The sequence below is a fragment of the Oncorhynchus gorbuscha genome, linkage group LG17 (assembly GCF_021184085.1).
Source record: "Oncorhynchus gorbuscha isolate QuinsamMale2020 ecotype Even-year linkage group LG17, OgorEven_v1.0, whole genome shotgun sequence".
Lineage (NCBI taxonomy): Eukaryota > Metazoa > Chordata > Actinopteri > Salmoniformes > Salmonidae > Oncorhynchus > Oncorhynchus gorbuscha.
This window is the reverse complement of record NC_060189.1, coordinates 21,167,901-21,312,079: the sequence shown is the minus strand read 5'-3', so window position 1 is coordinate 21,312,079 and position 144,179 is coordinate 21,167,901. Positions and strand designations below refer to the sequence as shown.

Here is a 144,179-nt window from a genome sequence, read left to right as displayed (position 1 = left end):
TTAAAGGGTGTGGCAGAAAATGGTGCAATACCTCCCTTGGGAGCAATACTTGTTTTTTTATTGGGTTTTCTCTATGTAGATGGTGAAAGGGTACCTTTCAATCTGTGTGAGATGGTATCTATTGGGGTGGGAGGAGGGGGTCAGGGTGTCAAATGGGTCATGGGGAATGGGAGGGTACAGAACGGAGGGACACTGAATTCCAGCAGTGCATTCTGATGTCTCTGCCACTGTGCCCTCCATCTCTTTATGGGTGATTGAGTGTGGGTGTTAAATGTGCACTGCTTGACTTCTCTCCAAAGGTGAGTTTCCTCCCCCACCCCGTTCAGCACCCCCTCCCCATGTCTTCCTCCTCTTCACACACATATGCTACTCTGACCATACGGGACAATGGGAGACACTTGGAGTGAAGCTGGAATTGACTTGGGGAGCTACCCCCATGAGGCTATTGTTAGTGTTAAGCATTGTTACGCCAACAATACCCCTGCTGAGGAAAAATTCTACATTTACATTCCTTATGAAGGAAGAGGAGGAGTAGGAGTAAAGGCCCTTATTGGAATTGTATGGGTCTGTAAGGCTTTTGTTCTTAGTAGTGGGGATGTATTTCTCCAGAAGTAACAGATTGGAGGGTGGTCCTCTTTGAATAGCGTGATGAGCCTGAGTAGGGTTTGTGTTAGACTGTGGTCCTGGCTCCAGTGCAGAAGAGATTAGCTAGTCCACATAATCAGTTCAACATGCAGACTTAATAACTACATTTACATCTTACATTTTAGTGATTTAGCAGACGCTCTTATCCAAAGCAACTGACAGTTAGTGCATTCATATTAAGATAGCTAGGTGAGACGACCACATATCACAGGCATAAGTAAGTACAACTTTTCCTCTATTAAAGCAGCTATCAACAAACTCAGTGGTAGTAAGAAAAGACAAGTGTGCCTATTAGTGCATAAAGGCAAGGGTGTTACATGTGATACATTCAGGGACACAAGCGGACTTATAGTGAACCACATGACCTGACAGGAGAAGCTCGGGTCCCCGTGGATCCTAATTTGGGCAGCAGGAGTGGACAGGAGCCACACTGTGACAGCGACCTGAGGATCACACTGGGAACGTCGTTCCCTCTGGCTTGGCGTGGTGACACCACAGGGTAGATGTGTGTTTGACCTCAGGCTCGTCTCTCACAACAGATGTCCATCACTAAACAATGTCATTAACTTGTCCTGGATGGACAAGGCCCATGGGGATCTCCCCTCTAATGCAGAGATATATCATTAAGGAGAAGATGAGGTATGCCAAGGTCTGCTCTGATCAATATGATGGGTAGAGCGGGGTGGAGGAGGGAGGAGGACAGTGTTTTGTGATGGTGTCCTTGGCAGACGTTGGTGACCTTTGACCCAAACCCTGTGAAAAGCCAGAATCCGACTCAACATTTATCTCCCCTTCACTGACTGCACCCCAGATCAGAAGCCAAATGAACCCAGGCTAGTCTGTTGCTACCAGAGCCATAGCAGCTCACAGAGCAGCATCTATTTTACCAAAATATTTAAAAGACTTGATAATTGGTTTAAAAAGAGGATTATGTTTCAGAAGTGGTTAAACATTAACATCTAAATAACAAAACCCCTAATGTTTCAGAAGTGGTTACATTCACTTTTAGAATTCAATTCATGGGAAGCTTGAAACATCCTCCTGTGTCTTTCCCTCATCTCTTCACGGTGGTAATGAGCATTTCAATCTGAAATCCAAACAGAGGAGTCCTATAAAGTGAAAATAGGAAAAGTGACTTAAACATTCTTTCTGTTGTTTTTGATTGTGTTCTGGTTGGTTCTGTTGCGTTCCTAAGCTCCTGTTCATCCTCCAGTCTCAAGGACCCACATTTTAACAGTCTCAAATCACAAACAGATGTCAGCTGCACAAATGTGCAAATCCCCCACATCTGAATTCTCCAATATCCACTGCGTGAATGGTTTGCAAATAGATGGATGTCCTTGCATATACTGCACAACTATTTACATTGGGCAGATCCATCACTTGACTAAAGACAATGTCCTCCCATTGCTTGTCTTGTAGAATGCAAAAAAGGTGATCAACACCACATTCAAACCTTATCACTTTTCACACATTTTTGGGCAATCAATTGAATAATCTGGTATGGACACAAAGTACTGTATCTTGATAGATTATGATATTTTTTTAAAGAGGTATTTTTTTTATTCAACCATCATCAGATACATTTAAAATGTCAGGACTTCCAGGTGAGTGTCGTTTTTTAAAACTTCTATATTACACCAGAAAGCTCTGCAGTGTGTAGATCGGTGGGAGTGGTAATGGCATGGCAAATTGGGTGGGTGGGGTAGGGTGCAGGACCAACTCAAATTTGGTATCGGGGTTAGCCCACACCCGTCCTCAGCCCAGGATAACCAATATTGGTTATTGATCATGGGGATTATAAAACAAGGACACCGGGAGCTGTGTAAAGACACAAGCCGCCCTTCACTCAGAACTCCCCATCTGGCACTGACTCAAGCTGTTCCACGATATGATTTAGAACACATAAATGGCAAAAAATATATATATTATGGATGCAACGAAAAGTTGTAGTTTTTCAAAAGCACGTTAATGACTATTACAGTACTGAATAGTACTAAATATAATTTCCTTGGTCGACAAGAAGGCATAATCTCATCCATAGGAATTTGCATCTCCAAGTCCTATGAATTGTTGTGGCTTTGCGTGTAGCTTTAACTGGGCGTACCCGTTTATGCTAATGAGCCTAGGGGTTCACCCGGATCTAGCGCCAGTGCAGATATCTACAACCTACTTTATCGTTTTCACACTGGCGCGAAAAAACGCATTGTGTGGCTACTATTTATCAGACTGTGGGCGGAATCAATTGAACCACTTCACACACCCTGCTAAAATAAATAGCTACTGAACTTAAACAAAGTATAAGTACATTTCGTTCGGTCGGCGTGATCTCTTACGGTTTTTACCCATTTTCTCCGTGGAGTTCCAACTACTAGTATACCAGCTGATACGGAGAGACTCCAGTGGTAGGAATTGCAGTGTGATCCTTAGATAAAGCGGTGAGTGTTTTAGACAACTAATCTAGCTAGCCTCATTAAGCGATGGCCAACAAAACATCTCAGAAGATGGAACTTTATCTGTATAACTTAGTGACTGCTACTTCGTTCCGTTTTAACATCCAGACAAAGCGAACATAGCCGATTTCAGTGAAGTAGACTAGCCTATTTTGTTTTGTGTCAATGCGCTTTCGGCAATGAATATGGCACGAAGCAGCACACCTACAAAACATTGAGGTTTCTACCCATTGGCTAGCCTAGGCTACCGGTAGTGGGCATCGGCCAATTTACGCAATTACCTGTAAGGAGTCTTGTTTTTCTCGATTGTTTTAGAAGGTTAAACCGGGGCATAAAACTAGATTACGTAATAGACTGCATGTGTCCAGACAAGGCCAGATTATCACCGCCCACAGGAAGAAATCAATTATTAGTCTAATTTGTAGGAGGCACCAGCCTAAGATTAGAATGCACTGTTACAATGTTTAAAGGACCTGGATGGTACTGATTATTGTATAACCGTGTTTAAAGGCGCAGCATTGGATGCGCCAAGATGATTTATTGTGTATTTTAAAGACAATGTGTAGATTAGTATTAATGTAGCAGAAATCTTCAAAGAATAGGACTGATGCACTACTTTGCTTTTTTTTAGGTTGTGTGAAGATTTTCTCCAATATCGGAGTCGAGTGTGATCATCTATGCTTGGAATAAACTCCAGAGTATCACGTTGTGACAGTTGGGAGATGGAGTACGACCTCTATCAGCACTATTTCTTAGATGACCTTGACAAAGAGGAGGACTTCTACAAGTCAACCGCTCCAAGTGAGGACATATGGAAGAAGTTTGAGCTACTGCCCACCCCTCCCATGTCCCCCACCAGGACATTAGGTGGTAACATGCATGTTCCCCCGGGAGACAAGTTCGGCTGGCTGTCCAAGGTCTTGGGTCAGGATGAGGAGTACGAGGGACCTGACACCGAAGAGCTTTTTGGGAACATGAGTTCCATTATTATCCAGGACTGCATGTGGAGTAGTTTCTCAGCCAGTCAGCACTTGGAGAAAGTCAACGAGCGCCTGTCAGCTGCAGCCCAGGCTCGTCTCTCCCCACCAGCACCCCAGAACTTTGCGACTGTGAGCAAAGTGCAGTGCACCCTGCCGACCCCACCTGATGCGACACTGCCCAGCACCGTGGCAGAATGCGTTGACCCAGCGTCTGTGCTCACCTTCCCAGCCATCAGCTGTAGGAAACCGGCATCATCGGGCTCTGAGTCTCGCTCCGATTCCTCTGGTAAGAAACTGACCATGTAGTAAATAGATTAGCCTCTGCTAGATGTTGCCTACTCAATGCGTCAAGCTGAGGCCGCCAGGGGGAACGCCCGCACTAGGCTGGACGTTGACATTTGCTGAGTCAAGGTATTCAGCTTTACTTAAGCCCTTATCTCCAGCACAAAATCTCTCTCACTTACAGAGAATGTCTCTTTTCCTCAGCCAAGATTTGTAAACTGTTGCTGCAAATGCTTAGGTCACAGATGCAAGAGGACCAGTAAAAAAAAAAACACCTCCCTACAAGCTTTGTGCATCAAGCTTCCCTCCTAGAATTGTATGACAAAGTGTGGGAGGTGGGGTTCTTGGAAATTTATTATGTGGTGCCAGGCCGCATGACAAACTTTCTGCCTGCTGAAATCGGCGTTGGTGCATTAACTTTAAAAGATACAGCATTTTCGCATGACATGAATGACCAAAGCTTGATTAACACTAAACTAAAGCAGGTCTTCTCCTTTGCTCATGAGAATATAGATTGTCCTTTAATAGTTTAACCCCAGAACACCTCGCCCAAACGATTTAGGACACGTACTGCCACATCCTTCAATAGATAATTTTCCAGTGTTCTCTCCACTAACAGCCTGTCAGAAGTCTGAGGCTTTAAGACTCCTCTTTATGGATGTGAGGGAACTCCTCTGTGCATGTGTAATGATGTGTGGTTGTTTCTTTTGATGTAACAGATGACGATGAGATTGATGTGGTGACTGTGGAAAGCAAGCAGAGCCGAGCCCGACTGTTGGGAAGCCGTAAGGCTGTGACCGTCACTGTCCGCGCTGACCCCTGCCCACAGCGTTTCCACATGTCTGTCCACCAGCAGCAGCACAACTATGCAGCCCCTTCCCCTGAAAGCGACCCGGAGGAGGAGGATGAGGAACCACAGTGTAAACGGTTCTGTCCAGACTCCAGCCACCACCAGCAGCCAGACTCCCCAGCCTCCATCTCCCCCCAAGGGTCCTCTGCAGACAGCCCCCAGAGCTCTGACACTGAGGACACTGACCGCCGGAAGAACCACAACTTCCTGGAGCGGAAGAGGCGGAACGACCTTCGCTCCCGCTTCTTGGCACTGCGGGATGAGATCCCGGGCCTGGTAGAGTCGGCCAAGACTCCCAAGGTTGCCATCCTGACTCAGGCGACAGAGTACCTTCTCCAGCTGCACAGCAGAGAGAAGCACCAGGCCCAGGAGAGGAAACGCCTCAAAGCGCGCCAGCAGCAGCTCCTCCAGAGGCTAGCCACCCTCAAACGGTCCTTAGGATAGAAACAAACTATGCAGTGGACTCTTAATAAATCAATAGCCTCATTCTAAAAAGCCATGGACTTTTCTCTTTAAGCAAACTGCCACTTTCAAAAGGCTAGGACATTTCCTCAAACTCAATGCCTCATGCAAAAAAAGATGCGTACGAAATGCCTCACTCATTATGTTCTGGATTAAGTGGATCTCAGCCTGTGAACCAATGGTGGGGAGGCTGGCGTTAAGGACAGTTCTGTGTTAGTCATGTTTTCTCATTTTGCACATTGAGTGATGACAAGGCGGTAGTTGACATGTGGTGGTGTTGATTCCTGGTGTGCATTGATGGTGATATTTGTAGATTTCACAGGAACAGGTGAGAGGATGCTGTGATTAAACCAGAATGAAACTTACTTCCAAATGTCATAAGTGTCTCGTAGCTTGTCAGTTCATTTTATAGCCTTGTCTTGTGTATCTAGGTTGTAAAAGTCTTTCTTTGATGAATGATCAATGCACACTTGGATTGAAGTTTAGTAGCGACACCTTGTGTACACAGAAAGTGAGTCACTCGTCATTTGTTTTCTTCGTGGCTGGTTCATTTGATGCACACATTGTTCTGTAAATAATAGCATATTGCTCTGTTAAGGAGACATTCATGTTGTTCTTCTCTAAAACAGCCTTCAGGGAGCTTCTTTGTGTTTTTTTTGTATAAATGTCAAAGTAGCACTGCTGTACTTTATAATTACATGTCACTTTGACACTATTTTGACTGCTTGTTCCTCTGTTTGAGATTTGATTTCTGTATTCATAAAATTTTGATGACATTTGTGTATAATTGTGATATTTGTCCTTTTTGATGGTTCTATGGCAACATGGTTAACATAGGGAATTGAAGCAGTGTATTCTTATTGAAAGAACAATCCATTGTATTAACTGTATAATGACTCATGAACATGCATTCACTTCTGCAATACAGATCAAGTGTCTCAGAACATTCTGATTTGGCAGCTAGTGTTTCCGTTTTAAATTATCTTCATCAGTTTCCATAACCTATCAAACAACATTTTCTCAGTCCGTGTCAAAAGTTTCCCATAGGATGATACTATGGGACCCTAAATCGTAGAGACATGCCCTATGGAAAAAGTGCATGTATTGACTTTGAAGGTAGTATTTGTTTTAACTTCAATCTTGCCAGACTGCAGCATGCAGAATCTGGATTTGTAGGGAGTGTGTCCTTGAAATGTGTGATGCTTTGGGATCCTCCCCTCTGCAGTGGCTGCTGCATGCAGGGCACTTGATGTGCTCTCAACTAGGTTACGCACAATCTTTAGAACAGTCCCTGGTGTGTGGCGAGGGTCTCTGAGTGATCTCCTATCCTGAGATGGGTTCAGTCATCCTATTAGAAACAAGTATGTAGTGACTGAGAAGCCTTGCTCTTAATCGACCTATGCATGCATGGTAGAGAGCGGTTTGAACCTTGACTGCAAAAGGAAAAGATGCTGTGAATGGTCAAGTGGAGAAGCTGATGTAAGAAAGGAGCTCGGTCTCTGCTTTAGTTTCCAATTGGTCATAAATATTCTACACTTCTAGGCAGGGAATCAGAGTGCAGTTGATCTGTAGGTTACATTTTAAAATTTTTACTAGGCAAGTCGAGAACAAATTCTGATTTACACTGATGGCCTACCAAAAGGCCTCCTGCGGGGATGGGGGATTCAAAATAATATATATAGGACAAACACCACTATATATAGCGAGACTTAGGACAACATAGCAAGGCAGCAACGCCCCCCCCAGCTTGTGTATGTTTTGTACGAGTCTGTTGGCACCTGGTCCTTCGTTCTTCCACCCATAAAGTGTAGCTAGGTGTCGTGTGCCATCCTGCCATAATTCACAGCTGGTTCTGTTGTATTATGCTTGAGAAACACATAGAATGAGGCAACACTTAGCTAAGCATCTAAGGCCAATTAGCACTTAGCTGTCCTTAGCATAGCAAACTGGAACAGCGTGTTGCGTTGACTCTTGATTTAACTATGGCCCACAAAGAATTCTGAAGCAATATTTTACCCTATGTGAGCTTCTTCCTCAGTGAAGTAACCCAGGTTGCCATTGGTGATGTCAGTAACCTGCCTGAACAGGAGCACAGTGAATGTTGGAAATTTGAGGATTAGGATTTTTATTGCACTGTAGCCTGATAGACCAGTCAGCCACACCCTCAACCGTCTCACACCACACAGCCCTTTGTCCCACTGTTGACGGTTGGTAGTTAACCTGCATTCATTGAGCCCTTGAGGCATCCTTTTTCTGTCCCCATTCTGTTGTGAATGTGTTCTACAGAGTGTACAAAATATTAGCAACACCTGCTCTTTCCATTACATAGTTTTCACCTGGTCAGTCTGATTCCTTATTGATGTCACTTATTAAATCCACTTAAAATCAGTGTAGATGAAGGGTAGGAGATGAGTTAAAGGATTCTTAAGCCTTGAGACATGGATTGTGTATATGTGCCATTCAGAATATTTAAGTGCCTTTGAACAGGCGCACCGGACCGAGTCTGTCCAGAACTGCAACACTGCTAGGTTTCATGCTCAAGAGTTTCCTGTGTGTATCAAGAATGGTCCACCACCCAAAGGACATCCAGCCAACTTGATAAAACTGTGGGAGGCATTGTAGTCAACATGGGCCAGCATTCCTGTGGAACGCTTTCGACACCATGTTGAGTACATGCCCCAACTAATTCAGGGTGTTCTGAGGGAAAAGTGGGGTGCAACTAAATATTAGGAAGGTGTTCCTAATGTTTTGTACACTGTATATGGACTTTCTCAAAGAAGTAGAACGTTCCAGAACATTTCAGATAGAAATGTGTTGAGTAGAGCTGCTGCAATTCTCTATTTCATACGGTTGTGAGTTAGCCCGGTCCAAGATCTTCAGCCAACTCCCCTGGTTATAATTGTCACAACACATAAAGAATAAAGCACTGTGGCTCCCCCAGCGATGTGACGGAGGAAAGCCACTGTTTGGTACGTCAGCCACGTCCAACCAGCATTGTAGGCTGCAGCGCTACACCCACACCTGAGACCACTCAGCCTCGTTAGGCTGCAACGCACCTGGGACATTTAAGGTGCTGCAGTAGTTCAGCACAGAGAGCTTTACAGACATTTGTTTGAAGCCTCTGGACATTGAGTTCTCTACAGGAAGGAGTAACAGGACTACAAGTGAAGCTGGTAAACTTGGTAGCAGCCCAGCTAGTTTCATTAGTCTAACTTTAGGTTCAGTTAAGGACAGTGTTTTGTTTTCAGTTACAGTTTGAGAACAGTCTTTGTTAACCTTTTATTTTAAATAAATATGCCTGGTTTAAGCTGTGCTTCTGTGTGTTTGGATGTCTGTCATTGTTTCTTGTTGTTGCCATCCTACCAGACCACACCTAGTGCGTTGGTTACTGGCCCAATGCTCTTAACTGCTAGGCTATCTGCCGCCCTACACTTCATGGGAAAGCAATATATTTTTCTAGAGAACCCACTTTTCTGTTTACAGTTGTGTTTATTTAGTGGTTATGCAATTGCGATTAGGCATAAAGCAACTAATATGCAAAGTACTCCTCCCACAGTCTTTACTGAGTCACTGGGGGTGGTTTCCAACTGTTACTGCAGTACCTAATGATAGTAATAACGATGAGTGAAAATGCATGTGCAAACACTGTTAAAAGTCAAGTATACGTCTCAAGAGTGTCTCCCTCCATAGCGTCGGGATCTTTCCCATGTAGTAAGTGGTGATGTAAGATGATCTGTTTGTCCCGTGAGCTGCTCTGTTGTGTTGGGGCCCCTGACGGTTAAACTTTACTGGCTTGTCCAACTGGCTTTTCTGGTCTGAAGCCACGCCCACACAGCAACCTCTGAAATACTGCATGTGTGATCACTTCCACACATGTTTTTGAGGTGGCCTGGTGTGTGTTAAAGATCAAATATTTCATTCTCACACGTGTTCTACAGTTATCCCTGTTACAACCCGACTCTTAACTGCATGCGTGTCGGTTGTCTTGCATGTGTCTGGTGGTGTGAAGTCATTGTGTCTGTGGGCATATCATGTACTGTATGTGTCATGGAGGCCTGTGCATCCTGAATCTGTGTTTATTCCCCAATAATTGATATTTTGAGCAAACACAGATCATCTTCCTCTCTGATCTGATTGGACAAAAGGCCAAGTAGATCAGATCTGAATCGTGCTGCCTGTTTAAACACAGCCTAAGTGAGCTCTAGTGGTCAGACCACAGTGTATGTCTGATCAGGATGATGATTCGGTCAGTTGGTGGTACAGGGAACTCTGATCTTCCTGATTTATAGATCCTCTCCTCAGAACACTTTGTTATTCCTCTCCCCTGTTGAAATCTCCCTACACAAGCAAGTAACACCGTCATACTCCTCTCCTGGACTTTTTTCTCTCCATTTCTCTCCACAAATATGTCATCCACGTAAGTCGCTACACGCTGGTTCTCCTTCACCTCTCCTTCCATTACACTGCTAATCAGCACCACCAACACATCCACTTTAGTCGACATAAACACTTTGACCTTGTGCCCTCGATGCCTATTTAAATCAAGAATAGGTCTTCCCAGCAAATCAGCTCACATACAATAGGTAATGACTAGGAGGGCTGACTTGATGATCTTAGTGGTTGATTGAATGGCTGGGGATAATTTACTGTGTGGATAATTTGATAATTGTGGTTAACAGGATGACCAGGGCAAGGGTCAGTGGCCTGATATCAGTTGAGGAGACAATGGGAGAGCAGAGCGTCTGTGTATCTGCTCTTTTGTCAATGGGCCAATAGTATCCCAGTTCAGAGAGAGAACAGATACGTGTGTGTGCACTAGACTGCAGGATAGTGTTCTAGGGTAGCAAACAGTCCTCTATGATGTGCTACTCTGTGTGTATGTGTGTATATGTGCGTGCACACGTGTGTGTGTGTGTGTGTGTGTGTGTGTGTGTGTGTGTGTGTGTGTGTGTGTGTGTGTGTGTGTGTGTGTGTTACGGTTCATTTTCACACAATTGATTACTCAAATAGATAGATTCCCTCATCACTGAGCTGAACAATAATCAGTCTGGCTAACCCAGTGCATAAACGTTAGCCCAACCTCCTCACAGAACAGCACAGAGAACAGCTCTATGAGGAATGCTGCCAGGTTATCTACCAGCATAAATGCAAATAATATAAATTACTTCCGGAGCCAGAAAAGGTTGTGTGATGATTGCAACACACCTCAGTAAACATTGAGCAGTAAACATTGAGCAATATCTGAACAACTGCATCTCTGTTCTTGTCGATGAAAGTTTCGTAACATCCCTCAGCTGTCGTGAGACATTCCATACCTTTGCACTTTAACACAGAGAGATATTGGGCAATGTTTTTCTGCCATGTTAAGTCATTATATTCCCCTGTATTCTTCTCACTGGCTTGGCTATGCAGAGTTTACATAGTGTCTTTACATAGTGATTCAGAGAGGAAGTCGACTAAAAGCACAATAGATCTTATTGAAACGGTCCCTTATCAGGTCGGAGCCCATCTGACCCAGATGTTGTTAAACATGCGGCTTTCTTTGGTCTTTTGATTATATTGTCTTTACGGTGCTGCAATCACACATTTGACTGCCTCTCCCTTATGCTTTAACTTATGTCTACTTTGAATGTAAGATTGGAGGTCTTCTGGGACATTGTGTTTTGCAGTTTCTTTCCAGTAAAATAGCGATAAAATAATAGAAGTTCAGCTGGAGAATGGAGAGAATATTGCTGGGTGGACCTACTTTCATTTCTGTAGTTTTTAATTTTAATTTATTTTTTGTAATTTTTAAAAAACCTTTATTTAACTAGGCAAGTCAGTTGAGAACAAATTCTTATTTTGAATGGCTGCCTAGGTATTACTTAACATCAACACTTTTTAGAACACACCTTTTCCCAAATTGTATTTTTAGGTGACTGCGATGGCAGTCAAGGGAGAGCGAAGAGGAGATTTTGCACACTTGAAAATAAAAAGGAGAGCCGCAAACTAGGAGCTCAGATGCAATAATTGAATAACATAATAACTAATGTTTCGACAGACAAGATGTCTTCATCAGGGTATAAAATGGATATGGATACACTCACATGGACACACTCACATGGACACACTCACATGGATACACTCACATGGATACACTCACATGGATACACTCACATGGATACACTCACATGGATACACTCACATGGATACACTCACATGGATACACTCACATGGACACACTCACATGGATACACTCACATGGATACACTCACATGGATACACTCACATGGACACACTCACATGGATACACTCACATGGATACACTCACATGGATACACTCACATGGATACACTCACATGGATACACTCACATGGATACACTCACATGGATACACTCACATGGACACACTCACATGGATACACTCACATGGATACACTCACATGGATACACATGGATACACTCACATGGATACACTCACATACACTCACATGGACACACTCACATGGATACACTCACATGGATACACTCACATGGATACACTCACATGGATACACACTCACATGGATACACTCACACACTCACATGGATACACATGGACACACTCACATGGATACACTACATGGATACACTCACACACACACACACACACACACACACACACACACACACACACACACACACACACACACACACACACACACACACACACACACACACACACACACACACACACACACACACACACACACACACACACACACACACACACACACACTGTCACTCTCTCTAGCTTTATTTATCACTTCGTCTCACCGTCTGTTCGTTTCTACATCTCTATTCCCATCTCTATTCCCATCTCCAAGTCTCCCAGTCCCTCTATCTTTCTCTCACCAACAGGTTCTTCCTAGACTCCAGCCCTTCCCTCAGGTCCATATTTCTGTGTTTCTAGTCCTCTGTGATATAGGCCAGAATCATCAGCCCCTTTCTGTTTCTCTCTCACTCTGTCTCATCCCAAGGCCAAAGTTACATAACAGGAATGATTCAGTCGGAACACGCTGTCTCTCTACATCTGGCCCTTGCTAATTTGTGACATACATGCATGTTCTGCATTTGAGCTTTGCAACTCTATCATCTTGTTCTATTTAAATACAAAATAAACAGTAATGGGTTCACAGAAGAGTAGGAATTTCACCCTTTATGCAGTGAAATTACAATATCAAGCTCTGACTGTTCTTGGCAAATCTTAATAGAGGAAATAGTGTAGATGCCCATTGTAGAGTAGTGACTTGGTAGTGACTGGGGATGTTATTTTTGAAGCAGCAGTCCTGTCATGGTGGGGAGCTGGCCTCTCAGCTCGCCTGTCTAATATGGAGATAATCCTAATCCCGTTAGTCTAAACACCACGGCCATCTGGCCCCAGACAGACCCCATCGCTGAGAATAATGAACTCGTCATAAGGTCCCCTGACCTGGACAACGAGCGCAGCACTACCTAGCCCAGGCCTAGTAGAACCTAGAACCACTCTGAACCAGGGAGCTGTAGCCTGAGACCAGTCTGACAATACGGGGTCAAAGATCAAATGTCCCGCCTAGTTCCATATTCAAAGGGCAAGGTATAGCGGTGGGATAAATGTAAATGAATGTAAGCACAGTAGCATTGTTGGAAGACGGAGGAGTAGGCCTACTGCAGGTTGTCCTATCAGTGATGTAGCAGTATGTTTAGCATGTGATGTAACCATGGAGCTGGTGAATGGTTGATCAGGGCTACAGGAGAGGAGGAACGGGCCTCAGCTCTTACAGCTGGTCTATTACCCTCACCCTGGCAACGTTGCATACAGAATGTAAGAGTGTGTGTAGTGTGTTCTTGTGCATGTGCAAGTGAACTGTGAAAGACTGATCTCTAGGGCTGTGGTTTGTATTTTGAAACAGAAAGGATTGCACACTGTACTCTCCCATACCACTAATTGGAACTACAATGTGCAAAATAGTGTAAACCTCTTCAACAAGTACCTATGTGTAATATGATGTGCATATGAGGTTTTTGACAACAGTTAAATATAGTTTATATTTTAACTCAACGTCTGCCATAAATCTGACCTAACTCATGTTCTTTTCTCTCATATTTTCTCAATTCTTAACCTGTTGCTAGTTTTGAAACCAATCTGAAGCCATTGCGTCCCAGCTGAGAGCCATTGCTGTGTCTGAATGCTTTGTCAGTAAGCAGATGTTCCTTTGTTCGGCTCCGCAGCGCTTCACAGTATAAAGTTGCATCAGTTGTAGTCGGGACACTTGCTGCATCTTTTGAATCTCTTCCCATTGAAGATCTCCCTCCCCCTGCATACCCTCAAGCTACTCAGAGGGGTATTAACCCCTCCCCCACCCCCTTTAATCCCCTGCAGACCCCATAGTTGTCACAGAGGCTGTTTGGTTCTCTCCCTGTTCTTTGTCCCTTATGAAGCGACAGCCAAACCCTCACTAATCAGTTTCTCTCTCCACCCCACCACCACCATGCAAACAATGACTAATTACCACACGGATAGAAATAGAGAAAGAAGGGGGGGGGGGCTACAGTAGATAGACAGACTGGAGAGACAACAATATAAACATATGTTTCCCATGCCAATACTACCCTTTGAATTGCAATTTAATTGAGAGAACAAGTGGGTGAGCCCATGTGGAATACCAGATTTTGAACATAAAGCATTTAGATCATTGTGCTCCCAGTCTCTGTCTGTCGTGCCTCCATGGACAACAGTCACCAGTCTCTGTCTGTCCTGCCTCCATGGACAACAGTCACCGGTCTCTGTCTGTCCTGCCTCCATGGACAACAGTCACCAGTCTCTGTCTGTCCTGCCTCCATGGACAACAGTCACCAGTCTCTGTCTGTCCTGCCTCCATGGACAACAGTCACCAGTCTCTGTCTGTCCTGTCACCAGTCTCTGTCTGTCCTGCCTCCATGGACAACAGTCACCAGTCTTTTCTTCTAACAGCAGCTGAATGTGTTTGGTGCTGTTGAATCAGCCTGACCACTACAGCAGTAACATTACAGCACATCGCCTGGTTATGTAATAATCAATGCCCTCTTTTTTCCTCTCTGTCTGTCAGAGAGTTGCAGACTGCATAGGTTGTGGTTCTAGCTCTGGGAAGTGGGAACAAAGAGGCAGCTCACGCTTCCTGATTTTGTATAGGGCCCCTTTCGAAGGCAGAACGTGTAGGGAATGGCTGGACTGTGGTCTCTGCTTTGAGGGCCTTCTCTCTCCTGACTGTGGTGGTGTCTCTGGACTAGTCTGTGTTCCATAGAATGGCCTCTCTGAAAGTGGATTTTCAACACTTTTTGAGTCTGAGTCCACTGTTAATACATGGCTATATAAACATGGAAAAGGTGCATGTTTATGTGTGTATGGAGGGGGCGGGGTCAATGGATGAATAGACAGACCTGGGCAGTTATTTTGGAGATTGATTACCGTTAAGATAGTAATTTGGCTCCTACCCTCAGAGATGTGTGTGTGTCTCTATTCTACCCTCTTTGTTCTTCCCCTACACTCATGCCTGCTTAGTCCCCGCCCATCTACTGCTATGACATAGCATTATCTCTCTATCCGTCTCGCGCCAAAACAGGGAGGGTGTGGGGCCGGGGCTGTAAAAGCTATCTCTTTCTCTTCCCCTTCCTCCTAGGTGCTTGCTTCTGGCATGTTGCCAGGGCAACTCAGTGGAAGCAGGTAGAGTAGTAGTAGATATGCTCCTTTTTAGGTTCAGCCACTCTCTCTCTCTCTCTCTCTCTCTCTCTCTCTCTCTCTCTCTCTCTCTCTCTCTCTCTCTTCAATTCAATTAAAAGGGCTTTATTGGCATGGGAAACATTTATTTACATGTCTCTGTCTCTCTCGCTCTCTCTCTCTCACACCAGCATTTCCCGCCACAACAGGGGGAGGAGCTTCCTGCTGTAGGTATTAAGAAGACTTGCTTTCAACTGCCTCCTCATCCCGTTAACCCCTACACCACCAGAGGGCTTTGAGCTTGTTTAGAGATCACAAAGACTAGGCTTGACTCTAAAATAGATACTCTCCTGTAGCCTATCGGACACAGTGGATAGGGTTTCTCACTCTCTAGCTTCAGAAAACCAGTAAAAACTATGACAGATCATCATCCCTCTGAAAATCCTAATTTTATATGGGCATAAAGAATCATAAAGGAATTTGTCTTGGAGCCACATTATTAAAAATGTTATGTTTTCAGGGTCTCAAAATTAATGTGTCATGATTCAAATTTAGGACAACAGAGCCAAAATTCTGTATTTTTCAGTTCTTACTGCTACATGATACACTAAAAGTCTGTAAATAATTTATATGGCACCGTCGTTTGCAGAAGACACCAGAAAGCATTGCATGTGATGTAATCATATGTAATTCTAAACCATAAATTCGCAGGTTAAAGTCATTTTAGATGTACTTCTTCAAAATTCCCCTATTGTTCTTTCACATCCTGTGTTTCTGGACATTTTGTAACAAATTATCCCAAACTGGGGAAAGGAATTTGACTTGTACAATGCTGCCCTCTAGCGGGGATAATAATAAAACGTGAATGTCTCCCTAAAAAAGAGTCCTGTATTAAATCTTGTTTTAAATAATTAAAGTTGCTACAAGGGCACACAAACACCATGAACTATGTCAAACAGGCTGTAAAAATTAAGCTTTTCTAATAAATTCCCCCCTCTCTGAAATGAAATATTATATTGATTTTTTTGAAAGCTACAGGAGTTAAAAGTCAATTTATGCTTGATCCGAAAATGTGGTCGGAGGCTCCATATGGAGGGTGCGACGCCATTGCGGAGCATCTGGGGGCATGCAGAGGTCAAACTGAGCGCTGTACGGAGCTATGACCTCCCAAATTTTGTAACAATGCGGAGGGCTCTATATAGCTCTGCATTGGCATGATTGGTTGATGGTAGGTAGGTGCGGGAGGTCCTGTATCAACACAAACTCATTTCCTTGACAACTTCCTTCACAGCAAGTATGAATGCCCTGACTTCTGCAGAGGCAGTATCACCTTAAATGGTACACGGCCAATGCAGACGACAGATTGACCATGCAGCGCCATGGTGCCTAGCCTAACGAATGTGCTCGTATACTCCCTTTAAACACATTCGCTTAAAAAAATGAGAGAACAGGGCAATAGTACCGTTTGTCCATTTTGAGACGCTGTAGCCAGTATACACTTCCTCAAAATTGTCATAATGAATCTACACTGAACAAAAATATTTATGCAACATGTAAAGTGTTGGTCTCATGTTTCATGAGCTGAAATAAAAACTCAAGAGTATTTCTGTATTTATTTAGAGTATTTCTGTCTTTAATAACGCCTTTTTGTGGGGAAAAACGTATTCTAATTGGCTGGGCCTGGCTCCAAGGTGGGTGGGCCTATACCCTCCAAGGCCCACCCATGGCTGCACCCCTGATCAGTCATGTGAGATCCATAGAGTAGGGCCTAATGAATTTATTTAAATTGACCGATTTCCTTATATGAACTGTAACTCAATAAAATCTTTGAAATTGTTGCGTTTACATTTTTGTTCAGTATACGATAACTCAAGAAGTCTATAATTCATTTTTATGTGTTTTTTTGCCAAGGATATCTTAGTCTTACATCTGACTGAGATGTTTGGTGCAGTATTTCTCAATGAAAACGAGTCATCTCTCGTTGAATGACAACAAAGGTTTTATTGAAGAATCCCTAATGTGGCTCGGAACACCATGTGTTGTTGTTATTCTGGTTGGCAAGATAGCTAGCAACAATGACAAAACGCTGCCATATGGGGAATAGTAAGTGTCTCGTTTCAGACCAGTTTATCTTGTTCTTGATACCATGTCTGTTTTGAAGTGTTTTCACTGTCACCTTGTGCAAATATGGCTCAAATTCACTAGCTAGCTAGCTAACCAACAACAGTGAAGATGTATTTGAGAGACAACAAGTGCTCATTGTGCAAATGTATTTATGTTTCAATAAACATTGGAGATAAATATTGTTTACATGTTGTCAACAATCTAAGCCAGCCCCATAGTTGTGCACATGTCGGTTTTGTTGCTACACACCCAACCTGTTTATTAGTCATAATTACATTTGGTTTAATGTTATGGTAATATTCCTGAACATAATGGCTAGGATCTGTATTATGTCCATTGTCCTTACAGTAATTTATTAAATGACAAGACCAAAAACTATAATATTTAGAATTCAAAGAGCATAACACCTATTATTAAATGGTAAGCAGATACTTTTTGCAATGAAGGAATTATGTCAAGTTTCTCATTTGTTCAACACAAATTAGATCAAAAGCTCTAATTATTCTATAGTGGTCCTATCCTGTTCAATGCCATAAATGCTTTCCAACAGGATTGTAAACTCCACCCCAGCCTGTAAATGTCTGAGTTGATCAACAAAGTGCCCTCTGTGTCTATTCCCCAGACAGCCTGGAGGTGATGGTCACAGCTCACAGCAGGTCATATTATCCTGCTACTGCTCACACAGAAAGGATAGAAAATGTAACACACGTTGCATATTGTATAGATTAGATTTGTAATTTGCCATGGGGAAATGTGTGTTTTTGGCAACCCATTTCAAGGATTTATGTACCAGAGTATGTTCGGTAACCATCTCTGATACATCTCATTTAACAGAAACACATGAATAAGATATAAGTGCATCTGGTAACCCATTTATCAATTTGTGTCTTGATTAAGCCTTTTACAGGATGTCTGTGTAATATCTATTCCAGTCACAAGTAACAGATTTTACAGTAACTGCTTCTGTTGGGGTAAAACCATATAACCAAGGCGGATATGATTTTCCATGCGTGATCTTCAAAGTAAAAGCGACACCTATATCTTATTTTCCTGGGGCGTCTGCCTCTGTAACGTCGTTTATCAGGCTAAATACGGAGCATGGAACATGGCAGCCAATCAGCTTCCAACTTGAGGGGTCCCATGGTTGCTAAGCAATTGCTGCTGTACTGTAATTCTATCAGATGAGAGAGCTGCAGGGGTTCGGAAGAAAGGCAATAAGAAATCATCATAAAACCCAGAGGAGACCAATGATCCAGTGGCACCATTTCCCCGCCCATTAAACAGTGAAAAGGACAATGCTACTAAGCACCCAAGGGGAGTAGCCCCTGTGTGAGGGCTGGGCAACCATGGGTAAATAAACTGCCTGTCTCGAACCTAACAATCACAATTAGCTACATTTAAAGTGGAGAACAAGCCTCTGCTTTGGTGATCTCTGAGGGTTGTAGCCATTTACACTCGTACCCGTATACGACTTGAAAATGGCAGATTTGGGTACTGATAAACGCATACATTGGAACGCAATGGCATGCACATCTCAGTCTGTATTGTGGGGGAGTTTGCCAAATGTTCATCCATGTTCAATGTTTTATATGTATCCGTTAGCCTACCTATCAATTCGTTAACTGAATGTACTGTATCTCCTGTCATGTGGCAATTATCACTGACATTTACACCAAATAAGAAACCAGTTCCTTCGTTTTTAAAACGTTTGTTATAAAATAATAAGGGCTACTAGATAAGGCTTCCATAATGCATTTAGAAGAGGGTCCATCTGGTAGTTATCATGTCTGTAATGACACTAGCAGCCTACAGTCAGTCACCCATTGCGCTTAATTATCGAAGACAGACACACTCATGACTTAATATGCGCATTCCTGGGGGTGATGAGGGGAGCTGTTTTAAGCAGCCTAACCGGTCAAATCAATGACTAAAATTACCAAATATTTATCCATGTCCAATATTTTTAATTGCCAGTAGAATATAACATTACGTCATAAAAGTCTAGTCTGACAAAATGCCGTCCTGAATGGTCTGAGACAAACGCATTGTGACAACCTCAAACTGGTCGAAAAGGATCTGAATAATATTTAGTCCAACTGTTGAAATATCGCAGACAGGGACCAGCAACCCCACAGATACATCTCACCTTCCTAATTTCGGAGAGGACAATGCTTCGAAACGATGCCGCTCCCACTACACGCAAGGTGCAGGGGGGGATCTTCTTAGTAAGTGAATGATTATTATTTTTATCTCGAAAGTCATCCAACACTTTGGGAGATTGTAGTAGCCTAACTAGGTTCCCATCCACAGTTTTTATGTGAGTAAAGTCAACCGAGGTAAAGACGGTTTCAAATTGTATATTTGCGCTTTCGAACCACTTGAGCCATAGACTCAAAATTAGTGTCATGATGTTGGAAAAATTGCGCACAACATTGCACAGGTCTTATTTTCACGATTTGGAGATAAATTCGCTTTCTAAAGCTAATAAACGTGGAAGTGTCATAGCATTTTGTATTCCTAGTTCAATTAGTTATGGAGCATAAAACAAAGTACAAACTTTTTTTTACATTTGAATTTCAATAGCTCCTTGTTCATGTGACCTACTGGACTCAAACAAACTACAGAATGTCCACAGACTACCCATCTATATTGCACACTCTTGTTTGTGTGCTGTAAAATCACGCAGTGTAATGTACATTTTTCATAGTTTTAATTTTCAATAGCTCCTTGTTCATGTCAATTACACATCTAAGAAGCATGCAGTGGATATACACCCATATTGCATAACCTCTAGTCATGTATATTCTATATTGTTGTACATTATTATTAGTTTGACAATTAGGGGGTTCAGTCCAGTGTTGTGTTAACCCTTTTCTTTAATATTTATCTATAATAATTGGTAGTTCTAAGTACTTATTTTTCCTGTTTTCTATTTTTCCACAGTATTTAACAGTGGTACACAATAGGAGATAGACAGATAATATCTCCTTTCATCGTTAATATCAACCATAAAGGAAAAGGGCAAAGTACGAGAGTCATGTTATTAATTGTTCAAAATAGGGATGGAGAGTGAGCTAGTGAGGTGGGCTGCAGTGGGTTTGCTGGTCAATACATATACTGAACAGGGATGGAGAGTGAGCTAGTGAGGTGGGCTGCAGTGGGTTTGCTGGTCAATACATATACTGAACAGGGATGGAGAGTGAGCTAGTGAGGTGGGCTGCAGTGGGTTTGCTGGTCAATACATATACTGAACAGGGATGGAGAGTGAGCTAGTGAGGTAGGCTGCAGTGGGTTTGCTGGTCAATACATATACTGAACAGGGATGGAGAGTGAGCTAGTGAGGTGGGCTGCAGTGGGTTTGCTGGTCAATACATATACTGAACAGGGATGGAGAGTGAGCTAGTGAGGTGGGCTGCAGTGGGTTTGCTGGTCAATACATATACTGAACATGTAACCACAGTAATAGAGGCCAGTAAATCCATTAATAAAAATGTAATTTTGACAAATTAAACAGAAATTGTAGACCTTTAATCTTTTCCAACATGTCAATAGACACTTTACTTCAAATAAGTACAAAACATTTGTGTTAATTTTCTCTCTTTATCCCTGGTTTATGTACATTTCAGAGCCTCTTCAGTGTGGATAGGGTATATTGTGGATGGGGTATAGCATACATTTTCAACAACAGACAGCACTTCCAGTTTGTGTTCATCACTCTTTTGTCTTCATTCCTAGGCACAGCACATGGAACCACCATTGGCATGTAAAACATTCAATCTAAAACAAAACAAATCATAACACATTGTAAATAATATCAAATATCAATGCAGTATAACGAATTAGCCATCCCTTGTGTTATATAATAAATTGTCTTACATGCCGTCACTGTTGTCAAAAGATTATAAACATGTTAAATAAAGTTACTAACCCAGTCAGTCTTTGGGCCACATCCAGGTTCTTTATCAGTGGCACACATGAAGCAGTTGTTGGCTTTGTTGAACTCTGAAATCATAGGCATGAACTGAACATATGGCTGTCCCACACAACTACATAAAAATAAAGAATTTACATTTACTTTGAATTACAAGTCATTACATACCAGACATTTTTAGGATATCCTCAGCCATTTCTTTTCACAGTTGCTCCATGTGTTTTTGTGATGGTTCTATATCAATTTGGGAGGGGATGTTGGAGAAGTTCTGTTGAACTTCCTTGGTCATCTACACCAAAAAATAAAATAGAGTTTTTGACCTGATTGTCATATAACTGCTAACCATTCATTATTGAAAATACAACTATCAAACCTGCATTACAAAGACCGTGCAGCTGAAAGTGTCCTGCTGCATGGTGGGAGTTATTTCCCCTCCTTTCCACTTTATGTCCACCCAGTCGTCTTTTCCATGGCAGGATCTTCTCATTTTGAAGTACTCTCTTTTTTTTATGTAAACATAATGGAATTCTGATTAGTTATAGGCAAATGAATACACAGGCTAAAACTGTATGCTGATTTCCTTATCACTATAATCTAGTAGAGGTAATTTCCTTTATGCTCCATTCTACACACAACCTAAATTGTAGGCACTGAACCATTTACAGGAGAATAATAAAAGTAGCATATAGGATCCAACCCTATCACAGAGTGAATGCATGTAGAGCGTTTGGAGACTTTAAGAAAAAAATATGAAGTGACAGTTTCACCAGTACGTGCTTAAAGAAAGTCATATCACAAAGATGACAGGGCCCATTAAGTCTACGACAATAGAGAATGAATTGTAAGCACCAAAGTGTGTTAACGTGTGTTTGTCAAAATAATATCTGAAAATGTCAGTTGTTGAACATAATACTTATATTTGCAATAGCAATTTATGATATATGCAGTTGATGAAGGCATTTTTCAGCTATGATTTTACCACTCAGAATCCAGAATGGATTTGACAATGGGGCCAGCACAGGATGGCCCTTACAACAATCTACTTTTGTTCTTCTTGACTTCTTATCTGGTAAACTGCTACTGTGTGTATAGAAAAGAGCCCCAATTAGGGGTTAGTGTACTCCAGTAAAAAAAGGCTGGTTTAGATTAAACACTATTGCCCTGTGTCCCCATTCATAGGGGCATAAGAGACTAGTCAGTGGTAGAATTGAGATGGCACTTGAGATTGGCCCAAACACCCACAGACCCACAAGGTTGGGGTTAGTCATGGACAGTATTTAGTTTTAAAGAATGGCATTGACGCATTGCGTCTTTTCTTACTGTCCAAGAATAGGATCCAAAGTGTTGTGAAATATTTGTTCCAATAAATACAAAGGAAGATGTCTCTCCTCATACCTCTGGCACTTTAGTCAGACTGCCAGACTGTGTAAAAACTTTATGATGGGGCCGGCAACGGAGTTCCCATTGACTAATCACCACGGAGCCAATCAGGAGAGAATACATACAGGTCAAGGGTGCCAATTGAAAGTGAAGGGGTGTGTCTGTGCCTTTTGGATTCTCTCTCTTTACAGAGAAGAACCCATGTGGTTCAAGTCAAGAGCTACCCTTCCCCTTTCAGTCTGCTCTGCGCATGTCTGAAAGTGACAGAGCCAGCAGCAAAGAGAGTTTTTCACAGTATGTATTACAATTATGAATGTATGTAGAATGCTTTGAAAAATTAATGTAAAAACGTGTGAGATGAAAATGGACAAACTAAAGTGTGTGCAATACATAGTCAGTGGACATTCTGAACCTTGTTTGAAGTCAGTAGGACACATGACCAAGGAGCTATTGAAATTTGAATGTTTGAAAAATTAATGTAAAATCGAGTGAGAGGAAAATTGACAAACTAAATGTTGAGCAATGTGTAGGCCCACTGAATGTACATTCTGAACCTTGTTTGAAGTCAGTAGGTCATAATGACCAAAGAGCTATTGAAATTCCAAAATGTAAATCGACAACAAAAAAAGTGTGTGCAATGTGTGTCTATGCCATCGGGTTAGCTACAACCAGTTTGGAAAGTTTTAGGAGTAATGGTTAAAGAGCTATTGACATTTTGAAAAAAAGGTAGCATACATGACACAACGCCCCAGACAATGAAGAACCCTCCACCTCCAAACCGATCTCGCTCCAGAGTGCAGGCCTCGGTGAAACGCTCATTCCTTCGGCGATAAACGTGAATCCGATCATTACCCCTGGTGAAACTAAACCGCGACTCGTCAGTGAAGAGCACTTTTTGCCAGTCCTGTCTGGTCCAGCGACGGTGGGTTTGTGCCCATAGGCAACATTTTACCGGTGGTGTCTGGTGAGGACCTGCCTTACAACAGGCCTACAAGCCCTCAGTCCAGCCTCTCTCAGCCTATTGCGGACAGTCTGAGCACTGATGGAGGGATTGTGCGTTCCTGGTGTAACTCGAGCAGTTGTTGTTGCCATCCTGTACCTGTCCCAATGGTGTGATGTTCGGGTGTACCGATCCTGTGCAGGTGTTGTTACACATGGTCTGCCACTGCGAGGACGATCAGCTGTCCGTCCTGTCTCCCTGTAGCACTGTCTTAAGTGTCTCACAGTACGGACATTGCAATTTATTGCCCTGGCCACATCTGCAGTTCTCATGCCCCCTTGCAGCATGCCTAAGGCACGTTCACGCAGATGAGCAGGGACCCTGGGCCTCTTTCTTTTGGTGTTTTTCAGAGTCAGTAGAAAGGTGTCTTTAGTGTCCTAAGTTTTCATAACTGTGACCTTAATTGCCTACCGTCTGTAAGCTGTTAGGGTCTTAATGACCATTCCACAGGTGCATGTTCCTTCATTGTTTACGTTTCATTGAACAGCATGGGAAACAGTGTTTAAACCCTTTACAATGAAGATCTGTGAAATTATTTGGATTTTTACTAATTATCTTTATAAGACAGGGTCCCGAAAAAGCGACGTTTCTTTTTTTGCTGAGTTAATATATAAAACAAAGCACATGCATGTTAAACTGATGCCATTCCAAAACATCCATACAATTGATTCAAATCAACTAAATGGAGAGAGAAAGTCAAGAACCATTTAAAGATGCACTATGCAAAAATCGCTCTGCCATTTCCTGGTTGCTAAAAATCTAATAGTTCTTCCATTTTCAGTTTACATGTACAGTATCTGACAAAATAAACAAGTATCGTGTAGATAATCACTATATCATCTAAACCGCTGGGAAATGTCTTTTCCATAACCAAAAATAATTCTGCTGTTTGAAGCTGGTGTAAAAATCCGAAAGTAAAAGACACAAAAAAAAAAATTAAGAACTAGGAGGCATAGAAGTAGCTTGCCTAGAATATATCCACAGCTTCTTAGTCTTGCTTTCAGTGAGAATGACATATCTAACACACATTTCTATGTGCATTTGGTCTGGTCACACAAAAAGTTACATATTGCAGCTTTAAATGTGGTATTATTCTCTGGCTTGAACCCTATACAGGTACTCAAGAGGTTAACAAGTGGCAGCTCTGCTTCATGTGTTATCAATCGGGCTGTAGGAAAGTAGTCATGTCAAACGGTCACCTCAGCTCTTATCACACAGCTCTCTCACTGTGACTAGTCTGAAACCCGTGGGGTGCAACTGACCAGCATTTTAAAGTGGAACCTACTCATGTAATGAGTTTGTTAATGTGCTCTTCAAGGCAGTTTTCTGCTAGCCTGGTCCCAGATCTGTTTGGACTTTTGCCTACTCCATTGTCAAGCCAAATCAATCTGTCAAAAGTTGCTTGGTCACGTCACTTAATACAAACTGCAATTTCAACCACAACACGTATACGCTTTGATTTAAACATCAAAATACAAGTGCTTGCCTAGCTAACATCTTAATATTTCATGTTGTTGTCAAAAATGTAATTCTAAATTGAGGTTCCAGATGTTGTCATGGAATTATTCAATGTAATATTCAGCAGCTGATCAGTGACCTTGCACAATATTCAGATGCATATTGAATTGTTGAGATTCACAGAAAGGCCCAACTGTTTTGAATGTCAATTCCATAACAGACTGGAACCCAGGCTAGATTTCTGCAGTTATGTTTAAAATAAAATTGCTCTCTCCAGCCCACCACCCTAGCCTTAGCCAGTGATTAAGATACGCTTACATGATATGCAAATACAATAGGTTCTATCTTCGTAAAAATAGTTGGTTCAATCACTGAGGTAGAGCATCTCCTTTGCTGTAAAATATGATCCAATTGAAACTGAGCAAGCCAATTGACAAAGCGAAACAAATGTGATTAGACTGCCAAGTACTTTTCCTCCCCCTAATTCCAAGGATGTCCCTTAGTTTATCCTCACAGGTTCCATATTGCTCATAGGAGATGCCTTTTAATCAGCTGGTGTACAGTATTTCACTTTGACACTGTACTACATTTACATTTACATTTAAGTCATTTAGCAGACGCTCTTATCCAGAGCGACTTACAAATTGGTGCATTCACCTTATGACATCCAGTGGAACAGTCACTTTACAATAGTGCATCTAAATCTTAAAGGGGGTTGGGGGTGAGAGGGATTACTTATCCTATCCTAGGTATTCCTTAAAGAGGTGGGGTTTCAGGTGTCTCCGGAAGGTGGTGATTGACTCCGCTGTCCTGGCGTCGTGAGGGAGTTTGTTCCACCATTGGGGGGCCAGAGCAGCGAACAGTTTTGACTGGGCTGAGCGGGAGCTGTACTTCCTCAGTGGTAGGGAGGCGAGCAGGCCAGAGGTGGATGAACGCAGTGCCCTTGTTTGGGTGTAGGGCCTGATCAGAGCCTGGAGGTACTGAGGTGCCGTTCCCCTCACAGCTCCGTAGGCAAGCACCATGGTCTTGTAGCGGATGTGAGCTTCAACTGGAAGCCAGTGGAGAGAACGGAGGAGCGGGGTGACGTGAGAGAACTTGGGAAGGTTGAACACCAGACGGGCTGCGGCATTCTGGATGAGTTGAAGGGGTTTAATGGCACAGGCAGGGAGCCCAGCCAACAGCGAGTTGCAGTAATCCAGACGGGAGATGACAAGTGCCTGGATTAGGACCTGCGCCGCTTCCTGTGTGAGGCAGGGTCGTACTCTGCGGATGTTGTAGAGCATGAACCTACAGGAACGGGCCACTGCCTTGATGTTGGTTGAGAACGACAGGGTGTTGTCCAGGATCACGCCAAGGTTTTTAGCGCTCTGGGAGGAGGACACAATGGAGTTGTCAACCGTGATGGCGAGATCATGGAACGGGCAGTCCTTCCCCGGGAGGAAGAGCAGCTCCGTCTTGCCGAGGTTCAGCTTGAGGTGGTGATCCGTCATCCACACTGATATGTCTGCCAGACATGCAGAGATGCGATTCGCCACCTGGTCATCAGAAGGGGGAAAGGAGAAGATTAATTGTGTGTCGTCTGCATAGCAATGATAGGAGAGACCATGTGAGGTTATGACAGAGCCAAGTGACTTGGTGTATAGCGAGAATAGGAGAGGGCCTAGAACAGAGCCCTGGGGGACACCAGTGGTGAGAGCGCGTGGTGAGGAGACAGATTCTCGCCACGCCACCTGGTAGGAGCGACCTGTCAGGTAGGACGCAATCCAAGCGTGGGCCGCGCCGGAGATGCCCAACTCGGAGAGGGTGGAGAGGAGGATCTGATGGTTCACAGTATCGAAGGCAGCCGATAGATCTAGAAGGATGAGAGCAGAGGAGAGAGAGTTAGCTTTAGCAGTGCGGAGTGCCTCCGTGATACAGAGGAGAGCAGTCTCAGTTGAATGACTAGTCTTGAAACCTGACTGATTTGGATCAAGAAGGTCATTCAGAGAGAGATAGCGGGAGAGCTGGCCAAGGACGGCACGTTCAAGAGTTTTGGAGAGAAAAGAAAGAAGGGATGCTGGTCTGTAATTGTTGACATCGGAGGGATCGAGTGTAGGTTTTTTCAGAAGGGGTGCAACTCTCGCTCTCTTGAAGACGGAAGGGACGTAGCCAGCGGTCAGGGATGAGTTGATGAGCGAGGTGAGGTAAGGGAGAAGGTCTCCGGAAATGGTCTGGAGAAGAGAGGAGGGGAGGGCAGTGTGAGCACAGGGTAGGGCAGTGTGAGCAGAACCAGCGGTGTCGTTTGACTTAGCAAACGAGGATCGGATGTCGTCGACCTTCTTTTCAAAATGGTTGACAAAGTCATCTGCAGAGAGGGAGGAGGGGGGGGGGAGGAGGATTCAGGAGGGAGGAGAAGGTGGCAAAGAGCTTCCTAGGGTTAGAGGCAGATGCTTGGAATTTAGAGTGGTAGAAAGTGGCTTTAGCAGCAGAGACAGAGGAGGAAAATGTAGAGAGGAGGGAGTGAAAGGATGCCAGGTCCGCAGGGAGGCGAGTTTTCCTCCATTTCCGCTCGGCTGCCCGGAGCCGAGCGGAAATAGCTATAAAACAAGTAGAACTATGGACACCAGTATACCTTTTGTCTCACTCTGGCGCCACAGTACCCTGTTCCTGTCTGGGGGCTGGGGGCCACTTAACCTATTTACGCTCCAACTCCATCATCACTACTTAAGAGTCACTGTCTCCGACTGTAGAGGACTGATCCACAGAGCTTCTGGGAGATTCCACACCAGGAAGGCCCAAAACTATTTTTGGTATCTCCGATTGTTCTGGCATAGAAACTTAATTGGGAGGAAGGACGTTTGATATGCTTTTTACATTTGAATCACAAACCATTTCTGAGAAAATCATAATGAACGTGGCCATTTTAGGCCCCTTTTAGACCTATACATGCATCCGGTAAGACCCTATGTTCCGTGAACCGTACATGATACAGACAACATTTGGTCACTATACTCCTTATAGTGTGCTCTAATTATAGAGTATTCCTGAAAGTACCCTTTTTGATTTGGACATTTTTTGGAACCATATACTTTTCCAGAGTGGGCGCTCTGCTACTTACTTTTGAAGATGTGAACCATTTTATTCATAGAAATTGACATTATAAGTCATTAACCAATCACATTCATCAAATCACCAGCAGTTCCCTTTGAATCCATTTTCCCATTCACTATGTTGGTGGTGCTCCTAAAATGTATCATAACTTCCAAAGTAGCAGACCACCCACTCTGGAAATGTGATGTACTTGTAGAGTATATTATTTAAAAGAGGGGTTCCCAAACTTTAAAAAAGTTTTTGTCACAACCCGGCTTGTGGGAAGTGACAAAGAGCTCTTATAGGACCAGGGCACAAATAATAATAATATAATAATAATAATAATAATCAATCATTTTGCTCTTTATTTAGCCATCTTACATATAAAACTTTATTTGTTCATAAAAAATGGTGAATAACTCACCACAGGTTAATGAGAAGAGTGTGCTTGAAAGGATGGATGCACATAATTCTGCAATGTTGGGTCGTATTGGAGAGAGTCTGTCTTAAATAATTTTACAGACACAGTCTGTGCCTGTATTTAGTTTTCATGCTGGTGAGGGCGGAGAATCCACTCTCACATAGGTATGTGGTTGCAAAGGGCATCAGTGTCTTAACAGCGCGATTTGCCAAGGCAAGAAACTGAGCGCAGCCCTATCCAGAAATCTAGCATTGGCTTCTGACTAAATTCAATTTTCACAGAACTGCTTGTTGCAATTTAAATGAGGCTCTCTTGTTCAGATATCGGTGAGTGGACTGGAGGCAGGGCATGAAAGGGATAACGAATCCAGTTGTTTGTGTTGTCCGTTTCGGGAAAGTACCTGATACATTGCGCACCCAGCTCACTCAGGTGCTTCGCTGTATCACATAATGACATTGTCCGTAAGCTTGAGTTAATTTGCACACAAAAAAATCATAATGATGGAAAGACCTGTGTGTTCTTAATGCAGACAGAAAAGAGTTCCAACTTCTTAAGCATAGCCTCAATTTTGTCCCGCACATTGAATATAGTTGCGGAGAGTCCCTGTAATCCTAGATTCAGGTGAGAAAAAAACATCACCCAGATAGGTCAGTTGTGTGAGAAACTCGTCATCATGCAATCGGTCAGACAAGTGAAAATTATGGTCAGTAATTTAAAAAATGTGTCAATACCTTGCCCCTTATAAAAGCGTTACATGGTCGCTGCCCATATCATTGCATAATGCAGAAAATACACGAGAGTTCAGGGGCCATGCTTTATAACAAAGTTAACCATTTCACTGTAGTGTCCAAAACGTCTTTCAAGCTGTCAGGCATTACCTTGGCAGCAAGAGCCTCTCAGTGGATGTTGCAGCGTACCCAAGTGGCGTCGGGAGCAACTGCTTGCACGCGTGTTACCACTCCACTATGTCTCCCTGTCATGGCTTTTGAGCCATCAGTACAGATACCAACACATGTCACAAAGCTGTCCAGTTCTAAAAAAATATCCTCTCATGTCCTGGTTTCCAGTGGTTTGCAGAAGAGGATGTCTTCCTTAATTAACCCCCCCCCATAAACGTAATGGACATATACCAGGAGCTGTGCCAGGCCCGCCATGTCTGTTGACTCATCCAGCTGTAACACATATAATTCACTGGCTTGTATGCGAAGCAGTAATTGTTTCAAAACATCTCCTGACATGTCACTGATGCATTGTGAAACAGTGTTGTTTGATGGAGTCATTGTCTGTATAGTTTTTAAGGCCTTTACCCCCCAGCATTGTCCCAGCCATTTTCACGGCAGCAGGAACAAATCAAATCAAAATTATTTATAAAGCTTCTTACATCAGCTGATATCGCAAAGTGCTGTACAGAAACCCAGCCTAAAACCCCAAACAGCAAGCAATGCAGGTGTAGAAGCACGGTGGTTAGGAAAAACTCCCTAGAAAGGCCAGAACCTAGGAAGAAACCTAGAGAGGAACCAGGCTATGAGGGGTGGCCAGTCCTCTTCTGGCTGTGCCGGGTGGAGATTACAACAGAACATGGCCAAGATGTTGAAATGTTCATAGATGACCAGCAGGGTCAAATAATTATAATCACAGTAGTTGTTGAGGGTGCAACAGGTCAACAACTCAGGAGTAAATGTCAGTTGGCTTTTCATAGCCGATCATTGAGAGTATCTCTACTGATCCTGCTGTCTCTAGAGAGTTGAAAACAGCAGGTCTGAGACAGGTAGCATGCCCGGTGAACAGGTAATTGTTTCATAGCCGCAGGCAGAACAGTTGAAACTGGAGCAGCAGCATGGCCAGGTGGACTGGGGACAGCAAGGAGTCATCAGGCCAGATAGTCCTGAGGCAGGGTCCAAGGGCTCAGGTCCTCAGAGAGAGAGAAATAAAGAAACAAAGAGCAAGAGAATTATAGAGAGCATACTTAAATTCACACAGGACACCAGATAAGACAGGAGAAATACTCCAGAGATAACAGACTGACCCTAGCCCCCCGACACAAACTACTGCAGCATAAATACTGGAGGCTGAGACAGGAGGGGTCGGGAGACACTGTGGCCCAATCCGACGACACATCTGGACAGGGCCAAACAGGCAGGATATAACCCCAACCACTTTGCCAAAGCACAGCCCCCACAGCACTAGAGGGATATCTTCAACCACCAACTTACCATCCTGAGACAAGGCTGAGTATAGCTCACAAAGATCTCCGCCACGGCACAACCCAAGGGAGGGTGCCAACCCAGAGAGGAAGATCACGTCAGTGACTCAACCCACTCAAGTGACGCACCCCTCCTAGGGACGGCATGGAAGAGCACCAGTAAGCCAGTGACTCAGATCCTGTAATAGGGTTAGAGGCAGAGAATCCCAGTGGAGAGAGGGGAACCGTCCAGGCAGCAACAGCAAGGGTGGTCCGTTGCTCCAGTGCCTTTCCAGTGCCTTTCCGTTCACCTTCACACTCCTGGACCAGACTACACTCAATCATATGACCTACTGAAGAGATGAGTCTTCAATAAAGACTTGAGACCGAGTCTGAGGTTGAGACCTAGTCTGAGTCTCTCACATTGGTAGGCAGACCATTCCCTAGAAATTGAGCTCTATAGAAGAAAGGCCTGCCTCCAACTGTTGGCTTAGAAATTCTAGGGACAGTTAGGAGGCCTGCCTCTTGTGACCGTAGTGTACGTGTCGGTATGTATGGCAGGACCAAATCGGAAAGATAAGTAGGAGTAAGCCCATGTAATGCTTTGTAGGTTAGCAGTAAAACCTTGAAATCAGCCCTTGTCTTAACAGGAAGCCACTGTAGAGAGGCTAGCACTGGTCAAAAAAATAAAGGGAACACTAAAATAACACATCCTAGATCTGAATGAATGAAATATTCTTATTAAATACTTTTTTGTTGTTGTTGAATGTGCTGACAACAAAATCACACAAAAATGATCAATGGAAATCAAATGTATCAACCCACGGAGGTCTGGATTTGGAGTCACACTCAAAATTAAAGTGGAAAACCACACTACAAGCTGATCCAACTTTGATGTAATGTCCTTAAAACAAGTCAAAATGAGGCTCAGTAGTGTGTGTGGCCTCCACGTGCCTGTATGACCTCCCTACAACACCTGGGCATGCTCCTGATGAGGTGGCAGATGGTCTCCTGAGGGATCTCCTCCCAGACCTGGACTAAAGCATCCACCAACTCCTGGACAGTCTGTGGTGCAACGTGGCTTTGGTGGATGGAGCGAGACATGATGTCCCAGATGTGCTCAATTGGATTCAGGTCTGGGGAACGGGTGGGCCAGTCCATAGCATCAATGCCTTCCTCTTGCAGGAACTGCTGACACACTCCAGCCACATGAGGTCTAGCATTGTCTTGCATTAAGAGGAACCCAGGGCCTACCGCACCAGCATATGGTCTCACAAGGGGTCTGAGGATCTCATCTCAGTACCTAATGGCAGTCAGGCTACCTCTGGCGAGCACATGGAGGGCTGTGTGGCCCCCCAAAGAAATGCCACCCCACACCATGACTGACCCACCACCAAACCGGTCATGCTGGAGGATGTTGCAGGCAGCAGAACGTTCTCCACGGCGTCTCCAGACTGTCATGTCTGTCACATGTGCTCAGTGTGAACCTGCTTTCATCTGTGAAGAGCACAGGGCGTCAGTGGCGAATTTGCCAATCTTGGTGTTCTCTGGCAAATGCCAAACGTCCTGCACGGTGTTGGGCTGTAAGCCCCCACCTGTGGACGTCGGGCCCTCATACCACCCTCATGGAGTCTGTTTCTTTCAAATGAGCAGACACATGCACATTTGTGGCCTGCTGGAGGTCATTTTGCAGGGCTCTGGCAGTGGTCCTCCTGCTCCTCCTTGCACAAAGGCGGAGGTAGCGGTCCTGCTGCTGGGTTGTTGCCCTCCTATGGCCTCCTCCACGTCTCCTGATGTACTGTCCTGTCTCCTGGTAGCGCCTCCATGCTCTGGACACCACGCTGACAGACACAGCAAACCTTCTTGCCACAGCTCGCATTGATGTTCCATCCTGGATGAGCTGCACTACCTGAGCCACTTGTGTGGGTTGTAGACTCTGTCTCATGCTACCACTAGAGTGAAAGCACCGTCAGCATTCAAAAGTGACCAAAACATCAGCCAGGAAGCATAGGAACTGAGAAGTTCTCTGTGGTTATCACCTGCAGAATCACTCCTTTATTGGTGGTGTCTTGCTAATTGCCTATAATTTCCACCTGTTGTCTATTCCATTTGCACAACAGCATGTAAAATGTATTGTCAATTAGTGTTGCTTCCTAAGTGGACAGTTTGATTTCACAGAAGTGTGATTGACTTGGAGTTACATTGTGTTGTTAAGTGTTCCCTTTATTTTTTTGAGCAGTGTATGATAATTTTTTGGGGTTCTAGTGAAGTTTCTAGCAGCCGTGTTTAGCACTAACTGAAGTTTATTTAGTGCTTTATCCGGGTAGCCGGAAAGTAGAGCATTGCAGTAGTCTAACCTAGAAGTGACAAAAGCATGGATTAATTTTTCTGCATCATTTTTGGACAGAACGTTTCAGATTTTTGTAATGTTACGTAGATGGAAAAAAGCTGTCATTGAAACAGTCTTGATATGTTCGTCAAAACAGAGATCAGGGTCCAGAGTAACGCCGAGGTCCTTCACAATTTTATTTGAGACGACTGTGCAACCATCAAGATTAATTGTCAGATTCAACAGAAGATCTCTTTGTTTCTTGGGACCTTGAACAAGCATCTCTTGTCTGAGTTTAAAGGTGGAAAACTTGCAGCCATCCACTTCCTTATGTCTGAAACACAGGCTTCCAGCAAGGGCAATTTTGGGGCTTCACCATGTTTCATTTAAATGTACAGCTGTGTGTCATTCGTTCTGCCCCTGAACAGGCAGTTAACCCACTGTTCCTAGGCCGTCATTGAAAATAAGAATTTGTTCTTAACTGACTTGCCTAGTAAAATAAAGGTAAAATAAAAAATAAATAAAAAATAGCAGTGAAAGTTAACATTATGTTTCCGAATGACATCACCAAGAGGTCAAATATATGTTGAAAACAATAGTGGTCCTAAAACAGAACCTTGAGGAACACAGAAATGTACAATTGATTTGTCAGAGGACAAGCCATCCACAGAGACAAACTGATATCTTTCCGACAGATCAGATCTAAACCAGGCCAGAACTTGACCATGTAGACCAATTTGGGTTTCCAATCTCTCCAAAAGAATTTGGTGATCGATGGTATCAAAAGCAGCACTAATGTCTAGGAGCACGGGGACAGATGCAGAGCCTCGGTCTGATGCCATTAAAAGGTAATTTACCACCTTCACATATGCAGTCTCAGTGCTATGATGGGGTCTAAAACCAGACTGAAGCATTTTGTATACATTGTTTGTCTTCAGGAAGGCAGTGAGTTGCTGTGCAACAGCTTTTTCTAAAAGTTTTGAGAGGAATGGGAGATTCGATATAGGCCGATAGTTTTTTATATTTTCTGGGTCAAGGTTTGGCTTTTTCAAGAGAGGCTTTATTACTGCCACTTTTAGTGAGTTTGGTACACATCCGGTGGATAGAGAAACGTTTATTATGTTCAACATAGGAGGGCCAAGCACAGAAAGCAGCTCTTTCAGTAGTTTAGTTGGTGTAGGGTCCAGTACACAGCTTTAAGGTTTAGAGGCCATGATTGTTTTCATCATTGTGTAAAGAGATATAGTACTGATCCTAGGTCCTGGCAGAGTTGTGCAGACTCAGGACAACTGAGCTTTGGAGGAATACACAGATTTAAAGAGGAGTCTGTAATTTGCTTTCTAATGATCATGATCTTTTCCTCAAAGAAGTTCATGAATTTATCACTGCTGAAGTGAAAGCCATCCTCTCTTAGGGAATGCTGCTTTCTAGTTAGCTTTGCGACAGTATCAAAAATAAATTTTAAATTGTTCTTATTTTCCTCAATTAAGTTGGAAAAATAGGATGATCGAGGAAGCTTTCCAAGCTAGTCGGAAGACTTCCAGTTTGGTGTGGCGCCATTTCCGTTCCATCTTTCTGGAAGCTTGCTTCAGAGCTCGGGTATTTTCTGTATTAATTCCTCCACAATAGTATTGGGCTTGCCTGTCCTAGCCACTCGGGAGTTCACCATATACATGTAAGACGCTTCTAGCCCCTTCTTATTAATGGTATCTGTTGCTTTTATACATGTCTTACTACATGAAAGTCGTCTTCATTCTCGCTTAAAAAACTCCCGTGGTTTATTTTTCAAATGGTCATGTTTCATTTCTAAATGTGAATCACATTTTTGTTTTGGTGTACCCCCGGCGGCATTGTGTGTACGTACCCCTGAGGGTGTACGTACCCCAGTTTGGGAATACCTGGTTTAAAACAATGTCCCAAAAATGTACAAAATCAAGGTTACTTTTGAGATATTTATACATTTGAGTAAAATTGTATTTCAGAATCTAGACATATGTTAGAGCACACTATAAAGGAGTATAATGATGCCAATATGTTGTCTGTATCATGTACGGTTCACAGATCATATGGTCTTACAGGAGGCACTTGTTGGTCTAAAAATGTGCCTAAAATTGCCACTTTCATCATGATTAGATATGTAACCTTCTCGCCAGGCTCAAACTTGACTCTCATGATATTAACTTACGTAGAGTATCTCAACAGCATGGGATGTTAGGTGAGAAGGATATCTCCAATAAGAATCCCTATTGTAAACTATCTAGGGTGATGACAAATAGGGTATTAACTTCAGATGGAATGATTAAGGTTTTTGTTATTGTATACGGATATACTTTCCCATGCATTAAATGAAATTGAAACAGGAAATGACTCCACCAAGGCAACGTACATAAGGTTCAAAATCTGTATTATTACATTTTCAAAGCACCACATCAAAAAATAAATAAATAATAAACCTCAATGAGTCATGCACAACCCATGTTCAAATTATTTCAAGCTTGCTTAACCCCGTTGGCGCGCGTTGGAGCAACAAAAAACAGAAGACGACACACAAAGTCCCGAAGCACCCCACCAGTTCCTGGCAGGTTCCCTCACAAGATCCACAGCAAGCACAGCTATAAATGCAGACAGTACTCTTTAGCAGTAACCGATATTCCATGGGAACATGAACTCGTTAATCTTTCCCAAGCAATTCTCTCTCGGTTTCACACGATGCTAGGCTAAGCTCAAGGCTGTCAAATATCTCCACGATGATACGGTAGCTTCAGTCTTTACTAAGTCTTTCTTAACAAAATTATAACAACTCTCTTATAAAATAAAATTGGTATTTCCCATCAAAATTCGGTATGGGTTTTGTTCTATTTTTATCATCTTCTGTTTCATTTTTCTTCACCAACGGTCATAATGTAATGTCCATCCTTTTCTCGATGTCTCTCTGCCTCTCTTTTCTTCCCAGGCATCCCAATAACCAGGTCAACTTTCCCATTGGCCACAGCTTAACAACCAACCTTATTGGTCAAACTTAAAAGTAAACCAACCTATTCACGTATACATTAAAGAAATATTTCTTCAAAAGAAATGCATTAACCACATTACAATTCGGGAATAATTCAATCCCCTTTTAAATATAATGCCAATTAATTATAACAAAAACTCAATGCTTAGTTCTAACAAGAATAAACTCAATACTTTGGTTCTAACAAGGGTATGACATATATACAAAAAAGCATACAAAACATACTTCCTCCCAATGAAGTTTATATGTGAGAATTGCCAGAACAATCTGAGATACCAAAAATATTTTTGCGCTTTCCTGGCGTTGAATCGCCCTTCCTACTTGTACTTATGTATTTCTGTGTGCTAATGTGTGTGTTGTATCGTGTGTTCAGGTATTAAGCATTGTGTCCCCTCATCCAACAGCCAAAGCCTCAGAATGCCATCACCATTGCGGTGTCATCGCGTGTCCTCTTCAACATGGATAAGGAGCAGCAAATCTACGAACAGAAAGGCATGGAGGACTACCTCAAGTACCAGATAGAACATGAGATGGAGCCCTTCGCCCCTGGCCCTGCTTTTCCTTTCGTTAAGGTCAGGGAAATAAAGACACACAGACTGACAGAAATACACCCAGAGCTTTGACATTGCCGACCATGTTCGTCAATGTGAATGATGTATGTATGGTGAGAGCTTCTGTTTGACATGACCTCAGGCTCTGGAGGCAGTGAATACTCGGCTGAGGGAGCTGTACCCTGAGAGTGAGGAGCTCTTTGACGTTGTGCTCATGACCAACAGCCACGCACACGCCGGTCTCCGACTCATAAACAGCATCAACCACCATCGTGAGTGCCTAATCACACAGAGACACACACACCCATAAATACGTGCACACATGTACACAACCTGGCCATTGTGCTGTGAATGAGTACATCTTTCATTCAAATTCATTGTTATGCCCTGATAGTAGGTTGGGCTTAAGGGTACCAGGAGATGAGGGCTGTTCTGGTGCACAGCCTAGTGGTTAGAGCGTTGGACTAGTAACTGGAAGGTTGCAAGTTCAAACTCCTGAGCTGACAAGGTACAAATCTGTCGTTCTGCCCCTGAACAGGCAGTTAACCCACTATTCCTAGGCCGTCATTGAAAATAAGAATTTGTTCTTAACTGGCTTGCCTAGTTAAATAAAGGTAAAATTAAAAAATGAAGTTTCAGTTGATTTATGCTTCTACACCTGCATTGCTTGCTGTTTGGGGTTTTAGGCTGGGTTTCTGTACATCACTTTGAGATATCAGCTGATGTACGAAGGGCTATATAAATAAATTTGATTTGATTTAATTTGATTTGATTTATTCTTGCTCACAGATAAAACTGAAGAAGTGCAGAATTTTCATGACTAATAATTAGGGATGCACCGGTATGACATTTTTTGGCCGAAAAACAATACCGATAACTGATATAAAACATTATTTTTTAAGCATTCTAGTACAGTTAAAGAGTTTAATCACACACACACACACACACACACACACACACACACACACACACACACACACACACACACACACACACACACACACACACACACACACACACACACACACACACACACACACACACACACACACACACACACACACACACACACACACACACACACACAGCTCAGCTCTGTCTGTCCGTGGCCTTTCTTCCTCAGTCCGCACTGTCACTGTGTCCGTTTCCATCTTGTCCAGCTGTGTCTGTAACATTTCACCTAAACCCTGTTTCTTGTCTGCATCGAAGTAGCGGTCCTTGTACCTAGCATCGAGCATGGTGGTGACACAGTAGAGAGGCACAGAGTGAATGCCACCGAATCACTTGTTCACAGCCTCTAGTAGAGTAATTTTGTAAGTTTTAACCCCACGGTCTGTGTCGGCAGTTTTGTTGAGCAGGCGTTTCAATGCCATGACAGAGGATTGCACGTCTGCTGCAGACGCAGTTGATGATCTTATTTCTCGAGTCAGTTGTTCGAATGGCGCTAGGAGTGTTCATGTTTCCAAGTTTCAAACATGTTCTCAAATGCCATTGAAATGGCAGCAGCGTTATGAGAACCAGCACTTTCTTGCAGTACGAAATCCTCATCGTCCCACTGTGCTGTCAGACTCAGCATGCTCATGGGGCTGACATTGCTGGTCCAAATGTCAGTCATAAAGCTAATAGCAGTGACGCCCATAGCAAGTAGCTCATGGATATGTGTTTCAACAATACTGTTTTGGGCAACATCTGAAAAATAGTGCCTACTTGGTAGTGTGTACTGGAGCTCGAGGTGCTCGACCAGTTGGCGAAAGCCAACATAATCCTCGACAGAGAACAGTTGAATTGTCAAGGGCAATAAATTACATTATCTTGGCGTTAATGGATTTCACCTTTGAGTTGTTTCGCTGAAATTTTCTTACTCTTTCAAATTATTGCTAAACTTGAACTTGTTTAGTTGTTGGAAGTGTGTGCTTAGTATTCTCAGCTTTTGTTCTGTGTAGCTCTGTATTTTTTGTGGCGTCATTACGTCATCTACCTACGTTATATAGGTATGCACGTCATCTACCTACGCTATATAGGTATGCACGTCATCTACCTACGTTATATAGGTATGCACGTCATCTACCTACGTTATATAGGTATGCACGTCATCTACCTACGTTATATAGGTATGCACGACATCTACCTACGTTATATAGGTATGCACGTCATCTACCTACGCTATATAGGTATGCACGTCATCTACCTACGCCTTTCTTTATATAGGTATGCACTGTGTCTGTAACATCTACCTACGTTATATAGGTATGCACGTCATCTACCTACGCTATATAGGTATGCACGTCATCTACCTACGCTATATAGGTATGCACGTCATCTACCTACGTTATATAGGTATGCACGTCATCTACCTACGTTATATAGGTATGCACGTCATCTACCTACGTTATATAGGTATGCACGTCATCTACCTACGCTTATATAGGTATGCACGCCATCTACCTTTATAGGTATGCACGTCATCTACCTACGTTATATAGGTATGCACGTCATCTACCTACGTTTATATAGGTACGTTACGTTAGTAGGTATGCACGTCATCTACCTACGTTATATAGGTATGTACGTCATCTCTGCACGTCATCTACCTACGTTATATAGGTATGCACGTCATCTACCTACGTTATATAGGTATGCACGACATCTACCTACTTTATATAGGTATGCACGACATCTACCTACGTTATATAGGTATGCACGTCATCTACCTACGTTATATAGGTATGCACATCATCTACCTACGTTATATAGGTATGCACATCATCTACCTACGTTATATAGGTATGCACGTCATCTACCTACATTATATAGGTAGGCACGTCATCTACCTACGTTATATAGGTATGCACGTCATCTACCTAAGTTATATAGGTATGCACGACATCTACCTACGTTATATAGGTATGCACGTCATCTACCTACGTTATATAGGTATGCACGACATCTACCTACGTTATATAGGTATGCACGACATCTACCTACGTTATATAGGTATGCACGGCAGCTTTGACATCTGTTTTGCACATCAGCGTTAAACTAGACATCGGGCCAATGCCGATGTTGGTATTTTTAGCTAATATCGGCCGATTCCGATATGCTTACAGACTATATCATGCATCCCTACTAATAATGTCAAAACACTCATTCAAAATACATAATACGTGACATAAATAGAATACAGAACACTTGAAACATCACCGGACATTTTTCATGAAATGTTAAAATATGATTGTAAAAATAAAATCATTTTTGGGGAAAACATTTAAGAACTAGAGTTATTATACAGTCTGATAGCAGTAGGTAGAGTGGTGTTTCACAGGCGGTTTGTGCAGGCTGTTATACAGGACAGTTTGTGGCTGTTTCTCAGGAGCCTGTTTGTGTTTCTCAGGAGCCTGTTTGTGCAGTTACCTATTTTTGGAGGGAGCATGTTGTTCAATGCATGGTGTGCACTGTCTTTCACTAGGTGCACTGCAGCCTGCTCTCGCTGCTCTGCAGTGAAGGGAGCTGTGGTTGAACTGCTCCACCCCTGGAGATGATCCTCAAGGCCCTCCTCTGTACCCTGTCTAGTTGGGCCTGCTGCTTTTTACTGCATCCAACTAACAGCACTCCACCGTATCCCAGACAAGGCCTAACCAGTGTAGGGTATACTGTGACCAAATCTTCAGTGGGTAGGCCATTTCTGGCAAGAACAGTCAAAGTGCAGGTGTTTTGAGGCTTTCCTCACTGACTGCTAAACATGTGCGTCACTGAGGTTAGAGTCTAGATGAAAACCAAGATACTTGGTTGTTGTTACCACTGGTATAAGTCATTTAGCAGACGCTCTTATCCAGAGCAACTTTCTGTCCTACTATGATTAGTGGTGCAGGTTGTGGATGATCTCTAGAAAAACATATCCACATTTCCACAGACTTTTTCCCATTCAGGAGCATGTTGTTGGATGGGATCCACTCTTCCAGCTGCTTTGCCTTCAAGCCTTTAGAAGTGTCCTCTTGGATGCTGGTTAATGGTATGGCTCAGGACAGCCCTACATCGTCTGCATATCCAGTGTCCAGAGTGTCACTGAAGACAACTTTTTTGATGGACATCTGAAGGAGAAACAGATATGGTGAAACCATGCCCCCTTGTGGTACACCAGAGGTGACCTCTGACTAAGGGCTAAATGTGCCATTTCCAATCACCCTCTGCCTTATTCCGGTGGTGTAGCTGTGGAGCCAGGTTAGTAACCTTGGATACAGTTCAATGTCAGACAGATGTTGCAGGAGCTTTGCGTGATCTACTCAATCAAAGGCTTTGGACATATCAGATATTAACACCCTCACCACTGATAGTTTTCTGGAATCTGTAGCTGCCAGCCAGGAGTGTGTGGCTTTCTCAAGGGTGGCAGTAGTGCTGGACTTTAGGAGATAGGCATACTGATTTGTGCACTTTTTTATGATGAAGCTCTTCTGGATTTTTCCAAGGCATGAAGTTAGAGAGATCTGCCTCCAGTCACTCTTTGGACATGGGATAACAATTTAGGTGTGGGGACATACATTGTCAGTTTCCCAGGCAGCAGGAACAGCCCCCTGCCAGTAGGTGGTGTTAACTATGTGTGTGATGACAGGGGCTAGATCTTCTACATGCTCTTTTAGTAGCCAGGCTGGAATGCCATCAGGCCCACCCGCTGTACGTGGGATGATCTGGTCAGAGCTTGCTTTATCTAGCCAATGCTGCACAGCTCAACCTGCCTTGTAGGTATGTGCAGGGGAAAGATGGCAAGACGTCTGGTGCTTGTCCACGCCTCAGCAAAGAAGCCATTTAAAACATCAGCCACGTCGTCATCTTCAGTTCCCTCAACCTGTATTCTCACTCCTGATGTTTTTTTTCATCCCAGTCCTTTGTTAATGAAGTTCCACCATTCCTTAGGGTTTCTCTTCTTTAGGTCCTGGATTTCAGTTTTGTAGTAGTTTTTCTTTGCTTCCTTGATAAGCATTTGCAGTGTTTCTGTATTTTCTGCATTTCAATATTTTCCCCCTCCATCTGTTGAAAATCTGTTTTACTGATGGCAGCCTTTATTTTTTTTGGTCATCCAGAGCTTGTCCAGTGTTGTTGTTTTCTTATTGGCATGCATACATCAAGTGCAGTTTGAATGCAGGAGTTGAACGTCTACACCTGTGCATTGATGATCACCACCTCGTATTTGGCAGACCAGTAAGTACTGGCCATACATGGTGCCAAGGCCTCCTGTCTGTTCTGGGTTACCAGACATCCTTTTTCCCCGCTGCACCTCACTTCTCCCTCCTGATGTTGTGTTTGGGGAGAACAGCAGACATTTGTGATCACTGGATCCGACAGCGAGCAAGTACAGTGGGGGTGTTGTAGTGATTCTTCATGATTTGTAATGATCAGATCTAGGATGGAGTCCACTCTGGTCTTGTCTTTGACCACCTGTTTCATGTCTGGATGTGCGGGAGTCCCCACACAGGATGAGACCCATTTCAGGATAGGACATGCGTTCTGCTGAAGTGTTTTCTCATTTGCCCATGGTGGATGTTAGAGTATTCCCACTACCAGAGTTGAAACTGAGCTGGGGAGTCGTTTAGGACGAAGCTGAAGCCACACACACTCAAACTCCTCTTTCTCTAGATCAGTTCTTATCTTTTCCTGCATACTGTGATTCACATACATAGCTACGCCCCCTCCTCTCATCCCTTCTCTGGACCTGTCATTTCTTCTATGAAAAAGAGAGTAATCTGGGATATTTTCGTGGACCCATGTTTCAGTGACACATCCCATGTCTGCATTTACTGATTGAAGTAGCAGTTCAAATGCATCCACTTTGCTTATCAATGATCTTGAATTAGAAACAAGCACATTCAGAGTCTCTGGGGTATTTCTGGACGTATTTGTGACATCACATAATTCAGTTAGATTCCAAAACGTTTGGCCAATCCAATGTTATCAGAGCCATGCTTAATATGTTAAAAGAGCAGGAAAAGTATGCATTGCACCAAAAACACAACTATAAAATAGAAACATTTCAAACATTGTAACACATTACTCTTGAACAGATGATGGTGCTCTGGGTGCTCCACACAGCTGATCATTCCCATTTCCACACAGACTGTAAGAGCCAGTGTCCCTCAGAACACATGTCTGCTTAAAACTTCACAAAAATAACTTTAGCTGTTTGGGTTTTGTCCAAATACATCATCATGATGATGTGGCTGGTGACACTTCAAGGTTACTTTCTAAATGTAATCTGTTACAGTTACTAGCTACCTGTAACGTAACTTTTGGATTACCAGAATGTATATGGATTTGGATTACCCAAATCTGATTACTTTCAGTGACTTTTAGATTACTTTCCCTTTAGGAGGCGCATATTAGTATCTGGCACATCTACACGGTCATAAAATCTGATATTAAACCTAACCTTAACCACACTGCTAACCCTAATGCCTAACCCTATCCTTGAATTAAGACTAAAAAGCTCATTTATGTTTTCATACATTTTTACAATATAGCAAATTTAGACTTTGCAGCTGGCCCATCTATCAGAAATTGCACAGTTCTGCCTCAAGGATAAGACTCATCCCAATTGAAAGATTAGTGGAATCTGTGTGGGTTGCTGGACAGGTAGGATGACTGACAGTGAAGGTGAACAGGTGGTCACGTGTCAGGTGACAGAGGAATGTATGAGACTGAGGCAGGAATTCCTTTAACCATAAAGTGGTATATTTACTGGTAGTCTGTGCTGCATCACAAAGGAAACAAATAACATGTATACAATCAAATTCATAATCAAAGATCAAATCATAGCAGTCATTATTAACAATTCACATTACACAATATGTTTCAAGCGTGCGCTCCAAGCCGCGCTCCGCGGTGATAACTATAAACAATAACTGAATGGCCCACTCTCCCGATCACCACAGATCATTCTGATGAAAGGTAAGAGTCGGTGGACTTACGTGGATTCATGGACGCACAGAACTTCTGGATCAGATGGATTTAGGGAAGAGAAAGCAGCGAGATCAGGCAATGGCAATTTCCTCCTTTTATGGAGTTGAGATCTGTAGGACATTTCCACCTGACCTAATTAAAGCGCCCCTGGCCCAGCTGAGTAAATGGCAATGAATTAAAGGAGTATTCCACCAACTCCATGGGCCTTTTCTACAGCCACCCCGGAAATTTGTTAATTTCCACATTCCTCAAAAAGGCTCATTGCTCCCCGTCCTCTGTCATCTCAGGGAGAGGAATCAGTCGGGCAACTGGCCGGATATATGTCCGGTTCTTCACCTGGATTTCCACTGATCTAACACGACCATCGGTCCCAGGCATGGTCTTAGTTATACGGCCCACCGGCCAGGAGGCTCGAGGCAGCTGAGGGTCCACCATCATTACTACTTGGCCAGTTTCCAGGCTGGCCATTTCTCTCCGCCATTTCCCTCTGTGCTGTAGACTTGGTAGGTAATCCCGAATGAATCGGGCCCAAAAATGGTCAGCTAAGATTTGGCTGTGTCGCCACCGGCGTCTGCCTACGAGGTTGGTATCAGCATACATGGCTTGAGGAAGTGACGCATCTCGGCGTCCCATCAAGAGCATATTCGGTGTAACCGAATCGGGGTCAGCGATGTCTGCAGAGAGATATCCCAAGGGTTTGGAGTTCAGAATCCCTTCCACCTCTATCAGGACAGTCCTCAAGACCGTTTCAGTGACAGTTTGGTCCCCTAGTACGACTCGTAAGGCCGTCTTTACAGATTTGATCTCTCGCTCCCATGTTCCTCCAAAATGAGGAGCGCCTGGAGGGTTAAATTTGAATGAGATTTGTTGGTCCATCAGCTGATCCTGGAGGCTGGGTTCCATGGCTTGGAAGGCTTCCTCCAACCTGGCTTCTCCTGCCTTGAAGTTCGTACCTCTGTCAGCCAGGATCTCGTAGGGTTTCCCCGTCGGGAGATAAACCGTAGGGCCGTGAGGAAGGCTTCCGTATCCAAACTCTCCAGTAGGTCCAGGTGGACACATCTGGTTGTCATACACTTGAATAGAATGCCCCAGCGCTTTTCCACACGACGACCTAACTTGATCATCAAGGGGCCGAAGCAATCTACTCCTGTTGACCAGAAGGGTGGTTTAAGGAGGCCCAAGCGAGCAGGGGGTAAATCTGCCATTTTGGGCACCGTAGCTCCGGCCCGCCATCTCTGACATTCTACACAGGCGTATTGGTGCTTACGAATGGCTCCTCGTCCTCCAATTATCCAGTACTTCCGCCTCATCTCCCCATAGACCCTCTCTGGCCCTGGGTGGAGAAGCCGCTCATCATAACTCTTGATGAGGAGCCTGGTAAGAGGGTGTCTGGAGTCAAGGATAATTGGGTGGATAGCATCTGGGTCCAAAACCTCCGCTTGGCGCAGCCTCCCTCCGACTCTGATCACTCCAAGGATTGGATCATATTCTGGGGCAAGAGAAAGTAGACGGCTGCCCTTAGCCACTTCCCTACCGGCTTTCAGAGCTTTTAACTCCTCAGGGAAGCTAACTGCTTGTGCTTGCTGGAGGAGTAGTGTCTCTGCCGCGAGGGAGGTAGGTATAGAAGCCACCCCATCTGAGGTCTGGTTTGTGGCTGTGATCAGATCCGGCAGTGTTTGGGATTGTGTTAGGTCAGGGAGAGCCGTTGTTGGTTCCGTAGAAATGCTGTAGCATTGAGCAGACTTCCTTAACTCATGAGCTTCAGTCGGTCGCGGAGGGGCCGCACGCCTGGGGGCTGTCGGCCACTCGTTCTCTGGTTGGGACAAGAATGGTGGTCCCAAGCTCCAGCGATGGGGTTTAGCCAATTCCTTAAGGGTTTTACCTCTAGTAATGTCATCAGCAGGATTGTTTATGCTATCAACATACCTCCAGTCCTGGACTTCTGTTAGGTCTTGGATTTCCGCAATGCGAGTCCCGACAAACACCTTATACCTGCAGGACTCCGACTTGAGCCATGTCAATACAGTGGTCGAATCACTCCAGTAGATGATCCTTTGGATTGGCAAGGTGAGCTCGGCTCGCAAGGTAGAGGCCAACTGGGCTCCGGAAAGGGCAGCACTGAGTTCCAGCCTAGGCATTGACAACTGCTTCTTGGGTGCGACCCTGGACCTGGCCATGACAAAGGAGACATGGGTGTGGCCTGCCTTATCCTCCACTCTAAGATAGGAAACCGCCCCATAAGCTCGCTCCGAAGCGTCACAGAACACATGCAGTTCCAGGCATGATCCCAGTTGGTCAACACAGGATGGTACATAACATCTTGGCATTTGGACATCAGAGAGCTCCGTTAACTCAGTTTCCCAACAGATCCATCGTTCCACTAGGTCAGCTGGGTGGATTGGTTCATCCCAGTCCCTCTTGGTCTGCCACAGGTCCTGGACTAAGACTTTGGCCCGTGTTGTGTATGGCAGGATATACCCAAGGGGATCATATTGACTGGCCAGGGTCCGATAGATGGTGCGCAGAGTGGGGGTTTCGGTACTCGGGGATGAGCGGTGCTTATACCCCAGGGTATCCGGTAGGCAGCTCCACCTCAGTCCTAGAGTGGGCTCTTCTGGGTTAGCACCAGACTGCGTTAGCCATAGTTCACTGCTACTGGACCTAGCTTGTGGCGGGAGGTGCTGGATAACCTCCGCTCTGTTACTAGCCCACTGTCGGACCTCAAATCCCCCTTTGGACAGGAGATTCCGCACTTTATCAAGGAGTGATTTCGCTTCAGCCGTGGATGGGATGCTTTGTAAGCAGTTATCCACATAGAAGGCATTTTCCACTGAATCCAATACTTCTGGGTCACTGTCTGGATGCTCCCGTGCGTGTCTCTGCAGAGCGTATATGGCACAGCAAGGACTACAGGTGGTGCCGAATGGGAGTACCTGCCATTCATAGATTGTGGGCTCTGCATCTCGTTCCATATTTCGCCATATGAACCGGAGCAGTGTGGTGTCGGAAGGCAGTAAACGAATCTGATGAAACATGGCTTTGATGTCTCCACTGATGGCTGTAGAGTGCTGCCGGAACCGGAGAAGGACACCGAGCAAGGAAGGACCTAAGGTTTGTCCGGGGAGTAGACAGTCATTCAGGCTTTGACCAGCTGCTTGGAATGAACAGTTGAAGACAAGTCTATACTTCCCACCATGTTGCTGGATAACATGGTGAGGGAGATACCAGGATTCACGGAGTGCGTTTCCCTCTTCATGAGCTGTCACTTCAGTGACGTAGCCTGCCTTCACAAGGTTATGAATCTCTCGGTTATGAACTTCTGCAAGCTCAGGATTCTTCACCAGGCGTCGCTCTGTTCCACGCAGTAGTGGGAGTACAGCCCGTGTCGTGGTTGCCAGAGGAGGATGGTTGGGCACCCGTAGCAGTGGGGTTGCATACCTGCGAACGCCATCCATTTCAGTGGTGGTGGTGCTCTTCTCCAGGAGGTCTAATGCATAGGAGTCATTTTTCGAGCGAGTGACCTCCTGTAGCTTCCGGTTGGAGAAGGTGTCCATCTTCCATAGCATCTCAACATTCCGAAGGAGGTCAGTGGCTGCATCTGGATTGCTTCTGGTGAAGAGGACTTGCTGTGACTGTACAGCTTGGGTGGAGAGAAGTAGATGGGATGGACCTTGCACAGCCCAACCCAAGGATGTATGGACAGCAATGGGTCCTCCTTCTGGTCCAGCTCGTATAGGCTCAGTCGGGGTGACGAGATGTGGGTGGTCTGACCCAATCAGGATAAGTGGTGCTACTCTGGCCAGGTTAGGAAGAGGCAATCCTCGTAGATGAGGATATTGTTTCTGTAGAACACTTACCGGGCAGGAGTGCTCTGCGAGATTCAAGCCATCTGCCGTGAAGGCATTGGTGATGTTATAGCCCACGCCCCTCTTTCCTGAAGGTGAAATGCTGAAGGTTACAGCAGAGCCTTTCATTTGGATAACATCATGTCGCACCGTTCTGAGATTAAGGGTCTCGGGGGTCCCTTCCAGGTTAAGCTGACGGGTGGCCGCTGTGAGAATGATTGTTCTTTCTGACCCATCATCTAGAACGGCGAATGTATCAATGCTTCTCCCTTCACTTTGCAGAGTGACCTTGACCACCTTCAACATGACCCTTGGGGATCGGTTCTGCTGGTCGAGATACAGCTCCTTTGCAGCTCCTACCATGAGCATACTCTGCTCCTTCTTTGCTTGGGGAAATAGATCATGTAACACGGTGAGATGGATTTATTTACAGCGGTTGCAGGGTTTCCTCAATGTGCAGGTCTCCACCTTATGGCTACGGGCACACTTGTAGCATCGCTCGCCTGAAGTGATCCAGGCCTTCAATTGAGTTTGAGTGAGCTTTTTTACTCTGGGGCATGAGCCAAGGAAGTGCCCCTTACTATTGCAATATGGGCAGTAAGGCTGGAATTTGATGTTCTTGCTCTTGAGAGGGGTCTTCTTCCCGGGTTCCTCCCCGGCCTCACTATTTAAGTACATGGTAGTGGGATTTGGTCTTTTCTGTCCCTGCTGGCGTTCAAACTCCTTCCTTCCCCCTATGGCTATGGCGGAGATTGTGGCCTGGTGAGCGATGCTCTTCGCCTTTGCCTTCACCTCCAACCATGTGGCCAGGTCTCTGAGAGCATAGGTGCTTCTCGAGCCCTCTTTCAGGATGCCCTTATTCAAACAATGTTCAATGAAACTGTCTCTGAGGTACACTGGAAGTTTGCTGAGAAGCCTGTCCACGTGGGAGCCACATTTAAGCTCGTTCCCGTCTTCTCCTTCAACGGATTGGAGCATCGAGGTCAGGGATTGGACAGCCAAGGAGAATTCTTGGAAGGCAGCATGGTCTCCCATTTTAATTGGAGACGTGTTCAGGATGTTGTTTAGTTCATTCTGGACTAGCTGACGTGGCTCACCATATCTCGCCTTCAGGGCCTGGAGAGCTGTCGTGTATGGTGTTGCGGAGTGCATAAAGGATTGGGCCAGCCTGTATGCACTTGGAAACCGCAAATGATCCATTAGTACTTGGTATTTGTAGCGTTCTGACAGATGACCGTGAATACCCAGTAGACTCTCCAATGCCATTTCCAAAAGGACAAATTCACTCTCCTTTCCGTTTTCAAAGTATGGCAGTTTGGGTCTGGGAATTCCATAGGCTGAGGCTACTAGAAGTTTCATAATGTTGGCTCCCTCTTCTGGTTGCGTGAAGGATAAACCCGGTACTTCTGATGAGCCCACTGTGGCCTCATTGGGCCGGTCACCTACTGTCCCAGACCCACCATTTGTGGCAGCCGGAATTGGGAGAGAGCCCTCCGACCTGTTGTTTGAGGACTGGCCTGGCCCTGGATGAAAGGAACGATTTGCCTTGGTTGGTAATTGGCGGAAAGGCGAAGGAGTGATGCTTTGTCCAGATGGAGGAATGCTAACTTGTGTCACTGGCATAGAGGGCGTTGGCGGAGCGGCCCGTCTCCCGTGCTCCGTGTTGGCTGTTGACCCCGGAGCCTCCGAGGACTGTGTGCCATGCTGTACCAGAGGGGCAGATTGGGAAAGAAAGGCAGACAGTTCAGGTCCATGTGGAGGGGTGGTCAGGTCAACTCCCTGTTCGTTCTTCTCCAGGAAGGATGAGACCATCCGTGCCTCCTCTAATTCCCTTCTGGCTTGACGGTGCCGTCGCTGCTGTGCCAGGTCCTTGGCAATGAATTCCCTTTCCTGTAGAGCTCTACGGGCCTGCACATCCAATTGGTGACATAGTTCGTCAGCCTGTCGTTCCTCCTCAATCTGACGCTCAATTTCCTCCAAAGCTAATAGTTTCATCCTCTCTTGTAGGACAGCATTCTGTGAATTGCTGAGGGCTAGTGAATGGTGGCTGCCATGGCCACTTCCAAAGGGGTATCCACTGGTCGAACTCCCACTCCGTCTAGAGTGCTTCGACGATTTCCCATTAGTTAAGGGGTGAGCGGAGCCTGCCTCTGGAAGCTGGTCGACCTGTGCAGTGGGAGTTACCTCCTCCATAGGTTCTTCACGTAGACCACTTTCCTGCTCCAAAGCAGTTTCCGGTCCTTGGCTCAGAGGGGATGGTTGATGGCTGAAACATATAGTTGATCCATCAACTCTTTGAGCTCTGGTGGGCTTGCCCTTTGATGTCGGAAACTCGACCACATAATCCTTAAGATAACCAGGTGCTTGCCTGGTTCTTCTGGTGCTGCTGGTAGTTGAGGATGAAGCCTTTGTTGCTTTAGGCTTAGCTCCTGGATATTTCCTTTGTTCCAAGACCTTTCCCTCAGCTGCTCTCTCCTCCTCTCTTCTTCCTTCCAGTGGAGACAATTCTTCCCTCTCCGCCTCCATTTCCTTTTCACCTGTCTTTGGTTCAGTCATCATCCAGCTCAAAGGTCCATTGAAAGATTAGTGGAATCTGTGTGGGTTGCTGGACAGGTAGGATGACTGACAGTGAAGGTGAACAGGTGGTCACGTGTCAGGTGACAGAGGAATGTATGAGACTGAGGCAGGAATTCCTTTAACCATAAAGTGGTATATTTACTGGTAGTCTGTGCTGCATCACAAAGGAAACAAATAACATGTATACAATCAAATTCATAATCAAAGATCAAATCATAGCAGTCATTATTAACAATTCACATTACACAATATGTTTCAAGCGTGCGCTCCAAGCCGCGCTCCGCGGTGATAACTATAAACAATAACTGAATGGCCCACTCTCCCGATCACCACAGATCATTCTGATGAAAGGTAAGAGTCGGTGGACTTACGTGGATTCATGGACGCACAGAACTTCTGGATCAGATGGATTTAGGGAAGAGAAAGCAGCGAGATCAGGCAATGGCAATTTCCTCCTTTTATGGAGTTGAGATCTGTAGGACATTTCCACCTGACCTAATTAAAGCGCCCCTGGCCCAGCTGAGTAAATGGCAATGAATTAAAGGAGTATTCCACCAACTCCATGGGCCTTTTCTACACCAATAAACATCAACCTGCTTAAAACTTCTTACGGCTAGGGGGTACTATTTTCACGTCCGGATGAAAAGTGTGCCCAAACTAAACTGCCTGCTACTCAGGCCCAGAAGCTAGGATATGCATATAATTGGTAGAAACACTCTAAAGTTTCTAAAAATGTTAAAATTATGTATGTGAGTATAACAGAACTTATTTGACAGGCGAAACCCTGAGGACAAACCATCCAGGATTTTTTTTGAGGTCACTCTCTTTTCAATGGGTTTTCTATGTGGATCTAGATTGCTAAGGCACTTGCTTGCAGTTCCTATCGCTTCTACTAGATGTCAACAGTCTTTAGAAATTGGTTGATGTTTTTCCTTTGAGAAATGAAGAAGTAGGGCTGTTCAGAACGAGGGTCGAGTCTAGTGTACTGTTGTGGTTGAGGGCGTGCGACCTGAAAGCTCGCTCCACTCTGTTTTCGTCCGGTATTGAACACAGTTCATCCCGTCTTAAATTGTATTGATTATTTACGTTTAAACATATCTAAAGTTGAATTAGGAAAGTTGTTTGAAATGTTTGGATCAAGTTTACTTTGTAGTCATGTTGTGCGAGTTGGAACCGGTGTTTATCTGGATCTATCGTGCCAAATAAATGGACATTTTGGAGATATTATGACAGAATTTATCAAACAAAAGGACCATTTGTGATGTTTAATGGACATATTGGAGTGCCAACAGAAGAAGATCTTCAAAGGTAAGGCACGAATTCTATCGTTATTTCTGACTTTTGTGTCGCGCCTGGTGGGTTGAAATGTGATTTTCATGTGTTTGTTTGATGGGGTGCTGTCCTCAGATAATAGCATGGTTTGCTTTCACCGTAAAGCCTTTTTGAAATCTGACACTGTGTCTGGATTAACAAGAAGTTCATCTTTAAACCAATGTATAACACTTGTATGATTCATGAATTATTAGTATTTCTGTTTTTGAATTTGGCGCACTGCTATTTCACTGGGTGTTGTCAAATTGCCGCGCAAAGGGATCACTAAGAAGTTTTAAAAGGCATTAGAATAAGACAATAATGAATATTACCAATTGAACGACATCTATTGCAGGATAAATCTATGTTAGAGTTGACATAGTTGGCCATAAATGGATGCTGCGCTTTACTTTATGGGTTGGTTAAGTAGGCTTCTTCTAACCCATTGCTTTCCACTACAGATAATAATATGATTAGGCTATATCTTTATATTTAAAAAAGGAGTCTGTCAGATTTCCAGTCTTTCCAATTCATTTAATACTCCCTGATCTTCAAGAATAGGACTTGGAAATGTGAAAATATAGTTTAGCCAGATTTGTTTTTGGGTTATGCTCAGGTAAAACAAAGTCTAATTATCCTAATCCGTTGTTGTTGTTTTTTGTCATGATGGACTCACTACCAAAAATTGGTACTTGCATGTGAAAAACTAGATGGTAATTTTCTATTAAGAAAATAAAAGCCCCATTCATGGTCTTCATAAATTATACTAGATTTGGACCAGATGGAGCACAATACCACAGCGGAGTTTAAGAAGGGAGAAACTAAAACACATTTTTCACTTGCTGTCCACTGGCGCGTGGCGTATTCATTACTCCAATTCTGTTGCAAAATGTTTCTTAAACGGAAGCAAGCGGAACAATAGGGAGGGATCTACCTGAATTTGTCGAAAATAACCTCTTGTTTTTCTCTGTTTGTTTCCGTAATGAATACACCCTGAGGTGTATTCACCTGAGGTTCTGGGCCCTGGGGGTGGAGGGGTGTGGGTAATGGTGGGGTCAGTCCTCTCACCCCCTACCCTCACTAAAATACCCTGGCCAAGTGGAAACATCTGCTCTGCCTGAGCCCCTATCTCAGGCTCTTTCCTTCCATCTCAAACCTCAATCCACTTTTTTCTCTCCCTACTCCTCTCTAGGGATTTTTCTCTCTTTGTATTTCCCTAGCCTTTGGCAACTGTTATCTCATCCTCGGAGTGTATTCAGATATACAGCTGCTCAAACACAGCTCCATTGGCTCTCCTCAGACTCTGCTGGCACTGTTGGTATTGGGCTGCAGCTCATTGATTCAGTGCAACACTGAAGTTTTTATGATCAAACAATACAATCGCCACACTCTCTTTTTCTGGGAGTATAATCCATCTGGCCACAGCATGACAAATTTCTGATTTACAGCCAGAAACCATAACATTGACTCTATGCCCTTCTCTCTTTCCTCTGCAGAGCTCTTCATTGAGCGTTTCTGTATGACGGGTGGGAACAGTCCCATTGGGTACCTGAAGGCTTACCACACTAACCTGTACCTGTCTGCTGACCCCATGAAGGTCCGAGAGGCCCTGGAGGAGGGTAAAGTGGACAGAGAGCATAGTCTTGTTAGTTACACTGTTAGAAAAAGGTGCTATCTAGAACCTAAAAGGGTTCTTCAGCTGTTCCCATAGGAGAACCTTTTGAAGAACCCGTTTTGGTTCCAGATAGAACCATTTTGGGTTCCATGTAGAACCCTTTCCTCAGAGAGTTCTACATGAAACCCAAAAGGGTTATATCTGGAACCAAATAGGGTTCTCCTATGGGGACAGCCCAATAACGTTTTTCTCTAAGAATGTACTGTCAGTCTTATCGATGGACACGTAAGACAGTTATCTAGTTGTTTAATACAGCAAAAGAAGCTTACCTTGATCAAGTGATACTGAGTAATCTCCCACTGTCTGTCTCTCTCACTCTCTCTCCCTTTATCTCTGTCGCTCTATCTCTCTCTCTCAGGGATCGCAGCAGCCACCATGTTTAATCCACCAGAGAAGAGAACAGAAGTGTCAGAGACTCAGCTGCGGGTGGCCTTCGATGGGGACGCAGTGCTCTTCTCTGACGAGTCAGAGCGCATCTTTAAGGCCCATGGACTGGACAAGTTCTTTGAGCATGAGAAGACACACGAAAACACGCTTCTTGATCATGTATGTCCACGTATCATTCTATAACACAATAGTTTGTAAATTGACAAAGCAATATCCCTCTGTACTTCATATGGATGAAGGAATCTAGTGCGGGCAGAAGAGGTTTGGTGTCTCTGTCAATTTTAAGTGACACATGTTCAGTGTTTGGGCTCATCGTGCAGCAACTCCCTCTCTCTCCTTCTCTCTTCCTCTCAGGGACCACTGAAAGGGTTCCTGGAGTCTCTGGGGAAGCTGCAAAAGAAGTTCTATGCCAAGGATCAGCGTCTGGACTGCCCCATCCGTACCTACCTGGTGACGGCACGCAGCGCAGCCAGCTCAGGCACCCGGGCCCTGAAGACACTGCGATCCTGGGGCCTGGAGACAGACGAGGCCCTCTTCCTTGCTGGGGCCCCTAAGGGGCCAATGCTGGAGAAGATCCGGCCTCACATATTCTTTGACGATCAGTTGTTCCATGTGGAGGGAGCTTCGCAGCTGGGGACCGTGGCAGCTCATGTGCCATATGGTGTGGCTCAGAAACTGCCCCAGCAGAAGCCTGCTAAGGAGAACACTAAAGACTTTAGCGCTGCCACCAAGTAGTCTGGATTTAACTCTCTTCCCTAACCCAAGGGACAATAAAACAGCATTGTGTATTTGAACGAGACAATCCTTTTCAGTGCCCTCAGTTATCTGGGGAGAGAATCACATGACAATGGGAGAAGCATAGATGGAGGGCATGCCATTTTCACCCGTGTCATGTGTCATCACAAGAGACAGTGCCAGTAGATGTAAAACAAAATGTCAAATATTGTATGCCCAAAAAGTGCTGTACATACATATCCAGATCTTGACCTACCAAGGTAAAAGAACTGGAATTGTATCTAATTAAATCTGTCAGACCAGGAAAAATATAATTTTACAGCAATTCCTCAAATAGAATCTGCACACAATTGCAAGGTATATTGCTAGTCCTGCAATGATGTAATAATGCTGTGAAATTGTGAAAATTTTAATACAATTTTAGTGTTAGAAATGTTTAAAAATAAATGTCTCTTTGCTAATAAGCTATTTTTGTTTCATTTTAATTGAATACAATCACCGTAAGGTACTTAATTGTTACCCAGAAATGATTGAATATTTAGATGGAACCAGCTCCATTGGAACTTTACCATAGCATTAACGTTCCGGAAACCATCATTTACATCCAAAAATCCACCCAAATATAGACTCTACAATAGTTGTGGAGTTTACAAATCTGTGAATTGTAGCAACATCATGATGAAACTCCAGAACCCCAAAATGTATAAATGCATTATCTCAGTCTATACAGATATTTGGCAATACAGTATTTGTAACATTGAGGGGGAGGGGTGTTTATAAACCTACAGTAGACTGTACCTGTATCATTTCAGCATATCACATTTATCTTCGGTTGAAAACATGTTTACAGAATATGTATTGCATGTTATTGACGTCATTGTTTGTTCTATTATTTTGTTTCTAATCTAGGAAACTTTTATTTAGTACCTTTGGTGTACTTTTGTTTGCTCCTCATGCAAGTTACTATATGTGCTGTATGGCTGCGTTTACAAAGACAACCCAATTCTGATCTATTTCCAATAATTGGTCTTTTGACCAAGATATTAGATATTTTTCAGAGCTGAATACCAATTAGTGATAAAAAAGATCAGAACTGGGCAGCTTGTGTAAACATTTAGTGCAATCCTAGCTCCTTTGGACGTCCCTAGCCTAAACCCTAACCTTAACCATTCTAAATGTCCATTTAAATGGTGTAGGGATGTCCTAAGAATCCTGGATACCCTGTCTAAACGCAGCCTATGCAATGTTAACCTAAAGTGCAAAAATGGACAACCTCCTCTCACTTTATAAACATGGGCACTGAGCAATTCTGTAAAAACATGGCTTCTGTGAGGAGATGATGGCATAATGTGTAAATTATATGGCTTTTATATTTGTTTATTGACATTTATTCCATTCAATCATCCCATATCCTGTGTTATGATACTGGTGATGTGTACAGTTGTGGCTATCAGTACAGCTTCATTTAGTCACATCAAGAAAAACTACAGTCTGTAGCCATGAACTACTACTGGTAGGGCCAGTCATGTATAGCCATAAAGGACATTTTGGTGACCTTATTTGACCTTTTCTGCTGCTTTTGAGAGTACACCACACGAGTAACTGGCTTTATCAATAAGTGCATCGAGGACATTGTCCCCACAGTGCTATGTACAAACCCCAACCAGAAGCCATGAATTACAGGCAATATTCGCACTGAGCTAAAGGGTAGAGCAGACGCTTTCAAGGAGTGGGACTCTAACCCAGTAGCTTATAAGAAATCTCGCTATGCCCTGCGACGAACCATCAAACAGGAAAAGCGTTAATAAAGGACTAAGATCGAATAGTACTACAACGGCTCCGACGCTCGTCGGATGTGGCAGGGCTTGCAAACTATTACAGACTACAAATGGAGGCACAGACGAGAGCTGCCCAGTGACACGAGCCTACTAGACGAGCTAAATAACTTCTGTGCTTGCTTCGAGGAAAGTAACACAAACATGCATGAGAGCATCAGCTGTTCCGGACGACTGTGTGATCATGCTCTCCTCAGCTGATGTAAGACCTTTAAACAGGTCCACATTCACAAGGCCGCAGAGCCAGATGTATTACCAGAACGTGTACTCTGAACATGCGCTGACCAACTGGCAAGTGTCTTCACTGACATTTTCAACCTCTCCCTGAGTCTGTAATACCAGCATGTTTCAAGCAGACCACCATAGTCCCTGTGCCTAAGAACACTAAGGTAACCTGCCTAAATGACTACAGACCCGTAGCACTCACGTCTGTAGCCATGAAATGCTTTGAAATGCTGGTCATGGCTCACATCAGCACCATTATCCCAGAAACCCTAGACCCACTCCAATTTGCATACCTCCCCAACAGATCCAGAGCTCCTAAGGGTTGCGTGCTCAGTCCCCTCCTGTACTCCCTATTCACCCACGATTGCATGGCCAGGCATTACTCCAACACCATCAATAAGTTTGCAGATGACACAACAGTGGTAGGCCTGATCAACGACGAGACAGCCTATAGGGAGGAAGACAGAGAGCTGGCCGGGTGGTGCCAGAATAACAACCTATCCCTCAATGTAACCAAGACTAAGGAGATTATTGTGGACTACAGGAAAAGGAGGACCGAGCACGCCCCCATTCTCATCGACAGGGCTGTAGTGGAGCAGGTTGAGAGCTTCAAGTTCCTTGGTGTCCACATCAACAACAAACTAGAATGATCCAAACATACCAAGACAGTCGTGAAGAGGGCACGACAAAGCCTACTCCCACTCAGGAAACTAAAAAGATTTGGCATGGGTCCTGAGATCCTCAAAAGGTTCTACAGCTGCAACATCGAGAGCATCCTGACTGCTTGCATCACTGCCTGGTACGGCAATTGCTTGGCCTCTGATCGCAAGGCACTACAGAGGGTAGTGCGTACGGCCCAGTACATCACTAGGGCTAAGCTGCCTGCCATCCAGGACCTCTACACCAGGCGGTGTCAGAGGAAGGCCTTAAAAATGATCAAAGACACCAGACACCCCAGTCATAAACTGTTCTCTCTACTACCACATGGAAAGCGGTACCGGAGTGCCAAGTCTAGGACATAAAGGCTTCTCAACAGTTTTTACCCCCAAGCCATAAGACTCCTGAACAGGTAACCAAATGGCTACTCGGACTATTTGCATTGTGTGCCCCCCAAACCCTCTTTTTACGCTGCTGCTACTCTTTGTTTATCATATATGCATAGTCACTTTAACTATACATTCATGTACATACTACCTCCATTGGGCCGACCAACCAGTGCTCCCGCACATTGGCTAACCGGGCTATCTGCATTGTGTCCCACCACCCGCCATCCCCTCTTTTACGCTACTGCTCCTCTCTGTTCATCATATATGCGTAGTCACTTTAACCATATCTACATGTACATACTACCTCAATCAGCCTAACTAACCGGTGTCTGTATGTAGCCTCACTACTTCTATAGCCTCGCTACTGTATATAGCCTGTTTTTAATGTTGTTTTATTTCTTTACCTACCCTGTTCACCGAATACCTTTTTTGCACTATTGTTTAGAGCCTGTAAATAAGCATTTCACTGTAAGGTCTACACATGTTGTATTCAGCACACGTGACAAAAACACTTTGATTTGACAATCCTCAAACAAAATGGAGCATACATAAAATAAACAATGTATTTACATTGGGTCTAATGTGTGTGTGAGAGGGAGGCATGTTTTTAAAAAGCACACAGAATTTCCTCAAACTATACAAATTAAGCAAGCCTTTTACAATATCAATAACACTTTGATTTGATAGATATTTAGAGTAATTATGTAGATATTGAGAATGGATATGTAGGAATAGATATCTCAAATCCTAAAATCAAATTGAGCAAACATAAAATAAACAAGTAAATACAACTCATTTACACTGGGGACAATGTGTGTGAGTGTGTATGACAGAGAGAGAGTGTGTGTTGTGTTTTATTTTTCCTTGTCAGCCACCCATCCCTGCTTTCTCAGAGATGAGTCTGTCAGGCACTGGTGGAGTGCATGGCAGATCTGAAAGAGAAATGCACAAAGTGAGGGTAAGTATACAGCTCAACAACATGTAAGTGTGCACATCTGTTGGTGTGAGTGAGCATATGCAACATAATTCTGAATTACATGAATCCATCTGGGTCTCCTCAATAGTATCTCCCTTCATGGCCAGTGTAGTAGGAACTGGTGCAGCCGGTAAATGAAATACCACAGCAGAGGACTGCTGTGACTGCAGCTGAACTGCTGGGGGTGGCAGATCTAAAAGAGAGAGGCACAATTTTTGTAACTGACAATAATCATACAACTAACCAGACTGAATGAGTGTAAGGCCTAGATTCAATCAGATCAAGAGTTAACCGGTGATAGCCGACACCTGCATAGCTGATGTTTTGGCGGTGTCTGAGGTGTAAGTGTATTGATCTGTCAAATCGGTAAGCAGCAGCTCTTGATCATTGTCACGTAAATACACTGTCCTACTCGCGTTACATGTTCAGAACTAGAAAGTGTAGGTTATATAGTAGAAATAACGATGCTCAAATTCAAAATCATTAAACTAAAATAATGAGGATTTCTATCAGCCTAATTGAGGTGTAGATTACATCTCAAATTCCAGTGTTCTAACTTGTAAATAGGGCTGCATGAGATTTCTATTAATGCGACACCGTGCAGGCAATGGCAATGTCCTCTTTAGGTATAATGCCAGGAGACGCTTGTGAATTTGACAGCTCTAACACAGTTCCACCTCAGACACCGCCAAATCAACTGCTATGTGGATGTCGGCTAAAGCAGATGTGATTGAATAGAGCCCCAAGTGAGGGAGAGTGTGCATGGGTGTATACATGCATGTGATGATTACCTGTATCACCTGTCGTGGCTGGTGTAGCAGGTGAAGGGGCAGACCACTTCAGCTGTGAGGACTGTGGTTGAGGTAATAGGGATGTCAGATCTAAAAAGAGAGTAAGAATTTTCTTAAGTTAAAATAATTATACAACAAAACAGAATGAGTGATTGAGTGTGTTATGCAGGTGAATGAGGACCCAAAAGCGACTTGGCGAAAACAGAGTCTTTAATCCAGTAAAGTTACTTTACAAACAAAAGGCATAATACTACTCGTAATGACGAGAACAGACTGGAGACTTGATCAAGAACTGCAGGTTGCCTCGGGAAGGCACTTGAACGTAGCAGACTCAGACACCTGCTCACCACGCAGCATCTGAAGGGCACTGCGTTCATCCACCTCTGGCCTGCTCGCCTCCCTACCACTGAGGAAGTACAGTTCCCGCTCAGCTCAGTCAAAACTGTTCGCTGCTCTGGCTCCCCAATGGTGGAACAAACTCCCTCACGACGCCAGGACAGCGGAGTCAATCACCACCTTCCGGAGACACCTGAAACCCCACCTCTTTAAGGAATACCTAGGATAGGATAAAGTAATCCTTCTCACCCCCTCCCCCCTTAAAATATTTAGATGCACTATTGTAAAGTGGTTGTTCCACTGGATGTCATAAGGTGAATGCACCAATTTGTAAGTCGCTCTGGATAAGAGCGTCTGCTAAATGACTTAAATGTTAAATGTAAATGTAAATCTGAGGGAAACACGACACGACAGGGCAATACATAGACACAGCACGGTGAATAATAGACAAGGATCCGACAGGGCAGGAACGGAAAACAAGGAGAGAAATAGGGACTCTAATCAGGGGAAAAGATAAGGAACAGGTGTGGGAAGACTAAATGATTGATTAGGGGAATAGGAACAGCTGGGAGCAGGAACGGAACGATAGAGAGAAGAGAGAGAGGAAGGGAGAGAGAAAAAGGGGAACGAACCTAAAAAGACCAGCAGGGGGAAAATGAACAGAGGAAAAGCAAAATGACAAGACAATCTAAGACAAAACATGACAGTACCCCCCCACTCACCGAGCGCCTCCTGGCGCACTCGAGGAGGAATCCTGGCGGCAACGGAGGAAATCATCAATAAGTGAACGGTCCAGCACGTCCCGAGACGGAACCCAACTCCTCTCCTCAGGACCGTAACCCTCCCAATCCACTAAGTATTGGTGACCCCGTCCCCGAGAACGCATGTCCATGATCTTACGTACCTTGTAAATAGGTGCGCTCTCGACAAGGACGGGAGGGGGAGGGAAGACGAACGGGGGTGCGAAGAAAGGGCTTGACACAGGAGACATGGAAGACAGGATGGACCTGGGAGACACGGAACGAAGATGTCGCGGAAGAAGCTGTCGTAAGAGGAAGGTTGCGAGTGGAAAGCCACACTCTCTGGCCGCAACAATACCTTGGACTCTTAATCCTGCGTTTATTGGCGGCTCTCACAGTCTGTGCCCTGTAACGGCAAAGTGCAGACCTCACCCTCCTCCAGGTGCGCTCACAACGTTGGACAAACGCTTGAGCGGAGGGAACGCTGGACTCGGCAAGCTGGGATGAGAACAGAGGAGGCTGGTAACCCAGACTACTCTGAAACGGAGATAACCCGGTAGCAGACGAAGGAAGCGAGTTGTGAGCGTATTCTGCCCAGGGGAGCTGTTCTGCCCAAGACGCAGGGTTTCTGAAAGAAAGGCTGCGTAGTATGCGACCAATCGTCTGATTGGCCCTCTCTGCTTGACCGTTAGACTGGGGATGAAACCCGGAAGAGAGACTGACGGACGCACCAATCAAACGACAGAACTCCCTCCAAAACTGTGACGTGAATTGCGGGCCTCTGTCTGAAACGGCGTCTAACGGGAGGCCATGAATTCTGAACACATTCTCGATGATGATTTGTGCCGTCTCCTTAGCGGAAGGAAGTTTAGCGAGGGGAATGAAATGTGCCGCCTTAGAGAACCTATCGACAACCGTAAGAATCACAGTCTTCCCCGCAGACAAAGGCAGACCGGTAATGAAGTCTAGGGCGATGTGAGACCATGGTCGAGAAGGAATGGGGAGCGGTCTGAGACGACCGGCAGGAGGAGAGTTACCCGACTTAGTCTGCGCGCAGTCCGAACAAGCAGCCACGAAACGGCGCGTGTCACGCTCCTGAGTCGGCCACCAAAAGCGCTGGCGAATAGACGCAAGAGTGACTCGAACACCGGGATGACCAGCTAACTTGGCAGAGTGAGCCCACTGAAGAACAGCCAGACGAGTGGAAACAGGAACGAAAAGGAGGTTACTAGGACAAGCGCGCGGCGACGCAGTGTGCGTGAGTGCTTGCTTAACCTGTCTTTCAATTCCCCAGACTGTCAACCCGACAACACGCCCATAAGGAAGAATCCCCTCGGGATCAGTAGAAGCCACAGAAGAACTAAACAGACGGGATAAGGCATCAGGCTTGGTGTTTTTGCTACCCGGACGGTAAGAAATCACAAACTCGAAACGAGCGAAAAACAACGCCCAACGAGCTTGACGGGCATTAAGTCGTTTGGCAGAACGGATGTACTCAAGGTTCTTATGGTCTGTCCAAACGACAAAAGGAACGGTCGCCCCCTCCAACCACTGTCGCCATTCGCCTAGGGCTAAGCGGATGGCGAGCAGTTCACGGTTACCCACATCATAGTTGCGCTCAGATGGCGACAGGCGATGAGAAAAATAAGCGCAAGAATGAACCTTATCGTCAGACTGGAAGCGCTGGGATAGAATGGCTCCCACGCCTACCTCTGAAGCGTCAACCTCGACAATGAATTGTCTAGTGACGTCAGGAGTAACGAGGATAGGAGCGGACGTAAAACGTTCTTTTAGAAGATCAAAAGCTCCCTGGGCGGAACCGGACCACTTAAAACACGTCTTGACAGAAGTAAGAGCTGTGAGAGGGGCAGCAACTTGACCGAAATTACGAATGAAACGCCGATAGAAATTAGCGAAACCTAAAAAGCGCTGCAACTCGACACGTGACCTTGGAACGGGCCAATCACTGACAGCTTGGACCTTAGCGGAATCCATCTGAATGCCTTCAGCGGAAATAACGGAACCGAGAAAAGTAACGGAGGAGACATGAAAAGAGCACTTCTCAGCCTTTACGTAGAGACAATTCTCTAAAAGGCGCTGTAGAACACGTCGAACGTGCTGAACATGAATCTCGAGTGACGGTGAAAAAATCAGGATATCGTCAAGATAGACAAAAACAAAGATGTTCAGCATGTCTCTCAGAACATCATTAACTAATGCCTGAAAAACAGCTGGCGCATTGGCGAGACCAAACGGCAGAACCCGGTACTCAAAATGCCCTAACGGAGTGTTAAACGCCGTTTTCCACTCGTCCCCCTCTCTGATGCGCACGAGATGGTAAGCGTTACGAAGGTCCAACTTAGTAAAGCACCTGGCTCCCTGCAGAATCTCGAAGGCTGATGACATAAGGGGAAGCGGATAACGATTCTTAACCGTTATGTCATTCAGCCCTCGATAATCCACGCAGGGGCGCAGAGTACCGTCCTTCTTCTTAACAAAAAAGAACCCCGCCCCGGTCGGAGAGGAAGAAGGCACTATGGTACCGGCGTCAAGAGACACAGATAAATAATCCTCGAGAGCCTTACGTTCGGGAGCCGACAGAGAGTATAGTCTACCCCGAGGAGGAGTGGTCCCCGGAAGGAGATCAATACTACAATCATACGGCCGGTGAGGAGGAAGGGAGTTGGCTCGGGACCGACTGAAGACCGTGCGCAGATCATGATATTCCTCCGGCACTCCTGTCAAATCGCCAGGTTCCTCCTGAGAAGTGGGGACAGAAGAAATGGGAGGGATGGCAGACATTAAACACTTCACATGACAAGAAACGTTCCAGGATAGGATAGAATTACTAGACCAATTAATAGAAGGATTATGACATACTAGCCAGGGATGACCCAAAACAACAGGTGTAAAAGGTGAACGAAAAATCAAAAAAGAAATAGTCTCACTGTGGTTACCAGATACTGTGAGAGTTAAAGGTAGTGTCTCAAATCTGATACTGGGAAGATGACTACCATCTAAGGCAAACATGGGCGTAGGCTTGTCTAACTGTCTGAAAGGAATGTCATGTTTCCGAGCCCATGCTTCGTCCATGAAACAACCCTCAGCCCCAGAGTCAATCAAGGCACTGCATGTAGCACCCGAACCGGTCCAGCGTAGATGGACCGACATAGTAGTACAGGATCTAGATGAAGAGACCTGAGTAGTAGCGCTCACCAGTAGCCCTCCGCTTACTGATGAGCTCTGGCCTTTACTGGACATGAATTGACAAAATGTCCATCAAATCCGCAATAGAGGCACAGGCGGTTGGTGATCCTCCGTTCCCTCTCCTTGGTCGAGATGCGAATACCTCCCAGCTGCATGGGCTCAGTCTCTGAGACAGAGGAGGGAGATGGTTGCGATGCGGAGCAGGGAAACACCGTTGACGCGAGCTCTCTTCCACGAGCTTGGTGACGAAGATCTACCCGTCGTTCTATGCGGATGGCGAGAGCAATCAAAGAGTCCACACTGGAAGGAACCTCCCGAGAGAGAATCTCATCTTTGACCACTGCGTGGAGTCCCTCCAGAAAACGAGCGAGCAGCGCCGGCTCGTTCCAGTCACTAGAGGCAGCAAGAGTGCGAAACTCTATAGAGTAATCCGTTATGGATCGATCACCTTGGCATAGGGAAGCCAGGGCCCTAGAAGCCTCCCTACCAAAAACTGAACGGTCAAAAACCCGAATCATCTCCTCTTTAAAGTTCTGGTAATTGTTAGAACAATCAGCCCTTGCCTCCCAGATAGCTGTGCCCCACTCTCGAGCCCGGCCAGTAAGGAGTGAAATGACGTAAGCAACCCGAGCTCTCTCGCTAGAGTATGTGTTGGGTTGGAGAGAGAACACAATATCACACTGGGTGAGAAAGGAGCGGCACTCCGTGGGCTGCCCGGAGTAGCAAGGTGGGTTATTAACCCTAGGTTCCGGAGGCTCGGCAGGCCAGGAAGTAACAGGTGGCACGAGACGAAGACTCTGGAACTGTCCAGAGAGGTCGGAAACCTGAGCGGCCAGGTTCTCCACGGCATGGCGAGCAGCAGACAATTCCTGCTCGTGTCTGCCGAGCATGGCTCCTTGGATCTCGACGGCAGTGTTACGAGCATCTGTAGTCGCTGGGTCCATTCCTTGGTCGGATCCTTCTGTTATGCAGGTGAATGAGGACCCAAAAGCGACTTGGCGAAAACAGAGTCTTTAATCCAGTAAAGTTACTTTACAAACAAAAGGCATAATACTACTCGTAATGACGAGAACAGACTGGAGACTTGATCAAGAACTGCAGGTTGCCTCGGGAAGGCACTTGAACGTAGCAGACTCAGACACCTGCTCACCACGCAGCATCTGAGGGAAACACGACACGACAGGGCAATACATAGACACAGCACGGTGAATAATAGACAAGGATCCGACAGGGCAGGAACGGAAAACAAGGAGAGAAATAGGGACTCTAATCAGGGGAAAAGATAAGGAACAGGTGTGGGAAGACTAAATGATTGATTAGGGGAATAGGAACAGCTGGGAGCAGGAACGGAACGATAGAGAGAAGAGAGAGAGGAAGGGAGAGAGAAAAAGGGGAACGAACCTAAAAAGACCAGCAGGGGGAAAATGAACAGAGGAAAAGCAAAATGACAAGACAATCTAAGACAAAACATGACAGAGTGAGTGAGTATCCGTGTGTGTGATAAATACCTGGATCACATCACACTGCTTCAGGTCTACAAGCCTCTGGAAGTTCCAGCGTGCCACTCCAGGCCTGGAACAGCTTGGTTGAATCATTGTTACCGGTCACCCACCGAGCCTGGTTGGCAGATTTGAAAGATAGGCACAATATTTCTTTAATGACAAAGCCTTGACCTCACACTAACCTAAACAGAGCAGACTATGGGAGGCACACAGTAGTACATAGAGCCTTGACTACATGGAACTCTATTCCACATCAAGTAACTCATGCAAGCAGTACAATTAGATTTAAGAAAATAGATAAAAATACACCTTAAGGAACAGCGGGGACTGTGAAGGGAAACAGACATACACACAATAACATATGCACTGTACACACACGTACACATGGATTTTGTGTTATAGATATGTGGTAGTAGAGTAAAGGCCTGAGGGCACACAATGTGTTGTGAATGTATTGTAATATTTTTCAAATTGTATAACTGCCTTAATTTAGCTGGACCCGAGGAAGAGTAAGCTAATGGGGATCCATAATAAATACAAAAAATGTATTAAGTTTGTGTGTACCTGGCAACCACGCAGCAGACTTCATTTTATTAATTTTTGTACCTTTATTTAAACTAAGCAAGTCAGTTAAGAACAAATTCTTTTTTACAATGACGGCCTACACCGGCCAACGCTGGGTGAATTGCGCGCCTCCCTATGGGACTCCCAATCCCGGCCGGTTGTGATACAGCCTAGAATTGAACCAGGGTGTCTGTAGTGACGCCTCAAGCACCGAGATGCGGTACCTTAGACCTCGCCACTCGGTGTTATTATGACTTAAAGTGTCAACCTGACCACATCCTTGAAGTAGGACATTCAGTGATTAGCTTCGGAAAAAATTAATGTCAACAGTGTATAATAAAAAGGATCTCAAATATTCAGATCTGGATTGAAAAGTAGGCTAAATCATGTGAAGCTACAAACCTCTAGGGCTTAGTCTACACTCAAGTTAAATAAAGGATGCAAGGCATGAGCTCTAGGACCTTGCCTCAGGACTACCTGGCCTGACGACTTCTGGCTTTCACTGTCTCCAGTCCACCTGGTCGTGCTGCTGATCCAGTCTCTGCTGTTTCTGTCTGCAGCTATGGAACCCTTTTACCTGCTCTGGACTCATCGAAGGAATTACCTTGTCCCAGACATGCCGTTTGATCCTGTCTCTCTACAGGACCTACTGTCTCAACCTCTAAATGCTCAGCTATGAAGAGCCAACTGGCATTTACTCCTGAGGTGCTGAACTATTGCACCCTCTTTAACCACTGTGATTATTATTTGACACTGCTGGTCATCTATGAACGTTAAACGTCTTGAAGAACAATCTGGTCTAAATGGCTGTACTCTTTTATAATCTCCACCAGCACAACCAGAGGAGGTCTGGCCACCCATCAGAGCCTGGTTCCTCTCTAGGTTTCTTTATAGGTTCCTGCCTTTCTAGGGAGTTTTTCTTAGCCACTGTGCTTCTACGTCTGCATTTCTTGCGTTTTGGCGTTTTAGGCTGGGTATCAGTAGAAGAACTTTGTGGCAACTGCTGATGTAAAAGGGGCTTTATAAAATACATTTGATAGATTGCTTGTATATGCTGCTATTCATGTCAGTAACTCAAAATATGACATTGGGTTATCTTACATGTACCTTAAGCCAACACTTTTTCCTGGTCTTTCTTGGGCTTCAGGTTTTGGAATGAAGGGCCTAGAGAATTGTAATATTAACAATAATTAGTGTCCACATTTATGAATGAATGAAATTAAATTTGGGTTAGCTGTGTATCTCATCTGATTGAGATGTGCTGATGATATACTGTATATTTCTATTTTCTTTAAAAAATTGCCACCAAACCACACAATTCTATCTAGCGAGAGTGCACACAATCGTTAGATTATTTTACCAAGTCAAAAAATAACCTCATTTTGTCAAGGGAGACCTGGAAAAGACAGAGCTCTCAAGTAAAAGGCATATCCATAGCAGCAGCTATGGTATGGATAAGGACAATAGCTGTGTTTGAATACTCATACTAACCGCAATATAGTATGCTTATTAGTCATAGTATGGATATAGTTAGTATGCCAAAAGTTCCCGGATGTCGTACTAAATTTGCAAAAATATGAAATATACACGCAGAAGACACTATTTCCGTACTTTAGGGACCATAATGCAATTCTTCAGAAGATGGGCGTGGCTTCACATTGCTTTCAGATTTGAAGAAAATGGCGGAAAATATGCAGCCGATGTACAACGAGAGCAATACAATTGCATTGCTAATTATGACAAAGGTTAAGAAAATGTTGAACAATGTAATGACTTTTCAAATAAATGACCTTACACGTTATGTAGCCTGACAATTTTTTAGCTATGCTGACCTTACGAGCCACATAGCATACCATTACAGCAGTAACATTATGTACCCGTATGTTAGTTGGCTACTTATACATCAAACTTGCCAGTATATTAACTATAGGCTAACCAACATTTATTGATTTGATTATTCCCGTCACTCTTAGCTAAATGGTATTGTCGTTGTGCGTTCTCAATGGACATTCGGGTACTTTCGTAAATTGACTCTGGCTATCTACTCTGATTTCAGAGCACTCTTGAGTGTACAAGAGCGCAGAATAATGAATTTACGAGCGCTAACACCCATTGAATATGGCATTTGTCAGCAAAAATACTAATTAAATTGTTGCCAGCAGCAGTTATAGTCACCAACGCTCTAGAACATGAAAACTGCCTGACCAGCTTTGCTATGGTGAGTAAAATGGTCAGAGTGGTTTCATTTGTGTCTGGAAGTAGCTAGCCTACGTTAGCTTGGGTACTTGACTGCTGTTGTATAGTCAGTGCGCTCAAATCGACCCTATTCCTCCGCCCAAGCATCCAGTGTGCGCTCTGAATTTACAAACGGATAATCTGACAATGAGCACTCCTGCACTCCAGATTGAATTTAAGAGCACACCCGGAAGTCGTACAAATGTCTATGTAACGGATGTGAAATGGCTAGCTATTTAGCGGTGTTCGGGCTAAATAGCGTTTCAATCGGTGACATCACTTGCTCTGAGACCTTGAAGTAGTAGTTCTCCTTGCTCTGCAAGGGCCGTGGCTTTTGTGGAGCGATGCTTCGAGGGTGACTGTTGTTGATGTGTGCAGAGGGTCCCTGGTTCGCACCCGGGTATGAGCGAGGGGACGGTCTAAAAGTTATACTGTAACAGTCGGTGACAAAAGCCACGGCCCTTGCAGAGCAAGGGGAACTACTACTTCAAGGTCTCAGAGCAAGTGACATCACCGATTGAAACACTATTTAGCGCGAACACCGCTAACTAGCTAGCCATTTCACATCCGTTACATCGAACTAGTCATTTGTTATGCTAACTAGATAGCAAGAGGTTGCATAACAACAGCATCAACTTCCAGTAGACAGGCGAACAGCTAGTACGCTCAACTGAAAGGATACTGTTAGTTTACAGTATTCTAAAATGAACTAATAGTATGTGAACTGTAATGGAGCCTACTGTACACCACAACCACCTAATGGTGACTAACCCCAATCCGGACACATTTTAGGCAACCGCGGCATTCAAACTCCCGAGTGGCGCAGCGGTCTAACAAGGCACTGCATATCAGTGCAAGACGCGTCACAACAGTCTCTGATTCGAATCCAGGCTGTGATTGGGAGTCCAAATTGGGTCTCGCACAATTGTCCCAGTGTCGTCCGGGGTAGGCCATCATTGTAAATAAGTTTGTTCATAACTGACTTGCCTAGTTAAATACATTAATTTTAACGAGGCTGCAATGAAAACTAATGAGACTAACGTCTGTGTTGGCATCAAAATCCGAGGTGTGAACTAACTTTCTGTTTAGCGTTGATTGATATGGTAATCGACCAATAGTATTGGAGAAAAATTGAAGAAACTGACGCCTCTGACGCTGTATTTTAACGTGTGATGTGTCACGGCGCAACTCATTGTGTGCGGTTCAGCCTTTTTCCACCAGGAGCAGCGCCTCTCTCGCAGATTAAAAACAATAAATGATCAATGGTGAGTGTGAAGATAATTACTCGTCAATAGTTAATTGAATCTGGGGGAAATATGTATCTCTAATATGGTCTCTCACTTTCACGCAGTAGCTTTCCGCTTCCACCCGACATTTTAAAAAAGACATTGCGGAGCTCCATTGCTATCTTCAATCATGTCGAGGCGGGCAGCATGAAGGTCTCGTCATTGATTTTGCTGGAAAGGGGAGAAATTGTGCTTTATAATGGTATTCATATTACAGTTGATCTGGAAGTATTCAAGCGCTAAAATAAGGTAAAGTGTACGGAATATAGCGATGTACAAAAGTTCGATGTTTAGTTAATGTTAGCTTAGCTGGCTGCAAAGAAACAACCAATGAACTGATAACTAGTTCATTGCCTCCTGACGTGGAGCCCAGTTTCGTAATATGACCATATTCCCTAGCAGCTTGCCGTAGTTTTGAAGTAATCACGAAAAAACAGTCCTTATTTGAGGTTATTTCCCACCCTGCCAGCTCCTATTAGTTCCATAGATATATTGTACAAAGTCGACTTCCTACCTAATACATAGCGTCCTGTCAGCCTGACTAGTCATACTAGCCTCGAAGTCACTCGTTTTATCATTCTCAGTATATTAATCATATTCCTATAGCTTTTTAAAATAATTCTTGTTGAAAATTCAGTTTATCCGTTCAGTTAGTGATTTTTGCAATTCGATTGTGTTCTGTGTCTTTTGTCTCTTAGCTAGCTATTAACGCCCTAACTCAGGGGTGTCAAAGTCAAATGGACGGAGGGCCAAATAAAAAATTTAGCTACAAGCCGAGGGCCGGACTGTTCGAATGTTCATTGAATTTTTTTAAATGACGCATATAGTCTAGTGAACCTAATTGAACCTACTGAAAACCTAACAAATATATTCCAATATGATCAGATAAATAAAGCAATATTTTCTTATGGCTCTGTAAGTAATCTTTAATTTTCAACAGACACAAAAGACAAATTTCCTTTATATAAAAATCCCCATAACATGAACATTAAATGAAAGAAACCGGTATTCAAGGCACCATCAGTAGCCTATATTTTCTATTTTAGCAAAAGTGGGCTAAATTTACTTAAAAGAAAAAAACAATAATAGCAATTTTCTATCATCCACTCAACTGAAATATTTTTAAAATATAATTGGATTGAAATACAATAAAATAAAGTGCAAAAATCTATTAATCAAAAACAACACTTTGTTTAAGGAGAAGTAACATGCAGTGAAAACAAATATTAAACTTTAACTTTTAAACTTGAACTGAGTAAAAACTCTAAATATGTGATTGCACAGTAATGTTCACTTGTTTGAGGTTGAGGGTGATACTTGGTGGTGTCCCATCTTTTCCACAAGTTCATCAATGTTCGGGGTAAGGCTCTGAGCTGAGGAAATCCTCAGAATTGAGTGGAGGTGTTCAGCAGTAAGTCGACTTCTGTGTGATGTTTTGTTCAAGTTCATCAAAGAAAACAGTTGTTCACACAGGTATGTGCTGCCAAACATAGACAACGTTTGAGCAGCCTGGATGCGCAGCTGGGGCATTGTGTCGGGGAGGAAACGGGCGAACTCCGCAGCACCCACTGCCGCATATTTTGCCCTCAGTGCATCATTGCATTGGAGGTCAATCAACTCCATTTGGAGGTTTGGTGGTGAGTTTTCCACGTCAACAGCAAATGGGTTACCGAGCAGTTCCAACCTGCTTTTTTGTGCTTCAAAGTCAGCAAATCGGCGTCGAAAGTCAGCGGCAAGCATACCTATTTTATCAGCCAACTGTGCGCTCGGGAACGCACTGGTAGAGAGCTTCTCTTTCATGGTCTGGCAGCTGGGAAAGTGGCTCAAATTTTCTTTCCGCATCTGCGTCTCCCACAGAGTCAGTTTGGTTTTAAATGCCTTCACTGTACTGTACATATCAGAGATGACACGATCCCGACCCTGCAGCTGCAAGTTCATTGCATTCAGATGACTTGTAATGTCACACAGAAAAGCCATTTCACACAGAAACATTTCGTCTCGGAGTTGTGTTGTGTCTTTCCCTTTGCTGTCCAAGAACAGACAAATCTCCTCACGAAGCTCGAAACATCTTTGAAGCACCTTTCCCTGGCTTAGCCATCGCACCTCTGTGTGATAAGGCAAATCACCATGCTCCGTTTCTAACTCCGTCAGAAATGCCTTGAACTGGCGGTGATTCAAACCTTTGGCTCTGATAAAGTTAACTGTGCGCGTGATGATGCTCATTACATGCTCCATTTTCAAGGCTTTACCGCACAACGCTTCCTGGTGTATGATACAATGATAAGCTGTCAGCTCACCTGTCGCGTTTTCCTCTTGCATCTTTTCCCGTATCTTCCCCACCAGTCCGCTCCTGTGTCCACACATCGCAGGTGCTCCGTCGGTTGTCAAACCCACGAGTTTTTCCCAAGGCAGCTCCATCTCATTTACACATCTTGACACCTCTTCATACAAATCATGCCCCGTAGTTGTGCCATGCATAGGACGTAAAGCCAAAAACTCCTCTGTCACGCTTAGGCTGGAGTCCACTCCGCGGATGAAAATTGACAACTGGGCAATGTCAGAAATGTCGGTGCTCTCATCCACAGCCAAGGAATATGCAATGAAATCTTTTCCCTTTTTCACAAGCTGCTCTTTTAGATTGATGGACAACTGGTCTACTCTCTCGGCAATGGTGTTTCTGCTCAGACTCACATTTAAAAAGAGTTGCCTTTTTTCTGGGCAAACTTCGTCACAAACTTTAATCATGCAGTTTTTGATGAAATCCCCCTCCGTAAATGGCCGGGCTGATTTAGCGATCTCTTCTGCCAAAATAAAACTGGCCTTGACAGCAGCCTGGCCTTGTGATTTGGCTTTTTTGAACAGAGCCTGTCGAGATTTGAGGCCTCGTTTTAATTCCTCTGCCTTTTGTAGCCTTTGTTCCATGTCCATATTCTTGTTTTTGTCCGCGTGTTTCGTTTCATAATGTCGTCTCAGATTATACTCTTTCAGTACCGCCACACTTTCTCCACACAGAAGACACACAGGTTTTCCAGCTACCTCCGTGAACAAATACTCCGACTCCCACCTTGTTTGAAACCCCCGGTTCTCAGTGTCCACCTTCCGTTTTGCCATTTTTGATGGGTATCTGAAAGTTAATTTTACTGTGATGCTGACAACTGCTGTGCCAATAAATATTGAAATGAAGCAGCCTACTGCTCGGTGCGTCACCGTTGCATTGTGGGAAATGTAGTATTGGTGCGTGTAAAAGATCTGCGGGCTGCCGGCTTGCTGCGGTCTGCGGGCCGGTTCTAATAACAAATCAAGATCATCCCAGGGGCCGTAAAAAACCTTCTCGCGGGCCGGATGTGGCCCGCGGGCCTTGACTCTGACATATGTGCCCTAACTAGTAAGGTGGCTAGCAATTAGCCAACCATGGCAGTGTTCTACTCAAGGCGCGTGCAAGAGCTGCCAAATATAAGTGAGGGATGTAAATCGTCTGGCCAAGACAAGTAGCAAAGCACTGAATTTCAAGTTGGAAAAAGGACTCAAACTTTGTCTCCAGTTACCTTTCCAACTATGAATGTCAGTTGCCTATCAGACCAGACAAGGATGTTTATTCAAAGCTGTGGTGTAGTTTAAGACATGCCTTTTACAGTAGCTAGCTAACATGATTGCTCATTATTTTTATTCCAGTTTTGAACAGGGACAGAGTGACAGGAGAGGTCAGCATAAGGGCTTGCTGTGACAGGTCCATGAGGGAAAATGAGAAACCACACAGTTTGTGTAGGGTGACACATAGTTCACCATAAGGAGCCCACCATAAGGAGCCCACCATTCCCCTCACTGCCCCCGAATAGCTACAGACTGGAGAACAACTTTTAAGGCTGCACATTTGTGTTCAGTGAAGAAGACCATCTTCACATAGACTATTCAGGTGAGAGAATACATGGAGACCCAGTGGTGTTCTCACTAATTAGAGAGAAGGGTGACTGGTACTACTTGTGTACATGCAAAAGTTCTTGGGCAGGAAAGACTAAATAACAAGGGACAGGCTCCTTTATCTTTCAATGAATGAAAGAGAAACAAACCAACATCTGTCTGTGCAATTAATTAATCATTCAAAATTCAGTTAAATGTTTCTGTTCTCTTGTCACTGTAAATAAAAAACTCTAACATTTTGTTTGGGGTATAACAGAGGTGTTTATTACCAATAAATGGACTACATGGTGTTAGACAAAGTGGACGGTCAAAGCAAAAAAAGGAAAGATGTATTGCAGTAGTAACTCGTTGGCCCACGCCTTCACAAGAGTCTCACACTGGTAGTTTTGTGAGAAGTCAAGCCACAACCCAGATTCAGTTGATGCTTCCCATCAGTGACACAAGGATCTCTTGTACATGGTTGCTATTCCACTGGAATAGCAAAGGTACTGCTCCCTTCAGATGTCGAAACACACTAGAAGGTATAATGAAATCTTAATTTCCTAAATTTCAATAAAGATGCCGCACCAACTAACGTTAATGTCGTTAGCACTAACGTTAACTAGGTACTGGTAGCTAACGTTTGCTAGCTAAAGAGACAAAAAGACAGAACACAATCAAATTGCAAAAATCACTAACTGAATGGATAAACAGAATTTAACGAGTGATTAAAATGTTATAGAAATGATTATGTTAATATACCGAGTTAATGATAAAACAAGTGACTTCGAGGTTAGTATGGCTACAATCAGGCTGACAATGCGATTGGGACAGGAAGCTATGTATCGGGTATGAAGCTGAGCTGAAGTGGGCTTTGCTTCGTTGTGCAAAAGGTCAATTGAGCACCGTGGCACCAACTCTCCTTCCATTCTATAATTTTAGTTATTGCAGAAAAAACAGTATTACATACAAGAAGTATACAAGACAATGATAACATATGCTAGGGGGTACAGATTACACAAAGACCTTGAGGCACACATTGTTTTAACAGCTTTCATATTAGAAGAATGTAGAATGGTCTTAATGTACTGTGTGAATTCCTTATAGAAAACAGATTTTATAATGTTTACTGAATTTACATTTATGAATGACATTTTTCCATTAGTACAATTAGATTTGAGGTAAAATAGTTTCTCTTTACCCTTTTTATAGTTATGGAAACTGAACAGCACATTCTCCCATAAACAAAAGTCATCAACTATTAACAAGTATAAAACTAGGAATATCTTTCCATAATGTATTTACATGTAGACAATGCCAAAATAAATGCAAAACTGTTTCTGAATGCTCAACACAAAAAGTACAATTAATGTTTTTAGTTTCTTAAATTCAAATGGTCTTTGTCACATGCACTGAATACAACAGGTGTAGACCTTGCAATGAAATGCTTACTTACAAGCCCTTAACCAACAATGTAGTTAAGAAAATACCCCAAAAACATAGAACAAATAATTAATGAGCAGCAGGAAATAACAATAGCAGGGCTATATACATGGGCTACCGGTGTCGAGGTAATATGTACATGTAGCTAGAGTTATTAAACTGACTATGCATAGATAAGAGTAGCAGCAGCTTTCCAGATTGGGGGGAGAGGCATTTGATTAGGTGTTTTAGAAGCTATTTAGGAGCCTCTTGGACCTAGACTTGGCGCTCCTGTACCGCTTGCCATGTGGTAGCAGAGAGAACAGTCTATGACTGGGCTGGAGTCCTTGACAATTTTTAGGGCCTTTCTCTGACACTGCCTAGTATAGGAGGCCCTGGATGGCAGGAAGCTTGGCCCCGGTGATGTACTGGGCCGTACGCACCACTCTCTGTAGTGCCTTGCGTTCAGAGGCCGAGCAGTTGCCATACCAGGCAATGATGCAACCTGTCAGGATGCTCTAGATGGTACAGCTGTAGATTGTTTTGAGGATCTGAGGACCCATGCCAAATCTTTTCAGTCTCCTGAAGGGGAATAGGTTTTGTTCCCTCTTCACCACTGTCTTGGTGTGCGTGGGCCATGTTAGTTTGTTGGTGATGTGGACGCCAAGGTACTTGAAGCTGTCAACCTGCTCCACGACAGCCCCGTCGATGAGAATGGGGTGTGCTCGGTCCTCCTTTTCCTGTAGTCCACAATCATATCCTTTGTCTTGATCAATTTGAGGGAGAGGAGGTTGTTCTTGCACCACACGGTAAGGTCTCTTGACCTCCCTATAGGCTGTCTCACTGTTGTCAGTGATCAGGCCTACCACTGTTGTCATCGGCAAATGTAATGATGGTGTTGGAGTTGTTCCTGTCCGTGCCGTCATGAGTGAACATGGAGTATAGGAGGGGTCCCTGTATTAAGGATCAGCATAGCGGATGTGTTGTTACTACCCTTACCACCTTGGGGTGGCCCGTCAGGAAGTCCAGGATCCAGTTGCAGAGGGAGGTGTTTAGTTACAGGGTCCTTAGCTTAGTGCCCACGAAGCTCATCACTATGGCGTTGAACGCTGAGCTGTAGTCAATTAATGGCATTCCAACATAGGTGTTCCTTTTGTCCAGGTGGGAAAGGGCAGTGTGGAGTGCAATAGAGATTGCATCATCTGTGGATCTGTTGGGGTGGTATGCATATTTGGGTGGGTCTAGGGTTTCTGGGATAATGGTGTTGTGAGCCATGACCAGCCTTTCAAAGCATTTCATGGCTACAGACATGAGTGCTATGGGTCGGTAGTCATTTAGTCACCAATCTAGCAATATTTTAGACTTAAATGCATAACCATTGATATTCCTTTGGTACATGTGTGTCAATTTACTTTCATGTTTGTTGTACACTCTCATGGCAATCAGATTGAAATACAGAATTCTGGTGTGCGGAATAAAGAAGGGTATTGTGTGGATGGGAGGTTCTGCCTGTCACTTGTTTTTCAACAGGTAGTGGACTCGGAAGAGGGAAACTGTCCATGTGTTGATGCCCTCTTTGTTCTGAGTGTTTGCAGTGCTAATGTGAGCTACACAGATTAGCTAAAAACACTATGTGCCCAGTATGATAGTTGTCTTGCTCTTTCTTAGCAGATAATGACAACTTGACAATAACAGTAGCTGATGTAATGAAAAGTTGGAGGATGGTTGGTAATGGATGACATTAGTGGGATGGCAGGTATCTTACTGGTTCGAGCGTTAGGTTACTTGATCGAATCCCTGAGCTGACATGGTAACGATCTGTCATTCTGCCCCTGAACAAGGCAGTTAACCCACTGTTCCTAGGCCTTCATTGAAAATAAGAATTTGTTCTTAACTGAGTTGCCCAGTTAAATAAAGGTAAAATAAATAAATTGGGTAGATCCATGTCTGGGTGTTAGGTAGAACCCCTAGGTCCTGGAGAACAGAAACAGAGCAAAGGGAACAGAGTAGGAGACAGACGTAAGCAAGCAAACACAGGTTAAATTATTATCAGGTATGTAAAAATACAGTTATTGAATTATTTTTAATTAAAATGTTAGATTAGACATTCAATAATGACCCAGTGGGTCAGAAGTTTACATACACTCAATTAGTATTTGAAAGCATTGCCTTTAAATTGTTTAACTTGGGTCAGATGTTTCGGCCTTCCACAAGCTTTCCACAATAAGTTGGGTGAATTTTGGCCCGTTCCTCCTGACAGAGCTGGTGTAACGGAGTCAGGTTTGTAGGTCTCCTTGCTTTCACACAATTTTTCAGTTCTGCCCACCCATTTTCTATGGGATTGAGGTCAGGGCTTTGATGGCCACTCCAATACCTTGACTTTGTTGTCCTTAAGCCATTTCGCACCAACTTTGCAAGTATGCTTGGGGTCATTGTCCTTTTTGAAGACCCATTTGCGACCAAGCTTTAACTTCCTGACTGATGTCTTGATGTTGCTTCAATATATCCACATAATTTTCCTCCCTCATGATGCCATTATTTTGTGAGGTGCACCAGTCCCTCCTGCAGCAAAGCAACCTCACAACATGATGCTGCCACCCCCGTGCTTCGAGGTTGGGATGGTGTTCTTTGGCTTGCAAGCCTCTCCCTTTTTCCTCCAAACATAACAATGGTCATTATGGCCAAACAGTTCGATTTTTGTTTCATCAGACCAGAGGACATTTCTCCAAAAGTACGATCTTTGTCACCATGTGCAGTTGCAAACTGTAGTCTGGCTTTTTAAACCAGTTGAAGCTAGGGGGGCGCTATTTCATTATTGGATAAAAAAACGTGCCCGTTTTAAGCGCAATATTTTGTCACGAAAAGATGCTCGACTATGCATATAATTGCCAGCTTTGGAAAGAAAACACTGACGTTTTCAAAGCTGCAAAGATATTATCTTTGGGTGCCCCAGAACTGATCTTACAGGCGGAACCAAGATGCAACTTCAACCAGGAAATGAGCAGGATTTTTGAGGCTCTGTTTCCCATTCGCTCCTTATATGGCTGTGAATATGCTGTGAACGAGCTTATGCGCTCTGCCGTTCCTCCAAGATGTCTGCAGCATTGTGACCTATTTGTAGGCATATCATTGGAAGATTGGCCATAAGAGACTACATTTGCCAGGGTCCCGTCCGGTGTCCTTTGTCCACGTTGGTGCGTAACTCTCAGCGGCAAAACTTTTACCATGCGATACAGACAGCGAGGTATCGTTCCTGGAAGTGTGCATCATTGAAGAGATATGTGAAAAACACCTTGAGGATTGGTTCTAAACAACGTCTGCCATGTTTGTCGATATTATGGAGTTAATTTGGAAAAAAGTTTGGCGTTTGGAAGACTGAATTTGTTTGTTTTTTGGTAGCCAAACGTGATGCCACCAAACGGACCGATTTTCTCCTGCACAAAAAATCTTTCAGGAAAAACTGAACATTGCTATCTGAGTCTCCTCATTTAAAACATCCAAAGTTCTTCAAAGGTAAAATATTTATTTTAATGTTTTTGCTGGTTTTTGTGAAAATGTTTCCTGCTGATGCTAATGCTAAATGCTACGCTAGTTATCAGTACTGTTACACCAAATGCTAGTTTGTGTAATAACATATTAACACATGTAATAAAGCATTCACTGACTATTGTCTGCCTGTGGCCTAACCATGCAATTGTAAGCTTGCACTCTGTTTTATAAACTCCCCTCTCCCTGTTCCACAGCAGATACTAACCGCACTGGCACCCCCGCATAGGTGGCTGGCTACGATAACACACCCACTGAAACTCTCTAAACACACACACACACCTAAACACACACACTGAAACTCTAACCACACACACCAGCACAGAGAACAAAGAACTCAGTTCTGCACCAATGAAGAAGTGACAGCGGGACCAGACCCCGCCCTGCTGTTCCACGCCAACCAGTCCGAAGCAAGAACAAAGACTATTCTACCTACGTCATTCTATGTACAAATTCTGACGCACACTTTGTTTTCGGGGCGCATTTTTCAGCTGTCTCTCTCTGAGTCAAGTGAACGAGCCCGTGCACGCCTGAACAATACTTTTCAATGTTAATAAACAGCCTTACTTATACTTTAATCCACCGGTTCCTGGTTCATGACCGAGTCCAGTTCTTCCAATCTTATCATCAACATTTGCTATGCTTGAGAAGCATAACTTTGAAAATCTGAGATGACAGTGTTGTTAACAAAAGGCTAAGCTTGAGAGTTAGCATATTAATTTCATTTAATTTGCGATTTTCATGAATAGTTAACGTTGCGTTATGGTAATGAGCTTGAGGCTATGATTACGCTACTGGATCCGGCATGGCTCAGCGCAAGAGGTTAAGGCAGTTTTGGAGCAGTTGCTTCTTCCTTGCTGAGCCGCCTTTCAGGTTATGTCGATATAGGACTCGTTTTACTGTGGATATAGATACCTTTGTACCTGTTTCCTCCAGCATCTTCACAAGGTCCTTTGCTGTTGTTCTGGGATTGATTTGCACTTTTCGCACACAAAGTACGTTCATCTCTAGGAGACAGAACGTGCCTCCTTCCTGAGCGGTATGACGGCTGTGTGGACCCGTGGTGTTTATACTTGCGTACTATTGTTTGTACAGATGAACGTGGTACCGTTAGGCGTTTGGAAATTGCTCCCAAGGATGAACCAGAATTGTGGATGTCTACAAATTTTTTTTCTGAAGTCTTGGCTGATTTCATTTGATTTTCCCATGATGTCAAGCAAAGAGGCACTGAGTTTGAAGGCCTTGAAATACATCCACAGGTACACCTCCAATTGACTCATTATGTCAATTAGCCTATCAGAAGCTTCTATAGCCATGTCATTTTCTGGAATTTTCCAAACTGTTTAAAGACACAGTCAACGTAGTGTATGTAAACTTCTGACCTACTGGAATTGTGGTACAGTGAAATAATCTGTCTGTAAACAATTGTTGGAAACATTACTTGTGTCATGCACAACGTAGATGTCCTAATCAACTTGCCGAAACTATAGTTTGTTAACAAGAAATTTGTGGTGTGGTTGAAAAACAAGTTTTAATGTCTCCAATCTTAAGTGTATGTAACCTACAGTTGAAGTCGGAAGTTATCATCTGAGATTTTTATATTCACCTTAACAGATGTTGACCCCAGCTAGAAGCGAAAGAGCACCAAGCTTTCCCAGGTCTCGCCTTCCTTTTGTCCTTCTAGTCCAATTCATTCACCTAGATATCGAAGCATTTGGGCCCCTTGATTCTTCTCAGGTGGCTCTCCTTCTCATGCCCCCCCGTCCATGTTCAGTCTCAACTTGATTGATAATAGAAATAAATGCAATTATTTTATATATAAGCAATGTATTTGTAATATCTCTTGGAAGACCAGAAAATAAATGAACAGCGGACAATCATTTTTACCTGGTCAAAACATCCTTCTCAGTCTGTGCCAGAAGGTGGTCTTCGAAGGTGTTCTGATCTGGTTAAACAACTTCCACCACATCAGGTGGAGTGACAGTGATCTCAAAGGCCGTTATCCAGAAACAGCAAAAGGAAAAACACTAAGTCAATCAAAGCGTATACTACAGTATATGCAATGTTATTGTATACAATTGCATTGTTTACATCAGTTAACTGCTGCGGCTCCCCTCCATATAGCAGGCGATAGAGTGAATTAGCTATTTCAAATCAAACTTGCGCCAAATACAACAAGTGTAGACCTTAATGTGAAATGCTTACTTACAAGCCTTTAAGCAACAGTGCAGTTCAAGAAGAGTTTAAGAAAATAGTTACCACAGTAACACAATAACATAACTATAATGAGGCTATATACAGGGGGTACCGGTACAGAGTCTGTGTGTGGGGCGTACAGGTTAGTTGAGGTCATTTGAACATGTAGCTAGGGGTGAAGTGACTATGCATAGATAATAAACAGCGAGTAGCAGCATTGTAAAAAACAAATGGGGGGGGTCAATGTAGCAGCAGCAGCGTATCTAGTCTCCTAATAATTGCATAACGGTGCAAGTTAGGCACGTCATCTTTTGTTTGCATGTTGTTTTTTATTGAACCTTTTAACTAGGCATGTCAGTTAGGAACAAATTCTTATTTAAATGACGGCCAAACCCTAACTATTTTTGTTGTTGGTCCTGTCAATGTTGAGTGATCCCACATGCCTCAGCACACACAGGTTACTTTCCTGCTTGCAAATGTGTGTTTAAAGTGGGGATGTTTTCATAGTATTTCTGATTTCTTAACTCACCACCACCAATTAATTTAATTTACATGTGGCTAAATGACTATCGCCCCGTAGTACTCACTTCCATCATCATGTAGTGCTTTGAGAGACTAGTCAAGGACCATATCACCTCCACCCTACCTGACATGCTAGACCCATCCCAATTTGCTTACCGCCCCAATAGGTCCACATACGACGCAATCACACTGCACACTGCCCTAACCCATCTGGACAAGAGGAATACCTATGTAAGAATGCTGTTCATTGACTACAGCTCAGCATTTAAAACCATAGGACCCTCCAAACTTGTCATTAAGCTTTAGACCCTGGGTCTCGAGCCCGCCCTGTGCAACTGGGTCATGGACTTCCTGACAGGCTGCCCCCCAGGTGGTGAGGGTAGGTAGCAACATCTCCACTCCGCTGATCCTCAACACTGGGGCCCCACAAGGGTGCGTTCTCAGCCCTCTCCTGTACTCCCTGTTCACCCATGGCCATGTACGCCTCCAACTCAATCAAGTTGGCAGACGACACTTCAGTGGTAGGCTTGATTACCAACAACGACGAGACTGCCTACAGGGAGGAGGTGAGGGCCCTCTGAGTGTTGTGTCAGGAAAATAACCTCACACTCAACGTCACTAAAACAAAGGAGATGATCGTGGACTTCAGGCTACAGCAGAGGGTGCAGCCCCCTATCCACATCGACGGGACAGTAGTGAAGGTGGAAAGTTTTAAGTTCCTCGGCGTACACATCACGGACAAACTGAAATGGTCCACCTACACAGACAGCGTGGTGAAGAAGACGCAGCAGCGCCTCTTCAACCTCAGGAGGCTGAAGAAATTCAGCTTGTCACCAAAAACACTCAAACTGCACAATCAAGAGCATCCTGTCAGGCTGTATCCACCGCCTGGTACGGCAACTGCTCTGCCCACAACCGTAAGGCTCTCCAGAGGGTAGTGAGGTCTGCACAACGCATCACCGGGGGCAAACTACCTGCCCTCCAGGACACCTACACCACCTGATGTCACAGGAAGGCCAAAAAGATCATCAAGGACAACAACCACCTGAGCCACTACCTGTTCACCCCGCTATAATCCAGAAGGCGAGGTCAGTACAGGTGCATCAAAGTGGGGACCGAGAGACTAAATACCAGCTTCTATCTCAAGGCCATCAGACTGTTAAACAGTCGTCACTAACATTGAGTGGCTGCTGCCAACATACTGACTCATCTCTAGCCACTTTAATAATGAAAAAAACGATGCTATTATCTGAGGATAGCACCTCCGTAAACAAGAGAGAACATATTTCAACCCTGCAGGCGCGACACACAACACAGAAATAAAAATCTAAATCATGTCTTACCTTTGACGAGCTTCTTCTGTTGACACTCCAATATGTCCCATAAACATCACAAATGGTCCTTTTGTTCGATTAATTCCGTCCATATATATCCAAAATGTCCATTTATTTGGCGCGTTTGATCCAGAAAAACACCGGTTCCAACTTGCACAACGCGACTACAAAATATCTCAAAAGTTACCTGTAAACTTTGCCAAAACATTTCAAACAACTTTTGTAATACAACTTTAGGTATTTAAATAATTGACTGGATGATCTGTGTTCAATACAGGAAGAAAACAAACTGACGCTAGCTTTCTGGTCATGCGCCTCAATCAAACAGTACACATGAAGTGACCCTTGTTTTGAACAGGGCTACTTCATTACACAAAGGAAAAACCTCAACCAATTTCTAAAGACTGGTGACATCCGGTGGAAGCGGTAGGAACTGCAAGCAAGTCCCTTATAAATCTGGATTCCCAATGAAAACATACATACATACATACATACATACATACATACATACATACATACATACATACATACATACATGCTACATAAGTTCTGTTATACTCGCAGATATGATTCAAACAGTTTTAGAAACCTCAGTGTTTTCTATCCAAATCTACTAATAATATGCATATCTTATCTTCTGGGGATGAGTAGCAGGCAGTTGAATTTGGGCATGCTTTAAATCCAAAATTCAAAATGCTGCCCCCTATCCAAGAGAAGTTAAACAATGCCACTTTATATAATGTTTACGTACCCTACATTACTCATTTCATATGTATATACTGTACTCTACCATCTACTGCATCTTGCCTATGCCGTTCGACCATCGCTCATTCATAATTGTAGTTTTTAGTTGTGAAAACGTTAGGTTAGATTCCTTGTTAGATATTACTGCATGGTCAGAACTAGAAGCACAAGCATTTCGCTACACTCGCATTAACATCTGCTAACCATTATCCCAAGGGCATAAGATGGGTGTGTCTTAAGTGTTTGGACCGCAAGCAACATGTGGCCAGAATAATATGCACCTCTACCTGTTTATAGCGTTTACAGATAAGGGCATCTGCTGAATGACTAAAGTGTAATGTAGCATCTTAGCTAAGCCTAACAGTAACCCTTTTCCTAACCCAAACCTCATTCTTTTAACCTGCCACATTAATTATCCTAACCTGTTGTATTAGTAGACTTCTTGCCATCCAGGACCTGTATACCAGGCGGTGTTGGAGGAAGGCCCAAAAAAATGGTCAAAGACTCCAGCCACCATAGTCATAGACTGTTCTCTCTGCTACCGCACGGCAAGCGGTACTGGGGAGCCACGTCTCCTGAACAGCTAATGAAATGGCTACCCGGACTATTTACATTGTCCCCCTTACCCACAATTTTACACTGCTGATACTCTGTTTATTATCCATGCATAGTCGTGTCACCTCTACCTACATGTACATTTTACCTCGACTAACAAGTGTAACTAAGCGTTTCACAGTAAGGTCTACACAGTATTCAGCGCGTGTGACAAATACAATGTGATTTAGTTCTCCTAACCTGCTATGTTAATTCTCCTAACCTGCTATGTAAAAAAAAAAACATAAATCCCAAAAAACCATCAGTATCACCACACCTACACTGATTACCAATTGCACACACTAACTGCTTATTGTCATTTGGTGGTGTTTCACTCTAGCAGTCTGACTCAGGTGCACATGATTTTAACTAATCAAGGAGAACATTTGAACCGGCGAAGTTGGTTCAATTTTTTTCTACTAATTGGTATTTTGATCAATTACATCAGGTCTTTTTTGTATCAGATATTTTTCAGAGCTGATCTGATTGGTCAAAAGACCAAGTGAACAAAAAAATCTGAATTGGGCCATCCTAGCAGCAGCATTTGGGAGTCCACCAAGGTGACTTTATTTTCAGTTGTTTTTTGAGGTAGAGTAATGGGCCTCACTTACACCCAATCTGACTAAATAATGCCATAGAGAAAGAGATAGGTGAAGGGGAGTTATCTTGGTTCATTGGAAATGGTAGATATTAATATTGTGTGGTAGCCAGGCTCCGCAAGGGTAGATTCTTCAAATGGAAAAGGTTTATGGGAAGAAGATTAAAAGCCATGTCCCTGGTGCTTATGCTAGATTGAGGGGAGTCATCACTGGGGTCTCGATATCTATGTTCACAGATGATGTTGAAGATAATGTGAAGGAAGGCAGAGTGATTGAGCCAGAAGGTTGATCAGTAGGAAAGAGGGTAAAAGGTTATCAGTGATGATGCTGAGGTTTGAGAAAGTCTTGTTGGGAAAAGATAGTGTTCCTTAATTTCAAAATGAGAGAATTTGTCTCATGCACTGCTGTGTTTTAAATGCCATAGAATGGGACATGTAGCTGTTCAATGTAAAGGAAAGGAAAGAAAAGATGTGCCCCTCCACACTTGGCAGATGATTATGGTGAATGTGGAAGCAATGTGAAGGTCAAGTGCAGTAACTGTGGGAGAGAACACTAACATTTGGTGAATGTCAGGTACAGAGAGGCTCAGAGAAAGGATCAGTCAAGATGTATCATTTGCAGAGGCCGTAGAACAGATTGTTAGAACTACAGTGTGGCCCATTGGCGCTTAAATGGATGCACCTGTAGTAAGTGGACCTACTTTCAGACTTATGGATCTGACATGGATGTATCTGTAGTAAGTGGACCTACTTTCAGACTGATGGATCTGACATGGATGTACCTGTAGTAAGTGGACCTACTTTCAGACTGATGGATCTGACATGGATGTACCTGTAGTAAGTGGACCTACTTTCAGACTGATGGATCTGACATGGATGTACCTGTAGTAAGTGGACCTACTTTCAGACTGATGGATCTGACATGGATGTACCTGCAGTAAGTGGACCTACTTTCAGACTGATGGATCTCAGACTGATGGATCTGGACATGGATGTACCTGTAGTGGTAAGTGGACCTACTTTCAGACTGATGGATCTGACATGGATGTACCTGTAGTAAGTGGACCTACTTTCAGACTGATGGATCTGACATGGATGTATCTGTAGTAAGTGGACCTACTTTCAGACTGATGGATCTGACATGGATGTATCTGTAGTAAGTGGACCTACTTTTGGGGCTGGTGCTTCTGATGATCCTGGCAGGGTTTTGAGGCCTGTTCAGAAATCTTATGCTCATGAATGTGTGGTGTCAAAGGCCACTTTGATAATGATTTTTTTTTTTTTTTTAAATTGATTTTATTGGTAAGACTATAAATACGACTCTGGTTGTGCAAATCAGAAATGCCAGGTTGAAGGTTGTTGAGATGTCAAAAGAGATATTGGGGTAACAGATGTTCAGCATATCAACCACAATTTCAACAGTAACAAGGGTGGAGTGTTTCAGCATGATATAGATCAAGTTTAATGGGGTTGGGAAGAGTTTTGGGGGGATGGTGTGGTAGAAGTTGAGGATTTATTTGGTTTAGAGTTTTTTTTTTTTTCATTGTAGTTCAGAATTGGGCATATGATCATTGATCGTACATTCCAAAACAGTAGGTGGCAGCATGCACTTTAAATGTTGGTTTGTGGACCGCTATGAGATCATAGAGGTGGAGTAATCTCACAGAACAATGACATATTTCACCGGAGGTATAAATGTGGATTATCGGAGGTATAAATGCTTTTATGGATTATCTGCGTATGGGTGGTGGATTGAACCCACTACCCTTTCCATGCTCTACCACTACCAAATATGAGAGAAGGTGGAACGAGATTGATTTTGGCTGACATTCTGCACAATTTCTCATCCATGAAATATTTGATCTCAATACAATTTTTCTGTTCTCAAAAGTAGAATATGTTATGAACAGAGTGGACAAAGTTTTGTAGCATTTACCCTTTTGTAAAAGTTGTTAAATTGAGTTGTTTAGGAGTGCAAAGGCGTATTGAGTTATTGCACATGTGCGTTTCAGAGCAGTCTTTCCCTAACGGAAATAAGCAGATAGGATCTCGCTAGCTCGTGCTTGGCTCTGCCCACCCCCTTTCTTGTTCTGCCTACTGACTCATTTGTTCCCATTTTAAATGACAGGCTGTGGTTTATCTTGGTTTAGTTGTAGTACATCTTTGGTAATCTTTTTCCCTTTTTGTATCAGTATAATGGGTTGATTATTGTAGTCCAGTTTGGGGCGGAATGCAACATATTGGATGCCAATGCTGTTAAACTCCGAAGCTTTCCATAAATGTATTTGTCCAGTAGATTAGTTACAGCTCTGACTCACTGTAGGCAAGCACGGAGTTATAGACTACTCTGGACTTGATCATAATAAACATTTTGAAACTGAATGTGATCTTACAAGAAGTGTTCTTATTTTGATTTGTCTGCTTTTTTGTAATTTATTATAGCTTACCACTGAACAACGCCTAAAACGGGAAGGTAAAATGTCCATATTTGATTTATTCTGTTATAATGCTGTATGCCATGATTTACCGTTGTACCAGCGGTGTCCTTCTGATATAGCCTAAGTGAGAATGCTGGCAGATCTTTTGTCACTAACAACAACATTAACTGAATCTTTATCACACTTTTAGCTATTTGAATCCAAGAAAATGGTGTCTGGTGAGTATATTTCATTGTTTGATGTAAGTGTTGGCAATGAAACTGCTTTGTCTAAGAAAAATATTGCATTAGTTAACCATAATGATGATGACCCATGTATGTTTGTTCCTCTATTTAGTATCTGTGATTGCCATGGCAGTTGGAACTGGTAAAGTATCCTTCAATCAATTCTTCTAAGAATGAACAGTTGCAGATACGGCTGTAAAAACAGCTAGCTGGAGCCATCTGTGCGATTGGCTGTACATGCCCTCACCCATTAGTGACTTAATGCTACTTTGGTCTGACACCACCACATAATGCTGACTCTACTTTGGTCTGACCCCACTACAGGCGGTCCGGCAAGAACCAGGCAGATATGTTCATATCCAGAGTATTAACACACACACACACACTCTTCAGTTATTTAGGAATAGACTTGTTCTAAAATGAAAGAAACATGTATAGATATGACAGTATTAATATGTATTTCTACGTAGATATAAACTCAGCAAAAAAATAAATGTCCCCTTTTCAGGACCCTGTCTTTCATAGGTAATTTGTAAAAATCCAAATAACTTCACAGATCTTCATTGTAAAGGGTAACAACACATGCTTGTTCAAAGAACCATAACAATTAATGAACATGCACCTGTGGAACGGTCGTTAAGACACTTAATTGCCTACCGTCTGTAAGCTGTTAAGGTCACAGTTATGAAAACTTAGGACACTAAAGAGGTCTTTCTACTGACTGGAAAAACACCAAAAGAAAGATGCCCAGGGTCCCTGCTTATCTCTGTGAACGTGCCTTGTGCATGCTGCAAGGAGGCATGAGGACTGCAGATGTGGCCAGGGCAATAAATTGCAATGTCTGTACTGTGAGACGCCTAAGATGGCTCTACAGGGAGACAGGACGGACATCTGATCATCCTCGCAGTGGCAGACCACGTGCAACTGCACAGGATCGGTACAGGATGGCAACAACACTACCTGAGTTACACCAGGAACACACAATCACTCCATCAGTGCTCAAACTGTCCGCAATAGGCTAAGAGAGGCTGGACTGAGGGCTTGTAGGCCTGTTGTAAGGCAGGTCCTCACCGGCAACAACGTCGCTGGACCAGACAGGACTGGCAAAAATTGCTCTTCACTGACATCACGGTTTTGTCTCACCGGCGGGATGGTTGGATTCACGTTTATGGTCGAAGGAATGAGCATTACATGGAACCCAAACCGGCTGCGTGCGTGCCATACATTTATTTTGTCCCCCCACACCAAACATGATCATGACACGCAGGTTAGAATATCAAAACAAACTGAACCAATTACAGTAATTTGCGGACATGTTGAAAAACATGAAACCTTTATGGCAATTTAGCTAGCTGGCACTTGCTAGCTAATTTGTCCTGGGATATAAACATTGAGTTGTTATTTTACTTGAAATGCACAAGGTCCTCTACTCCGACAATTAATCCACACAAACGGTCAACTGAATCGTTTCTAGTCATCTCTCCTAGGCTTTTTCTTCTCTTGACTTTATATTGCGATTGGCAACTTTCATAAATTAGGTGCATTACCGCCACCAACCTTGTTTGTATTTCAGTCACCCACGTGGTTATAACCAATGAGGAGATGAGAGAGGCAGGACTTGCTGTGTGATCTGCGTCAGAAATAGAACTGACTTCTATTTTAGCCCTTGGCAATGTAGACGCTTGTTGGCGCCCGCGCAGTGCAATAATTGAATAATATAGATTTCTAAATTTATTTTGCAACGCATGTGACGCGAGCGGTGTAGTCAGCCTGTTTCACTGAGTGAGATCGATTTGGAGGTGGAGAGTCCGTCATGGTCTGGGGCGGTGTGTCACAGCATCATCGGACTGAGCTTGTTGTCATTGCAGGCAATCTCAACGCTGTGTGTTACAGGGAAGACATCCTCCTCCCTCATGTGGTACTCTTCCTGCAGGCTCATCCTGACATGACCCTCCAGCATGACAATGCCACCATGCACAGAATGAGCAGTATGGCTGATCTCCTGCAAGACAGGAATGTCAGATTTCTGCCATGGCCATCGAAGAGCCCAAATCTCAATCCCATTGAGGACGTCTGGGACCTGTTGGATCGGAGGGTGAGGGCTAGGGCCATTCTCCTTCAGATATGTCTGGGAACTTGCAGGTACTTTGGTGGAAGAGTGGGGTAACATCTCACAGCAAGAACTGGCAAGTATGGTGCAATCCATGAGGAGGAGATGCCCTGCAGCACTTAATGCAGCTGGTGGCCACACCAGATACTGACTGTTACTTTTGGTTTTGACCCACCTTTTGTTCAGGGACACATTCCGTTTGTTAGTCACTTCTGTGAAACTTACTCAGTTTGTCTCAGTTGTTGACTCATGTTCATACAAATATTTACACATGTTAAGTTTGCTGAAAATAAACGCAGGTGACCGAGAGGACGTTTCTTTTTTTTTGCTGAGTTTATATACATCTCATCTCTCTCTCAGAACAAAGGATATTCACATAGCAGCATATACAAATCAACAAACATATGAACTTTTCTCTAGATAGCGAGAGAGAGAAACTTACTCTGGCAGGCTAGATTTATGCCCCTTTCTCTGGTCTGGTGAAGACCTGATCTGTCTGGTGCAGCAGAGTCAAGTCTTATTCCTCAGAGGACCGTCTGAGTCTTCTAGTAGGTTCTAGAACTTCCCATGGTTTAACTAACAGTAGTGTGAACTATGAAAGCGCAGCGGTTGTGTGGACTATATAAATACTCCATTGTCAAAACAAATGTTTGTTAAAATTTAAACAACCGTGTGGAAAGACCCGTCTGCATTCTGCACTGTAATTTTGCCCTCTTGCACATGACAGTAGTGCCATATCTCCTTATGGGAGGTGTGACCCAGAACTCCTGTGTTTTGGTCTGCAAGTTAAAAGGTTTGTTTGGACCTGACAGGTACGGCGGCAGTGCTCATTGCCCCTGTTGCTTTGGGAGCGATGGGATTCGGTGCTGCTGGGGTTGCAGCTGGATCAACCGCAGCAGGCATGATGTCTTCTGCAGCCGTGGCCAATGGAGGTGGGGTAGCAGCAGGGAGTCTTATTGCTGCTCTACAGTCAGCAGGTAAAGACTATACAGTTTATTTTTCAATGTAAATAGTTGGAAACTGAATTTATCAGGACTGTCTTGTGGTCATGATTTTAACTAGTGGTTTGGACTTAAATTGGACTTATCTCGTTGTTCCTCTAGGAGCTGCAGGACTCACCGGTGCGGCCACAGCTGTTGTGGGAAGTGTCGGCGCGGCAGCCGGTGGAGCGGTGGGGTGGGTGACCTCTAAGTTCAGGGGGTGACCTCAATATTCAGCCGTATTGACGCTGGGGTCTCATCCTCGCTATGATTACATTGATAATAAAATTGATTATACTTCAAATGTGTCTTTGTCCCATACTGTATGTGCTGAGCTTTAGGATAGAGAAGTTGACTATAGCATAGTGTTGAAGCTACTGAATGTTTCCATTGATTTCTGACTGATAAAGAGGATGTGTTGATTCGTGAATGTGAAAGATCAGTGAGTATTGCAATGCTTTGCTGAAGTAAATATATTTTACATTTGTCGAAGGAGGTTGTAGTTATTGGTCAATTCAATTTCTGTATGAAATTACATTTGTGATTGTAGATTTATAAGCTAAAAAATAATGGTAGGCCAACTAATGTGGATGGGGGCCCATTCCTAAGTGGTGCAGTGGTCTAAGGCACTGCATCTCAGTGCAAGAGGTGCCACTACAGTCCCTGGTTTGAATCCAGGCTGTATCACATTTGGCCATGATTGGGAGTTCCATAGTGCGGAGCACAATTGGCCCAGCGTTGGCTGGGGTAGGCTGTCATTATAAATAAGAATTTGTTCTTAACTGACTTGCCTCGTTAAATAAATAAATCACTTCATTGTCTTGATTTGACATTTCTTTGAGATCACTGATTTGGGCATTTACATGTAAAATATCATATTCACTTCCAGTCTTTTTAATAGAAAATGCATGATCTTTGACAGTGGCTAGGTAAACCAACCCAAAGTGTGGAATGTACTATTTCTGCAAACAGGCCTGCATTTTGTGCATTGTGTGGACTACCCTTTTAAGTAAGCGGGAACCCAGTGGACAAAATCTGGTTGAAAAGATGTCAATATGATTTATTTTTGTGATATCTTATTCTGGTCACAAACTGATAAATTCCCTTTAAAATGTTGGACTTTCTAAGGACCAGAATATTACATTTTTCTGACCGTATGACCAGTTGGTCATAATTGTGACCTCTATCTGACCACTATATTATGTAATCTCATGTTCTAAATGAGATGCCCAACCTGGTCATTTGGAAATGTTTAATTTTCATTACAAGGGTGACCTAAAGTCCCTGAGATCCTTTCACCAATTTGTGAGTTCCTTTACAATGCACCTGCGGCTGTTCCAGATGACTGTATGATCATGCTCACTATAGCCGATGTAAGACCTTTAAACAGGTTAACAATCACAAGGCCACAGACGGATTACCAGGATGCGTACTCGGAGCATGCACTGACCAGCTGGCAAGTGTCTTCACTGAGATTTTCAACCTCTACCTGTCCCAGTCTGTAATACCTACATGTTTTGAGTAAACCACCATAGTCGCTGTGCCCAAGAATGCCAAGGTAATCTGTTTAAATGACTACCGCCCCGTAGTATTCATCTGTAGCCATTAAATGTTTTGAAAGGGTGGTCATGGCTCACATCAACACCATTGTCCCAAAGACCCTGGACCCACTCGAATTCGCATACTGCCGCCACAGATGACATAATCACTGTCCTTTCCCAACTGGACAAAAGGAACACCTACGTGAGAATACTGTTCATTGACTACTCAAATTTGCTTTGTTAAAATCCCCAGCTTCAATAAATGTGTCTGAGACAAAAATAGAGCTTTTTTTCTAAACTCCACTCACTGTGTTTGGAGGAAGAAGGAGAATGAGTACAACCCCAAGAACACCATCCAAACCGTGAAGCATGGAGGTGGAAACATCATTCTTTGGGGATGCTTTTCTGCAAAGGGGACAGGACGACTGCACCGTATTGAGGGGAGGATGGATGGGGCCATGTATCGTGAGATCTTGGCCAACAACCTCCTTCCCTCAGTAAGAGCATTGAATATGGGTCGTGGCTGGGTCTTCCAGCATGACGATGACCCGAAACACACAGCCAGGGCAACTGAGTGGCTCCGTAAGAAGCATCTCGAGGTCCTGGAGTGGCCTAGCCAGTCTCCAGACCTGAACCCAATAGAAAATCTTTGGAGGGAGCTGAAAGTCCGTATTGCCTGTGTATGGAGGAGTGGGCCAAAATCCCTGCTGCAGTGTGTGCAAACCTGGTCAAGAACTACAGGAAACGTATTATCTCTGTAATTGCAGAAATAAGTTCTGCTTTCCTGATGTATCAAATACTTATGTCATGCAATAAAATGCTAATTAATTACTTAAAAATCATACAATGTGATTTTCTGGATTTTTGTTTTAGATTCCATCTCTCACAGTTGAAGTGTACCTATGATAAAAATTACAGACCTCTAAGTAGTAAGTAGTAGTAAGTAGTAAGTAGTAAAACCTGCAAAATCTGCAGTGTATCAAATACTTGTTCTCCCCACTGTATGTCTCCTGTCTGAACCGTTGAATTGCGACTCCACTTTGTCTCTACACTGATGTTTTGCCTGTCTGATTGCCTTGCGAAGGGAATAACTGCACTGTATGTATTCTGCTATATTCCCAGTCACTTGCCATGGTTAAAAGCAGTGGTTCGCACTTTCAGTTTTGCGTGAATGCTGCCATCTGTCCACAGTTTCTGGTTAGGGTAGGTTTTAATATTTACAGTGGGTACAACATTACATTTACATTTAAGTCATTTAGCAGACGCTCTTATCCAGAGCGACTTACAAATTGGTGCATTCACCTTATGACATCCAGTGGAACAGCCACTTTACAATAGTGCATCTAAATATTTTAAGGGGGGGAGGGGAGGGGTGGGTGAGAAGGATTACTTTATCCTATCCTAAGTATTCCTGAAAGAGGTGGGGTTTCAGGTGTCTCCGGAAGATGGTGATTGACTCAGCTGTCCTGGCGTCGTGAGGGAGTTTGTTCCACCATTGGGGAGCCAGAGCAGCGAACAGTTTTGACTGGGCTGAGCGGGAACTGTACTTCCTCAGTGGTAGGGAGGCGAGCAGGCCAGAGGTGGATGAACGCAGTGCCCTTATTTGGGTGTAGGGCCTGATCAGAGCCTGGAGGTACTGAGGTGCTGTTCCCCTCACAGCTCCGTAGGCAAGCACCATGGTCTTGTAGCGGATGCGAGCTTCAACTGGAAGCCAGTGGAGAGAGCGGAGGAGCGGGGTGACGTGAGAGAACTTGGGAAGGTTGAACACTAGACAGGCTGCGGCGTTCTGGATGAGTTGTAGGGGTTTAATGGCACAGGCAGGGAGCCCAGCCAACAGCGAGTTGCAGTAATCCAGACGGGAGATGACAAGTGCCTGGATTAGGACCTGCGCCGCTTCCTGTGTGAGGCAGGGTCGTACTCTGCGGATGTTGTAGAGCATGAACCTACAGGAACGGGCCACCGCCTTGATGTTAGTTGAGAACGACAGGGTGTTGTCCAGGATCACGCCAAGGTTCTTAGCGCTCTGGGAGGAGGACACAATGGAGTTGTCAACCGTGATGGCGAGATCATGGAACGGGCAGTCCTTCCCCGGGAGGAAGAGCAGCTCCGTCTTGCCGAAGTTCAGCTTGAGGTGGTGATCCGTCATCCACACTGATATGTCTGCCAGACATGCAGAAATGCGATTCGCCACCTGGTCATCAGAAGGGGGAAAGGAGAAGATTAATTGTATGTCGTCTGCATAGCAATGATAGGAGAGACCATGTGAGGTTATGACAGAGCCAAGTGACTTGGTGTATAGCGAGAATAGGAGAGGGCCTAGAACAGAGCCCTGGGGGACACCAGTGGTGAGAGCGCGTGGTGAGGAGACAGATTCTCGCCACGCCACCTGGTAGGAGCGACCTGTCAGGTAGGACGCAATCCAAGCGTGGGCCGCGCCGGAGATGCCCAACTCGGAGAGGGTGGAGAGGAGGATCTGATGGTTCACAGTATCGAAGGCAGCCGATAGGTCTAGAAGGATGAGAGCAGAGGAGAGAGAGTTAGCTTTAGCGGTGCGGAGCGCCTCCGTGATACAGAGAAGAGCAGTCTCAGTTGAATGACTAGTCTTGAAACCTGACTGATTTGGTTCAAGAGTTTTGGAGAGAAAAGAAAGAAGGGATACTGGTCTGTAGTTGTTAACATCGGAGGGATCGAGTGTAGGTTTTTTCAGAAGGGGTGCAACTCTCGCTCTCTTGAAGACGGAAGGGACGTAGCCAGCGGTCAGGGATAAGTTGATGAGTGAGGTGAGGTAAGGGAGAAGGTCTCCGGAAATGGTCTGGAGAAGAGAGGAGGGGATAGGGTCGAGCGGGCAGGTTGTTGGGCGGCCGGCCGTCACAAGACGCGAGATTTCATCTGGAGAGAGAGGGGAGAAAGAGGTCAGAGCACAGGGTAGGGCAGTGTGAGCAGAACCAGCGGTGTCGTTTGACTTAGCAAACGAGGATCGGATGTCGTCAACCTTCTTTTCAAAATGGTTGACGAAGTCATCTGCAGAGAGGGAGGAGGGGGGAGGATTCAGGAGGGAGGAGAAGGTGGCAAAGAGCTTCCTAGGGTTAGAGGCAGATGCTTGGAATTTAGAGTGGTAGAAAGTGGCTTTAGCAGCAGAGACAGAGGAGGAAAATGTAGAGAGGAGGGAGTGAAACGATGCCAGGTCCGCAGGGAGGCGAGTTTTCCTCCATTTCCGCTCGGCTGCCCGGAGCCCTGTTCTGTGAGCTCGCAATGAGTCGTCAAGCCACGGAGCGGGAGGGGAGGACCGAGCCGGCCTGGAAGATAGGGGACATAGAGAGTCAAAGGATGCAGAAAAGGAGGAGAGGAGGGTTGAGGAGGCAGAATCAGGAGATAGGTTGGAGAAGGTTTGAGCAGAGGGAAGAGATGATAGGATGGAAGAGGAGAGAGTAGCGGGGGAGAGAGAGCGAAGGTTGGGACGGCGCGATACCATCCGAGTAGGGGCAGTGTGGGAAGTGTTGGATGAGAGCGAGAGGGAAAAGGATACAAAGTAGTGGTCGGAGACTTGGAGGGGAGTTGCAATGAGGTTAGTGGAAGAACAGCATCTAGTAAAGATGAGGTCGAGCGTATTGCCTGCCTTGTGAGTAGGGGGGAAGGTGAGAGGGTGAGGTCAAAAGAGGAGAGGAGTGGAAAGAAGGAGGCAGAGAGGAATGAGTCAAAGGTAGACGTGGGGAGGTTAAAGTCGCCCAGAACTGTGAGAGGTGAGCCGTCCTCAGGAAAGGAGCTTATCAAGGCATCAAGCTCATTGATGAACTCTCCGAGGGGACCTGGAGGGCGATAAATGATAAGGATGTTAAGCTTGAAAGGGCTGGTAACTGTGACAGCATGAAATTCAAAGGAGGCGATAGACAGATGGGTAAGGGGAGAAAGAGAGAATGACCACTTGGGAGAGATAAGGATCCCGATGCCATCACCCCGCTGACCAGAAGCTCTCGGGGTGTGCGAGAACACGTGGGCGGACGAAGAGAGAGCAGTAGGAGTAGCAGTGTTATCTGTGGTGATCCATGTTTCTGTCAGTGCCAAGAAGTCGAGGGACTGGAGGGAGGCATAGGCTGAGATGAACTCTGCCTTGTTGGCTGCAGATCGGCAGTTCCAGAGGCTACCGGAGACCTGGAACTCCACATGGGTCGTGCGCGCTGGGACCACCAGATTAGGGTGGCAGCGGCCACGCGGTGTGGAGCGTTTGTATGGTCTGTGCAGAGAGGAGAGAACAGGGATAGACAGACACATAGTTGACAGGCTACAGAAGAGGCTACGCTAATGCAAGGAGATTGGAATGACAAGTGGACTACACGTCTCGAATGTTCAGAAAGTTAAGCTTACGTAGCAAGAATCTTATTGACTAAAATGATTAAAATGATACAGTACTGCTGAAGTAGGCTAGCTGGCAGTGGCTGCGTTGTTGACTTTGTAGGCTAGCTGGCAGTGGCTGCGTTGTTGACACTACACTAATCAAGTCGTTCCGTTGAGTGTAATAGTTTCTACAGTGCTGCTATTCGGGGGCTAGCTGGCTAGCTAGCAGTGTTGATTACGTTACGTTGCGTTAAAAGAACGACAATAGCTGGCTAGCTAACCTAGAAAATCGCTCTAGACTACACAATTATCTTTGATACACAGACGGCTATGTAGCTAGCTATGTAGCTAGCTACGATCAAACAAATCAAACCGTTGTGCTGTAAAGAAATGAAATGAAAAATGTGATACTACCTGTGGAGCGAAGCGGAATGCGACCGGGTTGTTGAGTGCGGAAGTTCTATTCAGTAGACGTTGGCTAGCTGTTGGCTAGCTAGCAGTGTCTCCTACGTTAAGGACGACAAATAGCTGGCTAGCTAACCTCGGTAAATTAAGATAATCACTCTAAGACTACACGCTCTAAACTACACAATTATCTTGGATACGAAGACAGCAAAGACAACTATGTAGCTAGCTAACACTACACTAATCAAGTCGTTCAGTTGAGTGTAATAGTTTCTACAGTGCTGCTATTCGGTAGACGGTGGACGTTTGCTAGCTGGCTAGCTGCTGGGCAGATAGCAGTGTAGACTACGTTAGGACGACGAAATACGAAGTTGCAATAGAAGTGCTGACTGTTTCACTTTGTTGTCCTCTTTCTTTTCCTTTTTCTTCTGTCCTTCTTTTGTCCTTATTTTGTCTTCCTTTCTTCTGTTAACTAGATATTTTTTGTTGTTATTCATTGTAAGCTAGCTAGCTTCTACTTCAACATCTCCTATACACTTCCTGATAAACTCAGTCACCGTATCAGCGTATATGTCGATGTTATTTATGGAAGCTAATCGGAACATATCCTAGTCCGCGTGATCAAAACAATCTTGAAGCATGTATTCCTATTGGTCAGACCAGCATTGAATAATCCTTAGCATGGGTACTTCCTATTTGAGTTTCTGCCTATAGGAAGGGAGGAGCAAAATGTAGTTGTGGTCAGATTAGTCAAAAGGAGGGCGGGGGAGGGCCCTGTAAGTTTCCCGGAAGTTGAAGTGACAGTGTTCGAGTGTTTTAGCAACGCAAGTACTACAGTCAATGTGTTAATAGAACTTTGGCAGCCTTTTTCTTAAATTTGCTTTGTTAAAATCCCCAGCTTCAATAAATGCGGACTCAGGAAATGTGGTGTCGTGTCTTTGGCATCATTAAGAGTGAAGACTGTTATTTTTTCAAAGAAAATTCTCGATTAAACTAATCATGTAAATGTGATTAACTAGGAAGTCGGGGCACCATGGAAAATCTTCAGATTACAAATTTTGAATTTTCCGAATACAACTCTTCAGATACTTTATTATCTGATCAATTAGTCTTCTATTAATGAATTATTCTTTACCTCACGTCAGTCTCATTCCAAACGTCGTAAATTGTTGGTTATCTACACACGAACCCATCCTTTAATATAAATCATCCAACACCAATTGGCTTAATCATTTATTTACTAACTAACTAAATAATCACAGATGTGCATAAACAAACCAACAGTCAATATTGGTTACTAACAAACGATAGGGAAGAATCCCTAGTGGGCTAAGTCGATATGACGGCTTGGTGGATGAATGGAAGTGGGTGTGGACTGAGAATGAAGCGGGAAAGACAAAAGGGATCACAACACACAGTTGTTAAATATATTCATTGAAATTCGAATCCTTTGCACATGAACGCTCACTCATTCAGGAATAATTGCAATCAATATACATTTACGCCCATGTGTCGTTGTGATCTTTCTGTTGGAATCAGGTCCGTCTGCTGAAGAGTTCATCCGAGTCTCTCTCTTTCTGTTTCCCTGAAGTCTTTTGTGGTTAGAATGGATACTTCAGAGTACCATTCAGAAATGTTCTCATAGAATAGATGTTTCGGCGGGTGTCGATTATTCTCATCCCAGGTTTACATCATTTCTAGCTGCAGACTAGTAATTAGTATCTAAGATTTGCTCTTATTCTGTAGGGATCGATAGTCTCAGAGTTTAACCATTAACCATTTCTAGTTTTGGTAGTCAAACCTGTGCCACCTCAGCTTAAACCAAGGTATGAGTGGTGTAAACTATTCGCAATCACAGCTCACGCTGTGGGTTTGCTCAGTCTAAAGAAAATTTTCTTAGAAGGAGCTTTTATTCGTAACAGTAAAAAGGACGCCTGATCATGTTTGCGCTCACAGGGGCAGACCAATGACTTAGTTAAACTTTAAAGGGAATACAATTCTCTCACATTAAAGGTTTAACATCAGATTACATCATTTCAAAAAATAGTTTAATCTTTACTCATTCATTTTATACAAGAATTAGATGCAAACACCATATGTACACATTCAGATATATAGTTATGTATGTTTCCTGCCCTTTGTGAGGTCACCAAATGAAACACACTCTTCATACCAGTCCCTTAAGTGTCCACAGACATTTCTCACATTCTCACAAGTGGACATATAGTTTCGTTTTCCCATTTTGGAGATTTAGGAGTTCTGCCACGTGAACTCCTTTGTTCACTCTGTGGTCTCTCTTTCTGCATGGCCAGGGGGAGTCTCCGACAGGAATTTACAACCTGAGATAACAGAACCTGGGTTTAGGAGAGTGTGAGAGAAAGGGGAAGCAACGATCTATACCCAGAAAGGGCCACGTCTTGACAGTAGTTTCCAGTTTGCATAAAGTCCAGTGAAGTTCTTTGAGGGCCGCCATGGTATCTGCTTGAAGGAGGATATACACGGCCATGACTATAACTGAAGAAAATTATCTTGGGAGATAATACGGTCGGCATTTGATTGTGAGGTATTCTAGGTCAGGTGAACAAAAAGGACTTGTGTTCCTGTATGTCATCACAATTACATAATTAATCATGAAGCATACACCCCTGCCCTTCTTCTTCCTGGAGAGATACTTATTCCTGTCTACTCGATGAACTGAGAGCCCAGCTGACTGGACCGACTCAGACAATATATCCCAGGAGAGCCATGTTTCCGTGAAACAGAGTATGTTTCAATCCCTGATGTTGCTCTGGAAAGAAACCCTCACCCTGAGCTCACCAACTTTATTATCCAGGTACTGGACATTAGCGAGTAATATATTCGGAAGCGGTGGGTGGTGTGTGTGCCTCCTAAGTCGGACTATAAGACCACTCCGAGTACCTTTCCATCGCCGGCTTTGTTTTGGGTCGGCCTCTTTAATCAGTTCAATTCAAGTCCCATTGCTGGTCATAATGCTAGTAGTGGTGGTGAGTTACCGCCGCTCTGATATCCAATAGTTCTTCCCGGCTGTATCTAATAACACAAAACATTTTCTGGGCTAATAATGTAATAAATAATAAATAAATAAAATGCTGCAAAGTTTCCTAAGAGCTAGAAGCAAGGCCCTGTCTGTGCAGTTTTAGACATTTTTGCACCATTTTTGACATTTCTTAGAATATTTTTGTTGTTGTTGACAATATGTAGAAATTGAGCCGACATTCCCTGGTTGCTAAACTTCTTCTAAAAGTTTGCCTAATTTCAGTTTGGTACAAAACAAGCAGTCATTGTGTAGAGAATTATTGTACAATCTAAACCGCTGTGAAATATATTTTCCAAAACCAAAATTATTGTATTTTCTTTCAGCTGTTTGAAGCTGGTGTACAAAACCGAAAGTAAAAGATGCAGAAACTATAACTTAAGAACGGGAAGCAAAAAAATAGCACACATAGAACAGATCTACCACTTCTTAGACTTGCTTTCAATGAGTATTTACAGATCTATAACTTACATTTCTATGTAAATTTGGTCAGTCGCCCACAAAGTTGCATATTGCAGCTTTAAGTACATTTTGGGAGGAACTAGTACTTTTCTAGTTACTCTCTGTGGGCTGTACTTGTGCTCTTACTCTAGTCATTTCTGAAGGAAGTAACTTGTTTTTTACTCGGTTACATTTTACAAAATCAATTCAGTTACATAGATTTATATTATCATATCATCGCTGTCAGATGACAACCTTGTCACTCCAAATGTTGTGATTTATATATTTTTACTATTGATTCTCCTTTAAGTCTGCAAGAAACTTTCATGACCAATTGACCAATTAAATGTATTCAAATGAGCTTGTCATCAAAACTCTAAAGTCCTTTGGCTCTCAAAGTTGTCCATCAAACCCTGAATCTTTGGGCTCCCAAGTGGTGCAGCGCACTAAGGCACTGTGATAGAGGTGTCACTACACACACCCTGATTCAATTCCAGTTCCAATTTCAATAATATATATTTTTTACCCGACCTACCCTGAACACTTGAAAAAAAAGAAGTGACCCTTCCCTATACCCAAAATAATAACTAAAACAAAGTGAATAGCAGAGAACATGCCTACCATTTACCCTCACTCCTAGGAAAGACCAGAGCCATAAATGTGCAGTTTTAGAAACTGTTCTTTGTTTTGTAAGCATTACATGGCAAAGTAGCCAGAAGGTTGTGGATTCGCAGACAAGTGGAGGTTTAAAATATATCCATTATAATAAAATGACTGCATAAATCAATCATCTTATATTCAGTCCGAGAAAAAAATTGCCTTTTATAAAACACATTTCATGCAATTCTATGTCATTTTACACGACTGGAGACAAACAGAATATTTTTTAAAACCACAACAGAGCATGAATGAGTGCATGCTGCAGCACCGGAGAGGTTTTGATTCCTACACAGGCTATTGTTAAAAAAGAGGGTATAAAATTAAAGCAGGAAGCACCAGTGACTAGATCATTAAAAAAGTGGTCAAATGAAGCAGATGCTAAGCTACAGGACAGTTTTGCTAGCACAGACTGGAATATGTTCCGGGATTCCTCCAATGGCATTGAGGAGTACACCACATCTGTATACCACATCTACATCACATCTATTCATCAATAAGTGCATCAATGACGTACATACCCCAACCAGAAGCCATGGATTACAGGCAGCATCCGCACTGAGCTAAAGGCTAGAGCTGCTGCTTTCAAGGAGCGGGACTCAAACCCGGAAGCTTATAAGAAATACCGCTATGCCCTCCGGCGAACCATCAAACAGGCAAAGCCTCAATACAGTACTAAGATCGAGTCGTACTACACCGGCTCTGACGCTCGTCAGATGTGGCAGAGCCTGCAAACCATTACAGACTACAAAGGGAAGCCGAGAGCTGCCCAGTGACACGAGCCTACCGGACGAGCTAAACTACTTCTATGCTCGTTTCGAGGCAAATAACACTGAAACATGCATGAGAGCACCAGCTGTACCGGAAGACCGGTCAACATTCATAAGGCCGCAGGGCCAGATGGATTACCAGGACGTGTACTGCGAGCATGCGCTGACCAACTAGCAAATGTCTTCACTGACATTTTCAACCTCTCCCTGTCGAGTCTGTAATACCAACATGTTTTAAGCTGACCACCATAGTGCCTGTGCCCAACAACACGAAGGGAACCTGCCTGAATGACTACTGACCCATAGCACTCACGTCTGTAGCCATGAAGTGCTTTCAAAAGCTGGTCATGGCTCACATCAACATCATCATCCCAGAAATCCTAGACCCACTCCAATTTGCATACCACCCCAACAGATCCACAGATGATGCAGTCTCTATTTCATTCCACACTGCCCTTTCCCAACTGGGCAAAAGGAACACCGATGTGAGAATGCTATTCATTGACTACAGCTCAGCGTTCAACACCATAGTGCCCTCAAAGCTCATCAATAAGCTAAGGACCCTGGGACTAAACACCTTCTGCAACTGGATCCTAGACTTCCTGACGGGCCACCCCCAGGTGGTAAGGGTAGGTAACAACACATCTGCCATGCTGATTCTCAACACAGGGGCCCCTCAGGGGTGCGTGCTCAGCCCCCTCCTGTACTCTCTGTTCACTCATGACTGCACGGCCAGGCACGACTCCAACACCATCATTAAATTTGCCAATGACACAACAGTGGTAGGCCTGATCATCAACAACAACGAGCCAGCCTATAGGGAGGAGGTCAGGGACCTGGCCGTGTGGTACCAGGACAACAACCTCTCCCTCAACGTGATCAAGACAAAGGAGGTTTATTGTGCACTACAGGAAAAAGAGGACCAGGCACGTCCCCATTCTCATCTATGGGGCTGCAGTGGAGCAGGTTGAGAGCATCAAGTTCCTTGGTGTCCACATCACCAACAAACTAACATGGTCCAAGCACAGCATGACCGTAGTGAAGCAGGCACAACAAAACCTATTCCATAAAGCATTGCGGACTAAAGCGTGGTTTTATATAATCATGTCCATATAAATTGAATTAAAATCAATTAAATCAGTAGCAAACTTTGGACCCCAGGAGGATTAACTGCTGCCTTGGCAGTAGCTAATGTGGAATAAAATAAAACATTTAAATACCTCTGGTCCTCCTCATCTTCACGCTCTCCCTCTCAAACTGAATAGACATCAGTAAGCCTAGTCAGCGCACAGATATAGCATTGTTTCTTTTATTTTTTACAAATGGACTCCCCTCCTTAAGTGCCGCTGTACACAGCACAGTCATTGGTTAGGCAGCAAACAAAAAGGGTTTATCTGTGCCTCGACACAATCCTGTCTCTGAGGTCGATGGACAATTCCTTTGACCTCGGCTTGGTTTTTGCTCTGACATATACTGTCAACTGTGGGACCTTATATATAGACAAATAATTTCCAATCAATTGAATTTACCACAGGTGGACTCAATCATATCTCAAGGAAGATCCATGGAAACAGGATGCACCTGAGCTCAATTTCTAGTATCATAGCAAAGTGTCTGAATACTTATGTAAATAAGGTATTTTTAATTTAATTTGTAATAAATTAGCAACATTTTCTAAACCTGTTTTCGCTTTGTTATTATCAGGTATTGTGTGTAGATTGAGGAAAAGCATGTATTTAATCGATTTTAGAATAAGGCTGTAAAGTAAAACATTTTGGAAAAAGGGAAGGGGTCTGAATACTTCCCAAATGCACTGTAGCTACTGGACAATGTGGTGAAGAAGGCACAATAGCGCCTCTTCAACCTCAGGAGGCTGAAGAAATTTGGCTTGGCCACTAAGACCCTCACAAACTTCTACAGATGCACCATTGAGAGCATCATGTCGGGCTGTATCACAGCCTGGTACGTCAATTACACCGTCCACTAGCGCAGGGTTATCCAGAGGGTGGTGTGGTCAGCCCAAATCATCGGGAAGGCCAAGAAGATCATCAAGGACTTCAGCCACCCAAACTATGGTCTGTTCACCCTACTGGAGACAAAATAAACAACACCTGTTTAGGCAAGTTGACGGCTAGCGGAGTAGAACACTTGAAAAGGAGAGCCTCACACTCTAGGAGGTCAGATGCAATCATTTTATAACCAATGTTTTGACAGACAAGCTGTATTCATCAGGGTATAATGACAAACACTGCAGGCCACTAATTTATAACCTTTGAAAGGAGGCACACAGGTGTCTGTAATCATGGTGGCTTAATTTGATTGATTGAATTTGGTTGATTTACAGACATAAATAGAATATATAAAAAGGCATGAATGGATAACATTCGATCATGGATACAATTTGGCTACATAGGCCAACAAACATTTACAATGAATAGCAAAATCACAATAATCCCAAGAATTGCTTCAGAGCAATGTCTACGTTGAGACCGAAGGGAGAAAGGGTCTTTAAATAAAAAATCCAGGCGGCCTCTCGTTTTTAACAATAAATTGTCAAGGTCACCCCCTCTCATAGGGAGGGTGACGTGTTCAATGCCGATATAGCAAAGGGACGAAATAGTGGTTCATTCCACTACCATCTAAAATGCATCAACAGTACAGGTGTCATGTTTTGTCATTTATTATCTTGTCTTGTCCCTGTGCTTCCCATTCTATTCGTTTCCCTCTGCTGGTCTTATTAGGTTCTTTCCCTCTTTCTATCCCTCTCTCTCCCCCTCCCTCTCTCACTCTCTCGCTCTCTCTTCTCTCTATCGTTCCGTTCCTGCTCCCAGCTGTTCCTATTCCCCTAATCAATCATTTAGTCTTCCCACACCTGTTCCCGATCCTTTCCCCTGATTAGAGTCCCTATTTCTTCCTTTGTGTTCCGTTCCTGTCCTGTCGGTTCCTTGTCTAGAATTCACCGTGCTGTGTTTGTGTATCGCCCTGTCGTGTCGTGTTTTCCTCAGATGCTGCGTGGTGAGCAGGTGTCTGAGTCTGTCTGGTTCAAGTGCCTTCCCGAGGCAACCTGCTGTTCACCTGCTGTTCAAGATCGAGTCTCCAGTTTGTCCTCGTAATTTCGAGTGAAAGTTGTGTTTTTTGTTTGTATTTACTTTACTGGATTAAAGACTCTGTTTTCGCCAAGTCGCTTTTGGGTCCTCTTTCACCTGCATGACAGAAGGAACCGACCAAGGAATGGACCCAGCGACTTCAGACGCTCGTTACACTGCCGTCGAGATCCAAGGAGCCATGCTCGGCAGACACGAGCAGGAATTGTCTGCTGCTCGCCATGCCGTGGAGAACCTGGCCGCTCAGGTTTCCGACCTCTCTGGACAGTTCCAGAGTCTACGTCTCGTGCCACCTGTTACTTCCTGGCCTGCCGAGCCTCCAGAACCTAGGGTTAATAACCCACCTTGCTACTCCGGGCAGCCCACTGAGTGCCGCTCCTTTCTCACGCAGTGTGAGATTGTGTTCTCTCTCCAACCCAACACATACTCTAGAGAGAGAGCTCGGGTTGCTTACGTCATTTCACTCCTTACTGGCCGGGCTCGAGAATGGGGCACAGCTATCTGGGAGGCAAGGGCTGATTGCTCTAACAAGTTCCAGAACTTTAAAGAGGAGATGATTCGGGTTTTTGACCGTTCAGTTTTTGGTAGGGAGGCTTCTAGGGCCCTGGCTTCCTTATGCCAAGGTGAACGGTCCATAACGGATTATTCTATTGAGTTTCGCACTCTTGCTGCCTCTAGTGAGTGGAACGAGCCGGCGCTGCTCGCTCGTTTTCTGGAGGGACTCCACGCAGTGGTTAAGGATGAGATTCTCTCCCGGGAGGTTCCTTCAGATGTGGACTCTTTGATTGCTCTCGCCATCCGCATAGAACGACGGGTAGATCTTCGTCACCGGGCTCGTGGAAGAGAGCTCGCATCAACGGTGTTTCCCTGCTCCGCATCGCAACCATCTCCCTCCTCTGGCTCAGAGTCTGAGCCCATGCAGCTGGGAGGGATTCGCATCTCGACTAAGGAGAGGGAACGGAGGATCACCAACCGCCTGTGCCTCTATTGCGGAGTTGCTGGACATTTTGTTAATTCATGTCCAGTAAAAGCCAGAGCTCATCTGTAAGCGGAGGGCTACAGGTGAGCGCAACTACTCAAGTCTCTCCATCAAAATCCTGTACTACTTTGTCGGTCCATCTACGCTGGACCGGTTCGGGTGCTACATGTAGTGCCTTGATAGACTCTGGGGCTGAGGGTTGTTTCATGGACGAAGCATGGGTTCGGAAACATGACATTCCTTTCAGAGAGTTAGAGAAGCCTACGCCCATGTTCGCCTTAGATGGTAGTCATCTTCCCAGTATCAGATTTGAGACACTACCTTTAACCCTCACAGTATCTGGTAACCACAGTGAGACTATTTCTTTTTTGATTTTTCGTTCACCGTTTACACCTGTTGTTTTGGGTCATCCCTGGCTAGTATGTCATAATCCTTCTATTAATTGGTCTAGTAATTCTATCCTATCCTGGAACGTTTCTTGTCATGTGAAGTGTTTAATGTCTGCCATCCCTCCCGTTTCTTCTGTCCCTACTTCTCAGGAGGAACCTGGCGATTTGACAGGAGTGCCGGAGGAATATCATGATCTGCGCACGGTCTTCAGTCGGTCCCGAGCCAACTCCCTTCCTCCTTACCGGTCGTATGATTGTAGTATTGATCTCCTTCCGGGGACCACTCCTCCTCGGGGTAGACTATACTCTCTGTCGGCTCCCGAACGTAAGGCTCTCGAGGATTATTTGTCTGTGTCTCTTGACGCCGGTACCATAGTGCCTTCTTCCTCTCCGGCCGGGGCGGGGTTCTTTTTGTTAAGAAGAAGGACGGTACTCTGCGCCCCTGCGTGGATTATCGAGGGCTGAATGACATAACGGTTAAGAATCGTTATCCGCTTCCCCTTATGTCATCAGCCTTCGAGATTCTGCAGGGAGCCAGGTGCTTTACTAAGTTGGACCTTCGTAACGCTTACCATCTCGTGCGCATCAGAGAGGGGGACGAGTGGAAAACGGCGTTTAACACTCCGTTAGGGCATTTTGAGTACCGGGTTCTGCCGTTTGGTCTCGCCAATGCGCCAGCTGTTTTTCAGGCATTAGTTAATGATGTTCTGAGAGACATGCTGAACATCTTTGTTTTTGTCTATCTTGACGATATCCTGATTTTTTCTCCGTCACTCGAGATTCATGTTCAGCACGTTCGACGTGTTCTACAGCGCCTTTTAGAGAATTGTCTCTACGTAAAGTCTGAGAAGTGCTCTTTTCATGTCTCCTCCGTTACTTTTCTCGGTTCCGTTATTTCCGCTGAAGGCATTCAGATGGATTCCGCTAAGGTCCAAGCTGTCAGTGATTGGCCCGTTCCAAGGTCACGTGTCGAGTTGCAGCGCTTTTTAGGTTTCGCTAATTTCTATCGGCGTTTCATTCGTAATTTCGGTCAAGTTGCTGCTCCTCTCACAGCTCTTACTTCTGTCAAGACGTGTTTTAAGTGGTCCGGTTCCGCCCAGGGAGCTTTTGATCTTCTAAAAGAACGTTTTACGTCCGCTCCTATCCTCGTTACTCCTGACGTCACTAGACAATTCATTGTCGAGGTTGGCCTTCAGAGGTAGGCGTGGGAGCCATTCTATCCCAGCGCTTCCAGTCTGACGATAAGGTTCATCCTTGCGCTTATTTTTCTCATCGCCTGTCGCCATCTGAGCGCAACTATGATGTGGGTAACCGTGAACTGCTCGCCATCCGCTTAGCCCTAGGCGAATGGCGACAGTGGTTGGAGGGGGCGACCGTTCCTTTTGTCGTTTGGACAGACCATAAGAACCTTGAGTACATCCGTTCTGCCAAACGACTTAATGCCCGTCAAGCTCGTTGGGCGTTGTTTTTCGCTCGTTTCGAGTTTGTGATTTCTTACCGTCCGGGTAGCAAGAACACCAAGCCTGATGCCTTATCCCGTCTGTTTAGTTCTTCTGTGGCTTCTACTGATCCCGAGGGGATTCTTCCTTATGGGCGTGTTGTCGGGTTAACAGTCTGGGGAATTGAAAGACAGGTTAAGCAAGCACTCACGCACACTGCGTCGCCGCGCGCTTGTCCTAGTAACCTCCTTTTCGTTCCTGTTTCCACTCGTCTGGCTGTTCTTCAGTGGGCTCACTCTGCCAAGTTAGCTGGTCATCCCGGTGTTCGAGGCACTCTTGCGTCTATTCGCCAGCGCTTTTGGTGGCCGACTCAGGAGCGTGACACGCGCCGTTTCGTGGCTGCTTGTTCGGACTGCGCGCAGACTAAGTCGGGTAACTCTCCTCCTGCCGGTCGTCTCAGACCGCTCCCCATTCCTTCTCGACCATGGTCTCACATCGCCCTAGACTTCATTACCGGTCTGCCTTTGTCTGCGGGGAAGACTGTGATTCTTACGGTTGTCGATAGGTTCTCTAAGGCGGCACATTTCATTCCCCTCGCTAAACTTCCTTCCGCTAAGGAGACGGCACAAATCATTATCGAGAATGTATTCAGAATTCATGGCCTCCCGTTAGACGCCGTTTCAGACAGAGGCCCGCAATTCACGTCACAGTTTTGGAGGGAGTTCTGTCGTTTGATTGGTGCGTCCGTCAGTCTCTCTTCCGGGTTTCATCCCCAGTCTAACGGTCAAGCAGAGAGGGCCAATCAGACGATTGGTCGCATACTAAAGAAAAGACTCTGTTTTCGCCAAGTCGCTTTTGGGTCCTCTTTCACCTGCATGACAACAGGTGCATCAAAGCTGGGACCGACAGACTGAAAAACTGCTTAAAAAATGTATAAACTGCTTTAAATAGTCACCACTAGTCGGCTTCCGCCCAGTACCCTGCCCTGAACTTAGTCAGTTACTTGCCGGCTACCACCCGGTACTCTACCCTACACCTTAAAAGACTGCTACCCTATGTACAGGTAGGTAGGTCCAGCCGGCCAGGTAGGTAGGTCGGTGAAACGGAGAAGACATTGTCTGTCCTGCTGAGTTTTGATGCAGAGTCTTTGTCCGACACGGTCAAGTTAAGATGTATCAGTTATCTCATGAGAGCTTTTGTTCCAAAAATACTACAGTGGATTAGGTGTGAAGTTTATGGTCATGTTGCAGCAGTGTGTAGGAGGGAGATTGCTAGATATGAGAAGTGTGCAGGAGGGCATGAGATGAAGGAATGTGTAGTATCGGTGGAGAAAGTTGTGTTATCTGTGGGGGTGCCCATGGGGCTGGAGATCTGAGGTGTCTGGGGAGAGAAAGGCAGGTGGAGGTTAGCAGGGTCAGAGTAGTACAGAAAGTGTCATACTGAAGCAGTTAAGAGAGTGGTAGAGGAAGATGGGTACAGGATGAGGGATCCTGAGAAGATTCCTATGAGTAAATCAAATCAAATCAAATGTATTTAAATAGCCCTTCGTACATCAGCTGATATCTCAAAGTGCTGTACAGAAACCCAGCCTAAAACCCAAACAGCAAGCAATGCAGGTGTAGAAGCACGGTGGCTAGGAAAAACTCCCTAGAAAGGCCAAAACCTAGGAAGAAACCTAGAGAGGAACAAGGCTATGTGGGGTGGCCAGTCCTCTTCTGGCTGTGCCGGGTGGAGATTATAACAGAACATGGCCAAGATGTTCCAATGTTCATAAATGACCAGCATGGTCCAATAATAATGAGTCAGCACGGCCAGGTGGACTGCGGACAGCAAGGAGTCATCATGTCAGGTAGTCCTGAGGCCTGGTCCTAGGGCTCAGGTCCGAGAGAGAGAAAGAAAGGGAGAAAGAGAGAATTAGAGAGAGCACACTTAAATTCACACAGGACACCGAATAGGACAGGAGAAGTACTCCAGATATAACAAACTGACCCTAGCCCCCTGACACATAAACTACTGCAGCATAAATACAGGAAGATCACATCAGTGACTCAACCCACTCAAGTGACGCACCCCTCCCAGGGACGGTATGAAAGAGCCCCAGTAAGCCAGTGACTCAGCCCCTGTAATAGGGTTAGAGGCAGAGAATCCCAGTGGAAAGAGGGGAACCGGCCAGGCAGAGACAGCAAGGGCGGTTCGTTGCTTCAGAGCCTTTCCGTTCGTTCACCTTCCCACTCCTGGGCCAGACTACACTCAATCATATAACCCACTGAAGAGATGAGTCTTCAGTAAAGACTTAAAGGTTGAGACCGAGTTTGCGTCTCTTACATGGGTAGGCAGACCATTCCATAAAAATGGAGCTCTATAGGAGAAAGCCCTGCCTCCAGCTGTTTGTTTAGAAATTCTAGGCACAATTAGGAGGCCTGCGTCTTGTGACCATAGCGTACGTGTAGGTATGTACGGCAGGACCAAATCAGAGAGATAGGTAGGAGCAAGCCCATGTAATGCTTTGTAGGTTAGCAGTAAAACCTTGAAATCAGCCCTTGTCCGTGTAGACCAATTTGGGTTTCCAATCTCTCCAAAAGAATGTGGTGATCGATGGTATCAAAAGCAGCACTAATGTCTAGGAGCAGGAGGACAGATGCAGAGCCTCGGTCTGATGCCATTAAAAGGTAATTTACCACTTTCACAAGTGCAGTCTCAGTGCTATGATGGGGTCTAAAACCAGACTGAAGCATTTTGTATACATTGTTTTGTCTTCAGGAAGGCAGTGAGTTGCTGCGCAAGAGCCTTTTCTAAATTTTTGGAGAGGAATGGAAATAGGCCAATAGTTTTTATATTTTCTGGGTCAAGGTTTGGCCTTTTCAAGAGAGGCTTTATTACTGCCACTTTTAGTGAGTTTGGTACACATCCGGTGGATAGAGAGACGTTTATTATGTTCAACATAGGAGGGCCAAACACAGGAAGCAGCTCTTTCAGTAGTTTAGTTGGAATAGGGTCCAGTATGCAGCTTGAAGGTTTAGAGGCCATGATTATTTTCATTGTGTCAAGAGATATAGTACTAAAACACTTGAGCGTCTCTCTTGATCCTAGGTCCTGGCAGAGTTGTGCAGACTCAGGACAACTGAGCTTTGAAGGAATACGCAGATTTAAAGAGGAGGCAGAGACCAATAGAGAGTGATGAGAATAATATTTGCTTCAGTAAGGTGAGTTTCTTAGTATTCATAGTATTCATAGCCATGGTCACAGAAAATATAGGTTGTGGTGGAAGCTGCAGAGAAGTACTTGGGATTGCGAGGTTTTACTGCAGAAGAATAGCAGGGGGTGTTGAGTGTAAGTGTTCTGTCCCCCCGACAGTTGGCATGGAGTAGGATTAGAAAGTGGAAAGGGGTGTTTTTTTTTTAGTGAGGGCTAATATTTGGCAGGGTAAATTTCCTTTTCCCCAATTTTGTACTACTGTATCACAAAGTATAATGGATTGTACAGTATGTGACAGCAATTGGTGTAGTCTGCCATTGAAACTTAAAAGAGGATATACCAATGCAACCATAGACCATAGTGGAAAAGTACTCAATTGTCATACTTGAGTAAAAGTAAAGATACCTTAATAAAAAATGACTCAAGTAAAAGTGAAAGTCAACAAGTAAAAAACTACTTGATTAAAAGTCTAAAAGTATTTGGTTTTAAATATAATTAAGTATCAAAAGTAAATGGAATTGCTAAAATGTTACTTAAGTATCAAAAGTAAAAGTAAAAACCATTTCAAATTCATTATATTAAATTAAATTAAGCATTTGTGTTTAGTGAGCCCGCCGGATCAGAGGCAGTAGGGATGACCAGGGAGGTTCTCTTGATAAGTGTGTGAATTGGGCCATTTTCCCGTCAAAATGTAACGAGTACTTTTGGTATCAGGGAAAATGTAAGGAGTAAAAAGTAAATTATTTTCTTTAGGAATGTAGTGATGTAAAAGTACAAGTTGGCAAATAGTAAAGTAAAGTACAGATACCCCAAAAAACGTATTAAGTAGTATTCAAAGTATGTTTATTTAAGTACCTTACACCACTGCAATGTACAACAGACCAGTGAGGTACAGATTTGAAGAAATCCGCCTACTAATACCCCCAGAATACCTGTATCCGTAACAATGAATTTAGTGAAGTAAAAGTACAAGTTGGCAAAAATATAAATAGTAAATTACAGATACTCCAAAAAACTTCTTAAGTACTATTTAAAGTATTTTAACTTAAGTACTGACACATACTGTATGTAGAGACAAAGACAGCAGACAAATGTTTACATTATATCTGGCAACACTTGACCTTTGATTGAGATAAAGAAGGTATTAAACTGAAATATGAAAAAGTAAAAAGTACGGTATAAAAAAGCCCTGGGCTTGAAAGTGCAGCTGACCAAGATGTCCAAACAGAACAGGTCAGTCATAATTTGCCTTCATTGCACACAATATTGAGGATATGAACTTCAATAATATATATATTTTTTAACACTAAGCATTCCTTCACCGTCTTATCAAGTGTTTATATGTATCCCTAAATAAAGGATTAAAAAATATATATATTTAAAGAGGTGATCTTTGTGATTAAAAGTGTCTTAGACGAGAGCTGTCCCAAGACAGCTATCAATCATCAATATTTGGATCATGAGAAGAGTGCAGCTGCTGTAGCGGTGAGCCATCCCACTGCTCCTCCAACACCAGCCACCACTGCTCCTCCCACTGCTTCTCCCACTGCTCCTCCCACTGCTCCTCCAACACCAGCCACCACTGCAGTTGTAGACCCAGCTAACCCTGCTGCACCTAGAGGGAAACAACACAACATACTTTGGTCACTGTGGCATTCACAACATAATGTACCTCAGGCATCAGGGTATCCTAGTGGTTAGAGCGTTGGACTAGTAACTAGAAGGTAGCGAGTTCAAACCCCCGAACTGACAAGGTACAAACCTGTCGTTCTGCCTCTGAACAGGCAGTTAACCCACTGTTCCCAGGCCATCATTGAAAATAAGAATGTGTTCTTAACTGACTTGCCTGGTTAAATAAAGGTAAAATTAAATCATAGCCTTGTCTTGTCTGAAAATAAGAGGTCTTCAATGTTCTAATATGCAAAATCAAGGTGGTAGAAATACATTATAAAGAGAGATGATCAAGGTATAGTTGGGGATTATCACAAGAACATATTCCTATTGATTCTGTGACTAATGGCAATTAATTGACAATATGGTTCTCTGTAAAGTTGCCACTGTATTGGACACAACACAATTATGTAAACTGATTTTTAACTATGATATTTAAACACATGAAAATGTGACTGTAATTACCTGCCGACTGTAGAACGGCAACGGTGCTTCCAGCCAACACACCACCGCTACTTGCAGTGGCTGCGGATGCCATCATGCCGGCTGCTACAGAGTTTGCGGCGATGCCAGCGGCGGTAAACCCTACAGCGCCTAGGGCAATTGGAGCCAAGACCACCGCTGCCCCTTAAAAGTTTAAATAAACATGTCAAATGTAGCCTACTACAGTTGGCCAAGTAGCAAATTGAAGTTATTGGGTAAAATGTTAACAAAAAATGGAATCTCTCAAAATTAGCTGTGAAAACGGCAAATGATTTAACATGTGTAGTTAGCTATGCTTTTTATTGTGCACTTGTAACATTAACCATGAGTTGAATTGGCATTTTGCTGGTAGCTTAGCCTACTTAAACTAGGCTATCCACAATATTGGTATTTCCATGGAATTTCATATTGTCTTATCATCAGTTTTTAGTTTGAAATGAAACTGACACAGGGTAATCTGATAATATATTACCGTTTTAATTATGTCACAGTCGATTTTTAAATAGCATGACAAATGTCTCACCTGCTCCTACTGCGACCGCAATAAACGTAACTGTTTAAAAAAAAAGCAAGGATGTACAATGAGCAAATATAATTACATTAAAATTGTATGCCACATTTATGCATTGGTTACTGTAGCCTAGCCTACTTCACACAATTTAGATTTAGCCAGATACATTAGGGGTTTAGGTTACTCACGAGGTTCCATGGTTCCTCAGTTGACTGTATCAGTGACTGCAGGAGAAATGACTGGGTCCGGGTTAAATAATGCAGTGCCTAGATTTTTTGGGGAAACGAAACTTAGGTGCACCAATTTAGGGTGTGTCTGTATCCATCTCGGTGCGCATATTGGACATTTCAACCATTCCGCATTGGAAAATTGATTGATAGGGTGCTGGTTGTCACAACTTGCCGGAACTTCGATCAGGCAAACAGAAACGAAAGTCAACCGTTTCTTGTTCCTGTGAAAAGGATATTAGATAAGGATCTAAGATAGCTCGGCCATCAAGTGAAAGGAACATGAAACAGGACAATCTGTGTAGGCGAGTAGACTTTTGGTTATGTTCAAAGGTAGTAAAGAAAGGCACAATCCTTTATTCGTTTTCCAGCCGAACGGAATCCCCGCCGCTTGGCGTTTTATAAAACTGAGGGATGGGGTTAGAGAAATGTAACCACTTTCAAATTCATAGATGGATCGACAGATGCAAAACGCAGCTATAGTGCGTTGCAATGCAATGACTGCCGTGATATTAAAATGATAGTTTTGAAGTAATGTTTGTCCACGAATACATTGTTTACAAACAGTGGAGTAAAACAAACGTAATTTTTGGCATAAAACAGTTGTACTAAGCTTATATGACTGTGCTGCCATCCTGTTAGAAGGTAACAGATTATTTTATTACAATGGTTAAATTGGATTTTCATTGTGTTCAATGGTGTTATTTGCCCCCTAGTGGCGCTTTCTGGTATTTAGAAAGACGACGCAAACGGGATGTTCAGAATTTGTTTTGCACGCATAGAAGCAGCTACAAACAACGCTACGGTGCAGGTCTTTCAATGTAGTTATTTCTTGTCACGCTTCAGCCTTGGAAAAATATTTGTTTGTAAGTTCGATTCAAGCATTTAGCTAATGATGATAATCTTGTTATTGATAGAGTTGCTTACATATCAATGTTGGTTGCATTTACTCACAAATTGCAATGCCTTTAATGTATGTCGTTAGCTGTATTACTTTGCTCATGCGTCATGCAAACGAATTGTAAAATATACAATACTGTAGTTTTGTTACTGTTTCTAGTGTAATATGCTTTGTTATTCTACATAGATGGTTATACATTATTAGAGTAATGAAAGGAGACAATTACCATATGGTTAACAATTAGCTATATGGTTTGGCATCATGCCAGATGCATGGTACCTTAGCGCATGCTTTGTATTTATGCAACTTCAAATGTTTAATGTACAGCTACAGTATGTCGGTGTGAATTGAACACTAAAGTATATTCTTTTCTGTATTTTGCAGTTTCACAACATAAACGTTTTCAATATATTCATTCAAGAAAAGTCACTCCTTGGGAGTTTTATTGAAGACTTAGTTGTTAGCTATCTGTCTAGTTTTGCGCAACTCAAGGGCAGAATAGTGAAAAAACATCATCACAGCGGGCTCAAGCACAAGAATAATTGCACACGGTGGTTATGTTTCTACGTTCATCAGCCAACAAAGCCTCTTATCCTAGGGAAGACCAGCAGTCTACGATGCAACAACCAGAGCCAGGTGTTCAACAGAGAGAGATGGAAGAGCCTCTTCAGCACATTGGGACCAAGTCTCAATCTACAAGATCAAGGTCATCAAAACAGTCAAGCAGATCCTCAACGGTGAGTTCAGCAGCCATCAAAGCACGTGCCAAGGCAGACGCAGCACGCGCACAAGTCTCTTATGCTGAGAAGGAAGCTTCTGTGATGAAACAAAAGGCAGAAATAGAGGCCAGCTTGTTGAAGCAAAAAGCTGACCTCGAGGCAAGTTTATATGTTCTCCAAGTTGAGAGAGCAGCTGCTGCTGCGTTGGCTGAAGCTGCAGCCTTTGAAGAAGTTGTAGGATCAGAACGCAGAGAGCTTCGCAAAGAACTAGACACAGGGACACAGCCCTTAAGTCCAGTCCAACGTACATGTGAGTATGTGCAACAACATGCTAGGCCCTACTTTGCTGAACTTCCATTTGAAGTAGAGAAACAAGAGCTTAGTGTTGACCCAGCTACATGCCATAATCCAGAAAATAGCAAACAACAGAACATGAGCAGAGACTCTCCGTTCAAAAGAAATGAACAGCAGCATGGTGGAAATGGAAAGCAAGCCCACTTCCAGTCACACACACACAACTTCCCTGAGTCAGAAGTGGCACCAGACCTCACCAAGTACCTCCTACGACGTGAGATGGTGAGTTCCGGACTCCTGAAGTTTGATGATCGCCCTAAAAATTATTGGGCATGGAAAGCATCCTTTCTCAATGCGAACAGAGACTTGAATTTATCAGCCAGGGAAGAGTTCGATCTAATTACCAAGTGGCTAGGGGCAGAGTCGTCTGAGCAAGCAAACAGAATTAGATCTGTCCATATTTTCAATGCAACAGCAGGACTTAACATGGTCTGGCAACGACTAGAAGAGTGCTATGGTACACCCGAAGTGATCGAGAATGCACTGTTGAAGAAAATTTATGATTTTCCAAAACTGGCTAACAAAGACAATCACAAACTAAGAGAATTAGGTGACATTCTTCTCGAACTGGAGTGTGCTAAAGTAGAAGGGTACCTTCCAGGCCTCGCGTATCTGGACACATCTCGGGGTGTAAACCCTATTGTAGAGAAACTTCCATTCAGTTTACAAGAAAAATGGATAGCACAGGGATCCAAATATAAGGAAGACTATCGGGTAGCATTCCCACCATTCACGTTCTTCTCGAGATTCATCAGGAACCAGGCGGAAATTAGAAATGACCCCAGCTTCACCCTCTACACCTCAACTAACCAGGTGTCCATGAAAAGTGAGAAACCTGCCAGGTACAGCAGCAAGACACCTGTGACTGTATACAAGACAGATGTGTCATCTGAGGCCTCAGACCACCAAACCAAACCCAGTAAGACAAAGGTTGAAAACCCTGACCGTCACTGCCCAATACATAACAAGCCTCATCCTCTTAAAAAGTGTCGTGGGTTTAGATACAAAACTCTAGATGAGCGCAAATCATATCTCAAAGACAATGGCATTTGTTTCGGATGTTGTGGGTCAACTCAGCACAGAGCTAAAGATTGTAAGGTTTCAATCAAGTGCTCTGAGTGCGACAGCGACAGGCATCTTGCTGCTCTGCATCCAGGCCCAGCCCCTACAAATACAGACACCGCTACAGCAGAGACAGATAATGGCGGGGAGCAAGGTGATGATGCTCTTCTATCTGTCACCTCAAAGTGTACAGAGATCTGTGGTGAGGCAGTCAATCCAAGATCATGTTCAAAAATATGCCTAGTCAAAGCTTATCCGGCTGGGAAAAGAGAGAAACCTGTCAAAATGTATGTAGTGCTTGATGAACAGAGTAACAAATCTCTGGCCAAGACAGAGTTTTTCAGTCTCTTCAACATCAATGACAACTCTGCTCCATACACCATGAAGATGTGTTCTGGGGTAACAGAGACTTCAGGCAGGAGAGCCGTCAAATTTATGGTGGAGTCTATAGATGGACACATGCAGCTCACTCTCCCTACTCTGATATAGTGTGATATGATGCCAGACGATAGGATGGAGATTCCCTCCCCCGACATTGCTTATCATCATCCCCATCTGCAACCAGTTATGGACAGAATTCCAGCTGTGGACACAGACGCTCCCATCCTCCTGCTCTTAGGACGAGACATCTTAAGGGTACACAAGGTACGAGAGCAAATCAATGGGCCCCACGACACTCCTTATGCACAGCGACTCGACCTCGGGTGGGTCATTGTGGGTGAGGTCTGTCTGGGAACGGTTCACCGACCAGCCAATGTTAACGTGTTCAGGACAAACATACTTCAAAATGGTCGTACATCCTATCTGAGCCCTTGCCCTGACATCATCCAGGTAAAAGAGAACTACAACAGCGTAGCTCAGAAATACATCTCTCCCTCTACAGTGCACTCGAGAGATCCAATCACAACTGTGAACACAGACAGCCTGGGATGTTCCGTGTTCGACAAAACTCAAGACGATGATAAACCAGCACCATCAGTGGAGGACAAAGCCTTCTTGGACATTATGGACAAACAGGTTTTTCCAGGATGATGGATACAACTGGGTGGCTCCACTACCCTTTCGCCCCACTAGACGTCGCCTTCCTAATAACAGGGAGCAGGCCATGAACCGTCTCACATCACTTCGCAGGACTTTAGACAAAAAGCCTGACATGAAGCGTAATTTTATTGACTTCATGCAAAAGATGCTGGATAACGACCAAGCCGAACCTTCACAGCCACTAGAGGGAGACGAAGAACGTTGGTATCTGCCCATATTTGGTGTTTACCATCCACAAAAGCCTGAACAAATACGAGTAGTATTTGACTCCAGTGCTAAGTGTCAAGGCTTGTCACTTAACGATGTTCTGCTCAGTGGTCCAGACTTAAACAACACACTCTTGGATGTTCTAATGAGTTTCCGCAAGGATTGCATTGCACTAATAGCAGATGTGCAACAAATGTTTTACTGTTTTGGTGTACGTGAGGATCACAGAGATTACTTAAGGTTTCTCTGGTATGAAGACAACAACCCAGATAGAAACATAACTGAGTACAGGATGAAAGTCCATGTATTTGGGAACAGCCCTTCACCAGCCGTAGCCATCTACTGCATGAGACGAGCAGCGCTACAGGGTGAGAAGGAACACGGGTCAGAACCCAAGCAATATGTAGTGAGGAACTTCTACGTCGATGATGGTCTGACATCAGTAGCTACTACAGAAGAAGCTATCAATATTCTAAGAAAAACACAAGCAATGTTGGCGGAGTCCAACATGAAACTACACAAGATTGCATCCAATAGCAAAACAGTTATGGAAGCCTTCCCTATGGAGGACCGTGCAAAAGACTTAAAAGATCTGGACCTAGGAGTGGATCCTCTACCCTTTCAACGGAGTCTGGGACTTTCCTGGAACCTGGAAACTGACAGCTTCTCATTCCAGGTGTCCCACAATGAGAAGCCTTTTACTCTGAGAGGCATCCTGTCCACAGTGAATAGTCTTTATGACCCCCTTGGGTTCGTGGCTCCAATAACAATGCAAGGTAAAGCCTTAATCAGAGAACTCTCTTCTGATCAGAGTGAGTGGGATGTCCCTCTTCCAACAGAAAAAGAAGAGAAATGGAAACAGTGGAAGCAAGTCCAGTGTCTCGCTTACACCTTTTGGAAAAGGTGCAGACAGGAGTATCTGACAACGCTGCAGAGACGCAAAAAATGGACAGCAGAAAAGCCAAATGTAAAAGTGGGAGATGTTGTCTTATTGAAAGACAGTCAGGCACACAGAAATGACTGGCCAGTCGGGCTTGTGGTAAAAAACTTTTCCCAGTACTGACAAAAAGGTTAGGAAAGTAGAAATAAAAATTGTCAAGCAAGGAGCTGCTAAGGTGTTTCTGAGACCAATCTCAGAGATTGTTGTTCTTCTTTCTGAAGCATCCTAGAGACAAAAGATAAAAATAGAAAGGACATTATTTGTTTCTTGATGTTTTATTTCATAGTGGCACAATTTCATTATACCAGGCGGGGAGTGTGCTGCCATCCTGTTAGAAGGTAACAGATTATTTTATTACAATGGTTAAATTGGATTTTCATTGTGTTCAATGGTGTTATTTGCCCCCTAGTGGCGCTTTCTGGTACTTAGAAAGTCAACGCAAACGGGAAGTTCAGAATTTGCTTTGCACTCATAGAAGCAGCTACAAACAACGCTACGGTGCAGGTCTTTCAATGTAGTTATTTCTTGTCACGCTTCAGCCTTGGAAAAATATTTGTTTGTAAATTCGATTCAAGCATTTAGCTAATGATGATAATCTTGTTATTGATAGAGTTGCTTACATATCAATGTTGGTTGCATTTACTCACAAATTGCAATGCCTTTAATTAATGTATGTCGTTAGCTGTATTACTTTGCTCATGCGTCATGCAAACGAATTGTAAAATATACAATACTGTAGTTTTGTTACTGTTTCTAGTGTAATATGCTTTGTTATTCTACATAGATGGTTATACATTATTAGAGTAATGAAAGGAGACAATTACCATATGGTTAACAATTAGCTATATGGTTTGGCATCATGCCAGATGCATGGTACCTTAGCGCATGCTTTGTATTTATGCAACTTCAAATGTTTAATGTACAGCTACAGTATGTCGGTGTGAATTGAACACTAAAGTATATTATTTTCTGTATTTTGCAGTTTCACAACATAAACGTTTTCAATATATTCATTCAAGAAAAGTCACGCCTTGGGAGTTTTATTGAAGACTTAGTTGTTAGATATCTGTCTAGTTTTGCATGGGATCGCAACTCAAGGGCAGAATAATGACACTTTAAGTAATATTCTTCTATGTGGCTTTACAGTAAATACTGTAAGTGTCATGACAGTATTTAGATTGTTTTGGCCCATCCCTTGACACTAGGTGGCGCCAGAGGCTTGCATTTGACAATACTGCAACTACAACTGTGGTTTCTGTAACCTTTATTACTGTAAAACAAAAACTTCTCTTCAGTAAGGGCATTACAATACAAAGCACCACTGTCAAATGAGAGCACTGTAACAAATGTTTGTTTTGGTAAACTGACTGTAACCAGGCCATGGGATTTTGCAGAACAAAGGAACACATTGACCAGAAAGTAAAACATTTTACAGGAACCCATTTCAGTGAGTCTTTGAAAATATACAGTTCACTACAAAAGTATTGGGACAGTGACACATGTTTTGTTGCTGTACTCCAGCACTTGATTCAATGACTATGAGGTTAAAGTGCAGACTGCTTTAATTTGAATGTATTTTCATAAATATCAGGTGAACCGTTTAGAAATTACAGTACTTTTGTACATCGTCCTATTTTAGGGGACCAAAAGTATTGGGAAAAATTCCCTGATATGTGTAATAAAGTAGTCAAAAGTTTATTTTGCGTCATATTCCTAGATCGCAATGATTACATCAATCTTGTGACTCTACAAACTTGTTGGATGTATTTGCTGTTTGAATTTGGTTGTGTTTCACATTATTTTGTGCCCTGTAGAAATGAATGGTAAATCATGTATTGTGTCATTTTGGAGTCACATGTATTGTAAATAAGAATAGGATATGTTTCCAAACACTTCTACATGAATGTGGATGCTACAATGATTACGGATAGTCCTGAATGAATAGTGAGAAATGATTAGTGAGAAAGTTACAGACACACAAATACCAGGGGGTGTTGAGTGGTAGTGTTCTGTCCTCCCAGACAGCTGGTCTGGGGTAGGATAAGATATGGTGGAAAGGGATGTTTTTTTTTTAGTGAGGGCTAATAGTTGGCAGGGTAAATGTCCTTTTCCCCAATTTTGTATTACTGTATCACAAAGTACAATGAATTGTACAGTAGGTGACTGCAATACAGCAATTGGTTTGGTCTGCCATTAAAACTTAAAGAAGGACAAACCAATGAAAAAAGACACTGTACCAGTGGAGGAAAAAGTACTAAATTGTGATACTTGAGCAAAAGTAAAGATACCTGAATAGAAAATGACTCAAGTGAAAGTCAACAAGTAAAATACTACTTGATTAAAAGTATTTGGTTTTAAATATACTTAAGTATCAAAAGTAAATGGAATTGCTAATTCAAATTCCTTATAATTAAGCAAACCAGACGGCACAATTAATTGTTTAGTTTTTTATTGACTGATAGCCAGAGGCAGACTCCCACACTCAGACATAATTTACTGACTAAGCATTTGTGTTTAGTGAGCCCGCCAGATCAGAGGCAGTAGGGATGACCAGGGAGGTTCTCTTGATAAGTGTGTGAATTGGACCATTTTCCTGTCAAAATGTAGCGAGTACTTTTGGTGTCAGGGAATATGTAAGGAGTAAAAAGTAAATTATTTTCTTTAGGAATTTAGTGAAGTATAAGTACAAGTTGGCAAATAGTAAAGTAAAGATACCCCAAAAAACTTCTTAAGTAGTGTTTAAAGTATTTTTACTTAAGTACTTTACACCACTGCAGAACAGACCAGTGAGGTACAGATTTGAAGAAAGCCGCCTACTAATACCCCCAGGATACCTGTATCCGTAACAAGGAATGTAGTGAAATAAAAGTACAAGTTGGCAAAAATATAAATAGTAAATTACAGATACTCCCAAAAACTTCTTAAGTAGTATTTAAAGTATTTTTACTTAAGTACTTTACACCACTGCACTATACAACTATACAACAGACCAGTGAGGTGCAGATTTGAAGACATCAGCCTAATCAACTCAATTGGAAAACATCCTGTTGCGAAGACTAAACTAATTTCCATCCCTAGCTGACACATGCTGTATGTAGAGACAAAGACACCAGACAATATTTACATTATATCTGGCTAGGCGATATGGCCAAAATATCAAATCATGGTATATGTCAAATTTTTGACAGTATGACGGTATTTTGTTTTTGATTAATAAAAATTATACTTTTGCTTTATTAGTAGTGCTTGACCCTAGGTGTAACGGATTTACTCCTCTTCGGAAGAAGAGGAGAGGCGGGAAGGATCGGAGGACCAATATGCAGCGTGGTTAAAGTTCATGGTTCTTTAAATCAGAGAAACTTTACATGAACAGAAATACAAAACAATAAACGTGAAAACCCGAAAACAGTCCCGTGTGGACCGGCTGAAACACAATAAATCACCCATGTCACACCCTGGCCTAACCAAAATAATAAAGAAAACACAGATAACTAAGACCAGGGCGTGACACTAGGGTGGCAACACATATTCTACATGATTTCAATGGGTCTTTCTCCATCCTGATTGTTATATACTGTTCAATTCAACTTCAACCTAATTTTCTGCATTTCCTGCACTCATTTGAGATAGTATTTGGTCCCATAGTCCTAGCATGCAATGATTACATCAATCTTGGGACTCTACCCACTTGCTGGATGCATTTGCTGTTTGTTTTGTTGTGCTTCACATTCATTTGCTGTTTGTTTTGTTGTGCTTCACATTCATTTGCTGTTTGTTTTGTTGTGCTTCACATTCATTTGCTGTTTGTTTTGTTGTGCTTCACATTCATTTGCTGTTTGTTTTGTTGTGCTTCACATTCATTTGCATTTGTTTGTTTTGTTGTGCTTCACATTCATTTGCTGTTTGTTTTGTTGTGCTTCACATTCATTTGCTGTTTGTTTTGTTGTGCTTCACATTCATTTGCTGTTTGTTTTGTTGTGCTTCACATTCATTTGCTGTTTGTTTTGTTGTGCTTCACATTCATTTGCTGTTTGTTTTGTTGTGCTTCACATTCATTTGCTGTTTGTTTTGTTGTGCTTCACATTCATTTGCTGTTTGTTTTGTTGTGCTTCACATTATTTTATGTTTCAGATCATTTTCAACCCTTTAGAAATGAATGGTAAATCATGTATTGTATCATTTTGTAGTCACTTTTATTGTAAATAAGAGTAGAATTTGAATACTTCTGAATATATGTGGATGCTACCATGATTACTGCTAATCCTGAATGAATTGTGAATAACAATTAATGGGTAAGTTACAGACGCACAAATCACACCCCCCTCCCAAAATGCTAACCTCCCCTGTTATTGTAATGGTGAGAGGTTAGCATGTCTTGGGGGTATGTTAACCTCCCCTGTTATTGTAATGGTGAGAGGTTAGCATATGTTAACCTCCCCTGTTATTGTAATGGTGAGAGGTTAGCATGTCTTGGGGGTATGTTAACCTCCCCTGTTATTGTAATGGTGAGAGGTTAGCATGTCTTGGGGTATGTTAACCTCCCCTGTTATTGTAATGGTGAGAGGTTAGCATGTCTTGGGGGTATGTTAACCTCCCCTGTTATTGTAATGGTGAGAGGTTAGCATGTCTTATGGGGGTATGTTAACCTCCCTGTTATTGTAATGGTGAGAGGTTAGCATGTCTTGGGGGTATGTTAACCTCCCCTGTTATTGTAATGGTGAGAGGTTAGCATGTCTTGGGGGTATGTTAACCTCCCCTGTTATTGTAATGGTGAGAGGTTAGCATGTCTTGGGGGTATGTTAACCTCCCCTGTTATTGTAATGGTGAGAGGTTAGCATGTCTTGGGGGTATGTTAACCTCCCCTGTTATTGTAATGGTGAGAGGTTAGCATGTCTTGGGGGTATGTTAACCTCCCCTGTTATTGTAATGGTGAGAGGTTAGCATGTCTTGGGGGTATGTTAACCTCCCCTGTTATTGTAATGGTGAGAGGTTAGTATGTCTTGGGGGTATGTTAACCTCCCCTGTTATTGTAATGGTGAGAGGTTAGTATGTCTTGGGGGTATGTTAACCTCCCTGTTATTGTAATGGTGAGAGGTTAGTATGGTTAGTATGTCTTGGGGGTATGTTAACCTCCCCTGTTATTGTAATGGTGAGAGGTTAGTATGTCTTGGGGGTATGTTAACCTCCCCTGTTATTGTAATGGTGAGAGGTTAGTATGTCTTGGGGGTATGTTAACCTCCCCTGTTATTGTAATGGTGAGAGGTTAGTATGTCTTGGGGGTATGTTAACCTCCCCTGTTATTGTAATGGTGAGAGGTTAGTATGTCTTGGGGGTATGATATTTGTGCGTATAACTTTCTCACTCCTCATTATTCACGATTCATTCAGGACTATCCATAATCAAGGTAGCACTATGTACAAAAAAAGTTATTTAATTTCCTCCTCCGGTATGGAGGAAAATACCTTTAACATCAGTCATTGTATAATTTCAAATCCGAAGTGCTGGAGTACAGAGCCAAAACAACAAAGAATTGTGTTACTGTCCCAATGCTTTTGTAACTCATTGTATACAGTGCATTCGAAAATGATTCCGACTGCTTTTTCCTCATTTTGTTACATTACAGCCTTATTCTAAAATGTATACAATTATTTTTTCCTTCAATCTACACACAATACCCCATAATAACATGGTGAAAACAGGTTTTTAGAAATGTTTGAAAATGGTATTAAAAATAAAAACAGAAATACCTTATTTACATAAGTATTCAGACCCTTTGCTTTGAAACTCAAAATTGAGCTCAGGTGCATCCTGTTTCCATTGATCATCCTTAAGATTTTATACAACTTGAATGGAGTCCACCTGTGGTAAATTCAATTGATTGGAAATGATTTGGAAAGGCACACACCTGTCTATATAAGGTCCCACAGTTGACAACGCATGTCAGAGCAAAAACCAAGCCATGAGGTTGACAGAATTGTCCGTAGAGCGCCGAGACAGGATTGTGTCGAGGCACAGATCTGGGGAAAGGTACCAAAACATTTCTGCAGCATTAAAGGTCCCCAAAAACACCATCATTCTTAAATTGAAGAAGTTTGGAACCGCCCGGCCAACTGAGCAATCGGGGTAGAAGGGCCTTGGTCAGGGAGGAGACCAAGAACCCAATGGTCACTCTGACAGAGCTCCAGAGTTCCTCTGGGGAGAAACTTCCAGAAGGACAACCATCTCTGCAGCACTCCACCAATCCGACCTTTATGGTAGAGTGGCAAGACAGCAGCCACTCCTCAGGAAAAAGCACATGACAGCCCGCTTGGAGTTTGCCAAAAGGCACCTAAAGGACTCTGACCATGAGAAACAAGATTCTCTGGTCTGATGAAACCAAGATTGAACTCTTTGGCCTGAATGCCAAGCGTCACTCTCTGGAGGAAACCTGGCACCATCCCTACAGTGAAGCGTGGTCGTGGCAGCATCATGCTGTAGTGATGTTTTTCAGGGACTGGGAGACTAGTCAGGATTGAGGGAAAGCAAAACAGAGCAAAGTACAGAGAAATCCTTGATTAAAACCTGCTCCAGAGCGCTCAGGGCTTCAGAGTGGAGTGAAGGTTCATTTTCCAGCAGGACAACGACCCTAAGCACAGAGCCAAGACAACACAGGAGTGACTTTGGGACAAGTCTCTGAATGTCCTTGATTGGCCCAGCCAGAGCACGGACTTGAACCCGATCAAACATTTCTGGAGACCAAAAAATAGCTGTGCAGCGACACTCCCATCCAACCTGACACAGCTTGAGAGGATCTGCAGAGAAGAAAAGGAAAAACTCCCCAAATACAGGTGTGCCAAGCTTGTAGCATCATACCCAAGAAGACTTGAGGCTGTAATCACTGCCAAAGGTGCTTCAACAAAGTACTGAGTAAAGGGTCTGAATACTTATGTAAATGGGATATTTCAGTTCTTTGTTTTAAATACATTTGCTAAAATTTCTAAAACCTGTTTTTGCTTTGTCATTATATGTAGATTGATGGGGGGGAGACAATTGAATCAAGTTTAGAATAAGGCTACAACGTAACAAAATCCTTTCCGAATGCACCGTATATTTTAATATGTAGCATCTAGTAGTGCAACCCTGTCGAGGTTTGGACCTCTTTTGAGTGTAATTGCTAAGGTCTTAAGACTGTCAGATACAGGGACCCAGATTCCAGTCCCAGTAGGGTTATCACTCTCATTTTCTGCCATATCATCGCTGAGATATATTGGGTTTACACGTACTGTCGTCGTTCTTAAAACTTGCACCTTGTGGTAGAACTGTGTCTCTGAAAGACCTTCAGTCCTTTAATCCACTGGGAGTTTATAGGGGTCACCACCTGTAACAAATAGGTAGGACATGGTATCATTGGGTTTTTGTGCAGAATTCTTCCACAAAATATAAATGCTGTTTCTTTATTCATGCGTGTGCTTTCCCTCTTTTTGAAGATTATACTTGGATATTTCTAAGCAGTATGGTAACTATGACACACCTATGAGAGGGCAAGTTGGATCTTCTGTCATATTGTTATAGCATTCCATTCACCGAGGGACCGACCTGAATTTGTACTATAGAACGCCTTGTTTTCCTTGGTGTGCAATAATGAATACACCCCAGATCACCCAGTCTTCCACACAACCTAGGGAGATTCTCAATTGAATTGGACACTGTCCACCTTTCCTCCATGACCCAGAAAACAAGTTCTCAAGGAGTCAATTTGTTAGTAGCCGAACAAAGGAGTCTGCTCCCCTCACTTACCTACTTTGGCAGGAGGCACAAGAGTATCCTCATGTTTTAAAATCCACCACACCTCTTGAATCAGGTGTTTTATCAAAAGAGAAAAGCATGCTCAAATGTAAAAATATGCTACTTCACCTTTTATCTAGAACATTTCTTGCACAACTAAGCCACATTTGATTTTGTCACATTTTGTGATTCCACCCCTGTAAACGCAATTTGTCTGACGCTGACTGGAGTAATTTCACAGACGCCTGTTTCTTCTCCTCGCTGCCTCTATAACCTTTGACCTTAAAAACAATAGATGAGCAAAACCAATTGAGATTCTCTCCTAATTTCCAACCAAGGCTACTTCATATAGAGAAACCACCAATCTTCAGCATAGGCTTCTACCTCACCGGTTACCACTGTTGCTGTTGGGAGGTTTAGGCTCAGTCCTTGTTATGTACTGTGACACATACTTGAAAATAAATGTCAAATATGAAATTGATTGGTGCCCTCAGAGCATGCGCAGACCAGCTGGCTGGTGTGGTTTACGGACATATTCAATCAATCCCTATCCCAGTCTGTTCCCACATGCTTCAAGAGGGCCACCATTGTTCCTGTTCACAAGAAAGCTAAGGTAACTGAGCTAAACGACTACCGCCCCGTAGCACTCACTTCCCTCATCATGAAATGCTTTGAGAGACTAGTCAAGGACCATATCACCTCCACCCTACCTGACACCCTAGACCCACACCAATTTTCTTACCGCCCAAATAGGTCCACAGACGATGCAATCTCAACCACACTGCACACTGACCTAACCCATCTGGACAATAGGAATACCCATGTGAGAATGCTGTTCATCAACTACAGCTCGGCATTTAACACCATAGTGCCCTCCAAGCTCGTCATCAAGCTTGAGACCCTGGATCTCGACCCCACCCCGTGCAACTGGGTACTGGACTTCCTGACGGGCCGCCCCCAGGTGGTGAGGGTAGGCAACAACATCTCCACCCCGCTGATCCTCAACACTGGGGCTCCACAAGGGTGCGTTCTGAGCCCTCTCCTGTACTCCCTGTTCACCCACGACTGCGTGGCCACTCACGCCTCCAACTCAATCATCAAGTTTGCGGACGACACAACAGTGGTAGGCTTGATTACCAACAACGACGAGACGGCCTACAGAGAGGAGGTGAGGGCCCTCGGAGTGTGGTGTCAGGAAAATAACCTCACACTCAATGTCAACAAAACTAAGGAGATGATTGTGGACTTCAGGAAACAGCAGAGGGAACACCCCCCTATCCACATCGATGGAACAGTAGTGGAGAGGGTAGTAAGTTGTAAGTTCCTCGGCGTACACATCACAGACAAACTGAATTGGTCCACCCACACAGACAGCATCGTGAAGAAGGTGCAGCAGCGCCTCTTCAACCTCAGGAGGCTGAAGAAATTTGGCTTGTCACCAAAAGCACTCACAAACTTCTACAGATGCACAATCAAGAGCATCCTGTCGGGCTGTATCACCGCCTGGTACGGCAACTGCTCCGGTAGTGAGGTCTGCACAATGCATCACCGGGGGCAAACTACCTGCCCTCCACGACACCTACACCCCCCGATGTCACAGGAAGGCCATAAAGATCAAAGGACAACAACCACCCGAGCCACTGCCTGTTCACCCCGCTATCATCCAGAAGGCGAGGTCAGTACAGGTGCATCAAAGCTGGGACCGAGAGACTGAAAAACAGCTTCTATCTCAAGGCCATCAGACTGTTAAACAGCCACCACTAACATTGAGTGGCTGCTGCCAACACACTGACTCAACTCCAGCCACTTTAATAATGGGAATTGATGGGAAATGTCAAATATATCACTAGCCACTTCAAACAATGCTACCTAATATGTTTACCCTGCATTATTCATCTCTTATGTATACGTATATACTGTACTCTATATCTACTGCATCCTTATGTAATACATGTATCACTAGCCACTAACTATGCAACTTTGTTTACATACTCATATGTATATACTGCACTCAATACCATCATTCATATATCTTTATGTACATATTATTTATCCCCTTACACTTGTCTATAAGGTAGTAGTTTTGGAATTGTCAGCTAGATTACTGGTGGGTTATTACTGCATTTTCCGAACTAGAAGCACAAGCATTTCACTACACTCACATTAACATCTGCTAACCATGTGAGGAATACATTTTGATTAGATTTAAAGTCATACCGCTGTAATGATTGAAAGTGTAGTCTGCTCTAGTTGAGTGTTTAAGTCAAACAATTGTGAGAAGAGAACGATCATAGCCAAGTGTGATGTGATATACTGACATGCTGTGGCTCAGCTCATAAGCACAGTACCTTGTCAGTCATTGATTTGTCCATTGTTTACCTCAAGCATCCTCCTGGAGTTCTGTAAAGGTGAAGATGTACTGGTCGAAAGGTCACAGAGGAAACGAATGTGGTGCATTCAGCCATTTAAGATCTGTGCGTGTAAAAAAAAAAAAAGTCCACTGATAATCCTATCCCAAGACTAACCGGTCTCCCACAGCCACGTGGCATAGGATGACAGAGGCAAAACACAGAGGGGATCAAACATTTATTTACCCTTGTTAAAAGTTACAATAAAACAATTAGCATCTTTAAACGATAGCAAAATAAAGAGAACCAAAAATATTGGCCAATACATATTTACAGAGACAAATTGCAGATAAAAAGCTCACATTTTGGTACACGACCCCAACATCTGCATCATAAACTCTGAAATGTCAACACCGCAAGACTCAGAAGCTCAAATGTGTTTTAGCCAGAAAATAACCAGAATGAAGACATGTCCTTTTCCCCTCCTTGAATGTTGTTTTTCTATACAGCACAAAACACTTAATTTGAGGGTAAAACATAGTAATGTAGAATATAATTTTATTTTAGATGATGATTTGAAAGGTTTGTGTCCATATAACAGTCATTTCGAGTGAAGGAGGTGTTATGCCCTGCTCCATAACCGTTGTCGATTTTTTAATCCCAAGAGATGAGAAAGAAAAAGAAAATGTTATAGGACTGCCACGCATTTAAAAGTATGTTTCTCCATGAATTGGGAAAATAAGTCAGTATTCCTGATTCATTCTACATCCAATCCAATACCTTCCCCACACGCCAGTCCCAGTGTGTACCATGAGGGGGCGCTGTAAGCCAACACTTTCGTGAGAGGGCCGTCAGTAGAGAAATGATAAAGGCAGTGAACTGGTGGCTGAATCAGCAAACGTGATTATAGCCTTCTTCATTTGTATTAGTTTGTAGTTTTGTTTATAAGTTTAAGAACGTGGCACGAGTCTCATATATTTATATACTTTAATCTTGGAAAAACAGTTCAAGTAGCTGCGACGAGTCACGGTCACTCTGTCTTGGGCTCGGTCTCAGATGCTGCAGGTGTCGTGACCTCTGCGGGGGCTGCGGCCTCCTCGGCAGGGGCTTCCTCTGTGGGAGGGGCTTCCTCTGCAGGAGCGGCCTCTGCTGCTGCAGCCTCACCCTCTGGGGCCGGAGTGGCCTCCTCCTTGGCATCTGCCACAGGCTCGGTGGCTGACGTCTCCTTTGCTGCATGGCCATTCTCCTCTGGCTTGTCCTCCGCCGTGGGGGAGGCGGCCTCCTCCTCGCTGCTCTTCTTGGTCTTCTTCAGCGAGATGCCCTTGAACTTGAAGGAGTTCTTCAGGGAGAACTTCTTCTTCTTCTTGGCATCCTTGGCAGCCTCTCCCTCGACCTTGGCCACCTCTCCTTCGGCAGCAGGGGCAGCCTCGATGGAGTCGGTCTCGCCCTCTTTGGCTGGCTCGGCTGTGCCATTCCCATCTACGGGAGCTGTGTCCCCATCGGGCTTGGCAGAGACATCTCCATTGGTTTTAACATGGCCATTCTCCTGTGGACAACAGTGAGAGAACAATTTACAGATGTGGAGAGCAATAATGAGAATTTTCTAAATAAACTGGTATGGGGAGAAAATTAAGTGAACCATTATAAGCAGCCCATACCAAATTGACTCAATCTACAAGTCACTGTTGATCAAGAAAGTGGCTCAGGAGATAAAAATCAAGACTATTTTAATTCTGTGATAAGGCAGTGTGATGTGTCCAACCAACGTATCAGAGGTTTGGCATTATGGACGATTACTTGACTCGGTCAAATGCATAGCAAAAAGCTTCATATGCACAGCAGGTTTGCATTACTCGCATCGACCACGTGGGGGCAGTCGTACTCCACCACAACCAGTCGAACAGCAAGATGAATTTTGGAACAAAGGAATCCCCATGGAATCTAGGAGATTGCTACATTTGCAGTTCATTGCAAAATGTCAATATCGTTCTCTTCTAGCCTTTCGAATAATCCAAACTAACTTCTCTCAATTTGTCATATTAAATTGAAATAATGATGACATGTTCGAGCCTTTTGGCCAAGGATAAATGAGGAAATTAACCATCACTGCTAACGTTAGCTAAAGAATGCACCAACTGGTAGACGACGAGCCGCCTCAATGAGATGGTTAACTGGCAATTGCACCCACTCTAAAATCGTCAGCTAAAGTTAACATAGCGATTTATTGTCCAGGTAACGTGCATACAGGCATGTACAATAAAACACGGTTTGAGTAGATCATTTCATGTTTCCAGCGCTACAAATTACATCGAAAATTGCACAACTCTGCTTGCTTGCTTTTTTCAACAGAACGCTTTGCTGCCCTGCCGGTGCGCTTTGTTTGCAACGAGCCGTCCTCATTTGCATCCTTTGTCGCCCATCCGACAGGACGACCGCTGACGGCTTCCAGCATCAACTCATGAGAGAAAGCTAGTTAAAATAAATCCGCTTTCCATTCAGATGATAACTATGTAACTTAGTCCTGGTGTTATAATACGGACAATTAGCTACTGTACTTGATTAGATAGACTAAAAACTAGAGACGAATTTAACAAAAAGGTGGTGGTTGTGGCGCATGGCACCATCAATTAGCCACTCAACCAAGCACAGTATTAGCTAAACAATTTAATTACAAAATGTAATCACTGAAATCAAAACAGGTTTTTATCCTAATAAGGTTTTGCTAATTAGTCAAATGTACTGTAACTGTTAGCCGTGAGGTATCGCTAGCCTGGTATCACGTTGCCCATCCAACTCACGCTGGAGGTGGGCATTGGGTGCCAATGTGGACGCATACAACTGTTTCTCTTACCTGGCCATTAGTTTTAGCGACAGCTGGGTCGTCGACGGCTTTTCCATCAACAGCTACTCCACCCTTGGAAAACTGAGCTCCCATCTTTTATGCTTCCTAAACAAAAAGAAAATCTAAAAGAAAAACCGAGACGATTTACGGTTTTAAATCCAGCCAGCGATAAGTAGATCTTGCCAGATTTTGAAATCCGTGTTGATCCCTTTTACGTTTGGGAAGCAACAAAAGTTTCCCCACTCTGGTCTACTAACCTCACTGCTGCTGAGCACAAATTAAAGAAGGCTAGGGCTACAAGTGTGAGTATTTCAACCGTGCATCAAAATTGTGGAAGACTCCACCTATGGGCGTGACTACACGGACACACACAATCTGCAACCGTGGATTGGGGTTGGAATCCCCTCCTCACCCCCTATCAGCTTCAACGAGAGTGTTTATTACAGATGTTATGAATATGGCGACGGAGCCAGTAGGAATTGTATCTTTATTATCAGATATTTTAATTGAACATAAATAGTAAATAACACTAGTATCATATCTTAAGGTTTCCAAGCACTTTAAATTAATCTAATTAGAAAATCCTCCATACAGTGCACTGCAATTCTACACTTTAAAAATGAAAGGTTCCTGGAGGCATTTTAAGGGGTTACTCAGATTGCAACACCAACATAACCCCTAAAGGTGCTTCCAGCCAGGAACCTTTTCCGTGAGGAACCTTTTATAAAGGATCCTCAAAGAACCGTTTAGGGTGTTAAGGTTCCTGTAGGAATCTTTTATGTCCCGTGTATTATATTATGAATAATAATATTGAGTGGCAAACTTGTAAAGTCACAAATTCGTTTTATTCACTTAGAAAAATGCAAATAGTCCAGTATTCACAAATCATCTCAGAGTGATGATCTAGGATCAGGTCCCCACCTGTCCATACAATCTTATTTTTTATCTTAAAAACTGATTCGGGTTCAGCGGTTCGACTTTGACACACTGAATATGGGCCATTATTTATATGTAGTTACTTTAACTATTTTGATATTCACTTTTGGTGTCATCTGGGATCATCCCCCCCCCCCCCCCTTGCCTCCCAAACCTCTTCCTCATTTCCTGTACTTGTGCAATGTGAGCAAGTGGCTGTCATTATTTTTTTGTATTTATTCTTTATCATGCCATGCCTCCGTAAAGAATAAAATGTGGAGTGGAGAAATGTCATGGCGGACTATTGGGGCTTGAGGTCAGAGGAGCAGACTAAAATGGCCGTGTTATGCTGCTGTAAATGTGATGGTATGACAATGTGAGAAGAACACATCCAATGCCAGCACATTATGGTCTGGGTAAGCACAATGTTGTATTAAGGTTATTAGTGTGAATTAATGTGAGTAGGAAATGTAAAGAATTCTTACATACAGTTGAAGTCGGATTTTTACATACATTTAGGATGGAGTCATTAAACTTGTTTTTCAACCACCACAAATTTCTTGGTAACAAACTATAGTTTTGGCAACAAGTAATTTTTCAAACAATTGTTCACAGACATATTATTTCACTTATAATTCACCTTGTCATAATTCCAGTGGTTCAGAAGTTGCTTGGAAAATTCCAGAAAATGATGTCATGGCTTTAGAAGCTTCTGATAGGCTAATTGATATCATTTGAGTCAATTGGAGGTGTACCTGTGGATGTACTTCAAAGCCTACCTTCAAACTCAGTGCCTCTTTGCTTGACATCATGGGGAAAATCAAAAGAAATCAGCCAAGACCTCAGAAAAAAAATTGTAGACCTCCACAATTCTGGTTCATCCTTGGGAACAATTTCCAAATGCCTGAAGGTACCACGTTCATCTGTACAAACAATAGTACACAAGTATAAGCACCATGGGACCACGCAGCCGTCATGTTGCTCAGGAAGGAGACACATTCTGTCTCCTAGAGATGAACGTACTTTTGGAGAGAATAGTGAAAATCAATCCCAGAACAACAGCAAAGGACCTTGTGAAGATGCTGGAGGAAACAGGTACAAAAGTATCTATATCCACAGTAAAACGAGTCCTATATCGACATAACCTGAAAGGCAGCTCAGCAAGGAAGAAGCCACTGCTCCAAAACTGCCATAAAAAAAGCCAGACTACGGTTTGTAACTGCACATGCGGACCAAGATTGTACTTTTTGAAGAAATGTCCTCTGGTCTGATGAAACAAAAATATAACTGTTTGGCCATAATGACCATTCTTATGTTTGGAGGAAAAGGGGGATGCTTGCAAGCCGAAGAACACCATCCAAACCGTGAAGCATGGGGTTGGAAGCATCATGATGTGGAGGTGCTTTGCTGGTGCACTTCACAAAATAGATGGCATCATGAGGTAGGAAAATTATGTGTATATATTGAAGTAACATCTCAAGACATCAGTCAGAAAGTTAAAGCTTGGTCGCAAATGGGTCTTCCAAATGGACAACGACCCCAAGCATACTTCCAAAGTTATTGGCAAAATGGTTTAAGAACAAAGTCAAAGTATTGGAGTGGCTATCAGAAAGCCCTGACCTCAAACCTATAGAAAATGTGTGGGCAGAACTGAAAAAGCATGTGCGAGCAAGGAGGCCTACACACCTGACTCAGTTACACCAGCTTTATCAGGAGGAATGGGCCAAAATTCACCCAACTTATTGTTGCAAGCATGTGGAAGGCTACCTGGCACGTTTGACCCAAGTTAAACAATTTAAAGGCAATGCTACCAAATACTAATTGAGTGTTTGTCAACTTCTGACCCACTGGGAATGTGATGAAAGAAATAAAAGTTTAAATAAATCATTATTTCAACTATTATTCTGACATTTCACATTCTTAAAATAAAGTGGTGATCCTAACCAACCTAAAACGGGGAATTTTTACTTGGATTAAATATTAGGAATTGTGAAAAACTGAGTTTAAATGTATTTGACTGATGTGTATGTAAACTTCTGACTTCAACTGTATCCCTTCCCTGTCTGTTCTCTCAACGAGGGGTACTTTTGAATGAGCGCTGTGCACACATCCATGTATTGATGGGTAGTGGAGTACCTAAAGCAAATGAGAAACATACAACATTGCATTTGACTAACAATTCTGTTTGTAATACTAATTACATTGATTGAGCCTCTTGAAATATTGGTGTTTCACTTCAAATCAGATGGTGGACTGGTGGATCAAAGGTCCATAGGCAAGTAGCAGATTAGGGTAGTGGACGAGGAAGTGTGTCTTTGTAACTGTCTTCCCTAGAAACAGCTCCTGGAAGAGAGCTTGACATTCAGTGATTTGTTCTGCCTGATATGGGATCCAGGATATTTTTAAAACTGAGGCCAAGATGTCAGATATCTCTCCAAGCAGGAGGTAGAGATCAGGAGCACTGCCATTTTGTTTTTGACTACCAATCATTTGGGGGAGTAAACGGAAAAGTGTACATTTTTCTGCTGCACTTCTGAATAGATGGCCATTCTTCATTAGGATTCTCTCGGGTAGTGGCACAGGTTTAGAAAACACATCTCGTTTGCCATAAAACAAGTTCTCAATTTCATAGTTAATCTGGGAAAGAGTAATTTGCCTCTCTTGAACTAGTTGTTGCAGCACTAGTCTGAGCACTGTGGGAATGATGCCCTCATGAAGGTCATGCATGACATCTGGTGGAAACAGATAGGTAATTGGAGATGGCACATGATTCCGCCGAGAGAAGCAACAGGCTTTTGTGATGCCATACATCGATGCATTGTCTAGATTTTCTTCCACGGCCTGCAGATGGTACTTGTAGTTGTTTGGATCATGCATAGTGAATTCCTCTTCAGTGATTTCTGAGCAAATGTCCCCCTTGGTAGCCAAGCAGAAGCAACACATTTTTTGCTCAACCCTATAACTGCATGTGCAGAGAGATTATCTGCTGAGATTGTTGTGATTGTGCCTCAGAAGGTTTTGTTTTCACCATTGAATGATAACTTCATAGCCCATATTTCCAATTCCTGGATGTCATGTATCAAAGGCTTGAATACTTCTTCATAGGTGTTGACTTGTTTTTGAATGACGCAGTGATGAACCAGTGTGGAGAGGTATATATTTTGGAGTGGGGAAGTATCCTTGTGGTCAAAATTTCCTAATCTGTGGTCATTTTGTAAGTGCCTTTTTTAGAACCCAGTGGATTGACTACTTCGAATTCATCAACATAGAACTGCAGACATTGGCTCTGCTTAGTTAACTTGGGATTTGATTTGAACAATTCACCATCAGTCAAGTCTTCCGGAATTTCATCATTATGTGGGTTTTGGTCTTGATTCAAGGTGGCCCAGTCCTCTTTATTACTTACTATTTTTGTAGTGTGCTGACAAGGGAGTAAACAGAAAAGTGTACATTTTTCTGATGTACTTCCGGATAGATGGCCATACTTCAATTGGCCTGACCATACCCAATTATTTCACACAGTAATGCTCCAGCATCCTCTCAGAGCTTATGCATCTAATGCATTCCTCAAATACTGCAGCGTTGTTGAGCAAGTCCCTGAGATTGTCATCTTCATCCACATTTATTTGCTTATTTGTAAGGTGAAACCCGAGGGCATCACTGTAGTGTGTCATAAATGCACCAAAAATGGTTCTGAGGTCCTTAACAATGCTACTTTGTACTGTAGCTGGGATGCAGTGTTCTTCCCTGATTTTCAAAGTAAAAAGACAGATATTATTTTTGAGTACTTCAATTAGCTGCTCAGTGTTGATCTCTGTGGCCTGAACATGTTCGGCCTCTGGTAGACTCTACATCGCTCACGTCATCTTCAATGGGATCAGTCCCAGTCTCAAATTCATCATGAGGGCAATTCTCTTCTATGTTGTCATTTAAACGCTCTCTGTGGTTTCGATAGATGTGACCGATAGACGCTGAAACATCTATTTGTTTTCCAACACCCATTAAGTCCACAGATAATTAGAAAACAACATGGTTCATGCTGGTGATAGAGGCCAATATGTGTGAGTGGTCTGGACACAGAGAAAGTATGTTTGTTGCAAAGTGGAAAATTGAATAGAGTTGGCATTCTTCAGACAGATTGTGAACCTTGGAATGATGGAATGGAATCATGGAGATTATTTGTACTCAGCCACTTGCAGACATCATCAAGGGACCAGTCTTTCACAGCCACTCTGAAATTGAAGTTGACAGTAATAGCAAAGGTTATTGTTGAGGCTAAAACAAAACATATCACTCTTTCGAGACAACCACCTGTCCTCCTAATTCGTATTTATGGTTGTTTCATAACGAAGCAGAGCTTGTCAGGAAAGGTAAAGATGTCTCTCTCTTATTTATCGGACACCATATTTCTTAGTATGGAACATTATGGGATTCTGCAGTCCCACAAGTGTTGACTCCGATAATATGATGCTCCAAATGGGGCAATAAGTTCTTCTTCCATGTCAACCCAAATTGGCCTATTAGAGTTGTCAATAAAGAGAGCCTATTTGGGCAATTATAAAGGCTTCTTGATATAATGACATGTTAGGGAGCTTTAATCCTCCCTTCCAAGTTTTTCCTGTAATCTAGGTGAATCCTTGCCATTTTAACAGTCTAAATAAACTGAGTAATCAATCAAATGTATTTATATAGCCATTCGTACATCAGCTGATATCTCAAAGTATGTACAGAAACCCAGCCTAAAACCCCAAACAGCAAGCAATGCAGGTGTAGAAGCACAGTGCTTAGGACAAACTCCCTAGAAAGGCCAAAACCTAGGAAGAAACCTAGAGAGGAACCAGGCAAGTTAGTTAAGAACAAATTCTTATATTCAATGACTGCCTAGGAACAGTGGGTTAACTGCCTGTTCAGGGGCAGAACGACAGATTTGTACTTGGTCAGCTCGGGGATTTGAACTTGCAACCTTCCGTCCTCTTCTGGCTGTGCCGGGTGGAGATTATAACAGAAACTGGCCAAGATGTTCAAATGTTCATAAATGACCAGCATGGTCAAATAATAATAATCACAGTAGTCGTCGAGGGTGCAACAGGTCAGCACCTCAGGAGTAAATGTCAGTTGGCTTTTCATAGCCGATCATTGAGAGTATCTCTACCACTCCTGCTTTCTCTAGAGAGTTGAAAACAGCAGGTCTGGGATAGGTAGCACGTCCGGTGAACAGGTCAGGGTTCCATAGCCGCAGGCAGAACAGTTGAAACTGGAGCAGCAGCACGGCCAGCTGGACTGGGAACAGCAAGGAGTCATCATGCCAGGTAGTCCTGAGGCATGGTCCTACGGCTCAGGTCCTCAGAGAGAGAGAAAGAGAGAATTAGAGAGAGCATACTTAAATTCACACAGGACACTGGATAAGACAGGAGTAATACTCCAGATATAACAGACTGACCCAAGCTCCCCGACACATAAACTACTGCAGCATAAATACTGGAGGCTGAGACAGGAGGGGCCAGGAGACACTGTGGCCCCATCCGATGATACCCCCGGACAGGGCCAAACAGGCAAAGCACAGCCCCACACCACTAGAGGGATATCTTCAACCACCAACTTACCATCCTGAGACAAGGCTGAGTATAGCCCACAAAGATCTCCGCCACGGCACAACCCAGGGTCACGTTAGTGACTCAACCCACTCAAGTGACGCACCCCTTCTTGGGACGGCATGGAAGAGCACCTGTAAGCCAGTGACTCAGCCCCTGTAATATGGTTAGGGGCAGAGAATCCCATTGCAGAGAGGGGAACTGTCCAGAAAGAGAGAGCAAGAGCAGTTTGTTGCTCCAGTGCCTTTCCGTTCACTTTCACACTCCTGGGCCAGACTACACTCAATCATAGGACCTACTGAAGAGATGAGTCTTCAATAAAGACTTAAAGATTGAGACCGAGTCTGCATCTCTCACATGGGTAGGCAGACTATTCCATAAAAAATGGAGCTCTATAGGAGAAAGCCCTGCCTCTAGCTGTTTGCTTAGAAATTCTAGGGACAGTAACAAGGCCTGCGTCTTGTGACCATTGTGTACGTGTAGGTATGTACGGCAGGACCCAATCAGAAAGATAGGTAGGAGCAGGTCCATGTAATGCTTTGTAGGTTAGCAGTAAAACCTTGAAATCAGCCCTTGCCTTAACAGGAAGCCAGTGTAGAGAGGCTAGCACTGGAGTACTATGATCAAATATTTTGGTTTTAGTCAGGATTCTAGCAGCCGTATTTAGCACTAACTGAAGTTTATTTAGTGCTTTATCCAGGTAGCCGGAAAGTAGACCATTGCAGTAGTCTAACCTAGAAATGACAAAATCATGGATTAATTTTTCTGCATCATTTCTGGACAGAAAATTTCAGATTTTTGCAATGTTATGTAGATGGAAAATACCTGTCCTTGAAACAGTCATGATATGTTCGTCAAAAGAGAGATCAGAGTCCAGAGTAATGCCGAGGTCCTTCATAATTGTATTTGCGACGACTGTACAACCATCAAGATAAATTGTCAGATTCAACAGAATATCTCTTTGTTTCTTGGGACCGAGTTTAAAAGTAGAACATTTGCAGCCATCCACTTCCTTATGTCTGAAACAGGCTTCCAGGGAGGGCAATTTTGGGGCTTCACCATGTTTCATCGAAATGTACAGCTGTGTGTCATCTGCATAGCTGTGAAAGTTAACATTATGTTTTCGAATGACATCCCCAAGAGGTAAAATATATAGTAAAAACAATAGTGTCCTAAAACGGAACCTTGAGGAACACCGACATTTACAGTTGATTTGTCAGAGGACAAACCATCCACAGAGACAAACAGATAAGATCTAAACCAGGCCAGAACTTGTCCATGTAGACCAATTTGGGTTTCCAATCTCTCCAAAAGAATGTGGTGATCGATGGTATCAAAAGCAGTACAAAGGTCTAGGAGCACGAGGACAGACTAAAGGGTCATTTACCACCTTCACAAGTGCAGTCTCAGTGCTATGATGGGGTCTAAAACCAGACTGAAGCATTTCGTATACATTGTTTGTCCTCAGGAAGGCAGTGAGTTGCTACGCAACAGCTTTTTCAAAATTTTTGAGAGGAATGGGAGATCTGATATAGGCCGATAGTTTTTTTTTTTCTGGGTCAAGGTTTGGCTTCTTCAAGAGAGGCTTTATTACTGCCACTTTTAGTGAGTTTGGTACACATCCAGTGGATAGAGAACCGTTTATTATGTTCAACAAAGGAGAGCCAAGCACAGAAAGCAGCTCTTTCAGTAGTTTAGTTGGAATAGGGTCCAGTATGCAGCTTGAAGGTTTAGAGGCCATGATCATTTTCATCATTGTGTCAAGAGACATAGTACTAAAACACTTGAGTCTCCCTTGATCCCAGGTCCTGGCAGAGTTTTGCAGACTCAGGACAGATTTAAAGAGTAATCATTTTGTCTATGGTTGTCACGTTCTGACCTTAGTTCCTTTGTTATGTCTTTGTTTTAGTATGTTCAGGGTGTGAGTTGGGTGGGTTGTCTATGTTCCATTTTCAATGTTGTGTTTTTGTGTTTGGCCTGGTATGGTTCTCAATCAGAGGCAGGTGTCGTTAGTTGTCTCTGATTGAGAATCATACTTAGGTAGCCTTTTCCCACTTGTCTTTCGTGGGTGTTTATTTTCTGTCTTTGTGTATGTCACCATCACTGTTTTGTTTCGTATCATTCTCGTTGTTATTTTTGTTGAATAAATATCGTCATGAACACGTACCACGCTGCGCTTTGGTCCGATCCTTGCGACTCCTCGTCAGAAGAAGTGGACGGGCGTTACAATGGTGTTAAAGGAGTAGGCAGGTATGGACAGTGGAAACATGCTGATGACATAATATTTGTAACATGAGAACTACCCCACAATGAGATTTGTAGCTTATCCCAGTTCTTAAATTGGTGTTGAATTTTGTTCGAATTACACAGAATGGAAAATAAACATTTCCCTTCCCCTAAAAAACAACTTCTCTTCTCACGTACAGAAAGAAGACAAAATGACACCAGACATTCACCATTCAGTTAGGATTAGAAAATACAAAGGAATTACACAGAACACACAATAGTCACACTGTATTGATTGATTGACTGTAAAGACATTCATTCACCATTCAGTTGGTATTTAAAAAGACAAAGACATCAGACTACCAGAACAAACAATAATACATTCATTCACCATTTAGTTAGTATTGGAAAAGGCAAAGAAATAACACAGAACACACTATAAACTACTTTATAGAGGCAAACCTGTTTGTAGATCCATAGTGAGCTAGTGAAAATATACATATACATATTTTACTCCCCTTTTTTCAATCTTGTCTCATCACTGCAACAGGCTCGGGAAGGGCAACCCGCTTAACTGTGCTCCTTAACACCTGCCAGCCATCCTCACCAATGTGTCGGAAGAAACACCATTCAACTGGTGACCTGCAGATACCTGGCCCACCACAAGGAGTCACTAGAGCACGATGAGCCCCCCTCGGCTAATCCCTCCCTTAAGCCCACCCGACACGCAGGCGTCCCATATAGCCATCTGGAAATGCAAATGAGCTACGCTAAATGCTAATAGCACTCGTTAAAACTCAAACGTTCATTAAAACACACATGCAGGGTACTGAATTAAAGCTACACTCGTTGTGAATCTAGCCAACAAGTCAGATTTTTTAAATGCTTTTTGGCGAAAGCATGAGAAGCTATTATCTGATAGCATGCAACACCCCGAAATACCTGAAGGGGATGTAAACAAAATAATTAGCATATTTTTTTATTTTTTATTATTATTTTTGTAACCTTTATTTAACCAGGCAAGTCAGTTAAGAACATATTCTTATTGTCAATGACAGCCTGGGAACAGTGGGTTAACTGCCTGTTCAGGGGCAGAACGATAGATTTGTACCTTGTCAGCTCGGGGGTTTGAACTCGCAACCTTCCGGTTACTAGTCCAACGCTCTAACCACTAGGCTACGCTGCCGCCGGCACTACACAAAACGCAGAAATAAAATATAAAACATTCAATACGTTTGACGAGCTTCTTTGTTGGCACTCCTATATGTCCCATAGACATCACTATTGGGTCTTTTTTTCTCAATTAAATCAGTCCATATATACCCAAAATATCGATCTATGAAAAGTGTGTGATCCAGAAAAAAACACTGTTTTAAAACGCAACGTCATTTTTTTAAATGAAAAAAGTTGACGATAAACTTTCACAAAACACTTCGAAATACTTTTGTAATCCAACTTTAGGTATTAGTAAACGTTAATAATCTATCAAATTGATCACGGGGCGATGTGTATTCAATAGCTCCACGTCTTCAAATCATGGTCGGAAATCTCTCTTCCAAAACATCCTGTCGGAGACCGGAAGGAATGGGTTCTCTCTTCCTCGTTTGACCAAGGAACAACTACCAGGCAATTGCCAAGACTGGCGACATCGTGTGGAAGCTGTAGGACTTGTAATCTCGGCCCCATCTAATTTGCTGAGCCATAGACAATACATGCAAGTGGCGCATTGATATTTTTTCCACTTTTTGGTGATCAGTTTTCCTTGGGCTTTTCGACGAAACGCATGTTCTGTTATAGTCACAGCCGTGATTTAACCAGTTTTAGAAACGTCAGAGTGTTTTCTATCCACACATACTAATCATATGCATATACTATATTCCTGGCATGAGTAGCAGGACGCTGAAATTTTGTGCGATTTTTAACAGAATGTTTGAAAAAGTAAGCCCTAAGCTTAAAGGGTAAGCTTTTCTGAAGCTCCCTATTTGGGCTGCCAGGTAACCTAGTGGTTAGAGCGTTGGGCCAGTAACCAAAAGTTCGGTAGATCAACTCCCTGAGCTGACAAGGTAAAAATCTGTCGTTCTGCCCCTGAACAATGCAGTTAACCCACTGTTCCTAGGCAGTCATTGTAAATAAGAATTTGTTCTTAGTTGACTTGCCTAGTTCAATAAAACAATTCTAATGGAATTCCCCCCCCCCCCCCCCTTGGGTCAGCTGATGATACATAGACCACCCTCCTCCAGTTCGCTGCAGTGGAATGACTGGCATGCATACGCCACCCAGAGAACGATCTGCCCCCTTTGAGTGGGCTAAGCCTCCCAGAGCGGAATAGACCCTTAGGGGTAAAAAATTCTCCACACCAAAGAAAGAAAGAGAACAAATGCTTGAAAGTTGTTAAAAAATGGCCTGTCCTCATTTAACCCCCTCCTTCCTCACCCAGCATAACACAATCATCCCATTGGAATTCCTCACTGCTTTCTGATGTTGGGGGATGTGAATCAAGGCTTTATTATGAAGAGTAATACATTTTCTCCAATGTCAGATATTGAAGGTACCTTTTTGCTCGCTTAGCACAGATGTCCCTACAGTACATGTCCTCACACGGAAGTGGACAACACACTGGATTCTTCCTTAAGGATCCTTTTTGAAGATGTCTCTGTCTGTTTGGCACAATAGAGATATAGGGTAGTGAGGAAAGATAAAGTAGGTGGAAGGTTGGAGGGAGATAAAGTCGGAAGGTGTGGTTGAGAGATACGGAGAGAAGGAGATGACTGGTTGGAGAGCGGACCTGTCAAATATGCTGACCACACATTGCTACTTTTGCAAAGCATGTGCACAGATCATGCCATTAAAGCCCTTTGAATTTAGTTTAATTCTGGTGATAGCATTTCCTTAGTTGACAGGTTGAACAGAATGCCTTAAATGACAGTACACAGACTCATGCAGTAGGTTGGGCTGTAAACTGTAGATAAACATTTGGATTGGCGGTTCTGCACTGTCACCACCACCACAATGTGACACAGAGGCCCAACGTAAAATATGTTTGAATTACTTTATTGATAAGTGTTTATACAGTTATTTTCATTCAACATGGCATAGTATCAGAAGAAATATAATTACAATGTCCTTTACAGTTTCTGACACACACACACACACACACACACACACACACACACACACACACACACACACACACACACACACACACACACACACACACACACACACACACACACACACACACACACACACACACACACACACACACACACACACACACACACACACACACACACACACACACACACACACACACACACACACACACACACACACACACACACACACACACACACACACACACACACACACACACACACACACACACACACACACACACACAGTGCTCCTTTTCCTTCTCTTCCTGGAGTTCTGTTTTTTACACAGTCAATGCATCTGTTTGTGTGGATGCCCATATTTCATCCCCTGACACATGATGAGCTCTCCTTGCAAAAAGACTCCATTGTTCCTCTCTCAGCCAGCCAACTGATGAGCATCACAAGTAGAGGGGGAGTGGGAGGAGAGGGCGGGGCGGGGCGGTGGGAGAGACGGGGGGATGAGAGCGTAATCATAAATACTTTTTTCTGGGGTTCTTCTTGCAAGAGGGAGGAGAAAAGAGTCACCTTGAATAGATCGGTTGAGCATATCTGTTCAATGAATATGTAATTTCCCACGATTCTCTATTTTGTCCACTATTCCCGCATACAGAATCACAAAAGCAACACAGCCCAGACTGCTTCGTGTCTGTTTTTCCCATAGTTTAATAGAGAGAAGATGACTAAAGATTTAACTGCACAGTTAATGACCAAATACTTAGAGAAATATGTGCTGTGAGGCATATACTGTACATATATTTTTTCATTATAGCAAATGACTGTATATTACAAACTATACTGTAGTCCCTGTCAAATTTAGTGTTATTTAGTATGGTAAAATGCACCCCACACACTACAATTTTATGTCAATGAAGACAGAAGGTATATAGTAATATAAATTAATTGAGACTACTATGCTAAATGTGATGTGCAATAAAATGAATGCTGAGCTGTGATTCTAAATAGACTGTGTTTCTCAAACATCCACCTATTTTATTGGTGTCTATCCAGTTAGGATAATATTAATTTGGTTGACATGAACACTTAGACAAGAATGACCTTTGTATTGATAAATATAATTTATCAAATGACTCATTGACTGACAAAGTACTAAACACCAAGCTAAACATTTCAACAGTCCTGACAGGGTTGGTAGAAATGCAGCCTCTCTTTCTGAGAATGATGATGGGATGCTAGTTGTATGTCCGATGTTCATCCAGGCAAGGCTCCATCCCAGACAGGCCTGTGCTGACATGTTTCTTGCATCA

The 144,179-nt window shown here is 43.5% G+C and overlaps 5 protein-coding genes and 1 long non-coding RNA gene across 8 annotated transcripts in view; 3 read left to right on the top strand and 3 right to left on the bottom strand.

The window, feature by feature from the left end:
* The window catches only part of LOC124001562 (protein L-Myc-1b-like), a 19,066-nt gene extending 12,612 nt beyond the window's left edge, over window positions 1-6,454 (top strand). The window contains exons 1-3 of one of the 2 annotated variants that reach the window (XM_046308460.1): window positions 2,814-3,083; window positions 3,730-4,364; window positions 5,080-6,454. In XM_046308460.1, the coding sequence (XP_046164416.1) occupies window positions 3,776-4,364; window positions 5,080-5,654 (1,164 nt within the window). In that variant the 5' untranslated portion in view covers window positions 2,814-3,083; window positions 3,730-3,775 and the 3' untranslated portion in view covers window positions 5,655-6,454. Of the gene's footprint in view, window positions 1-2,813; window positions 3,084-3,729; window positions 4,365-5,079 lie in introns of those variants that run through there. The other variant, XM_046308461.1, reaches the window with a different exon arrangement.
* Window positions 6,455-36,007: 29,553 nt separating this feature from the next.
* Window positions 36,008-54,302, top strand: LOC124002313 (cytosolic 5'-nucleotidase 1A-like). Its single transcript, XM_046309701.1, has 7 exons — window positions 36,008-36,015; window positions 36,214-36,229; window positions 36,678-36,845; window positions 36,967-37,096; window positions 53,002-53,124; window positions 53,539-53,726; window positions 53,922-54,302. The coding sequence occupies exons 1-7, from the start codon at window positions 36,008-36,010 to the stop codon at window positions 54,300-54,302; spliced, it is 1,014 nt and encodes a 337-aa protein (XP_046165657.1).
* Window positions 54,303-57,862: 3,560 nt separating this feature from the next.
* LOC124001567 lies at window positions 57,863-68,824 on the bottom strand. Of its 2 annotated transcripts, XR_006832808.1 has the most exons (6): window positions 68,531-68,824; window positions 66,632-66,688; window positions 64,967-65,075; window positions 59,176-59,265; window positions 58,446-58,577; window positions 57,863-58,340 (listed from the first exon to the last, which is right to left on the bottom strand). It is a non-coding gene; the product is annotated as an uncharacterized LOC124001567 (long non-coding RNA). The 2 variants fall into 2 exon arrangements; XR_006832809.1 differs by lacking the exons at window positions 66,632-66,688; window positions 68,531-68,824 and adding an exon at window positions 65,525-66,618.
* Window positions 68,825-68,924: 100 nt separating this feature from the next.
* Window positions 68,925-90,138, top strand: LOC124001566 (interferon alpha-inducible protein 27-like protein 2A). Its single transcript, XM_046308465.1, has 6 exons — window positions 68,925-69,024; window positions 86,341-86,371; window positions 86,527-86,554; window positions 86,673-86,702; window positions 89,483-89,647; window positions 89,774-90,138. The coding sequence occupies exons 3-6, from the start codon at window positions 86,545-86,547 to the stop codon at window positions 89,872-89,874; spliced, it is 306 nt and encodes a 101-aa protein (XP_046164421.1). The 5' UTR covers window positions 68,925-69,024; window positions 86,341-86,371; window positions 86,527-86,544; the 3' UTR covers window positions 89,875-90,138.
* A 20,645-nt stretch (window positions 90,139-110,783) lies between these two features.
* Window positions 110,784-113,175, bottom strand: LOC124001565 (interferon alpha-inducible protein 27-like protein 2A). The gene is made up of 4 exons (XM_046308464.1): window positions 112,811-113,175; window positions 112,635-112,664; window positions 112,094-112,255; window positions 110,784-111,572 (listed from the first exon to the last, which is right to left on the bottom strand). Exons 1-4 carry the CDS (start codon window positions 112,818-112,820, stop codon window positions 111,415-111,417), a joined length of 360 nt encoding a protein of 119 aa, XP_046164420.1. The 5' UTR covers window positions 112,821-113,175; the 3' UTR covers window positions 110,784-111,414.
* Window positions 113,176-128,410: 15,235 nt separating this feature from the next.
* Window positions 128,411-131,416, bottom strand: LOC124001564 (MARCKS-related protein 1-A-like). The gene is made up of 2 exons (XM_046308463.1): window positions 131,037-131,416; window positions 128,411-129,731 (listed from the first exon to the last, which is right to left on the bottom strand). Exons 1-2 carry the CDS (start codon window positions 131,118-131,120, stop codon window positions 129,216-129,218), a joined length of 600 nt encoding a protein of 199 aa, XP_046164419.1. The 5' UTR covers window positions 131,121-131,416; the 3' UTR covers window positions 128,411-129,215.
* Between the last annotated feature and the right edge of the window lie 12,763 nt (window positions 131,417-144,179).

Coding starts and splice junctions, on each gene's coding strand:
- LOC124002313 (XM_046309701.1), top strand. Junction 36,846..36,966: donor CTGCTTTTCCTTTCGTTAAG/GTCAGGGAAATA, acceptor ACATGACCTCAG/GCTCTGGAGGCAGTGAATAC. Junction 53,727..53,921: donor AAAACACGCTTCTTGATCAT/GTATGTCCACGT, acceptor TCTTCCTCTCAG/GGACCACTGAAAGGGTTCCT.
- LOC124001566 (XM_046308465.1), top strand. Junction 86,703..89,482: donor TGCCATGGCAGTTGGAACTG/GTAAAGTATCCT, acceptor TGGACCTGACAG/GTACGGCGGCAGTGCTCATT. Junction 89,648..89,773: donor TGCTGCTCTACAGTCAGCAG/GTAAAGACTATA, acceptor TTGTTCCTCTAG/GAGCTGCAGGACTCACCGGT.
- LOC124001565 (XM_046308464.1), bottom strand. Junction 112,256..112,634: donor TGCGGTCGCAGTAGGAGCAG/GTGAGACATTTG, acceptor TAAACTTTTAAG/GGGCAGCGGTGGTCTTGGCT. Junction 111,573..112,093: donor TGCCGTTCTACAGTCGGCAG/GTAATTACAGTC, acceptor GTTTCCCTCTAG/GTGCAGCAGGGTTAGCTGGG.
- LOC124001564 (XM_046308463.1), bottom strand. CDS start 131,120: ATGGGAGCTCAGTTTTCCAAGGGTGGAGTAGCTGTTGATGGAAAAGCC. Junction 129,732..131,036: donor TCGCTAAAACTAATGGCCAG/GTAAGAGAAACA, acceptor TGTTGTCCACAG/GAGAATGGCCATGTTAAAAC.